General features: G+C 43.4%; 3 protein-coding genes and 1 pseudogene across 3 annotated transcripts; 3 read left to right on the forward strand and 1 right to left on the reverse strand.

Annotated features, from left to right (window-relative positions):
• Positions 1–11,579: 11,579 nt before the first annotated feature.
• Positions 11,580–47,286, reverse strand: LOC114641626 (zinc finger protein 184-like). Its single transcript, XM_028790662.2, has 5 exons — positions 47,182–47,286; positions 41,260–41,811; positions 33,614–34,838; positions 17,404–17,942; positions 11,580–15,002 (listed from the first exon to the last, which is right to left on the reverse strand). Exons 2-5 carry the CDS (start codon positions 41,675–41,677, stop codon positions 13,504–13,506), a joined length of 3,681 nt encoding a protein of 1,226 aa, XP_028646495.2. The 5' UTR covers positions 41,678–41,811; positions 47,182–47,286; the 3' UTR covers positions 11,580–13,503.
• Positions 47,287–48,970: 1,684 nt separating this feature from the next.
• LOC114641586 (zinc finger protein 263-like) lies at positions 48,971–66,327 on the forward strand. The gene is made up of 3 exons (XM_028790621.2): positions 48,971–49,085; positions 54,902–55,387; positions 56,630–66,327. Exons 2-3 carry the CDS (start codon positions 54,937–54,939, stop codon positions 57,214–57,216), a joined length of 1,038 nt encoding a protein of 345 aa, XP_028646454.2. The 5' UTR covers positions 48,971–49,085; positions 54,902–54,936; the 3' UTR covers positions 57,217–66,327.
• Positions 66,328–105,103: 38,776 nt separating this feature from the next.
• On the forward strand, positions 105,104–117,208 carry LOC114641583 (gastrula zinc finger protein XlCGF57.1-like; annotated as a pseudogene).
• An 18,214-nt stretch (positions 117,209–135,422) lies between these two features.
• Positions 135,423–141,523, forward strand: LOC127527738 (gastrula zinc finger protein XlCGF57.1-like). The gene is made up of 2 exons (XM_051927450.1): positions 135,423–135,871; positions 138,798–141,523. Exons 1-2 carry the CDS (start codon positions 135,475–135,477, stop codon positions 140,204–140,206), a joined length of 1,806 nt encoding a protein of 601 aa, XP_051783410.1. The 5' UTR covers positions 135,423–135,474; the 3' UTR covers positions 140,207–141,523.
• The last annotated feature ends 2,656 nt before the right edge of the window (positions 141,524–144,179 follow it).

A 144,179-nucleotide genomic window follows, 5' to 3' on the forward strand; every position in this document is an offset into this window, starting at 1 on the left:
GTCAAACTGTCCAGCTCCATGCCAACAATAGAGCCTGCCTTCCTCACCAGTTTGTCCAGACGTGAGGCGTCTTTCCTCTTAATGCTGCCTCCCAAGCACACCACTGCGTAGAAGAGGGTGCTCGCCACAACCGTCTGATAGAACATCTGCAGCATCTTATTGCAGATGTTGAAGGACGCCAGCCTTCTCAGGTAGTATAACCGGCTCTGTCCTTTCTTGTACAACGCATCAGTATTGGCAGTACAGTCTAATTTATCATCCAGCTGTACTCCCAGGTATTTATAGGTCTGCACCATCTGCACACAGTCACCTCTGATGATCACGGGGTCCTTGAGGGGTCTGGTCCTCCTAAAATCCACCACCAGCTCCTTGGTTTTGCTGGTGTTCAGGTGTAGGTGGTTTGAGTCACACCATTTAACAAAGTCATTGATTAGGTTCCTATACTCCTCCTCCAGCCCATTCCTGATACAGCCCACAATAGCAGTGTCGTCAGCGAACTTTTGCACGTGGCAGGACTCTGAGTTGTATTGGAAGTCCGATGTATATAGGCTTAACAGGACTGGAGAAAGTACAGTCCCCTGCGGCGCTCCTGTGTTGCTGACCACAATGTCAGACCTGCAGTTCCCAAGACGCACATACTGAGGTCTGTCTTTAAGATAGTCCACGATCCATGGCACCAGGTATGAATCTACTCCCATCTCTGTCAGCTTGTCCCTAAGGAGCAGAGGTTGGGTGGTGTTGAAGGCGCTAGAGAAGTCTAGAAACATAATTCTTACAGCACCACTGCCTCTGTCTGAGTAGGAGAGGGATCGGTGTAGCATGTAGATGATGGCATCCTCCGCTCCCACCTTCTCCTGATATGCAAACTGCAGAGTGTCGAGGGCGTGTTGGACCTGTGGCGTCAGGTGGTGAAGCAGCAGCCTCTCCATGGTCTTCATCACATGTGATGTCAGAGCAACAGGCCAAAAGTCATTCAGCTCACTAGGACGTGATACCTTTGGGACTGGGGTGATGCAAGATGTTTTCCAAAGCCTTGGGACTCTCCCCTGTTCCAGGCTCAGGTTGAAGATGTGCTGTAGAGGACCCCCCAGCTCCGATGCACAGACCTTCAGCAGTCGTGGCGATACTCCATCTGGACCCGCTGCTTTGCTGGCACGAAGTCTCCTCAGCTCTCTGCTCACTTGCGCTGTTGTAATTATGGGTGGGGATGTCTCTCCTATGCTGGTATCAGCAGAAGGATGTGTGGAGGGTGCAGTACTCCGAGGTGAGAGTGAGAGTGAGAGTGGGTTAGGGTGGTCAAACCTGTTAAAGAAGTTGTTCATTTGGTTTGCTCTCTCCACGTCTCTCTCGATGGTGGCACCCCGCTTCGAGCTGCAGCCAGTGATGATCTTCATCCCATCCCACACTTCCTTCATGCTGTTATTCTGTAACTTCTGCTCCATCTTTCTCCTGTACTGCTTCTTCGCCGCCCTGAGCTGGTTTTGGAGTTCCTTCTGCACGCGCTTGAGCTCATGCTGATCACCGTCTTTAAAAGCCCTTTTCTTCTGGTTCAAAAGGCCCTTGATGTCACTTGTAATCCATGGCTTGTTGTTAGCATAGCAGCGTACAGTTCTTACTGGAACTACAATGTCCATACAGAAGTTGATGTAGTCAGTAGTGCAGTCAACAAGCTCCTCAATGTTCTCACTATGTGATCCCTGCAGGATATCCCAGTCCGTAGTTCTAAAGAAGTCTCTCAGAGTATTCTCAGCCTCCGGGGTCCACTTCCTGAATGATCGTGTGGTTACAGGTAGGACTCTCACTTTTGGTTTATAGTGAGGCTGTTTATGCCATTGTCACTAAAGAAAGTCATGATTGCTATGACAAACCTTGAAGGAAAAAAGGTTCATGGCGACATGTGGAATGACATTGCTGAGGAATACCTGGATGCTTATATTGGTGTTCTTCTTCTTGCTGGTGTTTACAAATCCAGCAATGAGGCCACTGATCGTCTCTGGGATGCGTCAACAGGCAGAAATATTTTCTGGGCAACAATGTCACTTCAGTCATTTCGAATGATATCAGGAGTCCTTAGATTTGACAACAGAGAAACTAGAGAAAGATCTGACAAGCTTGCTCCCATCAGGGATGTCTGGGAAAGGTGGGTGCAGCTCCTTCCACTGATGTTCAACCCAGGGCCAGAGGTAACAGTAGATGAACGTTTTGTCCCTTTCCGTGGAAAATGCCCTTTCCTGCAGTACATGCCTAGTAAGCCAGGGAAATACGGCATAAAAATTTGGGCAGCCTGTGATGCAAAAACCAGCCATGCATGGAATCTGCAGATTTACACAGGCAAACATGCAAGTGGCATTCCTGAGAAAAATCAAGGAAAACGTGTAGTCCTCGATATGACTACTGGACTGCGGGGTCACAATATCACATGTGACAATTTCTTTACCAGCTATGACCTTGGACAAGAACTTCTCAGGTGGAAACTTACCATGGTGGGCACAGTAAAAAAAAATAAACCTGAGCTGCCTGCCGAAATTTTGCAGGTGAAGGACAGGGCTCCACTTTCTTCAAAATTTGCTTTTACAGACACCACCACGGTTGGTTCATATTGTCCAAAAAAACACCGAAGTGTGATACTTATGTCCACTTTTCACAAAGACGCAGCTGTGTCATCAGCAAGTGACAAAAAGCCCATAATTATCTTGGACTATAATAAAAACAAAGGTGGAGTAGACAACCTGGACAAGCTGACTGCCACCTACACTTGCCAGAGAATGACCAGGACATGGCCAATGGTTGTGTTTTATAACATTCTAGATGTGTCTGCATACAATGCATTTGTGTTGTGGACCCACATTCACCTAGGGTGGAACTCGACCAGAAAAAACAAGCAAGCGGAGAATGTTTCTTGAGGAGTTAGGAAGTTCCCTTGTCAAGGCACACATTGAGCGAAGGGAACGGGTGGAATGGGACCAGCCGCTACAGCCTTGGTCAGACAGCCGCAGAGCTCACGTAGCACTCCTTCCACACCATCAGCAACACAAAGAGCATCAGTGCCAGCATCCTCTTCGGCCAGCACTGCCTCAACATCAACCTACACAGCCACAGCCACAACCCCACTGAGGCCACCTGATTCGAAAAGAAAGAGGTGTCAGGTCTGCCCTAGCAATGAAGACAGAAAGACAAACGTACTCTGCTTCTACTGCAGAAAACAGATTTGCAAAGAACACACGAAAAGTGTGCACAGGCATGTTCTCGCACACAAAGACGTTTTTTGGAACTAGTGCCTCATTTCTATTGGTTTGATTTGCTTGATTGTTCGTTGTTTGTTTGACCAAATCCACATTTTGAGATTTACTTGTTTAGCTTTCCATTTATATTAAAGTTATTTTTGAAAATACTTTTTTGCCTTTTTCTTTGAAACAAATATATATGGGTCAAATTTGACCCGTAACACCATAGATGTTACTATAGTAATTAATATTATAATAAAAAATATATATAACAAATTTATTTAAGAGATGTGTTCTGATACCCCTCAGTAATAGTCAGGTAACATAACAACCTTTTATTTATTTAAATAATTCTCTTGAGGTTCATTTAATCATTTTTTAAAATTGAAAACGAGAGGTATATGCTGTTAAAGTAAAAGCTCATGAGGTCACAGCAAAAATATTAAAAACATTCTTTTAATGGACAAGGAAGCGTAACAAAGTAACCAAGAGGTAAGGAAAACAATTGGATGATAAATAATTGTTTTGAGGGTAATATGGCTGATTAAAGACACGGGTCAAAACCGACCCGTTAACATAAGAGATAGGAACAGAAAGCTAACATAAGAGGAAGGTTAATTACAAAGCCGTCCTTGCCAATAATTCCATTAGTGCTTTAACTCCGCCATGTCAGCTCATTCTCATATCCTCGAGTTTCTTCCCCTTTTTCTAAGGATCTCATCCAAATGATTTGAAGGCTGAAGTGGAGGAGAGATCCTCAGCCCTTCGCTTTTTTCTCTTCACTTTCCTTACAAGTAGTGCATGGTAAATACACACAGGTGTACAAAAGTAACAAGCTAAATGGAGAACTGCTGGTCTCTTTTGTCATTTGCGTCTTATTGCTAATAAGGAGCCATTAAAAACCAAGAATCCATCCATCCATCCATTCATTATCCAACCCGCTGAATCCGAACACAGGGTCACGGGGGTCTGCTGGAGCCGATCCCAGCCAACACAGGGCACAAGGCAGGAACCAATCCTGGGCAGGGTGCCAACCCACTGCAGGACACACACAAACACATCCACACACCAAGCACACACACTAGGGCCAATTTAGAGTCGCCAATCCACCTAATCTGCCTGTCTTTGGACTGTGGGAGGAAACCCACGCAGACACGGGGAGAACATGCAAACTCCACGTAGGGAGGACCCGGGAATCGAACCCAGGTCCCCAGATCTCCCAACTGCGAGGCAGCAGCACTACCCACTGCGCCACCGTGCTGCCCCCAAAACCAAGAATACAGCTGTTTAAGACTAAAATAAGCGATAAGGGATCAAAATCTTAAAGAACAAGACAACTAAAGTGAAGCGGAATTGTGACTTGAGCCATAAGTTTATTAAGGAATTAGGGCGGCACGGTGGCGCAGTGGGTAGCACTGCTGCCTCGCAGTAAGGGGTTCGCTTCCCGGGTCCTCCCTGCGAGGAGTTTGCATGTTCTCCCCGTGTGTTATAATATGTTTTGTTATTAAGTGTAACGTCACTGTTCTCTGTGCCCATTGTTATGGACTCATTCATACAGGCAGACCAAGTATGGTACACAGGGGCACAGCATCTTCATTTAGAATTGCCGAGCCAAGCACAGGACTAGAGAGCCAAAGACAACTGGAGAATTGACTAGTCAGACTAAAGACAGACCAGTATATTTCTGTCCTCTGTCAGCGCACCATCCTCTTTCCTTGTTGGGAGAATGAGAACTGCATGTAGGCGTTGTGCTATTCCTGTATTTTTGAAGGTGGGGTTTGAGTCCTGTCCTGTCCTGTCCTTGTTTGGATCCAGAGAAGGAGCCTGCACTTTGAGCAACCAGAATATAAGGATGGACCTACGGCCAACACTTTTAAGGTGACGGGCGGAAGATTGTCTTCCGTCCGGTGAAAATCCTATCAGCGTGGCGACGAAAGATGGCAGACTGCGTTGGTCAAGACCCCCACATTGCTTGATAGAGTCTGTCATAAGCTTCCCGTCTGTAATACCGCGTGAACCCATCAGTAAAGTTAGCTAGATTATCCTTTATACTTCTTGTGTAATCTTCTAACCGTCATATTGCATGCTGGGGGGGGCGGGGGGGGGGTAATACCTTTTTTATTTATAGTTATTTAAATTCAGGTTAATTAAAACGCCGCAATTGACAAGAACACATTTCCAGAGAGCTAATCCCTCTTAAGGAAACATCGTGTCTGCGTGGGTTTCCTCCCACAGTCCAAAGACATGCAGGTTAGGTGCATTGGCGATCCTAAATTGTCCCTAATGTGTGCTTGTTGGGTTTGTTCCCCTGCCTTGCACCCTGTGTTGGCTGGGATTGGCTCCAGCGGACCCCCCGTGGTCCCTGTGGTTAAGATATAGCAGGTTGGATAATGGACGGATGGATATTAAGGAATTTGGGTTGGAACAAAAACCTGCAGACAGTGCGGCTCTCCAGGACTGTGATCGAGGACCCCCCTGCTCTAGAGGGCCTGTTCTCCTGCACGATTTGAGTCCAACAGTAATCAGCTCCTAACAGGCTGAAGTTTTCGTGTCTGGTGTTTCTCCATCCGGCCTTTTCAGCTCACGACTGTCCTCAAGAAACTGTGACACACACCCACCCACTTATCATCAATGTTTTTCAGTATCAGGGTCCCTAAAACATCGAAATCCGTTGAAAACCGGAGATCAAAATTTTTGACAAATCCCAAGGTTTCGCTCGATAGGTTAATGGTGGGGGTGGGGGGGGGTGGGGGGGGGGGGGCAAAGCAAAAAAAACAATTGGGATGGGTGGGACGAGTGGCTTACTCTGGAGGGCATGTTAGAGTGCTTTATTTTTTCTCCTTACTGCAACGGGACTTCCAGTGTGAATTTATGCCAATCTTCAGGCCTGCTGCCCACTTCATTCAATTTGAATTGGACGAGTCTGCCGTTTCTGCCCGTCAATAAGCACTCAATAACCCATAATGACAAAGTGAAAAGATAAGTTGGCAAACCTTTTCCAAGACCATTAAAACTAAAATAAACCAAACAAAAAAAAAGAAATTGTGCTCAGGTGCCACACGTTTCTCATCGATTCTCCTTGAGAAGTTTCTAGAACGTGATTGGAGTCCACCTGGTGTAAAGTTGGACCGAGTGGACATCATTAAGAAAGACACATGTGCTTTCCCACCACTGCTGGATTTGTGCTCCAGGGACATTAAAGGAGCCTGTCACTGGGCCATGAAGTTAGAATAGCTGACAGCCGGGGTATCTGCTGCGGATTGGCAGTTCTTTATTAGCATGTGCCTACTGTACAAAACCACTACAAATGTCATGGATTACTTTAATTTTTTAGAGAATGCCACGACAATTCAGCGGCATACAAATGACAAGCTTGGGTAGAAATCCAAGTAATAAACACGGACCTCAGCGTAAAGCGTTTGCAGTGCACCCTCTGTTGGAATGTGTTTTGTGGTAAACAATTACATTGCATTTATCATTCCAACAGGTGGTGCATCGCAGAGGAAACGTCTCCGACAGCATCCCGTAAAAACGCCACCCACGCCATGTGGAGAGTGGACTGACCTTTTTCGTTGCTGGTCTGATTTTTTTGTCTGCGGCTAATTAAAATAAACTAACTTAGTTAGGGTCTGCTTTAATGTGGACAATCACAACTGGGACTGCAAGAATTCTATAACAACACTGGAGAAGACTGCAAAGGAACAGACACGCTGCTTGAATGGTGATTTCCAAATGTTACTTTCGGGGAGGCAATGCTGTTGCCAAAATATAAAACAAATAGAAGTAGGAATAGTTTGATACCAATAATAATTAAATTTGCATAAAGGTCATTTTTTTTTAGGCAAGTAGCTATGATATAATTCTGCTTGTATGTACAGTGGTGTGAAAAACTATTTGCCCCCTTCCTGATTTCTTATTCTTTTGCATGTTTGTCACACAAAATGTTTCTGATCATCAAACACATTTAACCATTAGTCAAATATAACACAAGTAAACACAAAATGCAGTTTTTAAATGATGGTTTTTATTATTTAGGGAGAAAAAATAACCTAACTGTGGTGTATCACACCTGAGTTCAATTTCCGTATCCACCCCCAGGCCTGATTACTGCCACACCTGTTTCAATCCAGAAATCACTTAAATAGGAGCTGCCTGACACAGAGAAGTAGACCAAAAGCACCTCAAAAGCTAGACATCATGCCAAGATCCAAAGAAATTCAGGAACAAATGAGAACAGAAGTATTTGAGATCTATCAGTCTGGTAAAGGTTATAAAGCCATTTCTAAAGCTTTGGGACTCCAGCGAACCACAGTGAGAGCCATTATCCACAAATGGCAAAAACATGGAACAGTGGTGAACCTTCCCAGGAGTGGCCGGCCGACCAAAACTACCCCAAGAGCGCAGAGACGACTCATCCGAGAGGTCACAAAAGACCCCAGGACAACGTCTAAAGAACTGCAGGCCTCACTTGCCTCAATTAAGGTCAGTGTTCACGACTCCACCATAAGAAAGAGACTGGGCAAAAACGGCCAGCATGGCAGATTTCCAAGACGCAAACCACTGTTAAGCAAAAAGAACATTAGGGCTCGTCTCAATTTTGCTAAGAAACATCTCAATGATTGCCAAGACTTTTGGGAAAATACCTTGTGGACTGATGAGTCAAAAGTTGAACTTTTTGGAAGGCAAATGTCCCGTTACATCTGGCGTAAAAGGAACACAGCATTTCAGAAAAAGAACATCATACCAACAGTAAAATATGGTGGTGGTAGTGTGATGGTCTGGGGTTGTTTTGCTGCTTCAGGACCTGAAAGGCTTGCTGTGATAGATGGAACCATGAATTCTACTGTCTACCAAAAAATCCTGAAGGAGAATGTCCGGCCATCTGTTTGTCAACTCAAGCTGAAGCGATCTTGGGTGCTGCAACAGGACAATGACCCAAAACACTCCAGCAAATCCACCTCTGAATGGCTGAAGAAAAACAAAATGAAGACTTTGGAGTGGCCTAGTCAAAGTCCTGACCTGAATCCAATTGAGATGCTATGGCATGACCTTAAAAAGGCGGTTCAGCTAGAAAACCCTCAAATAAAGCTGAATTACAACAATTTTCCAAAGATGAGTGGGCCAAAATTCCTCCAGAGCGCCTTAAAAGACTCATTGCAAGTTATCGCAAACGCTTGATTGCAGTTATTGCTGCTAAGGGTGGCCCAACCAGTTATTAGGTTCAGGGGGCAATTACTTTTTCACACAGGGCCATGTAGGTTTGGATTTTTTTTTCTCCCTATAAATACATTAATCTTTATGTAGTTTGGTCCCCAGGGGGCGCCGCAGCTGCCCAAACTCCCGACACAAAGGCTCGGACGCAAGTTCACTATGAAAACAAGAGTTTTTTTTTATTTATTGTGGGAAATTCTTACAGAGAAGAACTTCACACGGCACAGCCGCCACTCTAATTTTTCCTCTTTCCACAACTCTTCTGTCGTCTCTCCGACCCCACCCACCCCCCCCCCAAACTCGGACTCCCTCAGTCGAGGCAGGCAGCCCCCATTTTATGTAACACCCAGGAGGCACCTCCGGTGTTCCTAAAACTGTTGCTCTTCCAGATATGGAGTGGAGGGCTCGCTGGTCCCCCTCAACTCCCACCAGGATTGAGCCAATGAACTCCAATGTGCCCTGTGGGAATCTGTAGTGGTACCGTAACCCGGGTGGGTGTGCCACCTAGTGTTTTCAGAGGGGGGGGGGGAGACTTTGCTCTAACCAAATTCTGGTTCTGAGGCTAAGGATCTGCGCTGGTATCCAGAAGGTTGCCGGTTCGAATCCCCATCACTGCCAAAAGAGATCCTACTCTGCTGGGCCCTTGAGCAAGACCCTTAACCTGTAATTACCCCAGGTGCGCCGTACAATGGCTGACCCTACGCTCTGACCCCAAGGGGTATGTGAAAACGAACAAATTCCTAATACAAGAAATTGTATAAGGTGAAATAAAGAACAAAAAAAATTGTCTTTCCCCTGTCCTTCATTGCCACTGGCGTCCCTGAACTGCTCCGGCTGGGATGCCAGTACTTGTGTGGCATCCCTCAACCGTACAAATGTCATTCACCATAATGAACAGACACAGTCTCCTAAAACTAAAGATCCACAGATTTTCAGAGAGTTGTTGACAATATTGAATAAATCATTCAAACTGTGAAACTGAAAGTTGGAAACAGTAAGTGAACCCTAAGCTGATGACTTTTTAAAAAGCTCACTGCAGTCTGAATTTCGCACAGCTGGAGTCCATTTAATGAGATGAGTTCAGAGGTGTGGCCCCAGAATGACTTTGATTGATTATAAAGTTTGAGTTGGAGCTTTTGACAAGAAGCTTATCCAGATGGGAATCACACCTCTCACTAAAAAGCCATCTGAAGAGCTACGATGGAGAATTGTTCATCTACAGAAGGCTGGAAAGGGTTACAAAGTCCTCTCAAAGATTTGAGATCTTCATCAGTCTACTGTTAGGCAAGTGGTCTATAAATGGAGACACTTTGGTATTGTGGCTACTCTGCCTAGAAGTGGGCGCCCTGCCAAGATGACCCCAAGAGCACAAAGTCAGCAATGAGGTAAAGAAGAACCCTAGAGTGACAGCAAAGGACTTGAAGAAGTCATTAGACCTGGCTAACATCTCTGTTCATGAGTCAACTATACACAAAACATGGAACAAGAAAGGAGTCCATGGCAGGACACCAAGAAGGAAGCCACTGCTATCAAAAAAGAACATTGCTGAAAGAGCACTTGGACACTCCACAACGGTACTGGGAAAATGTTTTGTGGAGCGATGAAACCAAAATCGAACTATTTGGGAGGAACAAGCAGAACTTCATTTGGCGTAAAAAGGGCACTGCACATCAACATCAAAACATCATCCCTACAGTAAAGTATGGTGGAGGGAACATCAGGATTTGGGCCTGCTTTGCTGCATCAGGGCCTGGACAGCTTGCCATCATTGAGGGGAAAACGAATTCACAAGTTTATCAACAAATTCTCCAGGATGATGTGAGGGTGTCTGTCCGTCAACTTAAGCTCAGAAGAGGCTGGGAGATGCGACAGGACAACGACCCCAAACATCGCAGCAAATCCACAGCACAATGGCTTCAGATGAACAAACTCTGCCCAGTCAGAGCCCAGATCTCAATCCTATGACTTGAAGAGAGAGAGCCACACACAGAAGACAAGCAAAGGATATGGAAGAGTTCAGGCAGTTCTGTAGGGAAGAATGGGCTCCAATTCCCCCCTTTGCACAATGTGCAGGTCTGATCTGCAGTTACAGGGGGCGCCTGCCACAGGAGGGTCAAGTGGTTATTAAATCCCAAGGTTCACTTACTACTTCCACTACCACTGTGAACGTTGAATGCGTTTGTGAAATAAAGACACAAAAGAGTAGAATTGTTTGTGTGTCATTGTGTAGATCAGAACCTGTGACTTAGATGAAGATCAGATCACTTCTTATGACCAATTCATGCGGTAAACCTGACCATTTTACTTTGACTGTATCCACTTGTGGACAATAAAGGTAAACTAAATGAATTGATGCCTGATATCAGGACAAAAACCAAGCCATAGAGTCCAAGGAACTCTGTGTCGACCTCCACACTGATCAAATTGTGGTGAGGCAAGGATCAGGCGCCAGGGGATCAAATTATCTGAAGTGTGAACTTTGGCTTCAAACACTGCGATCAACAAGAAGTTTGGAGCCAGCAAGACACTCCCCAGAGCTGGCTGTCGGGCTTAAAACTGAGGAAACTGGCGAGAAGGGTCTCTGGTCAGGGAGGTGACCGGGAACCCAACGTTCACTCCCAGCAGAGTGCTCTGCTCAGATGGTAGAGCCTGTTGGAAGGATGTGGCAAAGTGAGACCAACAGCTGGTTGGCATATGTTAATTAAATAATTACCACACTGGCGTCTTTGTGTCGGCTGAGAGCGGTTCCCATGCACGATGTGGGAGCTGACGGCCCTGCACTTTGTGCACGGGTGCAGAATCATGTGACCCTAACTGGTGCCAGGAGCTGCTGATTGGGCCATGTCCCTGGTTTTATAAAGGAAGAACGAGTGGTAGACGGGGGAGAAAGAGAAAAAAAAAAAAAAGAAGGAAAAGGCCAATTGTAAACAGGAAAAAATAAAAACGAGAGAGAGAGCATTGGGGAGAGTGGCAGGACGGGCCAGCCAGCCAATAAGGGTGAGAGGCAGCACGGTCGTAGGCACGTCCCCACTGGGGTGTGATTGAGGTGGCATCCTCCTCAGGGATCTGAAGGCTGACGGGAGGACAACCAACCCCAAGTGGCCTGGCTGATGCCGCTCTTGGGGCAAGGGGTGGCAACCATGGCTGCTGGTGTACCCGCCCGCCCGCCGAACGAGCAATGGGTCAGCTGGGGATAAAAAAACCGAGAGGTGCCAGGCTCGTCGGGCAAGACTTAGGACCTGTTTGATCTGGGCTTTAAATCCGTGGACTGGCACTGCTCATACAGATTATTTATTTATTATGGAAGGGGCACTGCACTTTTAAAACACTCATTTCTCTGGACTGCTGTGAGCACTTTGTCACATTCCCCTTGCTTTTTGTGCATTTGTCCTCATCTTCCAACCTCATTTCAGTCATGACTATGTACGGTGTCGGGTTCAAGGGGCTCCCAAAGCAGAAGTGAGAGCAAGGAGCCGACCCGCCTCGCCACCCCACCTCGGCAGCACTCCATGAGTCAGACAGAGGCTGCCCTTGAATTAACGGCTTATGACAGCACACTTGGAGTTTGCCAGATGGCATCGGTAGGACGTGGAGAGCATCAGAAATAAAGAACACGTTAGGACCACTCCATCAGGCAGGGGTTTATGGTGGTGTGGCCAAACAGAAGACACTCTCGAGTAAAAGGCATTTCAAGGATACCGAGAGCAAGACGTCTGATGAGACACAAACCAAACTGTTTGGACAGACCTCCAAAAACTACAGCATGTCTGGTGAAGACCTGGCACTGCTCACTTAACTGCCTGAGACCACCTCTGGGGTGAAGCATAGAGGTGCTTGTCAGTAAACGGGACAGGGAGCTGGTCAGAATTGAGGGAAGGATGAATGGGCTCAATACGGGGAAGGTCCTTCAAGATAAACCTACTCCAGAGAGCAAACCAGCTCAGAATGGGGTTGACGTATACCACCAAGGCAACACTAGAGGGGCTTTGGGCCAGGCCTCCACGTGTCCTTGAGTGGCTTTGACTTAAACCCTATGGAACATGTATGGGGGAGACCTGAAGATGGCAGTTTTAACTGAGTTTGAGAGGATCGGCCAAGGGTAATGGAGATCAACTGCACAAATCCGAGTGGGACAAGCTTGTACAGATTAACCAAAAGGACTGACAGAGGGGACCTCTACAAAGGAATGAATTAAGGGTCTGAGTAATTCTATCAAGTAGAGGTTTCAGCTTTTGATTTTTAACCAATTTGGAAACCTTACTGAAAACATATGTTCCTTTTCTCTCTGTGGGTTATTGAGTGTATACTGATGGGCAGAAATTGCAAGTGTATCTGTTTAAAAAGAAATCTTCAGCACGATAAAGTGCGCAAGAGTCTCAATACTTTCTGAAGTGACTTTATGTTGGCCTCCTCGGCCTATGGTGTCTTTTTCCAGAAACTTCTGAACATCATCCAAACTTGGGGTGAGCGCCTACCCGTAAGTCTTTTAATAAGAATATATGGGGGTCTGGGGTGTCAGCTGGTTAAACTGAACTTATTACTATCAGAGAACAGCTGACCATTCATCTTGAGTGGAGATGGCTTATTTGTGAGAATCTCTTTGCCACATTCAGGGCAGCATTACAGCTTCCCTGCACTCTGATTTCTTCTATGTTGCTGCTAATGTCAGCAATTTATCTGGCACGTTTCGACCAGCAATAAGACTTCACTTGGGGGCTAATTTCTTCAAACTGTCTTGGTGTATTTACTATCAGATGGGGTGAACTTCACTCTTTAGTCATGACAGTTCTCTCTGGTATGACTTCACAACAGCAAGGTTTCTTTCAAGGGTTAATTTCTACAAACTGGTTTTGGGTGCTAGCTATCTCACTCATGACATGATGTTGCGCCTCCCCCATTGTTAACCCCATAAATTTGCACTGAGATCTCGTCATCGCACCTGCATTGTTCCCAATAATGCTTCCTTTAGTAAATCACATAAAGTCATGGTAATCAGGTGGACGTCCAGATGGGCCTTGGTGTTTGCCCTTGATGAGACCTGTTGATCCAAGCACCACTGACAAACATTTCAGATGTTTTGTTCCACAAATGGCTCCTCTCGGACTAATTTCTGTGCAGTGTGAATTTCCAAGTGTCTATGAAGGGTGTTTGTTTGTGAAAATCGCTTCCCACATTCGGAACAGCGGTACGGCTTCTCTCCAGTGTGAATCCGGGTGTGCTTCTGAAGAGCGCTACGGTCAGAGAATCGTCTACCACACTCAGAACAACCATATGGTTTCTCTCCAGTATGGATCCGGGAGTGGTTCTGAAGAGTGCTATGGTTTGAAAATCTTTTGCCACATTCAGAACAGCAATATGGCCTTTCTCCAGTATGGATTCTCATGTGTCTTCGCAGGCTGCAACTCTTAGAGAATCGCTTACCACATTCAGAACAGCAATAGGGTTTTTCACCAGTGTGGAATCTTGTGTGCTTCTGAAGGCTGCTACTATCAGAGAATCGTTTGCCACATTCTGAGCAGCAAAATGGCTTCTCTCCAGTATGAATACGAGAGTGCCTCTGAAGGGTGCTTATTTGTGAGAACTGTTTGCCACATTCAGAACAGCTATATGGTTTTTCCCCAGTGTGGATTCTTGTGTGGTTCTGAAGAGCACTTACTTTGGAGAATCGTTTGCCACATTCTGAACAGCAATGAGGTTTCTCTCCAGTGTGAATTCTGATGTGGCTCCGTAGGTTGCTCACTTGTAAGAATTGTTTGCCACACTCTGTACAGCAATAAGGTTTTTCTCCTCTATGGATGCTGATATGCCTTTGCAGATTGCATATTTGTAAGAACCTTTTCCCACATTCTGAGCAACAGTGAGGTTTCTCTCCAGTGTGAATTCGGATGTGTCTCTGAAGGTGGCCAACTTGCAAGAATCGTTTTCCACACTCACTACAACAATAAGGCTTCTCTCCGCTGTGAATTCTTAAGTGGTTATGAAGCCTGCTTAATACGGAGAATCCTTTTCCACAATTAGGGCAGCCATGAGGTTTGTCTCCAGTGTGAATTTTTGCATGATTCTGGAGACTGCTTTTAATGGAAAATCTTTTGTCGCATTCGGCACAGCTGTATGGCTTCTCTCCAGTATGAATGTGTGTGTGCCGCTGAAGGGCACTGCTACTGGAGAATCGCTTGCCACAGTCTGGACAGCAATGGGGCTTCTCTCCCGTGTGAGTTCTTTTATGTCTGTGAAGACTGTTTTTGTGCGAAAACAGTCTGCCACATTCAGAACAAGCATACGGCTTCTGTCTCATATGAATCGCCTTATGGTCGTCACAGTCAGATTTAGTTTGGAAAGTGTTTCCACACTCTTGGCAGGCATACAGAGCCTCTTGATCTTTGGTCTGCACTTCCTCAGTGTCGATGGTTCCTACCTGTGTGTGTCTGGCACCAGGAAAAGCGTGGCACTGGAAAGAGGCTGGGGTCGGATTTTCTGATCCTCTTGTTGATTTCTTCATCTTCTCATCATCCTGAAGAGAGGTCTGAGCCAATGAGGATGCCATGATGCTGCTATTCTCTTTTAAATCTGTTAATAACAAAAACAGGTAAATGTTTCTAAATTCATATAATAGGAACACACCAGTAGGTGGCACACTAGTTAGAGCTGCTGCCTCACACTTCAGTTCTAGCCCTGCTCTGGCCACTGTGTGTGAGGCCTTTCAGGTTCTCCTGGGGTCTGCTCAGTTTCTCCTCCTTCCCCTCATACCCCACTTTTGCATCTACTTTGTTAATCACTAGTCTGGCATGACTGAGTGGATTGGCGTGTGCCAGTGTGCCTGGCGGTGGACTGGAAACCATTCTCAGGTTAAATTCAAAGCTGCTTAAGAAAATGAAAGTGTGGGTCAGAATGGGTTGTGCCAAGTGAAGCTGATGAAGTGTGGCTTTCCTGAGGATTCAGCCAAACTCCACTTCAAGCTCCTCCATGTCCAGTTGTCACCGGTTGCCGCCCTGACTGCTCTTACTGATCCTCATTTCCTTTCCTTTTCCTCATATTTGTATTCTCCTAATCTTTTTCAGGACCCTACAGTGGATGTGTCATCTTCAGTGATGGACTCAGCCTCAGAGCTTTGCTCAACTTCACCAAAATTGACACAGTGTGCTGTAACTTGGAAAGGCTGAGAGGCCAGCTGACTAACAATATTGGGGAATCAGGGGGGCGTGAATTTGGTTAACGTCATATTTAATGAAACTTATATTGTTTAAAACTTACGTTATATTGCAAGAAATTAATACTGTGGTCCCCGGGGGGGCGCCATAGCTCCCCAAATTCCCAACACAAAAGGCTTGGACATAAGTTCACCAATGAATAGAGCTTTTATTTGTGTGAAACTCTTCCAAAGAAGCATTTCGCACACCACAACCACGCTCTACTTTTTTAACACACAGTAACTCTGTCGCGTCTCCTTCAGCAAGCTTTGGCTCCCTGAGTTGAGGCAGGCTGCTCCTTTTATGTGACACCCAGGAGTACATCCAGTTGCCTGAAACTGTGGCACAGGAGCACCTCTGGGTGAGGCTAGCCCCCCTCAGTGCCCCCTGGCGGCACCCGAGAACCTGACAAGGATGAGCCAATCCCGCACAGATGTGCAGGTGAGGTCATCTGGTGACCTTATACTGGCTCCGTGTGACAGTGGGTGCGAGTGAGTGAGCCCTAAAATGGACTGGCACCCAGTATAGAGATATGAAATGCCATCAGGCTAAGAAGCTCTCAGCAGATCAGCAATGAACACTTGCTTGATATGGAGACAGCATCCAGCTGACCAGGATAAAGGTAACAACATGGAAAGGGGGAAAGGATTCAAAATTCACACCTTTGTCACTTGAAATCATTACATACTGGCATGGGGGGGGGGGTGCAAATGGGTGCAGAGAATGTTTTATATGGGGGTCTAAGCAACGGTCTGTGAAGGCTGCAATCCAGGTCATTAAAAATTAGGAAGAAGACCCGAGTGCTTTGGAGCAGATTGTCAATGGAGATGAGACAAGGGTCCAATGTGAGACAAGGGTCACCATGGAAAAAATGGAAGTGTTAATCATTTATTGTCATCAATCAACAAAATGCAGTGAATGAACAAAAGAGAAATCTAAATCAAATCAATATTTGGTGTGACCACCCTTTGCCTTCAAAACAGCATCAATTCTTCTAGGTACACTTGCACACAGTTTTTGAGCCACAAAGAAAGAGGCGGAGCACGCAGTGAGGACGGCCATCTTCTCTAGTAAAGAAGAAATTCAAGCAACAGCCCTCCACCAAGAAAGCCATGATGACCTTCTCTAGGGACACAAAGGGAACATGGACAACCAGCGATACTTGGTGAGAAAATGAGACCTGCAATCCACAGTATGTTTATTTATATATCTACCTATTATATAGCGCCTTTCATATCTATCTATTATATAGTGCCTTTCATATCTATCTATCTATCTATCTATCTATCTATCTATCATTAATATAGTGCCTTTAACATCTATCTACCTATCTATCTACAGTATCTATTGATTATATAGTGCCTTTCATATCTATCTATCTATCGAGCATCATGTGACTATCACATTTTTGGTCCTCTTTAAAGAGGCTCTATGTGTTCCCAAGTTCAAGTCTGATGTTGAGCTTAAGGAAGCAGAACGAATGAAGGAATGAAGAAGTTAGTGGGAGATGATACAAGAAGTGCATCAACCTGCAGGGAGACCACATGACACCGCGTCACCTGGTAGGTTAACCACCCAAATATTAGACTGTTATCTCTATATATTCAGTTCTGTAATTTCTTCAGTCTATTGTTTGTTATACATCATGCATCTGAACTTTCACATTCAACATGACTGGTATCCCAATTTCATTTCCACATATTAAAAAGGCCAAGACAACCACAATTATAATCTGTAAATGTTATGTTTCACTTTCTATTATGTTTAATTGCATTACTTACTTATTTCTGTGCTCCCAGATGAAGTCTGTTCTTCTTCTCCTTCTCTCCTGTTTCCCTCAGCGATTCCCCCATCAAAATCAGACGTCTCAGATTTCACTTCCCCAGTCTTCGGCTGGGTGGGCAGTTGCCCCGGATTGATGAACCAGGGCTGTAAATGGGAATGAGATTCCTCACAAACACCCAGCTTGACAATATTCCGAGTTTCATGCTTATGCAGTGCAAGACTGACAGAGAAATCTTCAGAGTCCTCGACTTTAATCTCAACAATCTCCCCCGCACACTCCTCCTCTTTAACATCTGAAATTCTCCCCTCGCTGTCCTCCAGCTTCACACAGAAATCCCAGGGTGCACCCCACTCACAGTCCTCTTGTTTAAGGTGTGCAAGCCTTTCCTCCACGTTGTCCTCTTTGGCCGAGGCCATAGTCCATGTAAAACGCTTCTCTGCTCCCAAATGTCTGTTCTCTCCTAAGATTCCCTTCTCACATCCAGCAGACAGTTTCCTGGCCTGGGGTCCATTAGGCCCCCCCACTGCATAGCCGTGTCAACTGGCAAAGGAAGATCCTTTCTTCCTGTGAAAAGATAAAAGTTGCCAGAAATAATATGAACACATTTCAGGGTTAAATTCCTGTCTTCAGCAAACACAGAAAACTGGCAACAACTTTACACTGTGAGACTTCATGTGCTGTGAAGCGTCGATGATTTCCTACAAAGCTGATTTGGAGCAAAAACCTGCAGGACTTGAGACGGAGACAAAAGAGAGAACTGGGAAAGTGTTGTGGTTCACACAGGATTACTGCCATGACTTAAGTTGATTTTTTATTTTTTTTTTTGCTTTGTTTATCATCTTCTGTATTATGTTATTAATTCTGTTTTTAGTTTCACATTTGAAATTTTCTTTTTTTTTTTTTTTTTTTTTTTTTTTTTTAACTTCAGTGTTTTGCGAGAGACCCCACACGGACAGCGGCATCCCAGCCACAGCTGTACTGGGATCCTTACCAGTCTGGGACACCAGTGGCGTGAAGGTGTCAGGGGAAGACAGTTTGGTTGGGGTATTGTCACCCCCAAGATGCTAGGTGACAACCCCCCCAACACCCCGACCTAGGTTACAGTACCACTACAGATTTCCACAGGGCATGCTGGGAACTGTAGTTCATGGGCTCAATCCTGTTGGGTCCTGTGGGTACCACTGCTGCTTTGTTAGGCTTGAGACTCACCCGGATGTACTCCCACATTTGGGGGGCTCTGGAAATGCAGCTGGGTTTTACATAAAAGGGGCTGCCTGCCCCCACCCAGGGAGCAAAGATGAAGCTGGCTGGAGGGGGGCAGAGGAGGTGGCAGCAGTGTTGCGGAGGTTGTGAGAATACAGTTTATGGTGTGGGAAACGCTTCCCCGTAAAGGCAAGCATCCCAATACTTTTGGTGATATAGTTGTATTTATAAGTCATAGAATGTGTCATTCATGAATTATAAAATAAATCAACGTTCAGTCCAAATGGGTGGCCATATTGGCAGGCTCGGTTTGTACTGATCATTCTAGTGCTGGGCAGTATACCGGTTCATACTGAAAACCGTTTTTTATTCTTGTTATGATATGGATTTTTCTTATACCGCAACACCGGTTTAAATTGCCTACACAATGTTCGGAATGTGGTGCAGCGGGAAATTGTTTAAGGGGGACCTTTCTCACTGCTACATCGCTAAACACGTATGCAACGGAGTACATGCAACAGTGGAGGTATTGAGCAGTGAAAATGGACAGAGAACAATCCGAAAGTGAAGCTGTAGCAGAACATGATGACAAAGAAGAACTTTTGCTGGAAAAAGGAGTCACGTCTGTTGTCTGGAGATACTTTGGATTTAGAAGGTCGGATGTGGACCATTATGTTCAAATGTGTGAATGCTGTTTCTATACTACTGCATAATACTGCAAGCCAAGTTGTATTTTTTTTTCAGTACTGTGTAATGTACCTGGGTACTGTGTAATAGTGTGACGACATGTTGACTTTATTCTCGACATTTCCACTTTAATCTCAATGCTTATGACGAGAATAAAGTCGACATTTCGACTTTATGCTCGCCGTTTGTCAAAGATTAAAGTCGACATTTTGACTTGATTCTCGTAGAACGTCGTAAACTAAACTTCATCTTAAAATGAATATTTAATTTACTTGATTTTCTCAAACCCCATCATAAGTTATGTAGCACATTAAATGCTTTGTGTTAAGTGTTCTTCTGTTAATCGCTACGCTCTTCTTAAACTGACTCCCTGTTGCACTAAGAGGAGGTGCAGGCAGCACACAGAACACATTCACTTCATGATATTCCTGCTCCCTGAACATTTAGAATGCTAAGACAAATACCTGATATCATTTTCATGATGAAATGCATTAACACTTGTATTAAACATGCACGGTGGCGTGGAGGTTGCACTGCTACCTCGCAGTAAGGGGGTCCCAGGTGTTCCCTGCCTTGAGTTTGTATGTTTTTCTGGTGGGTTTACTCGGCGTGCTTCAGTTTTTTCTTTTCAGAGTCATGGAGGCTGTGCGGGTTTTGTTCTGCTCTATTGACCCTGCTAGTGTTTGTGTTGCTCGTATTCACTTTGCGATGAGCTGGTGCCCCGTTCAGGATTTCCTCCTGCCTCGCGCACGATGCTTACTTGGATGGGCGCAACCCTGAATGGATGGCATAAATAAACATGTATAACGAAGATTTTTAAAAAGTTCCGAACACTCTGTGACCCAAGTTTATAGCTAGTTTTAATTTCACAACGACATTTATCGTGTGGTTATGCGGAGAAAGTAAAAGGAAGGATAGGAACTGAGGGGTTTGTTACATCAGATAGAGGACAGCATGCCCGCAATAAAGAGAACCGCTCTGAAGAACATCCATTGAGTTCTGTGTTCGTGTCTCCGACCACCAGATCACAAACCCAACATTTACACGATATTTCAGTTAAACCTGTGCGACACCCAGTCATACATCCAGCTTTACGGAGCCTCGTCACACCTGCCATAAAGTTCTCTACACTGAATGTACACCTGGGGACCCCTTACTGCGAGGGAGCAGCACACACCAGCGTGTATGTTTGATACCTGCTTTAATGCATTTCGTCATGAAAATGATATCAGGTGTTTATATTAGCATTGTAAATGTTCAGGGAGTACGAATATCACGAAGTGAATGAATCTGTGTGGCGATCAGTGCAGGAGGACGTCAGTTTAAGAAGAGCGTAGCGATTAACATGTGGGCCGTGGGACACAACACAAAGCATTTCATGGGCTGCATAACTTATGACGGGGTTTGAGAAAATCTAGTGAATTAAACATTGATTTTAGGATGAAGTGTAGTTTACAACATTCTACTTTAATTATAAAATAAACTACGAGAATATAGTGGAAATGTCGACTTTAATTACGATATCAACAGCGAGAATAAAGTAGAAATGTCGACTTTAATCTCGATTTAAACAGCGAGAATTAAGTGGAAATGTCGACTTTAATCTCGATTTAAACAGCGAGAATTAAGTGGAAATGTCGACTTTAATCTCGATATTAAATGCGAGAATAAAGTAGAAATGTCAACTTTAATTACGATATCAACAGCGAGAATAAAGTAGAAATGTCAACTTTAATCTTGACTTAAACAGTGAGAATTAAGTGGAAATGTCGACTTTAATCTCGATATTAAATGCGAGAATTAAGTGGAAATGTCGACTTTAATCTCGATATTAAATGCGAGAATAAAGTAGAAATGTCGACTTTAATTACGATATCAACAGCAAGAATAAAGTAGAAATGTCGACTTTAATCTCGATATTAAATGCGAGAATAAAGTAGAAATGTCGACTTTAATTACGATATCAACAGCGAGAATAAAGTAGAAATGTCTAGAATATAGTGGAAATATCGACTTTAATCTCGATATTAAATGCAAGAATAAAGTAGAAATGTCGACTTTAATTACGATATCAACAGCGAGAATAAAGTAGAAATGTCGACTTTAATCTCGACTTAAACAGCGAGAATTAAGTGGAAATGTCGACTTTAATCTCGATATTAAATGCGAGAATAAAGTAGAAATGTCAACTTTAATTACGATATCAACAGCGAGAATAAAGTAGAAATGTCGACTTTAATCTTGACTTAAACAGCGAGAATTAAGTGGAAATGTCGAGTTTAATCTCAATATTAAATGAGAGAATAAAGTAGAAATGTTGACTTTAATCTCGATATCAACAGTGAGAATAAAGTGGAAATGTCGACTTTAATCTCGACATATAGTTTGTTTTTTTTTTTCTTCACTGTGGCCCTAATACAATTCCGTAGGGCTGTACCACGTTAAAAATGCAAGCTGTAGTTTTATTATTTACAGTGGTGTGAAAAACTATTTGCCCCCTTCCTGATTTCTTATTCTTTTGCATGTTTGTCACACAAAATGTTTCTGATCATCAAACACATTTAACCATTAGTCAAATATAACACAAGTAAACACAAAATGCAGTTTTTAAATGATGGTTTTTATTATTTAGGGAGAAAAAAAATCCAAACCTACATGGCCCTGTGTGAAAAAGTAATTGCCCCCTTGTTAAAAAATAACCTAACTGTGGTGTATCACACTCGAGTTCAATTTCCGTAGCCACCCCCAGGCCTGATTACTGCCACACCTGTTTCAATCAAGAAATCACTTAAATAGGAGCTGCCTGACACAGAGAAGTAGACCAAAAGCACCTCAAAAGCTAGACATCATGCCAAGATCCAAAGAAATTCAGGAACAAATGAGAACAGAAGTAATTGAGATCTATCAGTCTGGTAAAGGTTATAAAGCCATTTCTAAAGCTTTGGGACTCCAGCGAACCACAGTGAGAGCCATTATCCACAAATGGCAAAAACATGGAACAGTGGTGAACCTTCCCAGGAGTGGCCGGCCGACCAAAATTACCCCAAGAGCGCAGAGACGACTCATCCGAGAGGTCACAAAAGACCCCAGGACAACGTCTAAAGAACTGCAGGCCTCACTTGCCTCAATTAAGGTCAGTGTTCACGACTCCACCATAAGAAAGAGACTGGGCAAAAACGGCCTGCATGGCAGATTTCCAAGACGCAAACCACTGTTAAGCAAAAAGAACATTAGGGCTCGTCTCAATTTTGCTAAGAAACATCTCAATGATTGCCAAGACTTTTGGGAAAATACCTTGTGGACTGATGAGTCAAAAGTTGAACTTTTTGGAAGGCAAATGTCCCGTTACATCTGGCGTAAAAGGAACACAGCATTTCAGAAAAAGAACATCATACCAACAGTAAAATATGGTGGTGGTAGTGCGATGGTCTGGGGTTGTTTTGCTGCTTCAGGACCTGGAAGGCTTGCTGTGATAGATGGAACCATGAATTCTACTGTCTACCAAAAAATCCTGAAGGAGAATGTCCGGCCATCTGTTCGTCAACTCAAGCTGAAGCGATCTTGGGTGCTGCAACAGGACAATGACCCAAAACACACCAGCAAATCCACCTCTGAATGGCTGAAGAAAAACAAAATGAAGACTTTGGAGTGGCCTAGTCAAAGTCCTGACCTGAATCCAATTGAGATGCTATGGCATGACCTTAAAAAGGCGGTTCATGCTAGAAAACCCTCAAATAAAGCTGAATTACAACAATTTTGCAAAGATGAGTGGGCCAAAATTCCTCCAGAGCACTGTAAAAGACTCATTGCAAGTTATCGCAAACGCTTGATTGCAGTTATTGCTGCTAAGGGTGGCCCAACCAGTTATTAGGTTCAGGGGGCAATTACTTTTTCACACAGGGCCATGTAGGTTTGGATTTTTTCTTCTCCCTAAATAATAAAAACCACCATTTACAAACTGCATTTTGTGTTTACTTGTGTTATATTTGACTAATGGTTAAATGTGTTTGATGATCAGAAACATTTTGTGTGACAAACATGCAAAAGAATAAGAAATCAGGAAGGGGGCAAATAGTTTTTCACACCACTGTATGTATATACAGTAGCTTAGCTTGAAGCAGGCCCATTTGAATTCAGTTTGCCTTAATGATGGTTTAGTTGGTAAAGATGTCATCACCAAGTTGCACTTGTTTTATTTTATTTTATTTTAATTTGGTGAATACTGTGGTGGCTCTGCGGTTAGGGGTCTGCACTGCAATCAGAAGGTTGCTGGTTCGAATCCTTAAAATGCCAATGAGGACTCTGCTCTGTTGGGCCCTTAACCTGCAATTGCTGAGCGCTTTGAGTGGTGAGAAAAGAGCTCTATAAATGCAAAGAATTATTATTTATTATTAATGCACCTGGGCTTGAAGTCTTGAAGTGATAGTATTATTACTGGATATTGCACTATTATTTATTTTATTGTTATTATTTATTAGTTTAAATATTATGCAGTTTAATGATGGTGAAGTTGTTTAAAAAGTCACTTTAACGTGTCAGTGGACAGAGATTGTTAACATTAATAGAAAGTGTAGTTGGTTTACAAAACATATTTATTATTTATTCCTTTTCTAAGACATGTTCAGTGCAGTACAACTTTTGACAAACACCTCTGGATATTTTACTAAGTCTAAATGCCTCTTTGGATGGTTGAAATTATGTTGGCACAATTTTAGTTTAAGTTGTTTGCAAACTTTGTTTAATAAAAAGGTTCTATATTTTGACTGCAACTGTCATGCAGTGTGATTCCTTCTCTTTAGTGCCACCCCCTTGAAAACTATCACTTTATGGGGTCATACAAACCTGTGTTAATAGTTGTGTGCACATTAAAATGTCTTTTTGTACAAATTACAATGCTCACGACAGTGGAATCGGTTATTCTTAGCCAGTAATTGCAGTGGAAAATGTGGTGAACATCCACTCAGGCATGGCAAAAAAAATACCGTCCAATACCGTGAAACCGGGATAATTTAGAAGAATACCGTGATATAGAATTTTGGTCCTAACGCCCAGCACTAGCTCAGTCATTTTCTAACCCACTTACTCCTGTTTTGCTGGAGCCTAATCCCAATGAGCACAGGGCACAAGGCAGGAACAAACACCCTGGACAGGCTGCCGGCCCATCGTAGGGTGCACTAATCATTGCCCACTTTAATTAGTTCCACTTTTTTTTTTTTGTTCTTTATTTCGCCCTATACAATTTCTTGTATTAGGAATTTGGTAGTTTTCGCATACCCCATGGGGTCAGAGCGCAGGGTCAGCCATTGTACAGCGCCCCTGGAGCAATTGAAGGTTAAGGGCCTTGCTCAAGGGCCCAGCAGAGTAGGATCTCTTTTGGCAGTGACGGGAATTCGAACCGGCAACCTTCGGGATACCAGCGCAGATCCTTAGCTTCAGAGCCACCACTCTGCCCTGAAACTTTAAATGGGCAAATGAAGCCTGCAGTAGGCAACTTAACCTTTGATTAAAGAACAACAGCAACGACGAGGACGACGACCCAGTGATTCCACTCGGTGTTATCTGCCCTTCAGCTGCTCACGTTGTGCTGTTTCGGGTCAGACTTTCCCTCCATGGGCAGCCAAATCAAGTTTGACATCCTTGTATTCAGGGCTGACCCACCGACGGCCCTGTCTGCCATTCAAACCCGTACCTCGACAGCCCGTTACATTAGCGGGCATCCCAATGATGGCATTTACACTGTGTATGCTGTTCCACTATTGTGCATGGCGTGACTCATTATTTATTTATTTATTTTATAACCGTCAACAATGACGATGCTGACGCGGGGTTGTCAGACCTGCATATTTTCCTGCTACATTATTTGAAGCACTGTGCAATTAAAATAAATAAATAAATAAACAAGATTCGGCGGTTTGCATTTTTTAGGCATTTTGAAAGTGCATGGGGCAAACGATTCCATCACCTTGTAAAACTCCAAGCCAAAAGAGTTCGATTTTACCATATGCTGGGTAACGCAGTCTAAAGAGGGGTACTCAGCTCCGGTCCTGGGGGTCTGTATTTAGGTGTAGTTTTTGACTGAACCAAAGTTTTTTAATTCGACCCCATATATTTACTACTAAAGCACAAAGTTTCTTGAGATTCATTTTGGTTAATGCGCTTGTTAAAATTCACAACCCTCAATGGCCTGTTTGGAGCTTTCAGCCCTGCCATTTTGGTTTTACTCGCTGCCCGTTTTCCTAAATGACCATCAGTTAACAAAGAAGGGGCAAATGACAAAGAAGCCGCCAGCTCCCCCACTAACACCCTTTCATTTACACCTGTGCACCCTTCATCACGAAGTATCTGCATTAACGCGGTGTTAATGCAGGAAATAAATAAATACATACATACATACATAAACAGAGAAAAGAGAAACACTTTCGATTCTGGCCCACAAAACGTGGATAAAAATTCTCCAAAAATGAAAAATCTACAGTGTGATACAAGATTTCTCTAGGAAGAATGAAAGCACGAACAAGCCATAAAAATTAAGATTCTGTAGTGCATGTAGCAATAAAATGAATTAGTACAAAAAGTTGTGAGGAGCCATCTGTCAGAACGACAAATACAATGCATAGGGGTCTTTGCTATATGCCATTTGGAATAGGGAACTGTAAAAGCAGTGTTGCGGTTTCTGACGCACCATCTGTTGGAATGCCAAATGTAATGCGTATGTCTCTGCTATATGCCATTTGGTATAGGGAACTGTAAAAGCAGTGATGATGTTTCTGATGCACCATCTGTTGGAATGCCGAATGCAATGCGTATGTCTCTGCTATATGCCATTTGGTATAGGGAACTGTAAAAGCAGTGTTGCTGTTTCTGTTGCGCCATCTGTTGGAATGCCAAATGCAATGCGTATATATCTGCTATATGCTGTTTGGTATGGGATTCATAAAAGCTGTGTTAATGTTTGTTGTGCCATTTGTTGGAATGCCAAATGTAATGCATATGTCTCTCCTATATGCCATTTGGTATAGGGAACTGTAAAAGCAGTGATGATGTTTCTGATGCATCATCTGTTGGAATGCTGAATGCAATGCGTATGTCTCTGCTATATGCCATTTGGTATAGGGAACTGTAAAAACAGTGTGGATGTTTCTGATGCGCCATCTGTTGGAATGCCAAATACAATGCATATGTCTCTGATATATACCATTTGGTGTGGGATTCATAAGGGCGGTGTTTATGCGTCTAATGTGCCATCTGTTGGAATGCCAAATGTAATGCATATGTCTCTCCTATATGCCATTTGATATAGGGAACTGTAAAAGCAGTGTTGCTGTTTCTGATGCGCCATCTGTTGGAATGACAAATGCAATGCGTATGTATCTGCTATATGCTGTTTGGTGTGGGATTCATAAAAGCTGTGTTAATGTTTGTTGTGCCATTTGTTGGAATGCCAAATGTAATGCATATGTCTCTCCTATATTCCATTTGGTATAGGGAACTGTAAAAGCAGTGTTGATGTTTCTGATGCACCATCTATTGGAATGCCAAATACAATGCATATGTCTCTGCTATATGCCATTTGGTATGGGATTCATAAGGGCGGTGTTTATGCGTCTAATGTGCCATCTGTTGGAATGCCAAATGTAATGCATATGTCTCTGCTATATGCCATTTGGTATAGGGAACTGTAAAAGCAGTGTTGCTGTTTCTGATGCGCCATCTGTTGAAATGCCAAATGCAGTGCGTATGTATCTGCTATATGCCATTTGGTATAGGGAACTGTAAAAGCAGTGTTGCTGTTTCTGATGCGCCATCTGTTGGAATGCCAACTGCAATTTGTATGTATCTGCTATATGCTGTTTGGTGTGGGTTTCATAAAAGCTGTGTTAATGTTTGTTGTGCCATCTGTTGGAATGCCAAATGTAATGCATATGTCTCTCCTATATGCCATTTGGTATAGGGAACTGTAAAAGCAGTCTTGATGTTTCTGATGCACCATCTGTTGGAATGACAAATGCAATGCATATGTCTCTGCTATATGCCATTTGGTATGGGAACTGTAAAAGCAGTATTGGTGTTTCTGCTGTGCCATCTGTTGGAATGCCAAATGCAGTGCAGTTGGACGACAGGCTGGCCTGGTCAGAGAACACAAAGGCTCTTTTCAGGAAGGGGCAAAGTTGGCACTGTTTTCTGAGGATGTTGGGCTCAGCATATGTAAGAAACTCCTGCAGATGTTCTATCAGTCAGTGGTTGCCAGTACTCTCTACCATGGTTTGTTGTGCTGGCTTCTGTTTTGGCGGTGGGGTGTGTGTGTGTGTGTGTGTGTGTGTGTGGGGGGGGGGGGGGGTATTTGCTAGAGAGATGCTGAGTGTATTGACAAGCTGACCAAGGTAACAGGATCTGTGGTTGGCACAGAAATGTACTCTCTGGTGACAATGGCAGAGAGGTGGTCACTAGGCAAGCTGCAGTCTATTACTGACAATGAACATCATCCACAATACACCACCATAATTAAGCAAGGGGAGTTTACTTAGTGGTAGGCTGCTATCACAGAACTGCAATACAGACAAATACAAGAGATTGTTTGTCCCCAGAGCCATTAGACTCTTTAACTCTTCACAAATGGAGCGGCAAGTTGGTGGTTGAGATCTGGGCCTGATGCTCCTTCTCTGCTCATGAGATATATTAGTGACTCTCTGGTGACAATGGCAGAGAGGAGGACCATAGGCAAGCTGCACTACATCTGAAATCTCACTACCTGGTCATTACTGTAGAACCCTCTTTTCATGATGTGTCACTTTAAACATGTCTTCCAATCAGCATAAGCCTTCTCACTTTATTTTACTTTAAGAATAGGTCACTTAAGCATCTGTCACTTTCTTATTATGTGCCACTTGTCACTTTGGTGGTAGTTTTAGTTGCACAATTCCAATTGCACTGGCATTACTGTAGGTACCATCTATAATACCTGGATTGGACTGTAAGATTACAACCCTAGTGTGCCTTTCATAGCTATCCATCTAGTATATAGTGCCTTTCAGATCTATCTATCCATCTAGTATATAGTGCCTTTCAAATATTTCTATCTAGTATATAGTGCCTTTCATATCTATCTATCTATGTAATATATAGTGCCTTTCATATCTATCTATCTAGTATTTAGTGCCTTTCATATATTTCCATCTAGTATATAGTGCCTTTCATATCTATCTATCTATCTAGTATATAGTGGCTTTCAAATATTTCTATCTAGTATATAGTGCCTTTCATATCTATCTAGTATATAGTGCCTTTCATATCTATCTGTCTATCTACTATATAGTGCCTTTCATATATTTCCATCTAGTGTATAGTGCCTTTCATATCTATCTATCTAGTATATAGTGGCTTTCAAATATTTCTATCTAGTATATAGTGCCTTTCATATCTATCTAATATGTAGTGCCTTTCATATTTATCTATCTATCTATCTATCTAGTGCATAGTGCCTTTCATATCTATCTATCTATCTAGTATATAGTGCCTTTCATATCTATCTATCTATCTAGTATATAGTGCCTTTCATATTATATCTATCTACTTGTTAATGTCTGTGATGTGCCATCTGTGGGAATTATAAATGAAATGCAAATAATTGCTAAAAATGTGTGATGCATCATCTGTTTGGAATGACAGAGACCGAGCAACCGGACAGTCACTTAGACGTAGACTTTTTTTTTTTTTTTTAATATGGTGGCTACGGCACAGTCCCATATTATCATGGACGGAATGCAGCCCCCACTCCCCGAGCCTACATGGGATGTCCTCCAGGTACTCCATGCGATGTGTAAACTCTAATTGGTAAAACGTCCTTTTGAAATTTCAAAGCAGATGCCCCGCATTTTTGGCAATTTCGTCAAGTAGTAAACTCGGGCTGATTGACAATCACGGGTAACGAGCGGCTTAACACGGCAGCCTAAGGACTCGACGTGAACGCAAACGGGAGAGTGGAAGTGTGTAGCAGCCGGAGTGCCGCTCATCCCTAAAACTGGAGTTAGGAGTTCTGCAGACCGCCGCGACTTCTCACCATCTTCTTCCTCGTTCTGTCGCCGTCTCTCCGCCCCCACGTTGCTTTTCCGCCAGACCCCGTCCCGCTGCGCTTTTCACCCTCGTTCGATGCTCACCAGCACTTCTTCTTCTTCTTTTCCTCCTCCTCGCCGCTTTTTCTCTTTTCTCTTCTTCGGTTCGCTTTAGTATCTACCTTCACTCAGACGCGAGCCTCGTATGGCAGACGCAGGCGTCAAACCAGTGGAAGAAAACGCGGCATGAAAGAGCAATTCGCCTGAGAAAAATGAGAGAAGTCGCTCAGCACCGCCATCTGCTGCACGGAGGCCGGATTGCTTATTCTGGTTTCTCTATTCTGCGGTGTGTTCTGATGGCCCGCTCGCTTCTTTCGAGCACGAGTAACATTTTAAAACTCCGAGCGGTTTTATCTTAATTAGTCGGGAAATCCCAGTTGCTCTTTTTTGTGCTCAAAAAGTGGTATTTGCTATAGTGGATAATGGATGGATGGATGGATTATTGCGTTATTATGGAAGTAAGTTAGAAATAAAAATACATGATTTGTTGTGCTTTGATCCTTACTACAACAACAACAACAACATTTATTTATATAGCACATTTTCATACAAAAAGTAGCTCAAAGGTGCTTTACATAATGAAGAGAAGAAAAATAAAAGACAAAATAAGAAATTAAAATAAGACAACATTAGTTAACATAGAAAGGAGTAAGGTCCTTGACTGAAATGCACTATGTAATAGACAGATGGATATACACTATATAATACATAAGGCATTATATGATTGATAGATATGAAAGGCACAATAAAAATAGACAGGTATGAAAGGTGCCAATATATTTTTGTAATAAAATATACTCATAAAAATAGAAATAAGTGCAGAGTTGGAAATTTGTTAGGAAAGGCTAAATTGGCAATCTTGAAAACGAGAAGAAAAAAAAATCTCATGATGACCAGCGTGCTGCTTTTGTTCAAAGTACTTATTAAAAGTGGACTGAAACTTGAATTCACCTACCATAAGCTAAAGAATAACATGGAAGTGTTCAGCAAGACAAGTATTACTGAGGGGGGCAAACTGGAGCTGAACTGGTAATAAATGGATAGCACTGGTATGCAGCCCTCGGGGAACTGGCTAGAGCTGAGTGTTTTAAATACTTGTTTGGACTGACGTGTGGAAGAAGAGGAGGCCAATGTGGAGTGTAACAGGGAGTAGTGATGAGTGGTGATGGAGTGAGCTTCACGTTTAATAAGATATGTGGGGACCGAGGTGTGGATTATCAACTTCATTTGAAGGAAAAAAAAATTGTGTATAGAAACAAATCTATACTAATAAAAGGCAAAGCCCTCACTGACTCACTCACTCACTCACTCACTCACTCACTCACTCACTCACTCATCACTAATTCTCCAACTTCCCATGTAGGTGGAAGGCTGACATTTGGCAGGCTCATTCTTTACAGCTTACTTACAAAAGTTAGGCAGGTTTCATTTCAAAATTCAAAGCGTAACGGTCATAACTGGAACCTCTTTTTTGTCCATATACAGTAATGGACGGCAGCTCGCTGGCCGTGGGAGGTGGGGTTGCGTATCGCGTCATCACGCCTCACACGTAATCACGTGAACTGACTGTGAAGGAGAAAGGACGGACTTATATGGCGTTCGTTTATAAAACAGCGGAGAGGCTGTGTAAAGGCAGCTTCACAAAAAAACAGATCCTTAACAAATTGTTATTGGTATATTTTCCCTCAATTTAAAAAGGTTTTCTTTTCTTCTTAATTAAAATTTAAAAGCAATACACAAAAGTCGAGGTTGACATTTTATTGGACACTATAAGGATAAAATACCTAATACAAAGCCAGTTCTTGGAAATATAAACGTAGGTGGTAAAATAAATAAAAAAAAACACAAACACATTGCAGATCTTTGGCAGAGCACATTTATTAAAAAGTCTCTGGTTAACTTGGATTATCACCAGAGTTGTAGTTTGATTTATTTACACAATGTATTGCACCTTAATAAACTGCATTGAGTTGAAAACTAGGGCTCTCTTCGTTTTAATTTATAGTCTGTGCGTGCTAAGATAACAATAAAGTCTGTCGTGTGTTGTTTATTGTTAAAGACCAGCTGGTCCTTCTTTTTTGTGCGGCCTGGTGAATACTTGTGTGACCGTGAGAATCGATTCCCTCAATTCTCTGCCCCTCTGTAGGCTACTTCTTTATGAAATTTGCCACAGCTGTGTGGCTTTTCTCAAAAATTATTTTCTCCAAACCTTCTTGGGGTGCTCACGATCAAGACCAGAGTGAACCTCACTATTTAGTCATGATGTTTGTGTTGACCTGCTGTGAGTCTTTTCCATTACATTTGCAGCGAGGGCTCTGTGGAGCCACTGCATTCTTCCCAAAAACGCTTCCTTTTAGATAGATAGATACTTTATTAATCCCAAAGGGAAATTCACATACTCCAGCAGCAGCATACTGATAAAAAACTATATTAAATTAAAGAGTGATAATAATACAGGTAAAAAACAGACAATAACTTTGTATGATGTTAAATGTTAACGTTTACACCCCCCCCCCCCCCCCAAGGGTGGAATTGAAGAATCGCATAGTTTGAGGGAGGAATGATCTCCTCAGTCTGTCAGTGGAGCAGGACAGTGACAGCAGTCTGTTGCTGAAGCTGCTCCTCTGTCTGGAGATGACACTGTTTAGTGGATGCCGTGGATTCTCCATAATTGATAGGAGCCTGCTGAGCGCCCTTCGCTCTGCCACAGATGTCAAACTGTCCAGCTCCATGCCTACAATAGAGCCTGCCTTCCTCACCAGTTTGTCCAGGCGTGAGGCATCTTTCCTCTTAATGCTGCCTCTCCAGCACACCACTGCGTAGAAGAGGACGCTCGCCACAACCGTCTGATAGAACATCTGCAGCATCTTATTGCAGATGTTGAAGGACGCCAGCCTTCTAAGGAAGTATAACCATTTTGCGGTACTTCTGGAATTATGGTATTGAGTAAGATATCCCAATGGGTCTGAAGTTCCTTGTACTAGTGTAATGGATCCCAACACCACTCTCACTAATTCTGTGGCGATGTTCCACACCTCACTATATCTCAGATTGTTGCATTTATCCTGAGGGGGTTAAATGCTCCACATTTTCTTTGTGTGCTTACTATCAAGATAGGAGTCAACCTCACTCTTCGGCCTTGACAGTCCAGTTGTGGTGCTTTATTTCTCATTCCCTTAGAGTGAATGCTCGGCGGAGTACCTGCATTATTCCTAATAATGCTTCTTTTCGCAGTTGGTATGGAGTTATTCAATATTAACTGTGCTACCCACCTAAGATTTGTTGAACTTTAATAAGCTGATTTCTGTCTGTCTGGCAGTTACTCTCTTTTGGACGTAGTGAGTGTTAACATTTGCAGTGCACTTTCTATTAGAATGTATTTTGTAATGAATGTAAAAATAAAAGCGTGTTGCATTTTTCATTCCAACAGATTGTGCATCACAAACATTAGCACTGATTTTCGAAATCCCAAACCAAATGACATATAACAGACACAGCAAATGGACAGACACACACACCTGTCATTTTCTCAAGGTGGATGAATTTGCATGTGCTGCCAAAGCGTGCATCTGTGGAAAAATCCTTTAGGCATTCGGAGAAGCTGCAAAACAAGGTTTCTCACCAAAGTAGTTTCTTTGCTTATTTGTGAGAATCGTTTGCTGCATTCTGAGAAGCAATGGGGTTTTCTTTTAGGGGTTAATTTCTCCAAAGGGCTTATTTTGTACTTATAGTTTAGACAGGAGTCTCACTTGATAGTCATGATGGTTTGTGGTTTTGCTATTCTAAATTTGCTGCAAGGGCTTGATGTCATGCTTGCATTGGCCCCTGTAAAGCCTCCTTTTGTAACAGTAATTGGCAGGAAGTCTAGATGGGCCAGGAGTCCCTGCACCTCTCACACTACTTGCACTAGCACAGATTTCGTATCCACATTTTGCAAAACTCTGCTTCCATGCCCTGATATTTTATTATTTTTGCCTCTCCAGTGAGGAATTCTCATGTGGATATTAAGACAGCTGATCTGTGAAAATCGTTTGCCACATTCAGAAGTGGGGATTCTCAACAGTTACAGCTGCCAGGACCACAGTGGATCGAAAATCATTTAGCATTTTATTGACATCAATAAAGTATTGCTTCAGTTTGACTTCTAATGTAGCACTGAAGATTAAATTTTCTCTTTCATTTCAAGGAAAAAAAACAGGTTTCTACCTGGTGTGAATTTTTGCATGTTTCTGAAGACTTCCTTTGTGGGAAAACCTTTTACTGCATTCCGAACAGACATACAGCTTCACCTCAGAATGAATTTGTACATGCAGCCGTAGATTACTATTGAACGAGAATTGTTTGCCACAATCGGAACAGCAATATGGCTTTTCTCCGGTGTGGATTCTTCTGTGACTGTGAAGACCACTACAGTCAGAGAATCGTTTCCCACATTCAGCACAGCTATACGGCTTTTCTCCAGTATGAAGTCGCACGTGTCTTTGAAGGTTGGCGCGATGGGAAAATTGCTTGCCGCATTCTGAACAACCATATGGTTTTTCTCCAGTGTGGATTCTTGTGTGCTTCTTAAGACTGCTACTGTAAGAGAATTGCTTGCCACATTCTGAACAGCAATAAGGTTTCTCGCCAGTATGAATTCTTTCATGGCTGCGAAGGGTGCCACTGTCTGAAAATCGCTTACCACACTCAAGACAAGTATAACGTTTCTCCCCGGTGTGTGTTCTCATGTGGCACTTAAGATGGCTTGCCTGCAAGAATCTCTTCCCACACTCGGAACAGCAATAAGGTATCTCTCCAGTGTGAAGCCTGATATGGCTTTGAAGCTGGCTGATTTGTAAGAATCTTTTCCCACATTCTGCACAGCAATGAGGTCTTTCTCCAGTGTGAGTCTTTACATGTGTTTGAAGCGTAGACCTATGGGAGAAACGCCTGCCACACTCAGAACAGTGGTAAGGTTTTTCCCCAGTGTGGACTCTCACATGACTCTTGAGGTTGCTTACTTGTGAGAATCGTTTGCCACATTCTGGACAGCAATGGGGTTTTTCTCCAGAGTGAATTGTTTTGTGTGCCTGAAGATGGCTGCTGCACAAAAACACTCTGACGCATTCAGAACAGGCATAAGTCTTTTGCCTCATATGAATCAACTTATCTTTACACTCAGTTTTGCTTTTGAAAGCTTTTCTGCGGTCTTGGCTGGCACAGAGATCCTCCTGATCTGTACTGTCCACTTGATGTTGGCCAGCACTGACTGCTTCTGTCTGGATTGGCTTGACAGTACTAGGAGAATTGCGCTGGACAGTGGCAGATGACATATTCTCAGATCCACTTGTTGATTTCTTCATCTTCTCATTGTCCTGCTCGTGTTGAAGTCTGCACTGAAGAGAAGTCTGAGCAAATGAAGGCAGGAAGATGCTGCCATTCTCTTGGAAATCTGAAATAACAAAAACAGTCTAGTAAAAAGATTTTGAATAAATAAAACAAGACAGGTGGCACGCTTGTTGGGGTGACTGCCTCACCCCTTAGTTTCATTCCTAGTCTGCCACCATCTACGTTGACTTGCATGTTCTCCTACCGTCCGTCTGATTTCTGCATTTTCCCCTTATATCCCGCAGACGTGTCTGCTGTGATAATCGCTTTCTGGTGTGAGAGAGTGTGGATGCAAGTGCCAGTGTGCCCTGCAGGGGACTGGCATCCGTTCTGTTTGAGGTCTACCACACTTCTAAAGCGGACAGCGACCTCTCTCAGGTGAACAAACATGGATGAATGGGATCTGAGAAAATGGAGCTGCTCAAGTGTGACTTTCGTGGAGATTCAGCCCAAGTCAATTTCAAACCCATCCATGTCCAGTGGTCATGGTTGCCCCCTCACTTTTGGAAAATTTCATTGCTCTTACTAAGCTGTGGTTTTTTTAGTGCTCCTCTCATTTCTATCAAGCTAATCTTTAATGGGGCGCTGCAGTGGATGTGTTAAGGTTCAAGGTTTTATTTTTTAGTCAAGTTTACACAAGAAAAACTTGAACTTTGGTTTCTCAGATGCTTCCAATAATAGTTAGGAATACAAAAAAACAAACAAAGAGGTTACACTGACATTCTGAAACATTTACAAAACTCAAACACCACTTCTTTGCTAACAACTTCTAGTAGTTTGCTTGTACATTTTTACCCAAAATGGTTACATGATACATAAGGAAAAACTTCTGCACTCCTAAAATTACCTCCAGTAGTCCTTGTTCAAAAGACAGATGGCCCCGAGAAGAAAGAACTTTTTTGTGGAGCGGTTTCTTTGGGTCTTTGGAGTGCCCGTCCTCCCCAATTTACTGGGAGTCTATCAACAGCTGAGATCATTTCCAGTCTTTTTGTCAATCACCATTGTGAAAAACGCTTACCTAATGATCTGTGTCTGCCCCAGTAACTTTAGCCAGCTGACTGTGTGGAAATCTGCTGGAGCTTTTATTTTATTTTTCAAATTTACATTCCACTAAACCATGCAGCGAAGCTGAAAGTGAGGACACTGCGATAAAAGGGCAACATGAGGTCCATGTCCACTTTAAACAGTAAGAGTTTACAGAAATGAAACAAGTGTTGTTTGCATTTGGAATTTCCCCCACAGGAATAATACATTTTATCTAACCTAATCTAGAGTATGTTTTTTGTATTGATATTCCAATTAAGATTGTTTTCTTTAAATATTTCAATTCATTCGCTGTTTCTACCCCCAAAAATGTGAGTGGTAAACATGCAGCCTCTTTCTGGCATCAAGTCCTTATGGCACCAACCTGTTAACCAGTTCAATTGTTTGAACTCACGGCTTTCCTCCTCCCCAGATAGGCGTCCTGTCAGCATACTTGATGATGGAGCGGTGGTCGTTATTCTGTCTCAGGTGACTTGTGTACAGTGTAAGGAATGTCACGGAGGCAGAACACACCCTCGAAGAGCCCCCCCGGACTTTGACTATCTGTGAACGACTCAAAACAAAGTTCTGAATCCATAATGTAATAAAATTAGCGTTAACATTCATACTGTCAGTGACTGAAGGGGAACCAAATTACTGGCAATATATTAGCATCAAACTGAAGACCCCGGGCCGAGGGGCTGGGGTATTTGGCAGGTTGGATGGTGGACCACATTGAGCATCGCAAACGGATAACATTTGACCGAAGAGCAGGGGATGCAAGGCAAGTGGTCCTCTATGAGAATTCAGGGGCTGCGATGAATTATTGTTTGATCGAAGAAAGGTGGAGGGGATGGGCCTGGAGACTTGGAAACCCGTGTTAAAGTAACGTTCAAATAAAGAGGGGGAGGGTGTCCACCATTAAAATTCAGGTGCCATGATATAACAACATTTAGTCAGACAGTGCATCAGTCCACCTGAGAGGCTGTAAATCAATCACATTTCAGCCAAAAGCAGGAGGGTGCGTTGTGAGAATTCAACAGCCGTGATATGAAAACGCTTCATTGAAGAACAATAACATTTGATCAGAGAGCGGGAGGTGTCCACAGTTAAAATCTGAGCACCGGAACAAAATAACATTTAATTGAAAAGTGGATTAGTCCACCTTGAGTGCCACAAAATCAATAGCTCTTCACTGAAAAATAGGGGGTGCTTGGCGAGCGGTCCTTCATGAGAACTCATCAGCTGTGATATACCAATGTTGGATTGATGAAAGTTGGAGGAGGTGGGCGGTGAGACTTGGACGCCCCGTGGTAAAATAACATGCAGTCAAGGAACAGGAGTCGTCCGCCATGATCTAACGACATTCAATCAAAGAGCGGGTGAGGGTGGTGGGCCTGAGACCGCAAGTGCTGCAAATCAGTAAAATTAGATTTTAGCGACACATTAAGATGAGGTGCTGTTCTGAATGTGGGAAGAGATTCTCACAGAGTGGCCATCTTTAACATCCTTAGCATTTAACTCTTTCTCAAAAAAAAAAAAAAAAACAACACGTAAAAAGTGTTGCATTTGTTTCACTTGAGAAATTACATTTTAATTACAGTATATCTCATCGTTCTACTGTTAAACATACAAAACACTAAAAGTACAAAGTCAGAAGTGTAGAAAGTATAATAATAATACAAATAAAAATAATGAATAAATAAATAAATAATAATATGAACAGCACACTGCAGATTTGAACGCTGAGGGCATGTGTTCAAATCGCACAACTAACACCAGTGTGTGACTATGAGCAAGTCACACTGTGGAAAAAGAAAGGTCACCAGTCACATCTGAAATGTTGTAAGTCACCTTGGATAAAGCCAAAAGTGAAATAATAAGTAATGATAGATAGATAGATAGATAGATAGATAGATAGATAGATAGATAGATAGATAGATAGATAGATAGATAGATAGATAGATAGATAGATAGATAGATAGATAGATAGATAGATAGTTCAATTTTAGTATAGTTGGCAGGATTCACAGGCCACTCCTTTTGTTCCTATTGTGGTCTCCTTGTTTTTCCACTTGCCTCATTTTCCATGACGTTGTGTTTTTTGAGGGAACTGCGTAACCCGGTTTTTGTTTTGGGGACATGGCAGCTCTGCCAGGCCTTTTGACTCAACAAAGTCCAAACAGGTTTCTGCAAACCTTCAAGGCCATTAAACTTACAGAAAATGAAGCAAACTTGCATGCTAGCACATAAATATTTTAAACATAAGCGGTTTTCATTTGTGCCTAATTTTATATTTTAAGGCAGCGTTTTTACCAACCTTTAAGTATTTGCGACCCGAGTTTTCATAACAGTTTTAATCGCACCCCCCTAACGTTTTTTTTTGAAACCCTAATAAAATTTATTCCTATATTTTTTGCTGCTGATACACCGCTACAAGTTTAAAATTTTCCTACGAATAGCAAAATTACACCACATATGGCAACATTCGCACCCCCTTTTTTGTTACTTCGCGCCTCCCTAGGGGGTGAGAACGAATATTTAGAATTAAGGTGCGTCAGTCTTTCCAAATAATAAAAGTATGATGCTAATAGAACTATAAGAAGCGTGACACTTATGTATTAAATAAGAATGTGCTAAAAGCTAACTGAACAAATGTAATCTAATGCAGATACTAAAGCTATAAGAATATAATTTCTTCTAGCTAATGTAGTGTATTGAACAAATCTTAATGTAACCCTTAATACTTTATGAGCAATGTGTGTGCAAGAGTATAAGGAAGTGAGCATTGTCTAAAACCGCCGAGTTCCATACACCCTATAACCATTAAGGAAAACTTGCTATGACTGGTCTTATGTACGTGTAAGTTAGCAGAAGTGTATTTTTCTTAAAGTGTGAAAATAACTGACCACTTTTTATCTGTAAAAAGCACTGTGTGCTTCTGCATGTTGCAATCCAGGGTGTGACCGCAATTATAACGAACAACATATGACCGCAGAATGAACTGCCACATTTTTTCTTTTTCTTCTTAAATGGACCAGAGTATTTAAGGAAGTCTCTCTTTCCTGCCAACAGGCCGACGTTTTGTAGCTACTTAATGTGACAGGGTCTGCAGCCTGGTTTTTTCTGACCAGGAATAAAGAAATTACTTTTTTATTTTAAATTGGTGTTTTTTTGACTCCCGTTGTTTTTCCCGATTTCAGCGTCCACAGGGGGCACACGCCCCACAGTTTGAGAACCGCTATTTCAGGGCTTATGGATATTCTAGATCAGTGTTTCCCAAACGGGCAGCACGGTGGCGCAGTGGGTAGCGCTGCTGCCTCACAGTTGGGAGACCTGGGGACCTGGGTTCGCTTCCCTTGTCTTCCCTGCGTGGAGTTTGCATGTTCTCCCCGTGTCTGCGTGGGTTTCCTCCCAGAGTCCAAAGACATGCAGGTTAGGTGGATTGGTGATTCTAAATTGGCCCTAGTGTGTGCTTGGTGTGTTTGTGTGTGTCCTGCGGTGGGTTGGCACCCTGCCCGGGATTGGTTCCTGCCTTGTGCCTGGTGTTGGCTGGGATTGGCTCCAGCAGACCCCCCGTGACCCTGTGTTCGGATTCAGAGGGTTGGATAATAGATGGATGTTTCTCAAACTCGGTCCTGGTGGACCCCTGTGGCTGCAGGTTTTTTTGTTCCAACCAGCTTCTGTTTTCAATTGAACTTCTGGGCTAATTAAGTGAACTGTTATTTCCCAAGTTCTGTGTTTAGGGAACAATTTAGAAATTAGAAAACTATGTTTGCTAAAAAAATATAAAAAAATGTACCAATCAGTTATATAGGAATAATGTTTTTTTTTTTTCTTGTTAATATTTTCATCTTGATTTTCATTCTACTTTTCCCGGTGTTCTAATTGTTTAATTAATTAATCCATTACTTACTAAATCAGTGGGTCTGACTCTAAAGTAGTTGCAGCGTTTGATTCTTCAGTGTTAGTTGTTTGCCTGGGTGTCTGATCTGCTCATTTTAAATTGTCATTAATAAGATAGAACGGGGGGGGGGGGACTACACAGGGAAAGGGCAAAATATAATAATATAAATCAACAAAAGTGAGAGTTAAGCATTTAAATCTCTAGCAAAAGCAGAAATATTTCTAAATGTCTTATAAATGTAAAAATCACGCTGCTGTGCTTTTCTAAATGTCAAAGAAAAAAACAAAACAGCTAATTAAATGAGATCAGCGCTATCGGGTGTTGTCACTGATTAGGAATCCGGTTGGAACAAAAACCTGCAGCCACAGGGGTTCCCCAGGACCGAGTTTGGGAAACACTGTGCTAGATGACCAAGTTAAAGCAAGCTGCATTGTGAGCTGTACAGGAGTTTGAAGAGTTGACTATAAAATCAGCCGCCTGTTTCCAGCTCCAGCAGCTTAGCTCTTGTCAGTTGGGTGCTGCACTTGCCAGCACTGGTGCAACAAGCAATTATTAATTGAACCGTTCAGTTTCTCATATGTGGGCCACCCTGGTTCTAACTTAATTGGCAGCCTGTTAATTGATCAGACTTCATCATTATTTATTAGGTCAACATTAGGAATGTGAGGAATGTAAAGCATGATCAGATGATGGTCATCTCCGGGTCAGGCAGCGAGTACGACCTTTGAGTCCTAATGATTGTTATGAAAAGACTGATGATCATTAGGGGAAAGGAGTTTACAAGGCGAGGTAATTGTTAGGAAAACAGGTACAGCACAAGGTCACCATTGTGAAGATGGATGATGAGAAATATGTACGAAATGGGGATATTTTATGATTAGAACTGAAATAAACACGAGCCGCACCCAAACCATCGGGCTCACTTCATGAACTGAGACCGGCTTTGTGTGCTCTGCAATGGTTTCCTATGTTATGCAATAAAGTCCTAAATTCTGACTGCCTTTCTGAAGAATCTCTGCTCATTTGTTTCTGAAGATTTCTCCACCACTACACTGTTAGCCATCATTCACCCAAGCAGCTGCTATTTAATTTCAGTAAAACGCGGATCGCTGTCTTCTTTCTACATTGAGGGATTGAAAGGCAGAGGTCCACATGACCGTCATCATCTAATTCTTCCACGTGAAGCCTGATTGAGATCACTGATGATAGGTAGGATGTCCAGAGAGGGCTGGCCGGGTGGTTTTGTGGCCTTGGGACCCCTGCAGATTTTTTTTTTTTCCTCCAGCCCTCTGGAGTTTTTTTTGTTTGTTTTTTCTGCCATCCCTGGCAATCAGACTTGACTTTATTCTTTGATATTTAGTATTGCCTAATCTTATTTTATATTTTTCATATTTCTTTCTTCCTCTTGTAAAGCACTTTGAGCTGTGTCATTTGTATGAAACCGTGCTCTAGAAATGCACGTTGTTTTTGTTGTTGTTCTACTGACTACAAATGCACCATTACAACTTGTGAATGTTCCGTTTCACTTTCTTTTACATTTAATCCCATTACTTACTCATTCCCAAACTCCCACACGCCTCCTGCTCGTCTGCTTTCCTCCTGTTTCTTTCACCGATTTTCTCTTCAAACTCAGACAACTCAGATTTCAGTCTCATCAAAGTCTGCCGAGTAGCCAGTTGTCCAGTGCTGGTGAACCACGGCTGTACACCGGAGTGAGACTCTTCACAAACATCCTCCTTGAAAAGTTTCCCCGTTTCATGGTTTTTCAGTCCAAAGCTAACGGAGAAATCTTCTGATTCCTCAACTTTAACCTCAACAATCTCCTTCTTGGGCTCCTCCTCTTTGAAAACCGAAACGTCTCCCTCACGATACTCTGACTTCACCCACAAATCCCCTGGGGCACCCCCCTCACAGTCCTCTTGTTTAACGCGTTCCAGTCTTTCTTCCATCTCCTCCTGGTTGGCCGAGGCCATGTTCCGTGGAGAACTCTTACCTCGCCCACCGTGTCTGGCCCTCTCTTCTCCTCTACGATTCCTTTCTCACTTGGATAGTCCTGGCCTGGAGGTCATTAGAAACGTCACTGCATTGTGCCAAGGAAGGTGGCTCCCTGTGAAAACAAAAATGGTGACTTAATTCTAAAAACAAAATGGGCACATTTCAGAGTTGATTACCAGATTTTACCAAACAGAAAACTATCAAGTAACTTTTGCTGGAGAGATTTGAAATGCTGTGAAGATCTCCTAAAAAACCTACTTGAGATAAAGCCTAGGACAACGAAATGGCAAAAAAAGGTTCAAAGTCCAAGCTTTCTTCACTTTAACCCCTTTCACACGGACAGCGCAGGGTTAATCATGGCTGGCACAAAGGCACCAGCAAACTCTGGCTGTTGGTTTCTCCTTGACGTGTTATCTGCATTGTGAGGACAAGATAATGAGATGAAAACACACCTCACAATGGGAAACTCAAGAGGTACAAGTAGACGGACCCTAACAGCCCCCAAAACAACATCACTAAATTTCAGCGGAGAGGGTAGGCAAGACAGGCCAAGAATCTCACAGAATTAGAAGCCTTTTGGAAGGACAAGTGGGTGATAAGACCCCAAATAAGAACTGCAGGACTCTTAGCTGTTAGCTTACAACCTGTGATACTAGCCAAATCGGGGGGGTGGGGGGATATTTTGTACCTCTGAATAATGGCAATAAAGATGTAATCTTGAGGAACACATTAGAGGAATGGGTCTTCTGATTCGTGATGATCGGCTTGTCTTCTGATCACTGATCTATTAATCTGGAGCGGGGGTTGGGGGGGTGGGGGGAAGGGGGTTGTGACGACTCCCAAACTTTTGCATGCCACTGTAGGTTGAAGGTAAAAGAGCGAGCACATTGGAATTTCAAGTAAAAGGTGTGACGAAGGGTGGCACCAGGGGAGCGCAGTGGCAGGACAGTAAGAAGGCCGGGGTTCACATCCCCATCCCCCAATCCCCCAATCCCCCCCCCCCTCAATCTGCATCACGATTCCCATGACATGCATGACATGAGAAGTAAATTGGTGAAGCTAAACTGGCGCCCTGTCCAGGGGTCTGTTCCTGCCTTAGACCTTATGCTAGAGGGGATAGCCCCTCCAAAAAAAAAACTCTAATCTGGATTTGGCAGGTTGTAAAATGACACGTGTGTGTGTGTGTGTGTGTGTGTGTGTGTGTGTGTGATCCAGACATTGAAACGCTGGCTGAATTTGTCCACTTTACTGCCCTTGGGAGAGAACTTCCCTCACTCCCTAACTGAGAAACGTAACGGATTGCCTCCGTTACCAACACTGTAATGATGGCTCATTCTGACCATAGAAGGCCGATCACTTCATCCAGGGGAAACCTGCTAAGGAACAGACTTGAATCGGCAGGCGTTGTGTTCAGTTTGGGGACAAAACAAGCCGGACGTGTTCACTCTCTCTCTATCTCCAGATGTCATTGCCTTCAAATGGAAGCCTCTGGGCCGATCGGACTACTCCTTACTGCCCCCTACATGCCCATTAGTGCCAGGAGCCAATCCAAGTCAGGTGTTCTTGTGTTTAATAGTTTATTATGATACAGTGATCCCTCGCTATATCGCGCTTCGACTTTCGCGGCTTCACTCTAGCGCGGATTTTATATGTAAGCATATTTAAATATATGTCGCAGATTTTTCACTGGTTCATGGGTTTTAATTTCTGGTACAGACTTCCTCAGATGGTTTGCCCAGTTGATTTCATACAAGGGACGCTATTGGCAGATGGCTGAGAAGCTACCCAATCACAGGCCGTATTACTCGGATTTCGCTGCTCGCACAGTGTAGTGTCCCTCGTGCGGTTCCGGTTGATAAATGGGGCATTGGGGGATGCACCCCATTCATTCTCAGTGGGTGGCAAGCAGTGACCTGGGGTCCATAGTCACCGGGGACGCTGCTACCACTCATGTGCAGGACGGAAGGCTTGATGGGGCGGTTTCGCAGCCTGCCCACCATGCTATTGCTACGGACTGGATGGAGGCTGGATGGGGGGGGGGGGGCTTTCAGTGCCCGTCCACTACACAGCCTTGCAATGTCCCTCGAACGGCTGGTGATGCTGCAAGCAGTGACCCGGATGTGGCTGGACGGAGGCCATTGAGAGTGAATGGGGTGGCAGGGGGGCAGCATGGTAGTGTGCCTCGGGTGGCTGCCTGCTGAATGGGGGGCGGTGGTGGGCGATTCACTACCCGCCCTTGGCAGGCACCCTGTTTGTTCTCGGTGGGTGGATGCTGCAGGTGTAGCAAAGTGTAAAATGTTATTATTTTTAGTTATGAACTTCCCCAAAAAGAGTTAATCCCTGTAAATAGTTAATAGTATACCAGCAATATAATCTGTTGTAGTATGGGCGTTAATTAGATAGATAGATAGATAGATAGATAGATAGATAGATAGATAGATAGATAGATAGATAGATATGAAAGGCACTATATAATAGATAGATATGAAAGGCACTATATAATAGATAGATAGATATATAGACAGATATGAAAGGCACTATATAATAGATAGACAGACAGACAGATAGATATGAAAAGGCACTATATAACAGATAGATAGACAGACAGATAGATATGAAAGGCACTATATAATAGATAGATAGACAGACAGATAGATATGAAAGGCACTATATAATAGATAGATAGATAGATATGAAAGGCACTATATGATAGATAGATATATAGATAGATATGAAAGGCATTATATAATAGATCGATAGACAGACAGATAGATATGAAAGGCACTATATAATAGATAGATAGACAGACAGATAGATAGATATGAAAGGCACTATATGATAGATAGATAGATAGGAGATAAATTAGTGTCACACCTCACAACCTGCATGCACCACGTGGCTCTAACGCCAGAAGCACGGTGGACGCTGTGGGGGCAGAGGGGAGAAGACATCTATGTGACACCCTGCCTATTTTTTTCACCCCTCTTGTTTTGAAAAGATTTTCTTGAAGAGGAAAATAAAAGCTTGTGTTTAAACCCTACGTGACGATCATTAACACAATGCAGGACAAGGCGGAAGCCAGTGGGTTACACAGGCAGCATACTGTACACAAGTGGAGGTGACGGTTTGGTGGGCGGGTGGTGAAGCGCCCCTCGCTGCCCCCTTTCATTCTCAATATCAAGCCTGCTTGTACTGTTACGCACATAGCAGGACATTGTCTCTCATTCAGTACACCAGATGTGCCTTCCTGCTGTGACAGCGTGGACAGTGCCGTGCAGAAGAGCTCATCGTAACCTTTTGTCTTCACCCTTCAACAATGTCTCTGAACCCCAAATCTGATCTGATGCAAGTGCGGGTGAGACAGTAAAGAAGAGAAAATCCATCACCATGGAAAATAAAGTAGAAATAATAAAAAGGTCAGAGAGAGATGTGACACTCCGTCATTCATTGGCAGAGCACTTGGTTACAGTCGTTCAACAATTGCATTTATTAAAACAATGTACCTGTTCCGACTTACCATACCAATTCAACTTAAGAACAAACCTACAGTCCCTGTCTCGTACATAACCCGGGGACTGCCTGTGTGTGGCAAAGTGGATTTGATTTTCCAATCCTGAATTGCGCCTTGCCCTCTCTCTATATCTATCTATATATCTATCGCAGTGGAGGAACTGGGGACAAATACAAGTTCTGTCCTTCTAACTGTCAGTCCCCGGTGCAGTGACGAAATTGGGTCAGCAAACCGGACCCCTAAGTGACAAAAAAATGTGCGCAGTGCGACATCGGCTTTGGTCACTTGACTCTCAGTTCCAGTCCACGTTCATTTGTAATGCAATGGCAGAGCGCCGGGCGGGGCTTATCCAGACTACCCATAAGCCATCAATGAGCGAGTCGTATCGAGTCAGCCATGTTTTTTTCACATTGCCTTTACATTCTGACGTTCCCTCACAGGTACTCAGAGCCCCCTTTCCTGAAGACCCTGAAAGTCCCCCCAATACATGTGCCATACTTGTACCTTTCACCTCACAGTGGAGACTCTTGTGCTGCGGCCCCTTCATCTCTAAAGTTTGTCCGCGTCAGTCCCTCCCCTCTCACTCTCTCATTTTCTTATACACGTCTTATTAGAAGTTTGTGCCTCAGAAAAACGAAATCACTCTGTGAGGACTCCATGACGTCCTTTCACATACTGCCCCATAAAACAGTAGGCGGCCGGCATGTCATTCAACACAGAATTCACACTTGGATGACCTTGCCTAATTCATGACACTAACAATTTAACACCCCTCTCTTTGGGGGGTTGGGGGGCGAATGTCTGCGACAGCAGCCATAGTCTAAGAGACACTGGTAAAATGCTACCCTGAAATGTCCAGCTTGGCATGTGGGACGTTTGTGAGCCATGTCGCAAAGTCAACTCGGGCCGACTGTCACTCGCTGGACGCAACGGGATAAGCGCGAGACTCGCCGGGCAGTCCGGAGCCACGGCCAGTGTGAACAAGAATGCTCGGGGGTGCAGTTAGCACTGGTGGGCCTTGCAGGCTGCCACGTCTCCTCTTCCTCTACCTTTTTAATCTCCGACCACGCCACGCCTCGTCTGTCACCACGATATTCCTGCCCTCCTCCAGACCTTTAGAGGCCCTGAGCACTTGTGATTTTGGTGACCCCCCTTAGATCTCTAATTCAAATATCAGCAATAATGGACCACAGAATACAATTTTATTTATCGAAATGAAACCAAAACTTACAGTAAGATGGAAAATAATGCTTCTTTTTGGATAATCCCACCTTATTTATGTTTGATCAGAACCTCAAAACAAATCTTAACGCTGAATGTCAGCTTCTGTACTTAGTACTGTCGCACCTGCTGAGACTTTTAATAGACCTCAACGGAGAAAATGAACAGGCTCAGCTGAGCAGTTTGTGAGCATCCATCCATCCATCCATTATCCAACCCGCTCTATCCTAACTACTGGGTCACGGGGGTGTGCTGGAGCCAATCCCAGCCCACACAGGGCGCAAGGCAGGGCACAGGGCAGGGCGCCAGCCCAACACAGAGCGCGCGCACGCACGCACACACACACACACACACACACACTATGGACAATTTAGAACCACCAACGCACCTAACCTGCATGTCTTTAGACTGTAGGAGGAAACTGGATGTTAAAAATACACCAAAGCAAATCGTCTACATTTGGAAAGGCACACTCAATATTGCCTTCTACAATTATTTTAACAAGTTCTGCATTATTTGTATTATTATATGTGCAATTTTTTCATTTAATGTGGGAGCTCCCATTCTTGCAGAAACTGATTCAGCTGTACCATTTGCAGTTTTGCAGCATCTTGTCCATTGTAAATCTGGCAATAGAACATTTCTGTGGTGCCCCCCTCCCATTGATGCCCTAAGCAAGTGCTTATTTTGCTTAATGGTTATTCGAGCCCTGCTCCTTCCCCACCCGATAATGCTAACCCCACTGCTTACCGACACTCGTCTTCCTGTCATCGTCTCTTTCTGGTTTTATCTCCGAAAGCGCAAGCTCGTCCCTCATGAAATTGCCGAAGCCGTCCTGAACGAAATCAATCACCGCCAAGCACCAACTGTATACGTCATCAAAACGCGACTCGATGGGCGGGATCTGCAGGTCTTAACAGGCACTTTACAGCCCAATGACACTCAAAATCCCGCCGAATCCTATGAAATCTCTCCTCTTATTGGTTTGTCTTTTTCAAGACCGCCCCATAAATATTCTGCGCCACATGCCAGATTAAAAAATCCGTGAACATCGCTCCTCTGATTGGCGCGCTGGTATCTAGTTCCACCTTGCTAGCTACCTCGGTAGTTTGCATTTGTAATCTATTTAGATAGCCAAGGGGTGGGCAAATTCATTCCTGGAGGGCCGCAGTGGCTGCAGGTTTTTGTTCTAACCCAATTGCTTAATACGAAGCATTTATTGCTCTAGAAACACTTCTGCTTCATTTTAGTTATCTCCCTTGTTAAGATTATGAACCCTTATTGCTTATTTAAGTCTTAAACAGCTGCATTCTTGTTTTTTAATTGCTCCTTATTAGCAATAAGATACAAATGACAAAAGAAACCAGCAGTTATCCATTTTGCTTGTTACCCTTTACACCTGTGTGTTTATCGTGCACTATTTGGTTTAATTAAATACTTGGAAGGAAAGAGAAGAGAAAAAAGTGAAGGATTGAGAATTACTCATCCGTTTTACACTTCAAAGTATTTGGATGATATCCTTAGAATGGAAAAAAAAATCTAGGATATGAGAATGACTTGACATAGCAGAGTTAAAGCACCAACAAGCCATGAAATGTAATTATTGGCAAGGATTGTTTTCTAATTAAGCAACTGGGTTGGAACAAAAACCCGCAGCCACTGCGACCCTCCAGGAATGACTTTGCCCACCCCTGAGTTAGCCAATAAAAGGTGTCATTTCACCCTACTTTCTCCTGGTATCTAATTTCTAAGAGTAGGCTGGGCTACGCAGTTAAACTTCGTGAGTTAATTTTACAAATGGCTGCAGTCTGGCAGAGGGTACAACCTAAACAGCGAAGCCTTTAAATTGATTTCTTTAAATATATGAAAAAAAAGATACAAAATAAAAAAATATCGTCAAGTTCAAAACATATATATTAAAAAATCGTAATATTGACATTCCATTTAAAGATAGCGACATGTATTAAGGGTTTGAAAGTTTCCATTATGATAAAATAACATTTATTTTTAATGAATCTGCTTTTGATAATGGTCAGAAATATTTCTTTCAGAGAGCCAAATGGCCCAATAGGTTTTAAAAGAGGAGTTACGATTTCATTTGAATTTTTTAACCGATTTGGAAAATAGAAAAAAAAAAAATTTGTTCATTTGGTAACTCTAACTTTTAAATGGCAATATTTTATTAATCGTATATTTGGAAGTATTATGATTTACTTGTTCCTTGCACATATATTCTGCATTGATTTAATAATTTAATTGTGAATTTCTCCTTGGGATTAATAAAGTATCTATCTATCTAATAATACAACTTTAAAATTAAATGTTTTTTTGATATTCTTGATAAGTTTTCATGTTGTGCGTCTTTAAGTTCTGTTTTTAGCATTACCTGAATGAAAGACGTTCAATGGCAATGCCACCTGGGAAATGAAGTTCAATCTCCAGTGTTTGCATCTGCGCATGCGAAAGATTGCAGCTTGCTCGCCTATTGGTGAGATTTCATATAGCGGAAGGTTTCTTGCGCGCGCGCCACGATGACGTTTCATGTGAGTCGCCGAGCGGCTGTGTCCGGCGTGTTCGGAAGGCGCTTACTTATTTCGAACGACAGAAGTAGCGAGAAAAAAAAAGCAAAAGGACGACGGCGAGCAGGAATTACGGTGAGGTGTGGTATCCGGAGGGGAGGGGAGGACAGACGCAGCAAGGAGCCTCGCTAAGATCGCTCTGTGGTTCATTCGATCGGGTGGTAAATGACGCACCTCGTGATCGTTTCGGGTCGGCTAGTCCCACGGCTTCGTTTAGCGCTGATGCCTTAGGGTTCTGGACTTGAATCCTTCACTGAGTGTCTGCCCGTGTGGAGTTAGCACGTTTTCCCCGAGTGTGCGCGTTCCTGTTTTCCTGCTGTACTTGAAAGAAGCTTTACGCGTGTACGCGTTGATTTATTGAATTATTCCACCACAATAATAAGTTTGCGCTCGCGACAAAACAAAAAGTTAAGTTTTCAGGTCCATTAATTTTTTTTTGTATTCATTACTTATGTTTTTCCTTATTCTGCTTATTCTGTGTTTAAAAATGTAATACTATCAATGTTACTTTTGCATGTGCAAAACATTTAATACAACGTTTATTTTCGGGGGTCAAAAAAGAAAAAGTTAATTAGCAAACTCAAGATGGCCGTGCTCGGGGAGTCGCGCCTGATGCTACCGACGTGCTCACGCGTGTCGCATTTTTTTGTTCCCTGTCGGAAAACAACCGCGCAGCCAGGCTAGGCTACTCCAATAGGTAAAGAAGGAGGTCCTTTGTATCTTATAGGAAAATGCTCTCGCCGAGATCTGTATACTTATTTATTTACTTACGTGACTTATTTGGGCGAACTCTAAAACTTTCCGGGGCATCGCATGTTGATAAACGTGTTTCTATTATCTGGAAATGCTGTCAAGTAAATGAAAGCATAGAAGAAGAAACCAAAGTTATGGGTGTCCGTCAGTGGTGGACGCTGTGGTAACGCCCCACTCAATATCCATCCATCCATTTTCCAACCCGCTGAATCCGAACACAGGGTCACGGGGGTCTGCCGGAGCCAATCCCAGCCAACACAGGGCACAAGGCAGGGAACCAATCCTGGGCAGGGTGCCAACCCACCGCAGGACACACACAAACACACCCACACACCAAGCACACACTAGGGCCAATTTAGAATCGCCAATCCACCTAACCTGTATGTCTTTGGACTGTGGGGGGGAAACCGGAGCGCCCGGAGGAAACCCACGCAGACACGGGGAGAACATGCCAACTCCACGCAGGGAGGACCCGGGAATCGAACCCAGGCCCCCAGATCTCCCAACTGCGAGGCAGCAGCGCTACCCACTGCGCCACCGGGCCGCCCCCCACTCAATATTAAAAAAAAAAAAAAAAACCCTCAAACTGATTTGAAATAATCATGAAGTACATTTATTTGCAAAACACGCCTGAGGTCAGCGCATGTCAACGTTCATTAAAAATCGGTTCCGACTTGTATTTGTGACTTTCCTCGATTTCCGGAGTGAAGGACGTCGGCCAAATGATATCCATGCAAGTCCTTGGCTCCTTTTGGCAAGCAGGTGACCTGAGGCTGCCGTTTACTTAGTTTTCAGCACTCTGCAAGAAGAAAAATGTACTTTGTTGCTTTTTAGGGCATTTATAGCTAAAAAAAAATTACTTAAAGAAATATATTTATTTTTTAGTTTGAGTATTTTGCAAATGCTTTTACTTTAATCGATCTTCATGAGTGGGAAGCTTTAAAAGTATTACATAGTATATCTTCTTTGCAGAATTATTTGAAGACTAAAAAGAATATTTTGTTTTCTGTTCAGGCTCTGATGGGATTAGCGTTCAGTTGCTGCGTAAAAAAAAAAAATATATATGGTCACCAGAAGGGCAAGCTTTCGACAAAACTTCCAAACCGCGATCATCGCGACTACTACTCCGCAAGAATAAACAAACCCGTCAAGTCGGCATGAGTATTTACAGACTCCACTCTCTCTCCCTTGTATGCTCTGGTATCTTGCTCTATTCCCTCTCTGTCATTGTTGTGTGTGCGCTACGTGGAATCGCATCACCATTGATTACGACAACATTTGTTACGTAATTGCATCGGTTTTGACGAATTATTGTATTGTCATCGATAATGAACATTCTCAAAACTACTTTTTTTTAATACTGAAATGTTTTTTTTGTTTTGCATATTGTGAATTTTGTTTAATATGAATTCAATCAGTGTATCTTTTGTATAATAGTTCCTGTTTGCCTGTTGTAGCAGGGGGGGCTTTAATTAATGAAACACCCATAGGATGCACATGTAGCATAACGGCAGACTCCTGGCAAAAGCTGGATGACGCTGCTGCAGGTAAGACGCTTCTCAATACTCTCCGTCTCTCGTGTAAGTTTTGAAATAGTGTATTCTGTCTCAGACTGCATAGAAACATCACGTCATGTGGTTATTGATGTATCCTTGAGGTTCTGTCGTCACTTTTGGTCGGCAGCAATGGATTTTAAGTGTTTAATTTGACGGAGATCCAGCCTCATTAGCATATTGTTTGGCTTGCCGCAGGAGACAGAGAGTGCCTGTCGCTGCGTGAGTTGACTGTGCCCCTTACTGCTTATCTTATAAAATAAATTTGTGAATTTCCCCTTGAGATTAATAAAGTATCTATCTATCTATCTATCTATCTATCTATCTATCTATCTATCTATCTATCTCTCTCTCTCTCTCTCTCTCTCTCTCTCTCTCTCTCTCTCTCTCATATGGTGCCTTTATCTATCTATCTATCTAAACGGCAGAATCTGGATATTGGTGTCTGTCTTCTTTCAGATCATCAGCAATCATTATAAAGCCGCTACACACGCATGCAAAATCTGAAGAAATCCCCTTCTGCAAAAGTGGCATTAAAATCAGTTGCAAGATTTGACCCAAACATACAGACAGAGGAGTCGAGTGAAATGAAATCATTTAATATGTGCAACTTACATTTAGGGAGATCTAGCCAGTCAGTCATAATGTGCCCCCCCCCTTAACATTTGATCCAGGATGTGTGCAATTTCAGCCCCATGGGTGACTCACGTGACCCAATCAGCAGGCCAAGTTTGGTTAAACTCGGGTGACGAGGAGGTGCAGTAGTGGGCTGATCTGACCCGGAATTAGCCAAATCGAGCAGTTCAGTTGTCATTGAAGGGGATTTGCACAGTCCCCCCACACCCCCCCCCCCCCATTTCATGATGTTTGGGACACAGTAATGGCAGGTCCATGAAAGCCACTGTCATATTTATTTCTTTGACACATGTCTCTCTGCCGCTCACAGACGTCAGCAGGTGCTGAGGGTCTTCTGTGCTGATGCTCTGCCAAGCCTGTCATCTTCAGCTCCTTCTTGTTTCCCCTTTGTCCCCTTCAGTGTTCAGTTCGGCACGTGGAAGGCCTGCTCAGTTCAATTGAACTCCGGTGACTGGTTTGGCCATTCCAGAATTTTCTATTTTCCTGCTTTGCTAAACTGGTGTGTGGCCTCAGCAGTCTGTTTGGCTCATCATCTTGTGGTAGGGTGAAGCACCATCTGACGAGTTTGGAGGTACCTACTGGACCCTGAGCAGATAAGATGTTTCTACACACCACAGAACTGATTGTGCGGTCGGCAGTTCCATCATCGATGAAGTGAAGCGTGTCAGTCAGGACCTGGGGCAGCCATACATGCCCAAGCCGTAACACCCCCAGCATTATGTTTAACAGATGACGTGGTCTGCTTTGGATCTCGGGCAGTTCCTTCTCATCTCCACACTTTGCTCTCACTGTCCCACTGATGAGGTTCATCTTTGTCTCGTCTTTCCACAAGACTTTCATCCAGAATTCTGCAGGCTCTTTCATAAACTGCCTTCTGCCATCTTGTGTTAGTGGTCTCCATCTTGCAGTGTGGCCTCTGTGTTTCAGTCTTCTGCTGATAGTCCTTTCTGACACACACACATCGGTCCCCCAAAGACTGTTTCTGTTCGGTTGCACGGGCGTTTGGGGGGCTTTTTCTTGACCATAGTGAGGATTCTTCTGTTATCATCGGTGCAGATCTTCCTTGGCCTACCAGCCCCTTTGTGATTACTGTACCCAATAAGTGCGTTCTTTCTCCTTCATGATATTCCTGACAGTTGATTTTGGTCATCCTGAGGTTTTCCCCGATGTCTCCAATGGTTTGATTCTTGTTTATCAGCTTCATTATGGGGTCTGTGAAATGTCTGCAAATCCCCTTAAAGGAAAGTCTGCAGTGTACAGTTTAATTATGCCAGGGGGGGATACCGAGGACAAATGTTGCCTTTGTCCCATTCCTTATGAGAGGGGTTAGGAGCAGGCGCTGATACGGCGCATTGCCACACCCACCACATGACGAGACCACCTCAGGATCACAGATTAGGACCCGAGTGCAGCCAGGCAATAGCGGGAGGGTTTGTTTTGTTTTTTTTATGGTGGCTGGAGTGCCAATTCTGCCACCAACCCCTAGGTTTCCCTGCAGGTTGGAGGTCCCACATGCAGGGATGGATGAAGATTAACTCTCAAGTCGGCGTTTATGGGATTTGAACCAGCAGCCTTCCGATTGCCACTGCAGATCCCCTAGCCTGAGAGGCACCACTCCGCCCCAAGCACTATGGAGGACACCGTACCGCCCTCACCCCTTCAGCACCTGATAATGGGGGTGTGGTGAGCAAAGGGGGGCAAGATGGCTGGCATAGAATCATCCAGGAGGATGCTGCAGATTGGTGGTGCTTGAAGTGGCCCCCAAGCCCTCTGGGTATAGCTCTTATTCCTTTCTTTTACTTTCTCCTTCCTCCTTTTCTTTCTTCTGTTCTTTTTTTCTTTCTCTTGTTTCTTTTTCTTTCACCTTCCACCTTTTCTTTATTCTTTCTTTCTTCTGTTTCTTTCTCCTTTTCTTTATTCTGTTTTCTTTCTTTCTCTTCTGTTTATTTCTCCTTCCTCTTCTCTCCTTTCTTTCACCTTCCTCCTTTTTTCTCTTCTTTCTTCTGTTCTTTCTCCTTCCTCCTTTTCTTTCTCTCTTTACTTCTGTTCTTTCTTTTCTTTCTCCTTCCTCTTCTTTCTCTTTCCTTCTTTCTTCTTTCTTTTCTTTCTCCTTCCTCCTTTTCTTTCTCTTTCCTTCTTTCTTCTGTTCTTTCTTTCTCCTTCCTCCTTTTCTTTCTCTTCTGTTCTTTTTTCTTCTGTTTTTTCTTTCTCTTTCTCTTTCCTTCTGTTTCCTTCTTTCTTCTGTTTCCTTTTCATTCTCCTTTCTTGTTTTTTATTTCTCCTTCCTCCTTTTCTCTCCTGTTCTTTTTATTTGTCTTTTTTCTCTTTCCCTCTGTCCTTTCTTTTTCTTTCTCCTGTTTTTTCTTTCTCCTTCCTCCTTTTCTTCTGTTCTTTCTTCATCTTTTCCTTTTTCTGTTCTGAATTAAAAAAAATACAGATATTCTGAAAGTTTAAGTGCCCAGGTTGCCCAAGACGAGCCTCTTGTTCTTCATTTACTCAGAAATCCGTCACCATTTGTTGTTACACCGGACAGACGTCCTCCTCTGTGTCACCCGTGAAATTCAAGCCCTGCCTCTGATTGTCCATCACACCGGGGGTGGAGTTTTTACGAACGGCAGGTTCCTGTGCAGTCTGCTCGCTGTGCATCTCTCAAGATCTCATGGCTGGGTGTTGGTTTGGCCTTTGCCTTTTTGATTTGACGTTGCCTATCAGTTCTTGTTGTTGGAGACGAGTGGTCGTAACACTAATGATCCCCTAAACCTACCAGTTAGTTTGCCTCGTGGAGGGGGGGGGTTTTGGGGGGGGTTGGGGTTTCAGGGTATGGCAGACTGCTGTGTATAGCTTGTGTGGCTGTAGTTTTGGACTTATGTGATCTGGAAGGTCAAATTTCAAAGTGTTCGACGTTTCCATTAAAGAAATAAATTTTCATGTGTTTGTCTGTTTGCTTAGGAGAAGAGCCGCTGCCTTTCACGTTATGGTCCTTCATGAAGCTCTATAATGGTGTCAAGTCTGCTAGCAGGGACATTCTAAGAGAGTTGCAGGCACAAGGAGAGCAACCAAACATGATGTCGCCCAAAGATGACCCCAGGGATCAAAGACTCGTCCACCTCAAGCAGGAGTCCTGTGAATGTGGCTTAGCCCACCTCTCGGCAGCCAGTCCCTGTCTGAAGGAGGAGGACGATGAGGTGAGCATCTCCTTTTTCAAAGAGGAAGAGTTTAAAGGTGAGCCATTTGGCATTAAACAGGAGGATCGTGAGCACATCCCCATTAGCCTTCCACAGCCCACCCATCCCGCAGAATCCAGTTTACAAGCAGGAAGGCCTCCCCCTAGCTCGCCACGTCTCAAAGTTCCAAAGCTGGAAGACGTCCCCCAGGCGATGTGTGACGGGACAGAAGCAAAGGAGCAGCAGTCGTCAAGATGCCTGCCGGAAACACGTAAGACTCTTATTAAACCTTAATGATACTGGAAATGTGGGGGGGAGAAAAAAATAAAAGGTTCACACATAGAAATCAACAACAAATTATGTATATGTGTATACAGTATATACCCTGTATATATATGTGTATATATGTGTACATGTATCCGGAAAGTATTCACAGCGCATCACTTTTTCCACATTTTGTTATGTCACAGCCTTATTCCAAAATGGATTAAATTCATTTTTTTCCTCAGAATTCTACACACAACACCCCATAATGACAATGTGAAAAAAGTTTACTTGAGGTTTTTGCAAATTTATTAAAAATAAAAAAACTGAGAAATCCCATGTCCATAAGTATTCACAGCCTTTGCTCAATACTTTGTCGATGCACCTTTGGCAGCAATTCCAGCCCCAAGTCTTGTTGAATATGATGCCACAAGCTTGGCACACCTATCCTTGGCCAGTTTCGCCCATTCCTCTTTGCAGCACCTCTCAAGCTCCATCAGGTTGGATGGGAAGTGTCGGTGCACAGCCATTTTAAGATCTCTCCAGAGATGTTCAATCAAGTCTGGGCTCTGGCTGGGCCACTCAAGGACATTCACAGAGTTGTCCTGAAGCCACTCCTTTGATATCTTGGTTGTGTGCTTAGGGTCGTTGTCCTGCTGAAAGATGAACCGTCGCCCCAGTCTGAGGTCAAGAGCGCTCTGGAGCAGGTTTTCATCCAGGATGTCTCTGCACATTGCTGAGGGGTGGCCGGGTGAGCATCGTTCTGGCCTATCTTTACCTTAAGGTGGTTTGGCATTGACTTGGCGCCATTTCAGCCATACACCTTTTGACGTGCTTGTGCGCCGGGGAGAGCCCCCCAGGGTATTTGAGTTAAGGTCCTGATCACCAATGTGTATTGGCACCATCCATACATTCCATTATATCCCATTCTTTGCCAGTCGAGTCTCCCACTGCTGCGTTGGTACCATCATACCTCTGCTGTGGTTATATTATAACAAGTATGACTGCAGTTGTAAAGGGGCACATACCCTGGGAGCGTGCACCATTTGTTGGATATATAAGATGTTAGTTAACATCTTAGACTTGAACAACAGCCAACTATTCACTTTGGTGGCTGCAAAACGGGTCCTTCTGATGAAACATGAACCACAGCATGCTACTTGAGCACCACTTGTTAGATTTCAAGAACTGTTTGCCAGTTTACTTTAGGTAAAGTTCACTTAACAGTGTGCTTTCTCTCTTCCTGTAGCTTTACAAGAAAGGGGCATCTTCCTGACGTCTTCCTTTTCTCTGCCCCCCTTCCAGCAGAGCATGCATGATGACAAAATGAAGGGATTGACATCAAGGTCAGAGCGTTTGGTCCCGGTCTCTTTGCAATATAGTTTTCTGCCTGTTATGAAGTTAACGAGGATAGACGCCATCAGTGCTCCACAGGTGTATGGCGCAAGCCCGGTGCTTTTGTGCATCTCCCAGGAAGGGGGGAACGTTTCTAAACATAAAACTGATGATGAAAATAACCAATGGAACCAAGAGCGGCAGAAGCCATATTGCTGCGCGGAATGTGGCAAACGATTCTCCCATAAAGGCAACTTTCAGAACCACCAAAGAATTCACACTGGGGAGAGACCTCATCGTTGTATTCTATGTGGCAAACGTTTCTTGCAAATCAGCCATCTGCAGAAACACACAACAACCCATACGGGAGAGAGGCCTCACGCTTGTACGAGATGTGGTAAACGCTTCTCGCAGTTAGGCCATCTGCAGAGACACACGAAAATTCACATTGGGGAGAGCCCTTGTGCTGACTGGGGTGTTGTAAAGGATTTTAAGATGTAAGCAAAATTTACTGCCACTTAGGAGTAAGTGCTGGGGAGAAATCTTATTTCTGATCTGAATGTGGCAAACGCTTTTCACACAGTCTGGAGAGGGCTTTAAAGAATTCACACCAGAGGACAGTGATTCACAATTGAGGAGCTTGTCAAATGAATGTACCTTGTGCACAAAATTAACAGCACAAGATAACGAGTCCAGTTGCCAGTTGAAGATAACCAGGTGGTCACGTACTGCTGCATCCTAATCCAGGTTTTCATAATCTGCAAAGGCGTTAAGTAAGTAGATCCAGCTGCATTCTTTTAATTTAACAGTGAATTGAGCATATTGGTGGACATTTAAAAGGAAGAAATTCATCTAAAAGTGAAGCCGGGAAGAACTCCTTTACACCGAGAGTTGTGGGAAACTGAAACAAACTACTGAGACACCTTGACAGCCTTTAGGAAGGATCTGGACGAGACGCTGGGACAGCTTAGCACTTTGCCAAACATATGAGTGACCGATGGACTGAATGGGCTCCTCTCGGTTCTCGGATGGCTTGTGTTCTTGCTGCTGCTGCTGCTTTTTCCTACTGGGGGCTGAATTTCTAACTGAGGCACGTGCACAAAACTGCAGTCCAGAAAGCTCAAGTTCCCATTACAAGGAACGGTACGGGTACTACAAACGTGAGGGTGTAAGAGCAGCGCAACCAAACTGAAATGACTTGAAGAGAGCATTTCACTGCCGTCTTCATAGTAAGCACAGCGTGGGAGGGTGGGGTGGAATCTGAAGCAATGGACCCCGAAAAAGACAACTGTAAAACCCCGTTGGTTTTCTGGTCGCAATGGATGCCTTCAATTTAAGCCATAACAGGCTAGCCTGCTTAGGAAGCTGTTGGAACAGGTGGGCTTTGTGATGTAGGAGACTTTGACTGCGGTGGGCTTGATGTTGGCCAATAGGGGCGTAACACATCTCAAACTTCACAAGTTTAATTTGTGCCCCCCCACCACCACACACACCCCTTCTTAGTGTTTTAATATCTGCATTTGGTCTCCACTATAGTAAGGTACTTGCCTAGAACTGTCAAAATGTTGAGTTGTCATTTAAATGGGCGGGCTGTGGGCTCTAAGACACCCACCATAGCTTGAGTTGTATGCAAATGACTGACTGGCTGACATGGAGGGAGCAGGGGGACCTGAGACGATGTGGGTTCGCTCTACAGCTCCCATCGTCCTGATGGGGGTCCTGAACCCAACACCGTCGATTAATGTCACCGACAAATGAGGACAGTTCACAAATGAAGCCAGGGAGAGACTGATACAGTAATCCCTCCTCGATCGCAGGGGTTGCATTCCAGAACCCCCCGCGAAAGGTGAAAATCCGCGAAGTAGAAACCATATGTTTATTTTTATATATTTTAAGTCCTTATAAACTCTCATGGTCTCACATGGTTTATAAATATTTCCCGTACAGTAATACAGCATAAACCCTTTATATTCTTAGTTATTAGGTAAGATTCGTTGAAATTATGTATGTAAACACAGTTTATATACTACTCACAAACATACGTATTGTATATCATTGAGGAGTTTTATTTAATACGTAATAGTTTTAAACATATTGTAATTGAGTAGGTAATATAAAAATACGTGAAAAATCTGTAACATGTAAATGCTGTACATTAAACCAAAATGTTATTTTAAAGATACTGTAGAGCGTCTCCCATATCACATTTCGAAAGACAGGCCACCAGCAATTACTACCTATAATGCAAGAAAAATTGTATAAAATGTGTGCACAGTTACAATAAACGTACATACATGTGCTAAGTAGGTAGAAAAATAGTTTTGGGTACTCGCCAACTTGTCAGATAACGATGATATTTACTGCACTGTCACAGCTCTTCTAAAGGAGCCTCTTCAGGCGACTGTGTAGCACCGCCGTCATCGTCTTGTTCCACTGAAGGCGTACTAGGCAGTGTTTTGCGGGTAAGGAACATCGTGATGGGCAGTTGCTGGCGCTGCTTTTTCATTTGTGTAAAGAGGTTCTTATGCACTTCCGTGGCGCCGTCAAGAGCATTTTTAAATTACAAAGAACGAATCATTTGTGGGTCCCATTCTTCAACTGATGTCTGGAGATCTTTTTGCCAGTCGTAGAATGGTCGTGAGACGCTCGAGAGTTAGGCCGGCGTCGTCGTCGTCTTCCTCTGCTGGGTTGTCTTGTTCTTCCTCGCTCGCTGAATCTCGGCCAAATCTTCGTTCGCTCGGAGTGGGCATCGAGCAGCTCATTGATGTCATCACTGGTCATGTCGTTGAATCCCTCTCCTCCTAGCAGTTTTGCCAGCCTGACTGCCTTGTCGACCACCGAGTCATGAATTTCTTCTGCAGAAAAGCCCTTATGGTCATGCACAATTTCTTCCAGCAGGTATTAACCGTCTCTTTTTTCATATATTAAGGGCCTTCTGCACGTTCACCATACACGATGTGATCACGTACTTAGATAGATAGATAGATAGATAGATAGATAGATAGATAGATAGATAGATAGATAGATAGATAGATAGATACTTTACTAATCCCAATGGGAAATTCACATTCTCCAGCAGCAGCATACTGATACAATAAACAATATTAAAGAGTGATAACAATACAGGTATACAGACAGACAATAACTTTGTATAATGTTAACGTTTATCCCCCCCGGGTGGAATTGAAGAGTCACATAGTTTCGGGGAGGAACGATCTCCTCAGTCTGTCAGTGGAGCAGGACGGTGACAGCAGTCTGTCGCTGAAGCTGCTCCTCTGTCTGGAGATGATCCTGTTTAGTGGATGCAGTGGATTCTCCATAATTGATAGGAGTCTGCTCAGCGCCCATCGCTCTGCCACAGATGTCTAACTGTCCAGCTCCGTGCCAACAATAGAGCCTGCCTTCCTCACCAGTTTGTCCAGGCGTGAGGCGTCTTTCCTCTTAATGCTGCCTCCCCAGCACACCACCACATAGAAGAGGGCGCTCGCCACAACTGTCTGATAGAACATCTGCAGCATCTTATTGCAGATGTTGAAGGACGTACACCAGTACTCCTTCAGGGAAAAGTCATCGTCCGTGTCCATTGCCTTGACCATGTGTTGCAGGCTGTTCCTTGTGTACAATGTCTTGAAAGCCCGGATAACTCCACCGATTCAGCCAATGGATCAAAGATGTCGTATTTGGTGGCAGGAACTCTATTTTTACACCTTGGTAGGATAGATCCAAGGGATGGCCTCCAGCATTGTCCAGAAGTAAAAGGACTTTGAAATCCAGCCCTTTATCTGCCAGATAGATCTTTTCCATCCATCCATCCTTTATCCAACCCGCTGAATCCGAACACAGGGTCACGGGGGTCTGCTGGAGCCAATCCCAGCCAACACAGGGCACAAGGCAGAAACCAATCCTGGGCAGGGTGCCAACCCACCGCAGATAGATCTTTACCTCCGGGATGAAATATTGGTGAAACCAATCCGACGTTAGGCGTTTCGTAATCCAGGCCTTCGGGTTGTGCATCCAGTACACAGGCAGCAGGTTTTTATTCTTATTTTTCAGGGCCCGGGGTTTTTTTTTGGACTTATAAATGAGCCCAGGCTTTATCATAAAGCCCGCAGCATTGGCGCACATGACAAGCGTGATGCGATCTTCGTGAGCCTTAAACCCCGGGGCTTTTGCCTCTTCCTTCATGATTAAAAGTACGAGACGGCATCCGTTTCCAAAATAGGGGCCGTCTCATCCCGTATTAAACACGGTTTCAGGCCTGATATCCGCCTTCCTCAATGATCGCCTTGAATGTGTCGGCGACAAATTTCTCGGCTGCGGCTTTGTCTGCGGAGGCAGCCTCACCTTGCAGGTTAACACTGGCCAAGTTGAACCTTTTCTTGAATTTTTCAAACCAGCCCTTGCTGGCAGTAAATTCACGGTTCTCGCTGGGGGATTCAGCAGAAGTTCCAGGTTGAGGGACGTCGTCTAGGGCATCTCCGGCATCCGCAAACCTATCATAAAGTTGCTTGGCCTTTTCTCGGATGATATTGGTGTCTACGGGGATGTTCTTCTTCCGGCAGTCTTCGACGCAGATTCCATCCGGACTACTGCCTTATTACGTCCTCTTACGCTTCGTTTCACATCCTGGTTAAAGGACACTGCAGCCGTAGATCGTATATTGTTTTCCTCCTTCATAATATAACGAACCATGGACTCGTTGATGCCGTAGTGGCGTCCTACAGTGGCGTAGCTTTTCCCTTCCTTCAACATGTCCAACAATTTTACCTTTTCAGCAATTGTTAGCATCTTCCGTTGGCGCTTCAGCACGGCCCCAGAAGCGGTAGCAGGAGAAGATCGCTTTGTAGACATAATGAAGTGCTTGACTACAGTACACACAAAGAAACACGTTGATGCTGAATGAGTGAGACGAGATGCCGGCTTTAAGTGAAATCGAATTCTGCGCTCCCCATCGCTGAGCCAGTCAGCACCCAGGAGCTTAACCGCATGCTCTGATTGGGTAGCTTCTCAGCCATCTGCCAATAGTGTCCCTTGTTTGAATTCAAATGGGCAAATCAACTGAGGAAGCACACGTACCGTAGACCGCACACGTACCGTAGACCGCAGACATCCGCGAAGCAGAGACCAATCCATGATATCTATTCACATATGCTTACATATAAAATCCGCGAAAGTCGAAGTGCGATATAGCGAGGGATTACTGCATTTCCAAAAGTGCTTTTATTAAAGCAATCAAAACTCTTTACTCTCCGTACTTTCCAGCCCACCTCCATCTCTCTTTCTCCCCAGCTCACCCATTGCTGCATCAGCCGGTGGAGACCCACACACAGCCAACAAGCTCCTTCTGCCAACCTTCATCTTGGCCTCCGTACGGATGTCACTGCCATCTTTCGCGCTCCTCAGATCCCTCGGGAGGACACCTGCCCTGCTCACCCTTACTCCTCGAACATTCAGTGGGGCGAACTTGTCCCCCAGAGCACAACCGACTAACGCTCCTTTGCGGGGTCCCCAGCTCGTTTGCCTTCCTGTTTTCAGGTGGCCAGATCCTCCTGTTTAGACTGCCTTTCTCACGTCACTTTACCTCCTTTTCCTTCACCTCGATCAATCTCTACCGTTCTAGATTTCTCCATCCCCTATTCTCTGGTGTCGACCCATATATATATATGCCTCCGTGGGGCGCAGGGCCTTAATCATGCACCGCAGGAAGCAAATGAGGCAATTGAGACTCGCTCCCACTACCCCATTAAATCCCTGCGGTTGTGCAGTCGCACCCATGGAGAACGGCATGGCCATACGGATTTAAAACCCAACGTTTTTTTATTGGAAGCCGCGGACCTGCTCTACCGCAGAACCTACGACAAGAAATGCTACTCTTTGGTTGTGTTCAGTGATTTAAATGTCATTACACGCTTTACAAGCGACGACCACCTCCCCTTCATTAACAGAACTGCCATTCGGTACGTGTGGTGGGAAACGCTTCATTCTCAGTAATCCAAAGGAAATCGTTGTAAACCAGCATGTCCGGCACCATCAAACCATACGGTGTTAGGCCAGGGGTCTCCCAACTCCAGTCCCGGAGAGCTCCTGTGGCTGCAGGTTTTCATTCTAACCCTTTTCTTAATTAGTGACCAGTTTTTGCTGCTAATGAACTATTTCCATTTATTTGAATTGACTTTTCTTGACCGCTGAATTGATTTTTTTTTTTTTTTCCTTAAACATAAATTTGATGTGAAGCGAGTTGGGGCCTCGGACTCCAACCAACTTCACTTCATTCACTTTCTTCATTTGAAGCCCATTCTCGTTGCTTATTAACTCTTTAAGGGCTAATTATTATTATTTTTTTCTTTTCTCCCAGGGCAGAATATTTTTTTTCAAAAAAAAAAAAATATGCAGTTTTCTAAAACGCATACAAAGCAATGGTTTCACACACAGCGCAACATAAAATATTTTATTTACAACAAATTTCATTGTGTTTTTATGTTCCATGAGCCTGTCCTGTAAGTTAATTCACGTACTTGTTACAAACATATTGCATGGACCCGTTTGTCTTATCACTCATACGCTGATGGGCACTTTCTGGAAAAAAACAGCTACCCGTCTTGTTTTTTTTTCAATTTCCAGTTTGCTTGCATCAAAATTGGAGTTTGATAAGTCAGAGTCCGATTTTAGCACAATTAAGGCAAAAACAAATTGTGTTTTCCTTTGCACATTCACTTTGCTGTCTCGCCCAGCGTCTCTGCCATTCCAGATGTTGTTTACTCTGTGCCAGGGGTCCCCCAAATCTGAGGCCGCAGTGGCTGCACGTTTTCATTCTAACCATCTCCTTAGTTAGTGATCAGTTTTTGCTGCTAATTCACTTCTTTTGCCTTTGTTTAAATTCACTTGACTCAGGCCCCCTTAGTTGTTTCTTTTTCCGTAATTAGCAGCCAAACAACGAGACCCAAAACAAGCCGCCACATGACCTGCTCACCTGTGCCCATCACACAATATGTGAAAATAAAGAAAAGGTGACAGTCTCAGTAGAACAGAAAATCAACAGTTTTGGAAATGTCTGCTGTGGCAGAATGAGAGCAGCAACAGGCCATGGAATTAAATGATGGGTTCAATGAACAGCGAGAATCAGCATCTCATTAAAAAAGTGGTTGGAGTTTGAACCCCCAGTTTAATTGGTCATCTGTCAGCTCGTTTCACATCTCATTTCTGTTTGGCTGTCATTTAATGAAGAACAGAATCAATTCAGGGGACTCAATCCTTAAAAATAGGTATAAGAAAAGAAGTTACTTAGCAGTGAAAACGGGTCACTTATTACGAAAAGGGTGAGAATGAAAACCTGCAGCCACTGCGGCCCTCCAGGACCTCAGATTTGGGGAACCCCTGGACTTGACTAACACTTCCTATTGCACGCTAAGCCAGGAGGGAGTGGGCGGGGCCAGGTGCACGGACACCAGAAGTGATGTCAGAGGCGGTGAGGCTGTCAATCATCTGGTCTGTAGAGTTGTTGGTATAGAGCACCACCTGCTGGAGTGGTGAGGAATTACCTTTATGGTGTACACATGTGGGACAGTTCAGTTCCAGACCACCCATTGTGTAGTCAGATCTTTTTTTTAAAACTTCCTATGGAGTTTTCCTGCCTTGCACCTTTTGCTTGGTAGGGATTGGCTCCAGCTTCCCTCCAACCCAGCTCAGGATAAATCAGGTTTATAAACTGGGTGGATATGTTCCTGATTGGACATCTTATATGTATTTATCAGGTGACGATACGCTCACCTTGGGTTTTAATTGGAATTCTCTTTGGGCGTCTGGATGGTGGCATGCATCATGAGGGGCGAGTCAGGACAGAGCAGGGGCATTCTTGACTGTCCCAACAGCTAAACCAAAATGCAAACGTGACGCGACTCTTACCGGGTGACAGACAGTCGGGAGAAGTCCGTTACAAGGAAATGCTAATAAACTGTCGTCGGTGAGGACATCCATGAATGATCACACACGGTCGTTGTCTTCTCCAATGTCGGCCACTTTAGCTTGGGACTCCTTCAGTGTTCTTGGTGGCCTCACCTGCTCACCATCTTCAGTTTTTGTGGTCTGCCTGCCCAAGCGGACTTATTGACACATGCAAAAAAAAACAATAATAATAAGGCTTCAGCCCCCTACTCACATTTTCTTGTTATTCAATACTGGATCACACAGAAAATTAAATGTGAAAATATAAAAAAACAATTTGGATTGCATAAGTAATAATTATAATCATCTTCTTCTTCATTCGGCTGCTCCCATTAAGAGTTGCCACAGCGGATCATCTTGTTCCTTATCTTCCTGTCCAGAAGTAATAATTCATAAGTAATGTAATTGAATGAGAGACAGGAGCAGCCTATTGGATTTAGAAGTTCTGCCTTTAGTTCAGTGGAGACCACCTGTCTGGGGTGTTATTTAATTGGCAGTCATTGGTAAACTCATGTGGAGGGTCCAGCTTGTGGTGACTCGGCACAGGGTCTAACTTAAATTCTTTTAGAAAGCGCCAAATCTCATATAAGTCTTCAATGTGACACATCACTGGTCAGACGAAAGGTTATAAGTCCCAAATTGAGCTCAGTGAAGGTCACCTGTCTGGGGTTTTGATTGATTGTATCAGGGGGTCCGGCTTGGGGCAAGTCAACACGGTGGTCTACATTAAAATAAATTATAAAACCCCAAATCATTGATCTTGTAAGTCTTGTGTGTGTTCACCTCCTTCATATCACCAGTCAGCCAGTTGGTTATAGAAGCCCCCATCATGAGCTCAGTGGATGTCTCCTGTCTTGGGTTTCAGTTTGTTGAATCTAAATGTCCAGCTTGTGGGCAAGCATTACGGTGGTCTAAAATAAATACAATTATACAACACCAAATAATCAATCATGTTAAGTTTCCACCTCAGTTAATGTGGCACATCGGCCCAGTTTTAGAAGTCCCATCATGAGCTCCATGGAGGTCACCTGTCTGGGGTTTTGATTGATTCTATCAGAAGGTCCACCTTGTGCTGAGTCAATATGGGGGTCTCATTTAAATTTAATTAGAAAACTCCAAATAACTGATCTCATAAGTATGTACCCCCTTGACTCTGACACATCACTGGTCCAACAATTGGTTTTTGAAGTCCCATCATGAGCTCAGTGGAGGTCACCTGTCTGGGGTTTTGATTGAATGTATCAGGGGGTCCGGCTTGGGGCAAGTCAACACGGTGGTCTACATTAAAATAAATTAAAAGATCAATGATTTGGGGTTTTATAAGTTTTGTGTGTGTTCACCTCCTTCATATCACCAGTCAGCCAGTTGGTTTTAGAAGTCCCATCATGAGCTCCATGGAGGTCTCCTGTCTGGGGTTTTGATTGATTGTATCAGGGGGTCCGGCTTGGGGTGAGTCAACACGGTGGTCTAGATTAAAATAAATTACAAGATCAATGATTTGGGGTTTTATAAGTCTTGTGTGTGTTCACCTCCTTCATATCACCAGTCAGCCAGTTGGTTTTAGAAGTCCCATCATGAGCTCCATGGAGGTCTCCTGTCTTGGGTTTCAGTTTGTTGAATCTAAATGTCCAGCTTGTGGGCAAGCATTACAGTCGTCTAAAATAAATACAACTACGCAACACCAAATAATCAATCATGTTAAGTATCCGCCTCAGTTAATGTGACACATCGGCCCAGTTTTAGAAGTCCCATCATGAGCTCAGTGGAGGTCGCCTGTCTGGGGTTTTGATTGATTGTATCAGGGGGTCCGGCTTGGGGTGAGTCAACACGGTGGTCTACATTAAAATAAATTGTAAGACCCCAAATCATTGATCTTGTAAGTGTTCACAGACTTCAAATCACCAGTCAACCAGTTAGTTTTAAAAGTTCCATCATGAACTCCATGGAGGTCCCCTGTCTGGGGTTTTGATTGATTCTATCAGAGGGTCCACCTTCTGCTGAGTCAATCTGAGGGTCTCATTTAAATTTAATTAGAAACTCCAAATAACTGATCTCATAATTGTGTACCCCCTTGACTCTGACACATCACTGGTCCACCAATTGGTTTTAGAAATCCCACCATGAGGTCAGTGGAGGTCCCCTGTCTGGGGTTTTGATTGATTCTATCAGATGGTCCACCTTCTGCTGAGTCAATCTGAGGGTCTCATTTAAATTTAATTAGAAACTCCAAATAACTGATCTCATAATTATGTACCCCCTTGACTCTGACACATCACTGGTCCACCAATTGGTTTTAGAAGTCCCATCATGAGCTCAGTGGAGGTCACCTGTCTGGGGTTTTGATTGGTTGTATCAGAGGGTCTGGCTTGTGGTGAGTCAACATGGGGGTCTCATGTACAGTATATATATACATAACATGTATACACACACACACACACACACACACACAGCGGGGGGTTCAAAAAGAAAGAAATGATGTGACTCACCAGAGGGGGCTGGGTTCCAAGTGGAAGACCCTGTTTAATGTTGGATAAAGGGTTAAAGAAAAAGGCACACGACGGTGAAAAATAACAAAAGACTAAGAGCCTTCAGGTTGTCAACATCTCTCTGGTGTCCTTCAGGGCAGGTTCAGAAGCGTACTACGCCATTTGGTGGAGCTGCTGCTGATATGTCGATGGCATGGAAAGGGCAGATCTACTGGGTGGGATGAACGCAGAACTGGGTCACCGGTCCTCTCAGGAACAATCCTTGGAACTATGGGTAGAAAGGAACGTCAGTAAATGACAGCGCCCCCTCTCTGTTTGGGGTGGAGTTGTTGAAACGTGCAGAGCCCTGAGGAACTCCTGTGCACATGTGTGCCACACTGTATACTGTGGTGAGCAGCTGTGGGCGGTACCCAGTCGGGATGCCAGGAAGGACCGGAGGAGGGTAGTGCCAGCAGTAGGTCACTGGGAAGCACCTGGAGCACGTCCGGGTGGGTGTAAAAGGGGCCACCTCCCTCCAGTCGATGGCTGGAGTCGGGTGGAGGAAGAGGATGGAGCTCGGAGGAGAGGAGTGGAGGCGGACCTGAAGAGAGGCCTAGACTTTGAGGGCGTATTGGGTTGTGTGCTGTGCTTCACTTTATGTAAACATGAAGAAACGTGCGTTGGGTTTTGTACCTACGGTGTCCGCCTGTCTGTGTCCAGGTCATCTTCCACAATGGCATCCCAGATGGGACTCTCCTCTTTGGACCCGTCATCAAAAATAATTTGTGGACGGCCCGGCACAGCAGGTGAGCCCACACATGCACCGTGGGAGTGGTGGGCACACAAGTCCGCGGGAGCGACTCACCCCACGGACCACCACCATTCCACAGAAGGGCCATTTCCCCCTGGTGCGGAGTGACAGCAACGGATGTAGCCAGAGTGCAGCGGGCTCCTACGAGGACACCTGGGACGGCATCACGTCTACGAAGGCCATGTCGAGGCAGGCGCCTCGGACAGACGGGGCCCGGGAGGTAAGTGCCCTGCACAACGGTAGTCGGCCCTGGGGGGCTGCACGTGCATTTTCTGTTGCAGGCTGGGACTGCCCGGATCCGAGTGCCAATCCACGGGGTTTCGTCAGCGTGGCAGCAGCAGGAAGAGCTGCGGAGGAGGAGTCACTGCGGCAGCTGCCAGATTGCCAAGAGGCTCACCGACGCACCAGAAGAAGAGGAAATAAGGGGTCCGTAGACCGGAAGTCCCTCCCCGAGACAGGCAAGGGATTGGACGGTGTGAGTTGCATGCCTGCCAATGATTCGTTGAAAGCGGGACCAATTAATGTCCATCTTGAGCCGGGGAAGGACCCGATTGGGCCGAAGGAGAGGCCCCACAGGACGGTGTGGCTGAGCAAAAGGTAAGTCCACCGCCGGCTGACGGACTGTGCTTGCTGGTGGCTCTGCGTGAGCTGGAGGAGCGCCTTCCGCCCGCAGAGTCACTTTTGCCAGTAATACGCATCCTCCGTAGAGGATTGAAGGAGCTGGAGGTGAAGGCGGCCACGTCCGTGACGACGCTGTGACAGTGGGTGGATCGGCGCGGCACCGTAAAGGATAAGGGAGACCCCAGCGAAAAGAACCGTGACACACGTGACTGGACTCAAGTAGCGGGGGCTCCGATTGTGAGAGAGCGAGAGGGCAGGCACAGCACTGGCTGATGTGTGCTGGGTGTCCCAAGGCCCCATGCCCCGAGCCAGCCTCGGTCTCATGCCGCTCTAAAGGAACGCGGACGGGACAGGGTCTAAACCTCTCCCATAGGGAGACACAAACCATCATGGCGTCCCAGAGAAAGAGCAGGAACCAAAGGAAGAGAGCTGGTTCATCCGATAAAGGAGGACGTGAGGCAGGCTGCTCATGTCCAGAGAAGGGCCACCCTCTGAAGAGGCAGAGGGAAACCCCAAAGTCGGCTGAGGTGACGGGGGTGCGAGCAATCCCATGTGATTTCCCAAGTAGGGGGGCACGGAATCCTCTGAGGGGGGTGCCGGTCGGAGGGCACAGAAGGGTGCCAGGTGGTGGTGTCCAGGCAGCGTCTCCGCCTCTGTGTCTGCCTTTTCTGTGTTGCAGGACCGGGCCCGCATTGTGGAAGATTTGCCCTCGCGGGACGGGCTGCTGGCCCATAGGGGGTCTCAGCTGGTGATGGGGCACTGTGGAGAGTGGGGGGCGGCACCCAGTCGGGATGCCCGGAAGGACCGGAGGAGGGATTACACTTCCTCCAGACCACGAGGGGGCGACCACCCTGGTGACAATGGGGACCATGGGAAAGGAGCTTGGAATCTCAACCCTATAGGGGCCCGTGATCGACACCAGGGGGTGCCCAAATGCCTGAGGAGCCCTGGCCCTCAGCGCTTCCACCACACCTGGAAATGCTGGGGGGAAGAAGACCAGGGACACCCGGAGTGCTTCAGGGTGCACAGCCGGCACTTCCACCACATCGGAGAGTGTCAGCAGGCGCTCATTGGGAGGCACCTGGAGCACATCCGGGTGGGGATAAAAGGGGCCGCCTCCCCCCATTCGATGGCTGGAGTCGGGAGGAAGAGAGACAGAGCTCGGAGGAGAGGAGAGGAGGTGGACCAGAAGAGAGAAGCACTGGAAAGGCCTGGACTTGTGGGTGATTGCTGCTGCAGCACTGGGTTGTGTGCTGATCATTTGTGTAAATATGAATAAATGTGTGTGTGTGAGTTTTGGAACCATCAATGTCCGTCTGTCTGTGTCAGGGCCGTATCCCACAATATATATTGTGAGACCCGGGTCCGAACACCACCAGACTAACACCAGCACTTTATCCAACACACGTTTATTCATTAAACACAGTCCCACACAGCACACGGTGCCCTCAGCACCAATCACCCTCCACAGGCCTTTCTCTTAATGTCTGTAGGCCACCGTCCCTATCCTCACGGGAACATCGTCCTGCTCCCGCTCCCTGATTGGAGTGAGGCGGCCTCTTTTATTCCCACCCGGATGTGCTCCAGGTTTGGCGTTTCTAAATTGGCCCTAGTGTGTGCTTGGTGTGTGGGTGTGTTTGTGTGTGTCCTGCCCAGGATTGGTTCTCTGCCTTGTGCCCTGTGTTGGCTGGGATTGGCTCCAGCAGACCCCCGTGACCCTGTGTTCGGATTCAGCGGGTTGGAAAATGGAGGGATGGATGGATGGATACATACATACATACATACATACATACATATATATATATAAATATATATACATACACAGTTAGGTCCATAAATATTTGGACAGACACCACTTTTTTCTCATTTTGGTTCTGTACATTACCACAATGAATTGTAAATGAAACAACTCCGATGCAGTTGAAGTGCAGACTTTCAGCTTTAATTCAGTGGGGTGAACAAAACGATTGCATAAAAATGTGAGGCAACTAAAGCATTTTTTGAACACAATCCCTTCATTTCAGGGGCTCAAAAGTAATTGGACAATTGACTCTTTGGCTATTTCATGGGCAGGTGTGGTCAAGTCCGTCGTTATGTCCTTATCAATGAAGCAGATAAAAGGCCTGGAGTTGATTTGAGGTGTGGTGCTTGCATGTGGAAGATTTTGCTGTGAACAGACAACATGCGGTCAAAGGAGCTCTCCATGCAGGTGACAGAAGCCATCCTTAAGCTGCGAAAACAGAAAAAACCCATCTGAGAAATTGTTCCAATATTACGACTGGCAAAATCTACAGTTTGGTACATCCTGAGAAAGAAAGCAAGCACTGGTGAAGTCAGCAACACAAAAAGACCTGGACGTCCATGGAAGACAACAGTGGTGGATGATCACAGAATCATTTCAGTGGTGAAGAGAAACCCCTTCACAACAGCCAACAGAGTGAACAACACTCTCCAGGGGGTCGGCGTATCGATATCCAAGTCTACCATAAAGAGAAGACTGCATGAAAGTAAATCCAGAGGGTGCACTGCAAGGTGCAAGCCACTCATAAGCCTCAAGAATAGAAAGGCGAGATTGGACTTTGATAAAGAACATCTAAAAAAGCCAGCACAGTTCTGGAAAAACATTCTTTGGACAAATGAAACCAAGATCAACCTCTACCAGAATGATGGCAAGAAAAAAGTATGGAGAAGGCGTGGAACAGCTCATTATCCAAAGCATAGCACATCATCTGTAAAACATGGTGTTGGGAGGCAGTGTGATGGCAGCCAGTGGCACTGGGACACTAGTGTTTATTGATGATGTGACACAGGACAGAAGCAGCAGAATGAATTCTGAGGTGTGCAGAGACATACTGTCTGCTCAAATCCAGCTAAATACAGCAGTCAAACTGATTCATGATACAGATGGACAATGAGCCAAAACATACAGCCAAAGCAACCCAGGAGTTTATTAAAGCAAAGAAGTGGAAAATTCTGGAATGGCCAAGTCAGTCGCCTGATCTTAACCCAATTGAGCAGACATTTCACTTGTTGAAGACTAAACTTCAGACAGAAAGGCCCACAAACAAACAGCAACTGAAAGGCCTGGCAGAGCATTAAAAAGGAGGAAACCCAACATCTGGTGATGTCCAGGAGTTCAAGACTTCAGGCTGTCATTGCCAGCAAACGGTTTTCAACCAAGTATTAGAAATGAACATTTGATTTCCAGTTATTTCATTTGTCCAATTACTTTTGAGCCCCTGAAATTCTCTCTCCTGCATGGAGAGCTCCTTTGACCGCATGTTGTCTGTTCACAGCAAAATCTTCCACATGCAAGCACCACACCTCAAATCAACTCCAGGCCTTTAATCTGCTTCATTGATAAGGACATAACGACGGAGTTGACCACACCTGCCCATTAAATAGCCTTTGAGTCAATTGTCCAATTACTTTTGAGCCCCTGAAATAAAGGGATTGTGTTATAAAATGCTTTAGTTGCCTCACATTTTTATGCAATCGTTTTGTTCACCCCACTGAATTAAAGCTGAAAGTCTGCACTTCAACTGCATCCGAGTTGTTTCATTTAAAATTCGTTGTGGTAATGTACAGAACCAAAATTAGAAAAAAGTGGTCTCTGTCCAAATATTTATGGACCTAACTATCTATCTATCTATATATGTGTGTGAGTGTGTATATATTATATACACACATACACACAGTGCCCTGTGTATGTACAGAGCCATTTTTTCCTCGATGTCCCCCTCTGCACCACACTTTGAAATAACAAATCAAACACTTCAGACCCAGAGATTTAACTGCACACTGCAGACTTTCATTTAAGGAGACTTGCAGACATTTTGAGCACACAGCACTTTCTTTATGCAGTCCTCCCAATTTTAGGGCACCATAATGTTTGGTGTCCCAGGTGTTTGTGATCCCTCAGGTGGGTTTCATGGCTTCATCAAAAACCTCAGCAGCCTTCTCCCCTTTGGGGGTCTGTAGCTGCCTTTGTTCAATCTGAAGACAAGAGCTCTAACAGTGAAAGACAAAGAAGCCATCAATCATGAGGCTGAAAGACAAGAATCAAACCATTGGAGACAATCGGGAAGATCTTCGGTTGAGCAAAATCAACTGTCAGGAATATCATGAAAAAGAAAAACATACTGGTGAGCTCACGAATCACAAAGGGGCTGGTGGGTCAAGGAAGACCTCCACTGCTGAGGAGAGTAGAATCCACACTATGGTTAAGAAAAAGACCCCCACGCCAATCGGAGAGATCAGAAAAAGTTTTTGTGTGTGTGTGTGTGAGTCAGAGACGACGATCAGCAGAAGAGGGCACACTGCCAGACGCAAACCACAAAAACAAAATGGCAGATGGCAGTTTGTGAAAAAGGACTTCAAAGAGCCAGCAGAATTCTGGGTGAAGATTTTGTGGACAGAAGAAAGGAAGATGAACCTCAGAGTGATGGGGAGAGCCAAACGTGGAGACGACAACAACATTTATTTCTATAGCACATTTTCATACAAACAATGGCGCTCAAAGTGCTTTACATGATGAAGCCCCGAAGTGACAATCGGGAAAGCTACAGCCTTTCTTTATACTTGATATGCTTGCGTGACATTTCCATTGATTGGTGAGAGGAAAGGCGTACACGGAGCACGAGTCGGAACACAGCGGCGGTCAGGAGGTAAGCTTGTACGTACTCCGCACCGATTGGTTAAACTCTTATCATGACTCCACCCAAGCAGTTTCTACTCCGTCAGGTCCTAACTGCGTCAGCCCCCTACCACTGCCTTTTCTCTCACAATCCACTTCACGTGTGTTAGCCCAGCACACTAGCCTTTGCATTAGCCGTTTCCGTTTTCATTGCCATAGCAGACGTCCCCTCGTTTCCCACCCTCTCACCTCACACTCCCCCCCCGTAATCCAGGCTCACACAATCGACAGAGGGAAGACCTTGAACTCATCCTCGGTCTCCTGTGACCCCACTTCCTGATCCTCTTGCACTCCTTGTGCTGGCCACCCATACATTGCGCCCCGATACACCCGCGCCTGCCCAGTTGGCAGTCTTGTCGCGATTGCCTTAAACACGAAAAAACAACAGCACCCTATAAGGGATAACACCAGACACCCCATCACAATCCCAAATCCAACCTGAACATAATAGGCTCCCTGCTGCCCGAACTAACTCTCCAGCCACCCATGAAAATCCCACTGCCCATGACCGGCATTCTGGCTTAACTCCTTCGCCAATGCGTTTAACCCTTCCATCGCACGTGTGACTGAACCAGTGGGGGCCGTGTTGTTCGGAAAACCTGTAAATAGCGCCAGGGACAGAAAAACAAATCCCACTACAAGGGTCAGCCCTTGCAAATAATTTCTCCGCCGATGGGAGCAACTCGACATGGTGAGCGGCCAGCAACGAGATTGGGGGTAGGGGGGATCCAGGAATCGATGCCTTCAAGTTTCACAGCAAGCAGGACTCGATAAGGCCCCCTCCGCCGTGGCACGATGCCAGTGCTTCCTTTCTGCAATTCTCCTCGTCCTACTCCAGGGGTCTTTCACCTGTTGGTGGGCAGAGCCCAGAGCTCTCTTGACACCTGCAAAATGAACCAGCACATCACCATCAATCATTTCCAGTTCTGCGCTTCCTGTCAGGATTTCAAATGGAAATATGCCCGCCACACCCCCCCATAGCCGACAATACCAATGGCAGGGCATCCACCCAACACAAACTCCTTTCTATGCATACCTTGACGAAACTTCACCTCTTTCCATTATTCCTCCATTCCGTGGGATGATAGGAACAATAGGGGTCTCAACATTTATTTGTAAACACTCGGCTAAGTGCTGAATTATCGCATTAACACAATGGGATTTATTATCTGATGCCAGTCTACAGGGTACTCGATATTTCCCCAAGTTCTGTGATTAGGGAACAATATAGAAATTAGTGTTTCCTTAGGAGGCACCAGCTCTTCGGAAATATGTTCTTTTGAAATTGTGGCATTTTAAGTAACCAGAAACTATATAGATATAATGTAAAAGGGGATCTCTCTCCCATAGTAATACGGAGGTAAAAATCACATAAGAGAAAAATATAACTTAGCTTTCTTTAATGACGATTTACGTGGCATAACAGACAAAAGGAAGCCAGGACAACATTTTGTGTATAGTTTGTCATTTTCGTTCAAAGGATTTTCTGGACAGATAATCTTCTGTCCATCGGCTTCAAAGTGTATTGGCAGCAGTTCAAGCCTTATATACTGGTTGCTCCACGTGCAGGCTCTCGCTCTCTCTGGTCTCCAAACAAGGACAGCAAAGGACTCGACCCCACCTCCAAAAATACAGGAATAGCTCAATGCCTGCTTGCAGTTGTCTCATTCTCCAAACAAGAAAAGAAGATTTTGTGCTGATAGAGGACAGACGTTTACTATTCTGTCTTTAGGCAGACTATACATTCCTCCAGCTGTCTTTGGCTATCTAGTCCTACGCTTGGCTCGGCAATTCTAATTGCTGAGCCCCTTTGTACTAAATCTGGCTCAGCTATGCATGTACAAAGAAAAGCAAAACAGAGTTTAAAATGTCTGCACAGAGACAGTGACATTAAACTTATTATAACAAACTTATTCTAACAATTAGAAAAATAAGTTTGCTAAAAAAATATATATACATTAAAATGTACCAAGCAGTTATACAGAAATAATCTTTTTAACAGTATTTTCATCTTGATTTTCATTCTACTTTTCTAGGTCTTCTGTTTAATTAATCCATTATTTACTGATTAGTCAGACTGACTCTAAAGTAGTTGCAGCCTTTGATTATTCAGTTGTTTGCCTTTGTGTGTTTGCTGTGCTCATTTTTAATTGCCATTATTAAGATACAATGAAGAGGGGAAAACTGCAGAGAGAAAGGGCAAAGCATAATGAAATCAACAAACGAGAGTTAAGCATTTAAATCTATAGCAAAAACAAAAATATTTCTAAATGTCTTATAAATGTAAAAATCGTGCTGCTGTGCTTTTCTGGATGTTGAATAAAAGAAAAAAAAGCCAGCTAATTAAATGAGATCAGCGCTATCCGGTGTTGTCACCGATTAGGAATCCGGTTGAAACAAAAACCTGCAGCCACAGGGGTTCCCCAGGACCGAGTTTGGGAAACACTGGGCAAGAAGAACGAAATTCCGCCCTGGCCACGCCGCCTTCGCGCACAAATAATGTTGGCCCTGCAAGAACTCTGCCGAAAATCATGTTACGGCAAAACACTTGCCAAGTGCATCGCTCACGCTCAAAATGTAACTCGCGGTTACAAAATGCGTGCCCCTCGGACACGGACTTTTGACAGTAATCTGACACCGGAAAGTCGGAATGGGGACTTCACGGGTCACGACTGCGCGTAACAAGTGAGTAAGCCGCGGCGCGTGCACGTGGCCGACGCCGTTCAGCGCGGGAGAAGGAGAAGAGGTGCGCGTGCACGACCCACAAAGAGGTCGTTAACAATCATGAGCTAATGCCAGCGCTCGATCAACGGGAACCCCTGAATCTAACAAAACACCCCAACTCGAAATGAGCGTCGACGGTTAATTCTCAATGCATTCACGAAAGGGCGAGGGAGTGATTATCCCTTTGTCTCCATCAAATCGCCAATACAGGCGCGCTTACTGGCTGCAGGCACCTGGTAAAGTTTGAAACGTCTCAGCGCGTCGCCTTGTCCCCTCTCCACCGGGGATTCCCACCCTTACTCGACTGCAGCGTAACCAACCTTATCTCACCTTAGGCAAGTCTACTTCTTCTTTGTCCCAGAAAAAAAGTCTTAACACGTGTGTGTGTGTGTGTGTGTGTGTGTGTGTGTGTGCGCGCGCGACTGGAATCCACCTTTCCCTGCGTTGTGTAAATGAATGTCGCGTAGGCACGTTAGGCTATAACACAAGCTTTTATTTTACTCTTCCAGAAAATCTTTTCAAAACAAAAGGAAAGAAATAGACAGAGCGTCCCATAAACGTCTTCTCGCGTTTATTCATAAAAAACATATTACATATAAAACTATTTACAAAAAAAATGAATCCAACTTTCCTAAGAGAACTATTTACAATACACAAAGCTTTATACAAAAAAATCCTAATTTTATAATTATATATTCTTAACAAATGAAAAGAAAAAAAATATATATAGCATACCTTTTCAAAACAAAAGGAAAGAAATAGACAGAGCATCACATAAACGTCTTCTCCCCTCTGCCTATTAAATAATAAATTAAATCGATTATAAATTATTAACACAAAAGTAAATGAAATAAAGAAATAAAAAAAATCAGGAAAGAAACTAAAACCACAACCTACCCCTACAGCGTCCACCGTAGTGATGGGCCGCTCGATACTCAGGTTTCGACACTGTGTCGAGCTTTCGAAGCACTGGAGATCGAAGCGCCGCTTCGAGGCTTGCTTCAAATGCGCCCGTCACGTGATTTTGAGTCACGCTTGCGTAATGACGTCAATGATATCTGCGCAGTCAGCAGTCGATTTGGTCATTCACTAGTCTGTTAAAGCGCTTTGGCTCAAAGCGTATAAAAGCAGTTGTTCTTGCTACAACGATAAGGTTCGCTAACCCGAGATCAAATCCTAATTTAGGCTCGCATATGTTGAAATAAGGATTTTGTATAAAACAGTTAAGTAGTACTTGTCTGAAAGTTAACAAATATATTTTGGAGACATTATGAACGATTTACATGGGGCACCTTTTTCCTTGGTGTGGAATCGTGTCCACCTAGAATCTGTAACAAATTAATGAGCATATTTTGCGTAAGGTAGCACGTATTATAACAATCCAGAATCTACTCTACGCCATGTCGATCATATCAGAGAGGCTAAGAAACGCTTCACTAAAGCCGACGTGGTCATTACACCAGTATATGCGCAAGACACTATCATTAAACGTTTTTACTATTCAGTGATTCCCAGATCTGTAGCTGATTTGTATTACTGATTTCCAAAAAGCAATGTGTGTAAAAGCGTGTGCTGCATAACTAATCACAACTGTCTTCTGCAATTTTAGGAAAGTTTCGGGAGTTCTGCGTTAATGAGACAAAAACGTTGTAAAGAAACTTTGCGAATTCATCCAGAGGTGAACATAAAGATCACTCAAGTACTGACAAGAAGGAGCAGCTGGATAAGCACATCTGGAGCCAAACTTTCAAAAAAGCACCTGACTTTGTCAGCAACATCCTTTCCTTCTGAATGCATCTTATCAAAGGCTGCGCCGGGGGTAAATAAGTAATCTTCCAAACTGCAGCACAACGGAGTAAGTCATTGATGTAAATAAAAATATTGAAAGACTAAGCTTTTGTCGTTTCTGTATTCTTAAACCATCTTCCAGTCCCACAATCCCCCGCAGTCACTGTCACATTTAACGTTCCCTGCTCCTCACCTGTCGTGTCACCCAAAGCATCAACACTCAGTTTCATTCAAGGCTTTACCGTCCTTCCTTTCATAGACATAAAATAAGACACACATTCCCTCTACATACGTGTCCAATAATAATAGTAAACTGGCAGGAACGAGAAAAAGCACAAGATGGGAATATTCATGACAAGAGCCTCGGCATCAGGGTGAGGATGTGCCTTGTCACCCATTACGTAAGCTCGTCTGCCACCCTTCAGTTGCACTGGCACACCTTACACTCTGGGGCAATTGCAATGGAGAATACCGACAATGTACACCTTCAGAAGTGGAATAAATCGACTGTATAAGTAGAACATTTCAGATAAACTATGAATTTTCTTAATCATAAACAATGCAACATAACTATTATATGTGTTGTTACTTTTTATTTATTCTCACCAAACGTTACATATCTACATGGGAAATGAACGTGGGTAATATGTTTATAATCATTCTCACTAAAATACACTGTCAAAATATATTAATGAGCAAACTGAGACACATTGGCCTTTAGGAAATATAAAAAAGCGTGTGCGCTGCCATTTAGGACAGAATGCATTGTTAATTTGACGCACTCTCTACTGATGCGATATCACAAAAAAAAAGAAACAGCACAGTCCGTGCAAACTCATCGCCTCCTTGGTTTTTGACCTTATGATTGTCAACATCAAATCAATAAAGTCATTTTAAGAAGATGACAAGTCTGCTATAGTCAGTTCAATTAACGCTCCTTTTAAAAAAATTGCTTATACCGAATATAAATCAGAATCTCAATGATGCGGTACTCGCGAGTAGTAACGAATAATATATGACACTGAGAAATTGTAATCCCTAATAACGGGAACAAGTAAAAACTACGACTTCCTAAAATGGACACTGTAAATGTAGGCATTTCAATAAATAATTTAGGAGACTTGTGTGTGCATTTCAATATCAATTTAAGAACTACGTAGGCTACCTGTTGTACTATAAACGCTACCTCAAGCAGCACTTAACAGTAAATAGTCTAACAGGACAATGACTGACTGTACGAAGATGCTGCGCCACTACAATAAAGGGTCACACTGTCATTCTGCATGTTTAGAAGGCGCTGATTGGCTGAAACTGTTTATAGTGAATTGTCCCAAATTGGTAGTGCCGTATAGCGATCAGAAACGAAAAGACACATTTAGGCATGCTGCACAGTAGTTTGTTTTTCTACAATACAAATTCAGTACGACACCAGGGTCTCCAAACACACAAATATGAAGCTTATTACGTTTTACAGTGAAACTCTTTACATACACAATATAATTAGGGACGTGTGCCCCCTGCCCGTCTATGGCGGCCCAATCTTCCCTTGACAGCTCGATTCGCTCGCTATCCGTCCAAGCTGAAAATATTGTTAAATGGAGGAATTGAAAAAAACCTTTATCAAGTGGAGGATTGACGACGCGAACCGCTGGTGTTTTTACCGAGAGACAGTTGCGATACCATTGAGCCACCTAATCAGGATAATCAACGAGCTTCACACAACTGAACTACTACTACTGTTCTTACTGCGGCGGATGTGGAAATATGTTGCTTGACATATGCACGTTAAATTGGTTTAATTGACACGAGAGTATCATTGTTGTATTCTCCTAATGAAGACAAAAAAATTATATTTATAGATGTATACTATATGACGTACGGTTTTGAACAAAATTAAGTGTTCCATAAAAAGGTTGCACGATTTACCTAATCTTTTTATATATATAAAGTTGATATATGACAATATATCTTTGACACTATGTATCAGACAAAGGAAATCACAGCAATCCACAAGAACAATAATTACTTCTCAGCAACTACCTGAATTGTAGTTTAACTATATTAAGTGAAGTGTGTAATGTCAATACGAATTACAAAATATAACTAGAGAGTTAAGTGTCAGATAGACTCTCAGAATATAGAGGTCAATGCCTTTGAGTGTGCTGAGGCTTCACAAAGATTCAGTAACCAGTGACCATGTCTGCTCGAGACTTCGAAGCCCTATCATGATCCAATCTCAGTACTACGCATGTCTGAGGCTTCAGAGCTCCGTCATGAGCTCAGTACTACGCATGTCTGAGGCTTCAAATCCCCGTTTGAAGCCCGTCATGACGCAATCTCAGTAGTACTACGCATGTCTGAGGCTTCAAATCTGCTCGACGCTTCGAAGCCTCAGTTACCCCAGTGCGCATGTCTGAGGCTTCAAATCTGCTCGACGCTTCGAAGCCTCAGTTACCCCAGTGCGCATGTCTGAGGCTTCAAATCTGCTCGACGCTTCGAAGCCTCAGTTACCCCAGTGCGCATGTCTGAGGCTTCAAATCTGCTCGACGCTTCGAAGCCTCAGTTACCCCAGTGCGCATGTCTGAGGCTTCAAATCTGCTCGACGCTTCGAAGCCTCAGTTACCCTAGTGCGCATGGCAGAGGCTTCGGAGTCGCGTCACGATCTCAGTACTCAGCATGTCTGAGGCTTCAGCACCCCATCAGGATGCAATCTCAGTACTACGCATGTCTGCTCAGTGTATCGAACCGCAATGCATGGGGGCGGGACATTTCCACTCCTCATGTCAGCTTACTGCTTCGACCCGAGAGTTAGGAAGTTATATTAATTACATTACACTGCATATTCCACCACCAGGTTACAAAATTTCAACAGAGTTGTGATTGGTGAAACAAATCTTTCTGGATCATCAACACAACTGAAATTATTGTGCAGTAGATTACTTAGTGTCAAAATATAAAATGACAAATTTTGCATATTAAAATGCTGACTATTAGAATGCATAAGAACAGCTGTACTAATATGGTTCAAAACACTTCCTTCACCATAATACTCTGGCTGTTCTCATAAATATTCCAGTCTCTGTGTTGCACTGCCTCACTTCTATAGTGAACAGTGTTATGCGTGTATTCACCTCCCCCCCCCCCCCCCCCCCCCCCCCCCCCCCCACCCCACACACACTCCTCCTCCTTCCGAACGCGCAGAGCGACAAGCAGGCATTTTGGCAGAAGCAGCACAAAGTCCATTTCTGCTCAGCGTGAGTTCAGCTGCCCCCCTTCACAAGCGAGTGCAGACACATTGACGTCTGATCGCTGCGTGCAGTGTGCAGTGTTGGTCTGAGGTGTTTAAGAATGTAGAAAATGTTTAAGAGCATAGGAAGTGTTTATAAGAGTGTGGGAAAGGTTAACAAGAGAGTGAGAAGGGTTTATAAGAGTGTGGGAAGGGTTTATAAAGCCTTAAAATATGTATAAATAATAAAATAAATATAGGTCGCTACTTCACGGATTTTCACCTATCGCGGGGGGCTCTGGAACGTAACCCCCGCAATAGGTGAGGGATTACTGTATATTTGCAGCTGGAGATCCACAAAGGGAGAAAAAATGTATCATGTATCATAAAGTAGTTTTTATTCCTGAGCTTTCAACCCCTGCCAGGGGTCTTCATCAGAGGATAATGCTTAGACTTGCAAGAATCAAACGCAATATATATCAAAACATTATGTGGATGGGGGGTGGCTAAATCAGTGTGATTGGGGGGGGGGTATTGGGTATACAGTTTATTTATTATGAACATGTTCTCCTTAAGTTTACATATGCTGGATTTACGTCCAAGTGTCTGTTGATGGCGTTCTCATTTGATAGCCAAGATTCGGCCAGCTCTCTGCCACTTTTAGTACTAGCCTTAAATTTGACTTGTCCCAGTTAAATGAATGTCCTGTTGATTTAGTATGCGTGTAGATCAATGAAAGTGAGTCCTTTCTTCTGACGGCATTGCGATGTTCCTCTATACGTGCGATTCTTTTTGAAGTTTTTCCTATGTATACTGCTGAGCAAGAACTGCGTGGAATACTATAAACTGCGTTTCGTGTTTCTGCTATCGATTTCTTGTTTTTAACATTAAAGAGGACCATGCGCAGATTGTTCGTGGGTTTGTGTGCTATTCTGACGCCTGACTTGGCCAGGATGCCCGCTGTACCTTCTGGCACATTGTGGTGATAAGGGAGTGAGTGCCAGGTGAGGTGGGGGGTTCTGATTCAGTTCAATTGTTTGCTGAGTTTTTTGGCGTCTTCTGTGTAAGCTCCGATTAATGAATGTTTTTGAGTATCCGTTTGAAGTGAAAAGATGGAAGAGATAGCGTCTCTCATTCATTTTTGTTTCCTTCGTATTACAGTGGGTGTGGACTCTTCTGAATAGAGTTTTAACACAGCTCCGTTTATGAGATACCGGGTGATTGCTGGTGAAGTGTAATATCTTGTTTGATATTCTATATGTTCTATTTACTGTGTTATATGTTGTTTTTATACTGTTTGCTACGATATCACTGTTTCTGTCCCTTCTCATAAATATTCCTTTTCTTCCTCAGGTTCATTATTACTGCTATAATTACTGCATTAATGTTCAATATGTCTGTCAGTCAGTCAGTCATTGTCCAACCTGCTATATCTAAACACAGGGTCACGGGGGTCTGCTGGAGCCAATCCCAGCCAGCACAGAGCGCAAGGCAGGAACAAATCCCCGGCAGCATGCCAGCCCACCGCAGGACACACACATACACCAAGCACACACTAGGGACATGTTAGGATCTCCAATGCACCTAACCTGCATGTCTTTGGACTGTGGGAAGAAACCGGAGCACCCGAAGGAAACCCATGCAAACACGAGGAAAACATGCAAACACCACGCAGGGAGGAGCCGGGAAATTAACCCGGGTCTCCTTACTGTGAAGCAGCAGTGTGATAAAGATGTATCTAATGAAAATATGTGTCTTGTTTCATGTGTATGATGAAATGGTAGATCTAGCTAACGTAGTTTCATTAGTTGTATTAGCTATATTATGTTACAATATGTAAACTGCAGGTCTTGTACTTTGAACGTTAGGTGATATACGTGTATCAAGTCTTATTTGCGCATGCTTCGAGATAAATGATTAGTATGGGCTGCTCTTACGGTAAACAAGAATAAATGTTTCTGGCAAAGACAGATTTTTTTTTAAATTACTATAAATATGGATAGCTGCCTGCTCTTTGTTTCCAGTGCATTAGTAGATCTTCATGTCGGCGTCTGTATCAATCGATGAAGAGTCTACAGCGTCGTCATTAACAAGGCTAACATGTGGTGAAGTAATTGACAGTGCTGATAAAAGTAAACACACGACATATCTCAGTGACATTTGGCTTTACCTCCCCTTCATCATCTCACGTGCACTTTTAAACAAGCTTCAAGGTGTCGTTTTGAAACATTTGTGCGTCAAAAGCTCAGCGTCTCATTTCCAATGCACGTGATGATGTGGATGTGTAGCGCCAGTTCGTATCAGTATAGTTATTGCAAAATTTAGTGACAGTTAGTGATGGACCAATCTCATTTCCACGAGGTGTAGTCTAGTTTGGTTGAAGAGTTTAATTCAAATACTGATATATGCTGGTTTTACATTGGAATTAGAATATGAATGTACATTATGCAGATTAAATTCCCGATTAGAAGTCTAACACCAACCAGGTTTTCAAGGAGCATTGCCGCATAATCGGAACTATCAATCAAACGCATCAGGCAACGGAAATCTGCAATCCCCAGACAGATGCTGACCAGGTTTGTTATTGAACACGAGACCTGGCGCTGTCCGACTGGCGTAATTGTTCAAGCCACCGTTACGCATACATTTACTTCTAAACAACGGTAATCCGTGCTGGCGCCTAACGTAACTAGTCAACGTTGATCCGATTACTGCAGAATAATTACTTGCTAAGCGTATGTCGATTTACAATGCTTGACATTATTGCCAATTATAATTTTTTACTTCAAAGGTGTATATCACAACTTCATAGAGATTCGGTATTCGTCCACAATGCTCTAAGAGTTTACTGTTAAAATGTGCTGTTAATACAAATGGCCAGGAGGTGTCCCTAGAGAGGTGAGTGTCAAATGCTTCGAAGCTTCGATACGATTTCCGACACAATTGCTTCAAACGTGTTGATGCTTCATGAGGCTTCACTCCGCCCATCACTAGTCCACCGCGCTTCTGGCGTTAGAGTAAAAACGTGGTGTATGCAAGTTGTGAGGTGTGACGCTAATTAACGCCCGTACTACAACAGAATGATTATATTGTTGTTATACTATTAACTATTTACAGGGATCAACTCTTTTGGGGAAGTTCATAACAAAAAAAAAGTAAAAAAAAAATTATAAATAACATTTTACACTTTGCTACATGTGCAAATAGTGAGCGAGAAACATGCGTTTGGAGAAAAGCAAGAAGGCGTGGAAACAAAAAACGCGTCATCAGTAGGCGACTAAGGAAATGTGACCCCGCCCACTCAGCGCTGGCGCGGCACCGCAGTAGGAGAGCGAAAGGAGGATAAATCAGATAGTGATGGGAAGATGAAGTTTCGTGAAGCTTTGAGGCTTTTCTATTTGTGCCGAAAAAGATTCGAAGCCTCAGCCCCAGTATGAATAGCGACATCTGGTGTTTAACTGAGATCAAGACAAGAAATCAAGAGCCTAAGTGAAGCGGCACTCGCTGTTTAAGCCTCACGTCACCAGGAAAAGATCAGAAAAGTCTGCTCATTTTATTCCGCTAAGGTCATTGTCCATTTATACTACTTAATTTTTGAACACCGTTTTACTCTGTTAGTCGCCATCTCTCACAACCCAACATTGTTGAATGGGAATGATGCATTTTTTATAAATATGCTACCCGTCCGTTTATTGGCAAAGCTGTCAAACCAATAAAGCGCGCTGTGATGCACTGATGGGCGGCACGGTGGCGCAGTGGGTAGTGCTGCTGCCTCGCAGTTGGGAGACCTGGGGACCTGGGTTCACTTCCCGGGTCCTCCCTGCATGGAGTTTGCATGTTCTCCCCGTGTCTGCGGGCGCTCCGGTTTCCTCCCACAGTCCAAAGACATGCAGGTTAGGTGGATTGGTGATTCTAAATTGGCCCTAGTGTGTGCTTGGTGTGTGGGTGTGTTTGTGTGTGTCCTGCGGTGGGTTGGCACCCTGCCCAGGATTGGTTCCTGCCTTGTGCCCTGTGTTGGCTGGGATTGGCTCCAGCAGACCCCCGTGACCCCGTGTGTTCGGATTCAGCGGGTTGGAAAATGGATGGATGGCTGAAGCACTGATGACGCTCGAAGCTTCAAACGGCTCGAGTCACGTGACAGCGGTGTGATTCGACTCACTTTTGAGTCATATTCCCATCTCAAAAATCAAAGCCCTGTAAGCAATATTGATGTTACGATATTACAAAAAACGAGGCGGATGATAAACGAGAACATCGATAGATAAAACCAAATGAGGTGATATCTTCCAAAAGGATTGATAAACATCTCAGCTTAACAATGGAGACGGACACTCGGTAGGCGTTCCGTGACCGCGCATGCTCTTAAAGTGGCTTAAAATAAAAAGTTGCATCACGCGCATTCCAAATTCCTTTTTCGATACCCAGCCCCCCCACCCCCCCCCTTTATTTCAGTGAAGACAGGTGTTAATTCAAGCCCTTGAATGGGGAACTGGCAGGTTTAAATTTGGATGCGAAATTCATTCCTAAAACTATCAAAATGTTTGCCCGAAGAAATTTCATTTTCAAAAACTGAAGATTTTTTGTACACTTTTGTAGGTCAAATGCTTCGTTTCTCATCACGACAGCATCTACACGTTGGAAACTGAAGTGTTAAGGTCCTCCTACCCAGCGTGACCTGACAGCAGAGGGCGCCAAGTGTGCCAGTCCTCCACACAGAGGTCAGTCTGGAATGGCCAGTTAACTAAAACCTGCCCGAGTCAAAGCAAAGGGGGGGTGTTTAAAAAGCAGTTTGTACCACTCCTTAAGACCCCCTGCCTGCTCAGAGCCGACACGATTATACAAGGGATGATCAAAAAGTAAAAAGGCATTTCTCCCTTTAATACCGGTAAGCGTGAGCAGATGAATGTCGCAGTCTTCTCACTTCTCCACGGGGTCTCACTTTAGGTCGATGCACTTCTTCTGTCGTGCCACTTCCTTCTGGTGGGAGCTTTCCAGGCTGTCCCCTAATCCAGGACTGGCCCCACTTCCTTTATCTCATCACCAGAGGTGAATCTGTGACTGCGTAGGGCCTCCTTAAGTGCACCAAAGATATGAAGGTGGCATGGTGCTCGATCAGGGGCATGTGGAAGAGGTTAAACCCACAGCCATGGTGTTGCCTCCACTGTTGCGGCTGCTGCATGGGCGACAAAGGTTGTCTGATGGATAACAGGCACGGACTGGCATCCCTGCCAGAATGGGGTCCCTTACCATGCCTGGCCGGGAGGACCGAGTGGTAAATAGACATGAAAAAGAGTCAGGATGATCCCTGCCGACACAAGGGCCTGGGCAGGAGTACACTGGCATCTCGGTAGGTATAGATGGAGGAATGTTACCCAGCCAGGAGGCCAGGATGAAGGATGGACATGCGGATTACTGAAGCTACATGCTCTCTCAGACTGCAAGGTGGCAGCAACCCGGGAGTTAGATACACCAATGGACACCCACAGAGCATGCTGGGAGTTGTAGTTCCATAAAACAGCTCTGTTGGGTTCTACCAGGAAGTTGCTAGATGGTTTCTGGGACTGACTGGCCTGGAATTAATTCCATCAAGCTATGCCCTGGCAACGGAAGTAATCCCGGGTCCAAGATTAAAGGAACTGCCCTGCCACATCTAGGCAGAAAGAAGACAATGTTCATCGAGAGGTGTGGAGGAGAGGAAGGAAAGAAATTAAAGAGGTATTATGTGTATCAGAGACCATTGTGAAGGTATTGTGGATAATAAATCATTTATTTGAACCCGGGACTCGTGTCTTGTGTAGTGGTGTCCGAGTTTTTGGGCTGCTGCACCACCCCCTATTGGTCACAGTTGTCATGGCACAGGAAGACTGCTTCTTGCCCACATTCCTCTTCTTTTCCTGCGAATTGCAGGTTTCAGTTTCTGTCTAAGCATCACCGATCACCGATTCCTGCAAAATGGGACCCTTCATATCCCAAAAGTTGGTCTTTCTTGGAGGAGGGCTGGCATGTGAATTTCTTCTTTGCCAGATAAGACGGGTGTTTGCACTCCGCACTTTGTCTCGGCTCGCAGTGATGGACCTGTGTCTCGTCTCCGGTGATGATTTGCCTTCCAAAACGTTTGGATCTTCCTTATAACTTTCTAGAAATAGGACACAACCTCCGGGTGCTGTTGCTTGGGCGGATCAGCAGGCTGTTTGGGTCGCCATCTTGGAGAGATGTGACGCAACCCCAAGTCACCATGCACTACGGCTTGTGCAGATCCACTGCTGACATCCAAATGTGCGACAGCAGCAGCAGCAGCTCTTCTCTGATGAAGGCACTGGCCGTGTCGATGTGGCCCTGGTGTGTGTGTGACACCGAGGGTCTACCAGATTGAGCTTCGTCAGTTACACTTGTAAACCTTTCTACCCCATTTAGAAACTGTTCCTCAAGTCCTGTTGTTTTCACTTCCGTACTGAGCCCGCATCATTTCAGTGCAGGCCACTCGAGTCCCTCTTAGTCTTTATGGAGCGCAGGTCAGGCAGGAACACAAACTGAAGGTCATAATCATCTCACATGTCTTTGCTTGCCTCGCAAGTTGCCCCTCCAACCTGCAGGGAGAGACTTGGGGGTGGGTGGCAGAATTGGCACCATGGCCACCATAAATAAAAAAAAAAAAAAAAAAAAAACCTCCCACCATTCCATTCAAACTAGTGCTGAGGTGTCACCCGTCACATGGCCACACTCGGGTCTGTCACAAGCCATCTACTAAAGCAGCGCTTCTCATCCTTTAAGTATTTGCAACCCGAGTTTTCATAATAGTTTTAATCGCGCCCCCCCTAATGTTTTTTTGAAAGGAGCCCACTAATACCAATTTGTTCTTTTTTAATTAATGATATATCATAGATGCATATTTTATTACACCTTCTTAACTTTTATCGACATTTATCTAACTATTTATTTTTCTAGTATCAGAATGTAGTTTAAGTTAAATACATCTACTGAAACCAAAACGAATTTTCATATTTTCGATTTGTTTTCTTTTTTTTTCCCACATCTTCACGCCCCCCCCCTAGGGGGGATTGCCCCACAGTTTGAGAACCACTGTACTAAATCATATGGCCTGCTAGTAGTTTGGGACTGACTAGGACAGAGGGGGTAATAAGTGAGGCACAAGAGAGACAGATGTTCAAAAAAAAAAAAGGTAATTTTATTATTCCATGATAGAAAAAAAAAAAACAAAAAAGCCAGTTGCTGATGTGAAAGGTTGCACAAAAAATAATGTATAAATAATTCTGTGACAAAACAAATCTAATTATTAAAGACTAGACAAAGAGCCCGTTTCGAAAACGTAAGATGAAACGGGCATGAGGTCAGCAGTGTATGAAGAATAAATGAAAAGTAACGAAGAAGTTGTTTTGTAATGATTGTAGTCCGCTTTTCTCATTACTGTACAGGCTTGTACTGTTAGTTGATGAATTTTCCAGGCCTATAGTATAATATTGAATGATGAATCTTCCAGTACAATATTGAATAGTAATAAGTATAAGCACCACAAACCTGATATAGGGGTATTGAATGAATGCGTAATTGAATCAGAATGCATAATTAGGCCTCGATCTGTAGTCGAAATCGCCTTTCAGGCCTGTAGAGATTTAATTGAAGTCGCCTTTCTCTTTGAATTTTTTCAGACCGTTGGATGTCAGTCTCGTAAGGTTTTTCGGGCAGCTGCGCAGAAGGCGACTGCGCATTCAGCTTTGGATGGATGTGAGTGAGTGAGGAGGCAGGCGAATTATGTATTAAGATGGGAAGATGAAAAATAGAAATTGTGAAACACAAAGGCTCTTACCCTAATACATATACGTGTATAAAAAATATATTTCCCCATGGGATTAATAAAGTATCTATCCATATACACAGTGAATTCCAGTCCATGTAAGGGCACCAGCAGCCTTAAAACAAAACAAAACTGGACTCTGTTTCAGATCATGTCATAAATACAACTCTTCAAACAAAATCTCAGTAGCCTAACCCACTCCTTAACATCAACCAACTGCTCATCCACCAGGCACCTCTTAGAGCAGGTCCTCAGAAATTAAGAGAAGCATCCACTTGCAGAGCCACAGCACCATACGTCACCGCAGTTTCAGACCCGCAGTTGTAGACCCGCAGTTTTAGACCCGGAAGTGACGTTACCATTTCTAGGCAAGCCGAAAACAACACCTCCATTTATCGAACACAAGTCTTGGTTTTTAGCACGAGCGCAGCATTTTCGAGCACAAACAAAATATGACAGAAAACAGCACGGTATTATTATTATTATTATTATTATTATTATTATGCCTGTTATTCTTAACTATAATTATAAAACTGTACATTTTGCAAAACGTTTTTCAAAACAGTTTAAAAAGTTAACGTTACGTTTACATGTATGTAATCTTTGGCAGGTGAGTTAATTGTTAATGACTGCAACACTGGTTACGGTGGTTTGCCTCATAAAAACTGGGGAAATCGACACTTAATGTTGCATTGTCAGCAAAATACGATAAAAATGCATTTTGCCCAAAGTTCAGTATATGTTCTTGATGAACGGAAAATTCCCAGTATTTTAAGACGATATTTAACTTAAATTAAGATCTTTTAAGTTCCGTTTTATTGTGTGTTATATATTTTATAAATTGTATTCATCCAGCCATCCATCCATCCATCCATCCCCTAACGAATGTTAACGTAGTGTTTATTTAACTTTTAATTCTTTTCTTTTTTGGGGGGTGGGCGCGACTTTTTTAAATGAAAATGAAACAATAAACATATTCCTGTTCGGTTAAGAAGTGAACATTAAGTTTTTAAATGAGAAAGTAATCTAGGGATAAGCTTCAAAACTCTACACCACTTTAGAATAAATTATGTTTTCTTATTTAGCCAGTGAAGTAGTGTCAAATGATGTTGTTTTTAAGAAAGCTGTGAAATTAAAACCCTTTGCCCAAATTGAATGTTCAGAATTTGGTCCGTTAGTTAACAAGTCTAAATCTTCCTTCATTTTTTTACTACATTTGTGAAAGATCTTTTACTTTCTCTCTGGTAAGCCACATTTAAGTATTATAAATTAGTTTTTAAATCTTGGATATGTATCTACATTATTTATACTGGCTAATAACCTCTTCTTAAGGTAAAAAAAATCTTTTTAACTGTGATCTATCAAATTCTAGACCAATTTTGTAATCTTTCTTGTATTTCTAAAATAAGGTGTAGGTAAGCAGTTCTCTATATTTTTGCAAATAAAAGTAATCTCTTGTAACATTTTTACCCAGGTACTGCATTAGTCAAAGTATTCAATGATTTGCAATCCACTGACCATGGTTGCATTTTTAGGCCTATAGTATAGCATCTACAGTAAGTGCCACATTTGATACTATAGACCATGATATTCATCTGATCAACTACATGAACCATCTCAGTGTTCTAAAATACAGGTTTACCTAGTAGAAAGTAGATTCCTTGAAATTTTCATTTGTTGAAATCTAACAAAACAGAAGTGCTAGTCATTGGTTCGAAAGCTGCCTCTATCACTCAAGATACACTAATTCTAAACTTGGGTATATCTACAGTGAAAATTATGATCTTTCATTTGATACACATACTAAATATGTATCTAGAGTAGCCTTCATTTTACTTAAGAAATATTGCAAAACTTAGATTATGTTAGCATTCCATGATGCTAAATAACTTATCTGTGCTTTTATTACTTCTACATGGATCACCGTAAGGCTTTGTGGCTGATAACAGACTTAATTTAATTCAAAACACAGTGGCTGAAGAGCTTACAAGAGCCAGGAAATATGCACAGTATATATCACCCCTGTTTTACTTTCTTTTTATTTTCTTTCTGCAAATTTTGTATTTCGTATTGAATTATTAGGTACTGGTGATCACCTGTATCATTTTGTATAGTTAAGATTAACAATATTTGAAAAAAATAAGTGTTCATAAATGTTCTCTAATTTTTATCACCAATTTATGTGTACATGTAATATTTAAAACAATGAGGTTGATATTAATTACGTTTTAAGTTTCTAAGCATTGCAAATTTTTTTAAATTAATTCAAGTGTGTATTGTAAATATTTAAGTTATTCACATGCAAAATGCAGTCACACTAATACTGATAAACAACACATGCCTACTTTAAGAAGTTGTGCTTGTATTCTGCTTACATCAAGATTTTCTTACTCTACCTAATTATCAGCACATATTGGATATTTACATTTGTATGTGAAAGACTTATTTGTTTTTGTTACAGTAACAAGATAAAACGAATATCTTCAGGCACATAGATACTAATTAAAAACAAGGTTAGTTTATAGGGATGTCATTGAGAGGACTACAAGTAATGGTCATTGTTTTGTAACTTGCAGTAGGTGGTATGAATCCATTTCAATTTCGGAATCTTCCACAGCAGTTGGTTGGGTGAGTGGATTGTGGAGTATTCATGTTGATGGTGAGAAAATCAAAGAAACTTATTTTTTAGGTTGGGAATACTTTAGAACCACTATAAATAAATTGCAGTAAGTAGAGTGTGCACTGTACTGTATGCAAATAGATTAAATATTAATTTGAAATAATTCTTCTGTGTGCTCCACAATATGCTCTGCACCTTGTCTTGAATGCGCCATTTGACTTCACAGCTGTAATCTTTCACTTATGTCTCTGATTATTTGTTAATATCTGTTACTGGTTTTAATATTCTTTGTTTTTTTCCCTCTGCATGGCAGTGTGATTTACCCTTGATCAGGAGGTGCTGGTGCTTTATTCTATTGGAGAACTTTGCTGTTGGAAGTTATCTCTTTCTCTGTGGCTAACGTGTGAATATTTCGTACAGGACAAAGGCGTTCACTAAAGGTGAGGAGGTATACAGTTAATATCTAATATTATTTAAATGGGCATGTAGAAATACATGTTTTGTTTAATTCTCTTTGTGGTCTTTTATCTAAAGGAACCACTAATAAAAAAGGACCTCCACACTGCAGTAAAATGGTTGCGCCAACATAGACGGTTGTTCAGAGGTGCCGTGTCTGAGCCCCATTTTCTGGAGATGGAGGAGGAGGACCAAAGCCGAGCTCTCCAGGACATCATCGATGCAGTCGAAACTGAAGATTTAATTTTGGCAAAAGAACCCTTTGTATTTATTTTTCAGTTTAGGGATGATATGGAACTTTTCACTCAGGAATGTCGGGATAAAATGAAACTTAAAGTAAACTGCATATTTAATGAATCAGTATAATTATTGTCTGTTGCTACATTGATTGTTACTTGTATTTTATTGTGCATTAATACTCTATTGATTTCAGTTTATAATACTTTGATTTTTCTGTTTTCCTTTGATGGTGGATAGTTTTTGAAAATAAACAATTTAACTGCAAGTCTTTTTTTGGGTCTGCTGCTCATTTTGAAATATTGATATTAGTTCTTCTTACTTATGTTAGTATTTTTAAAGCCCACTTAGTGCTATCTAAAGGTTCTTTTAAAATAATTTAAAAAAATATTTCATCACAGAACAAACACGAAAATTAGTAAAAATGTCTCCTTTTGGAAATAATAATGTAGTGTTTTTTTTTTTGAGGGTTTCCTTGGAGGACAGAACATAATTTTGTACAGCAGTGAAAGATTTGAGGTCTTGGACATTATGAAGATGCTGCTGTGCAATAATGTAATATTGTGGTTTTAAAAGTCACTATACACATTACTGAAGTACTGTACTCTCAATGATAGTTTTACATAGCCTCACACTTCAGTCCTTCACAAATACAGTAGTTTACAAACATTGTATTTTAATTTCTCTTTGAGAAGCATGAAAGATAATTGTGTTGAATCTCAATTTATGATTACATTTTTTCTACGTATGTACTATTGAGGGACTTTTTTTTTTAAATCAGATGGTCACTTTATTTTAACAATCAATGTAAATAACTTGTTTACTCTTTACTCTCAGATCACATTCTGTGTGTTTATCAAGCAGAACTTAATATTTTCATTTTCTACACAATACTGTAATAACTGTACAGTTCACTCAGTGAGACACACAAACACACTCACTATGCATACACACTACAGGTGCCGTCATTGGTTCCTCTGTGGATTGGACTGTTGAATTAACACAATGGCTGTACATGCTGGGGTCTTTGGCACATGTCGTCCCAGTAGCATGTGAGGTGTCACCAATGGTTTACCCTGCTCCTCCAAGATGGCTCTGTCTCCTTCTCCCTGTTCCAGTCTCGGTTCAAGGTTGTCCAGATGACAAAAGTATTTTTTAGGAGATGTTCAACATGTTGAAAAAATTGCCTGTGGCCAGCATCCAGCGTAATGTTTTGTCTAAATTCTCCACTCCTCTTTTTGTAGCATTACAGTCCATTATCATTTCTGGCCATGGCATCTCCTATCCCTGTGCAGGTCACATTGTGCACCAAGGATGTGTCATTTGTTTAGACAAACGTGAAGGTCTTCACTGGCCTATTCTGTGTGGCCAGCAGTTGAGATGGGAGCTCTGGCTTATTTTTCCTTATTGTGCTAAGCATTGTTACCTTCATCTTGAGGAGCTCCTGTCCCAGTTTGTGTAAAAGTTATTGCATATGGCGTTGTGGCCATGCAGCTTATGTCTAGGCCAGGGTAACTCTCACGCCTTAATTTCTCACAGCAGTTCCTCCATCTGACTTCCCTTTGTTAATGAAATGACATCTTCTGCTCTTCTGTATCTCTGTGCTTCACCTTGAGCAAGTTATTCGTAGCTTTGGACTGGGTTATCATTTTAATGCAGATGATGCTTAGATCTATATCCGTGTTAAAAGTGACACTTCATCACAGCTTTCTCAGCTCACAACTTGCCTTAGTGAAATTAAAGTAAAATTAAAACCTGAACAGAGCAAAACTCTTTAAAATGAAATTACAACAAAACTGAACTCCTGCAAAGTGGCACTAAAGTGCAACTTAAGAAAACAAGCTCCTCTTCAGCCATTCTGGGTGATGATCTCATCAGACGTTCTTTTACTGCAAAGAATCTCGGTGTCACTTTGATTCCTCCTTTTCTTATTTCACCCATGTAAGCCATATTAAACTTCCACCTGTGTCACCTTTCTTATGTTTGCTCATTCCTGTCCTTTTCTAATGGTGAGAATCTTGTCCCTGCTGTTATCACATCCAGCATTGATTATTGTGAGTAACTGCTGGCAGGTGCCACTTCTAATCGTATATCACAGCTCCAGCTGATTCAAAACTCAACTGCAAGAGTCCTGACACGGACCACCGACAGGGAGCACATCCCAGCCATACTGGGAAAAGCGCTATATAAATGTAATGAATTATTATTATTATCCTGCTGCACCTTCACTGCTCCCTATGTCTTACAGGATTGAATATCAAATTCTGTTACTGACCTGCCCACTAAGGTCCTCCGATTCTGTGCCCCCCACTAACCTGCACTCTGTGGGTGACAGCAGGGTCTTCACCTGTATATAGCGCCCTGACTGTGGAATGACCTCCCAAAATTAATGATATCAGCTGACTCCATTCATTTGTTTTTAACTCATTTGATTAAGAAGACATTAAACAGACCTGACATTCTGCCCCTTCTTTCAGTTTACCCCCTCTATCTGTCCAGGGACTCGGGGTTTGCATTATCACAAATTATGTTATTTGTTCAAAAATTTGTTGTAGTATTATATGTTGTATTTTAGTCTGAGTTATTGTCTTTAATTCTATTTGAATGTTTTGTATATCCTGTATTTATCTTTATTTAGTGGAAATATTTGTAGCCAATGTTATATAGGTCTTGATGTTCTTTCTGAATTTTTGGCATAGGAAGGGTGCTATATAAATAAATTAGGGTTATTAATAGTATTTTTTTGGTGGCTTATAATAATAAGTGACAAAAACTAGAGCAGTTCTATGTAAGGCAATTAATATATAGCATATTTCAGTGTACTGTATAACATGTATTGCCGTTTTCTTCACATACATGTTTAAAAATATTAGATTGGCTAAAATGTTTATTCTAAATTGGTTTAGAACAATATTACACGCATGCATAGTACATATTAAAAAATGTAATCACTTTTATTATTAATGTTTTACTAAAATCTAACGTGGTGCAAACATTGTAATTATATTGTATATTTCGTTTCATGAATGTAAACGAAAAACTATTTTCAAGTAACACAAATCTTAACTATTTTAATTTTGTCGACATGTTAAATGGTTCCTACACACCCGAACACAACGTAAATGTTAATAGTGTATTTCACAGAAACGATCCGTATTGTTTAGTTTGATGTATGACACGAAATGATGGCAGAAACCCTCCGAACTTCACAAGGATGTGTATTATTTAGTTTGTTGTACTGTTTTTCCTTCTCAGTTTTATCTTTTAATTTCTGAATGGGTCCTTGACCCGACATTACTTTCCGGGCTTTGCCGAAACATGCCGAAACCTTCCAAAAGTTATCTTCCGATTCTCCGTCCTCAAACTGCGGTGACGTCAGTTCTGACTTGGAGAAGACTTACTTGCCGAGACCGGCCGAAACCTTCCGAAAGTAATGTTACGAAGTCAGTTCTGAAACGTCACTTCCGGGTCTACAACTGCGGGTCTGAAACTGCGGTGACGTATGGTGCTGTGGCTCTGCAAGTGGATAGTATTGGAAATTAACGAGACGCGTGCGCGAGTTGCAGTACCAGCAAAAAGTCGGGTGGGGGCGCAGTGTGCTAAAAGTTGGAATGTGACGTCAGAGTCTCTGTTTACTATCTACATGTGACAGAAAGCCGCTTTGCGGATCCTACGAGATCGGTGTGCGCGCTTTGATATTTGATAAATGGTTCTATTTGGTGAAGCAAAATGCCGACATACAGATGTATTCGTGGTGGTTTTATATTCAAGCGTCGCATATTCCCGATCGTAATGACACGATACGTTTAAAATTCTCACATACCGTCTTCTGTGCTATCTTTTTTAGGGCTTCCTCTGCTCCTGACAGCAGCGAATCGCCAGCAATAGATCACCACACTGAGCATATTAAATGTATGATATTCCAACTCTCTGCACATTTAGAATCTTTAGATTTATACTTGATATCACTTTCATAATGAAAAGCATTAAAGTATGTATATTACATTTTACAGATAAATCGGTCATTTCGTTTAAATAAAGAATACTGTTAATAATTACACACATGGGCTGTCACAGTGGCGGAGCGTTAGCACTGCTGTCTTGCAGGGAGTCACGTCGCTGATATTCCCTGCCTGCAGTTTACATGTTTTTCTGCTGGGTTTCCTCAGTGTGCTCCTGCTTCCTTCCAAAGATATGCAGATTTGGGGATTTGGTGCCGCTAAAATGACGATAGTGTATGTGTGTGCTTGTATTCACCTTGCGATGAGCCGAGGCATCATCCAGGGATTGTTTCTCACTCGTGCCCAATGCTTGCTGGAGTGGACACATCTCTGGATTTAATCAATAAACATCCTTTTCAGAGATATTGCGGTAAGGTGTCATCGGATTTTAATGGGTGTTCTAGGCAATTCACAACACAGAGAAGCCGAACATGTTCTCACCGTGATAATATCTCGCACTGCCACCTGGCGGATTCCTCCAGATTTACGAAAAGTAAAGTATAAACACTACAACGCTTGCGTAGCAGGAGCGTCCTCTGCAGCAGACGTCATGTGAAGTATAACTACGGCCTTAGTCTGGCGTGTCTCGCACTACCTAACCCTACTTCTCAAATCTCTCCAAACGATCGCCCCCCTCTTGCGGCCACAACTGTACTTATAAAGCAGGGGTGTCGAACTCCGAACTTCAGTCCTGGAGGGCCGCAGTGGCTGCAGGTTTTCATTCTAACCACCTTCTTAATTAGTGACCTGTTTTTGCTGCTAATTAACTTCTTTTGCCTTAGTTTTAATTAACTCGACTCAGACCCCTTAGTTCTTCTATTTCCTTAATTAGCAGCCAAACAATAATGAGACACAAAACGAGCAAACAGGTGACCAGCTAACCACATTATTTGAACATAAAGAAAGATGAGGGTCTCGGTAAGGTTGATCTCTCAGGTCAAATAATCAGAAACAGAAAATCAACAGTTTGGGAAATGTCTGCTGTAGCAAAATGAGAGCAGCAGGAAGCCGTGGAATTAAGTAACGGGTTTAATTAACAGCAAGAACTGGCTTCTCATTAAGAAACTGGTTGGAGTGAAATTGGTTGGAGTTTGAAACCCCAGTTTAGCTGGTCATCCGTTGGCTCGTTTCACATCTCATTTCTGTTTGGCTGCCATTTAATGAAGAAAATAATAAATTGAGGGGATTGAATCTTTAAAAACAGGGCTATTAAAATGAAAGGTAAAGGAGTTAATTAGCTGTGAAAACTGGTCACTGATTAAGAAAAGGGTGAGAATGAAAACCTGCAGCCACTGCGGCCGTCCAGGCCTGGAGTTCGACACCTGTGTTATAAAGGCTTTTAAAATAGTAATAATAAAATTTATATTGCACTTTATATTTTAGCAATCTCAAAGTGCTACAAAGTAAACATAAAGTAATAAAATAAGAAAATCTATAAATACTTTAACAAAATGTCTTTCAAAAAAATGAGTTTTTAGATTCTCAATCCCCAGGGTCTTCTCACCTCAACAGAGGGAGATATCAATGCGGGCCTGCCGGGGAAATCCTACACTTTAAGTAAAAATCAAAATATCTGACAACAAAATACACATAAACACTAAACAACATTTAACCCTAACCTAGAGGTTACTAAAATACAAACGGAAATTTTACAGTGCACCTACACTACTAATCCAACTTGGACTCCTGCTATAGCGGTCTTTGGACCTTCCCAGATACCCGTGATGGTGTTTAGCTTCGGCGCCACCTTTAAAACACCGGTCAGTAAAAGTTCAATGTTACAAAACGAAATGAAACAAACGACCCGAGTCCAAAAACCTTGTTAAAGTCATTTATTTCTTCCCCCGTTGTAAACTTGCTGGCATATTGCTCATTGCGGTTCATACCTAAAGCTTATTGAGAATCTTGCTCCAGTATCTGTCTGTACTCTACTGTATTAGCGTCACAGGGTCCTAATCTGGGATCCCGAGTTGGTTTGTCAGATAGATAGATAGATAGATAGATAGATAGATAGATAGATAGATAGATAGATAGATAGATAGATAGATAGATAGATAGATAGATAGATAGATAGATAGATAGATAGATAGATAGATAGATAGATAGATAGATAGATAGATACTTTATTAATCTCAAGGGGAAATTCACAAATTTGTCATGTGGTGGGTGCAGCAACGTGCCATATCAGCGCCCACTCCTAACCTCGCTCTCTCTCTTTGCTTGTAACATTAACAGGACCCTTCACATTGGGGGTTCGACCCAAACCCTACCGGTATCCCTCATCCATCAAACTTTACAGTCTGGAAGGATCACATTTGTGAAGATGCAACTCCCATCACCATACCGTAGGTGTAGATTATCCCTTATTAGCTTCGTGCAGGACAGTTTTATAGTTCCTCCCAAAGGTGTCCTACTGAGTATAATTAACCGTGCCCTGTCCATCCACGGTATTATAAATAAAACTTTGAGAAATGGCACGTACCTGCATCCTTTCTGGTGCTCATGAAGGAGGGTAAGGATAATGTCAGCGGTCAACAGGGTGATGCATTTTGGATGGTGTTGTTGGAGTCTCTCCTCGATGAGCTCTTGGGGAGTTGAATCGGCAACCGCTCATCTGTTTCTCCTCCGCAGGCACATGCCAAGGGCTTCGATTTTCAATAAATCCTTAAAGACTGAATTTGTTTTTAAGTTTTATTTTTAGCTGCTTCTGTTGTCCGCTGAGGAGGCACAGTTGAGTTTGCCCTTTGCAAGTGTCGGGAAGCGTACGTGAGCAAGAACGAGTGCCATCTGGCGAACAGGTAAGCATACGTGCGCGCGCTGATAACTCCCTGGTTTAAAGGGGCACGAGACGCGTGACAGGCGGATGGGTGTCCAGGACCCTTATCAGCTGATTGTTAAGTGAACTTATAAAAGTCTTATCAGGAATTTGGAATGGGCAAAAAAAAAAACAAACAAAACAATAGGATAACCTGGTTGAGTGGTAGGACGTCCGAGGTTGCTTTAATCTTTATCTATAACTAGCTGTGAAAGCCCGTGCTGTAAAAAGCACGGGGTCCTATAAGCTATTGAAATCGTCAGAAAAAAATTGAAATGTCAGGTAATTGAAAGTTTCTTCGGAGGTTTCGCTTGGCCGACGAGCTGGCCTCGCTTGCTTATCCTACCCCGACTCCACCTCTCACTTCCGGGCCGGACAGATAGACACACGCACGTCCACATGTAGACCTTTAATATATAAGATACGCTACTGTGGCTGTCCGTTTGTCTGTCCAGGATTATAAATCACCTGTTGCTCACAAACCATTTGAACTATCAATCCATTCATTATCCATCCCGCTATATCCTAACTACAGGGTCACGGGGGTCTGCTGGTGCCAATCCCAGCCAACACAGGGCGCAAGGCAGGAAACACTGACCTGACATTTAGTACACATATACTACGTGACATCTGCTATCCGCTTTCAGGGTGATGATTGACCTCCAAGGTTATTCCTCTTTATTTTTATTTTATTGAATTGTAGAATCAACTCGCAACCGTGCGGCGCATGCGTATGGACGCCGTTCTCATTACCACCCACCTTCGCCACCACTTCTTCTACTTCTTCATATCTTAAATCATTCTTGAGGCAGCTAAAGTGAATTATTGAAGAAAACGTGCTAAGTAATTGTAACACAAACACTGACTTAATCAGTTTTAACGTGAAAAGATGCCGACGGAAGAAGAGAAGAATCGGACCGCTAGGGTGGAGAAAAGTAGAGCCGCTCAAGAGGTAGCAAGCGCATCAACCTCTGAGCAAACGAATGGTAAACGTACAGAGAAAGAGGAGGAAAACTAGAAATACTCAAGTCAAGTGGATTTGTGTAGTGCACAGTTACTGGTTACAATACTAACAGCACTCTGTCGTTGAGTGAAGGATTAGGTTAGGTTAGGTTAGGTTAGGTTAGGTTAGGTTAGGTTTCTTCATTTAGTCATGTTTACACAGGAAAACATGAAATTTGCCTTCTCAGTTGCATCTAATAACAAGTAACAGACAGAATGAAATAAAACATACAAATAGAAATAAGAAAGGTTAAGGTAAGGCAGTTAGATAAAACATATCTATACCAAAAAAAAAAAAAAAAAAGGACCCTGATGGACCAACAATTGGATGAGTGCAATTTTCACAGCAATTTTTTTTTTTGGTATTTCAGTTTGTTTTTTTTTTGGGGGGGGGGCACATAAAGCTTTATATTTTTCCTTTCCCTTTTTGCAATGCAAAACTTTAGGGACTGTTTTACATAGATAGATAGATAAATAGATACTTTATTAACCCCAAGGGAAAATTCCCATATTCTAGCAGCAGCATACTGATAAAGATAATATTAAATTAAAGAGTGATAACAATGCAGGTATACAGACAGACAATAACTTTGTATAATGTTAAATGTTAACGTTTACTCCCCTGGTGGAACTGAAGAGTCGCATAGTGTGGGGGAGGAACGATCTCCTCAGTCTGTCAGTGGAGCAGGATGGTGACAGCAGTCTGTCTCTGAAGCTGCTCCTCTGTCTGGAGATGATCCTGTTCAGTGGATTCTCCATGATTGACAGGAGTCTGCTCAGCGCCCGTCGCTCTGCCATGGATGTCAAACTGGCCAACTCTGTGCCTACAATAGAGCCTGCCTTCCTCACCAGTTTGTCCAGGTGTGAGGTGTCCCTCTTCTTAATGCTGCCTCCCCAGCACACCACTGCATAGAAGAGGGCGCTCGCCACAACTGTCTGATAGAACATCTGCAGCAACTTATTCCAGGTGTTGAAGGACGCCAGCCTTCTAAGGAAGTATAGTCGGCTCTGTCCTTTCTTGCACAGAGCATCAGTATTGGCAGTACAGTCTAATTTATCATCCAGCTGCACTCCCAGGTATTTATAGGTCTGCACCCTCTGCACACAGTCACCTCTGATGATCACGGGGTCCATGAGGGGTCTGGGCCTCCCAAAATCCACCACCAGCTCCTTGGTTTTGCTGGTGTTCAGGTGTAGGTGGTTTGAGTCGCACCATTTAACAAAGTCATTGATTAGGTCCCTATACTCCTCCAGCCCACTCCTGATGCAGCCCATGATAGCAGTGTCATCAGCGAACTTTTGCACATGGCAGGACTCCGAGTTGTATTGGAAGTCCGATGTATTTAGTCTGAACAGGACCAGAGAAAGTACAGTCCCCTGTGGCGCTCCTGTGCTGGTGACCACAATGTCAGACGTGCAGTTCCTGAGACGCACATACTGAGGTCTGTCTTTAAGATAGTCCACAATCCATGCCACCAGGTATGAATCTACTCCCATCTCTGTCAGCTTGTCCCTAAGGAGCACAGGTTGGATTGTGTTGAAGGCGCTAGAGAAGTCTAGAAACATAATTCTTACAGTGCCACTGCCTCTGTCTGAGTAGGAGAGGGATCGGTGTAGCATATAGATGATGGCATCTTCTGCTCCCACCTTCTCCTGGTATGTGAACTGAAGAGGGTCAAGGGCGTGTTGGACCTGTGGCCTCAGGTGGTGAAGCAGCAGCCTCTCCATGGTCTTTATCACATTTGATGTAAGAGCGACAGGCCGGAAGTCACTCAGCTCACTAGGACGTGATACCTTTGGGACTGAGGTGATACAAGATGTTTTCCAAAGCCCCTGGACTCTCCCCTGTTCCAGGCTCAGGTTGAAGATGCACTGTAGAGGACCCCCCAGCTCCGATGCACAGACCTTCATCAGTCGTGGCGATACTCCATCTGGACCCGCTGCTTTGCTGGCACGAAGTCTCCTCAGCTCTCTGCTCACTTGCGCTGTTGTAATTATGGGTGGGGATGTCTCTCCTATGCTGGTATCAGCAGAAGGATGTGTGGAGGGTGCAATACTCCGAGGTGAGAGTGAGAGTGGGTTAGGGTGGTCAAACCTGTTAAAAAAGTTGTTCATTTGGTTTGCTCTCTTCACGTCTCTCTCAATGGTGGTACCCCGCTTCGAGCTGCAGCCAGTGATGATCTTCATCCCATCCCACACTTCCTTCATGCTGTTATTCTTCAACTTCTGCTCCAGCTTTCTCCTGTACTGCTCCTTCGCCACCCTGAGCTGGACTCGGAGTTCCTTCTGCACGCGCTTGAGCTCATGCTGATCACCGTCTTTAAAAGCCCTTTTCTTCTGGTGTCACTTGTAATCCATGGCTTGTTGTTAGCATAGCAGCGTACTGTTCTTACTGGAACTACAATGTCCATACAGAAGTTGATGTAGTCAGTAGTGCAGTCAACAACTTCCTCAATGTTCTCACTATGTGATCCCTGCAGGATATCCCAGTCTGTAGTTCCAGTCTCTCAGAGTATTCTCAGCCTCCGGGGTCCACTTCCGGAGTGAGTGTGTGGTTGTAGGTAGGACTCTCACTCTTGGTGTGTCATGAGGCTGAAGCAGAACCAGGTTATGATCTGCTTTCCCAAGCGCAGGCAGCGGGGTGGCACTGTATGCGTCTTTAACGTTTGCATAAAGTAAATCAATAGTCTTATTTCCCCGGGTGTTACAGTCCACATACTGGGAGAATGCAGGTAATGTTTTGTCCAGCGTCACATGGTTAAAGTCTCCAGCGATTAGCACAAGCGCCTCTGTGTGCTGAGTTTGTAACTTAGCAACAGCGGAATGGATGATGTCACTCGCTGTCTCCACGTCCACCCGAGGAGGGATATACACGATGACAACAATGACGTGTCCAAACTCTCTGGGCAAGTAATAGGGACGTAAACTTACGGTCAACAGTTTGATATCCCTGCAGCAAGTGGAGATTTTGACTTTAACATGTCCAGAGTGACACCACCGTGTATTAACATAGAGAGCGAGTCCTCCTCCTTTGTGCTTCCCACAGGTACTTGCATCTCTGTCCGCTCTAACTGTGCTAAACCCGGGTAGCTCCACATTAACATCTGGGATGGTGTTAGTTAGCCACATTTCGCAGAAACACAACAAACTGCATTCTCTGTAGGTTCTGACATTTTTCACCAGCGCAGCCAGTTCATCGATCTTATTTGAGATTGAGTTCACATTCCCCAGAATCACAGAAGGCACTGAAGGCTTAAAACGCCACTTTCTTGCAAGCCGCTTCTTTTTTAGCTTATCATTCCCCAGAATCACAGAAGGCACCGAAGGCTTAAAACGCCACTTTCTCGCAAGTGGCTTCATTTTTAGCTTAGTGCCGGCTCTGCTGCCACGATACCGCCTTCTTACCTCGTCGGGTAAATAGGGAACCACACCGGCACTGGCATTTGTTCTCAGCGCTCGAAGTTGAGTACTTGAATAGGCGAGTCTCGGCGTGTAAAAATCCATGTCCACGTTGTAAAAGTAAGTGTGTCCAGGGAACGAATCCACATAAAATAAAGTAATAGGAGTGATCAATAAAAAAGAGAAAAAATAAAAGTAGAAAAATAAAGTTGTACACGGAGCTGCTGAAAAAGCTGCCACTCTCGGTGGCATCTGAGTCTCTAAAGCACTTTGAGTTTCATCATTTGTATGAAAACGTGCTCTAGAAATAAATATTTAGACTGAGCTTAGCTTGGAGGCCCATTTCGTGAAAAGCTCCAACTCCTGTCCTGATGCTGAAGCTGTTAGGTGCTCTGTTGTGGGAGATGCCATTTGAAAGCATGGACCACTTTAATGTTCTTCAGTGTCTGATGGCCCCCCTACTATGTGAGTTTGAATGGTTGAGCCCATAATGGCTGAGCTGTTGTGTCTCCTCAGTGCTTCTACTACCCAATAACAGTAACTTTCAGTGGACCGGGGCAGATCTAGCAAAGCAAGAAATTCACGGAGTGACTGGGGGAATCTTCTGATAGTGCCACGTTTGAAGAAGATGACTACATCAACCTGACGTGACCGCTCCACTGCAAAGTGCAAAGGCTCCACATCACCTCTTGTAAGTTTTTCTTTGATCTTCTCATTGACACCTTTGTACACCTGCTTATTTTGATTCGCTGCCACAGACATTTAAAGGGGCAACCCGCTTGGCACCCCGACGCTTCATTTCTAGACCAGTGTGTTGCCTTGAGGTTTACTTTTTTGGAATGTTTCCCTGAAAATCTTGGAAGCAGCAAGTGAAGAGCAGGATGAAGGATTCCATCAGCATATTAAGGACCATGGAGAGAAGGTACCGGTAGGTGTGTGAGGGTAGGTGGTCTACCACTGGATGATTCCTAGACACGGACGCAAACGACTAAGGTGTGACAAAAAGTAGAGAAGGTCTGGGGAAGCCAATGAATATGAATTGTTGTTTTCTTCACATATATGTTTTCAAAAATGTTAAATTGACTTTATATGTTCAAGTTAGGGCAGCACGGTGGCGCAGTGGGTAGCGCTGCTGCCTCGCAGTTGGGAGACCTGGGGACCTGGGTTCGCTTCCCGGGTCCTCCCTGCGTGGAGTTTGCATGTTCTCCCCGTGTCTGCGTGGGTTTCCTCCGGGCTCTCCGGTTTCCTCCCGCAGTCCAAAGACATGCAGGTTAGGTGGATTGGTGATTCTACATTGGCCCTAGTGTGTGTTTGGTGTGTGGGTGTGTTTGTGTGTGTCCTGCGGTGGGTTGGCACCCTGCCCAGGATTGATTCCTGCCTTGTGCCCTGTGTTGGCTGGGATTGGCACCAGCAGACCCCCGTGACCCTGTATTCGGATTCAGCGGGTTGGAAAATGGATGGATGGATGTTCAAGTTAAATCATACAAAATAGACATTTAAAAAAATGTAATTTGTCAAATTTTAATAACATTTCGTTTCAAATTTTTACTTAAACATGACGTGATAGAAGCCTTCTAATTATATTTTTTGGTTGTGTTTAGTAATGCAAATGAAAAATACAAAGAAAACACTGCAATTGTACAACCTGTGTAAGCCCTCCTCCGTCCAGCAGATGGCGATGTCCGCACGATTGGCGTCACTTTTCTGAACTGATTGATCTCTGCGCGCGCTCGTTTGTTTTCTCTTTGTTTGTTTCCGCCCTCTGACGGCGCCGACTGTCCTGCGAGACTCGTGTGTCTGCGCTTTCTTCAGGGATTAAAGCAAGCGGAAGGAGAACATTTTGAAGAAAAGAGAAACCACAGGATAAAGCAAGAGAAGGAGTGTCGGTGAGCAATAGCGGGGGAGTCACGAATGGGAGAAACGGAGCCGAAAGGCTGCGATGTGTCGGGGAGTCCGAAAGGCAAGGGCGGCGTGTAACGGGGAGTCCCGCGAGAGGGAAAATGGGAACGAGGGGAGTCGCTGCAGCCTGACGAGATCCTTCAGTTCTGGTGGACCTGCGTTCTTTTTGTGATTCAACTTGTGAGACATTACAACAACTTGTTCTTTTCATGTCCTGTTTCGCCTGTTTTTTGGTTAGAAATACACTCAAGGTTAAGGATATCCCACAATTTGACTTATCTCATATTATGTGCTACATGGATAACTTGTATCCATCTGTCTCTGATATGATTGACTTTGTCATTCTCTTAGGTAAATACCATATACAGTGCATCCGGAAAGTATTCCCAGCACATCACTTTTTCCACATTTTGTGATGTTACAGCCTTATTCCAAAATGGATTAAATTCATTTTTTTCCTCAGAATTCCACACACAACACCCCATAATGACAACGTGAAAAAAGTTTATTTGAGGTTTTTGCAAATTTATTAAAAATAAACAAACTGAGAAATCCCATGTCCATAAGTATTCACAGCCTTTGCTCAATACTTTGTCGATGCCCCTTTGGCAGCAATTCCAGCCTCAAGTCTTGTTGAATATGATGCCACAAGCTTGGCACACCTATCCTTGGCCAGTTTCGCCCATTCCTCTTTGCAGCACCTCTCAAGCTCCATCAGGTTGGATGGGAAGCATCGGTGCACAGCCATTTTAAGATCTCTCCAGAGATGTTCAATCAGATTCAAGTCTGGGCTCTGGCTGGGCCACTCAAGGACATTCACAGAGTTGTCCTGAAGCCACTCCTTTGATATCTTGGCTGTGTGCTTAGGGTCGTTGTCCTGCTGAAAGATGAACCGTCGCCCCAGTCTGAGGTCAAGAGCGCTCTGGAGCAGGTTTTCATCCAGGATGTCTCTGTACATTGCTGCAGTCATCTTTCCCTTTATCCTGACTAGTCTCACAGCATGATGCTGCCACCACCATGCTTCACTGTAGGGATGGTATTGGGCTGGTGATGAGCGGTGCCTGGTTTCCTCCAAACATGACGCCTGGCATTCACACCAAAGAGTTCAATCTTTGTCTCATCAGACCAGAGAATTTTCTTTCTCATGGTCTGAGAGTCCTTCAGGTGCCTTTTGGCAAACTCCAGGTGGGCTGCCATGTGCCTTTTACTAAGGAGTGGCTTCTGTCTGGCCACTCTACCATACAGGCCTGATTGGTGGATTTCTGCAAAGATGGTTGTCCTTCTGGAAGGTTCTCCTCTCTCCACAGAGGACATCTGGAGCTCTGACAGAGTGACCATCGGGTTCTTGATCACCTCCCTGACTAATGCCCTTCTCCCCCGATCGCTCAGTTTAGGTGGCCGGCCAGCTCTAGGAAGAGTCCTGGTGGTTTCGAACTTCTTCCACTTATGAATGATGGAGGCCACTGTGCTCATTGGGACCTTCAAAGCAGCAGAAATGTTTCTGTAACCTTCCCCAGATTTGTGCCTCAAGACAATCCTGTCTCAGAGGTCTACAGACAATTCCTTTGACTTCATGCTTGGTTTGTGCTCTGACATGAACTGTCAGCTGTGGGACCTTCTATAGACAGGTGTGTGCCTTTCCAAGTCCTGTCCAGTCAACTGAATTTACCACAAGTGGACTCCAATGAAGCTGCAGAAACATCTCAAGGATGAGCAGGGGAAACAGGATGGACCTGAACTCAATTTGGAGCTTCATGGCAAAGGCTGTGAATACTTATGTATATGTGCTTTCTCAATGTTTTTATTTTTAATAAATTTATAAAAACTTTTTTCACGTTGTCATTATGGGGTGTTGTGTGTAGAATTCTGAGGAAAAAAATGAATTGAATCAATTTTGGAATAAGGCTGTAACATAAGAAAATGTGGAAAAAGTGATGTGCTGGGAATACTTTCCGGATGCACTGTAGGTAGGTAGATAGGTAAAGGCGCTATATATCAGAAGGATAGACACTAAATAACAGATTTATATATAAATGCACTATAAAACAGATCGGTAAATACACTATATAACTGATAGGTAAAGGCAAAATAACAAAGATAGATAAAGGCACTATGTAACAAAGATAGGTAAAGGCATTATATAACGGATAGATTCATAAAGGCACTATATAACAGATAGATACACTATATAACATGTAGGTAGGTAGGTAGGTAAGTAGGTAAAGGCACTATATAACAGTTAGGTAAAGACACTATATAACAAACATAAAAACACTATATAACAGATTCATAAAGGCAATATATAACAGATAGATAATGACACTATATAACAGTTAGGTAAATGCACTATATAACATAGATAGGTAAAGGCACTATATAACAAAGATAGATAAAGGCACTATATAACAGAAAGATAAAGGCACTTTGAAACAAAGATAAAGGCACTATGTAACATAGATAGGTAAAGGCATTATATAACGGATAGATTCATAAAGGCACTATATAACAGATAGGTAGGTAGGTAGGTAGGTAAAGGCACTATATAACAGTTAGGTAAAGGCACTATATAACAAAGATAAAAACACTATATAACAGATTCATAAAGGCAATATATAACAAATAGATAGATAAAGACACTATATAACTGATAGGTAAATGCACTATATAACAGATAGATAAAGGCACTATATAACTGATAGGTAAAGGCACTATATAACATAGATAGATAAAGGCACTATATAACAGAAAGATAAAGGCACTATGTAACAAAGATAGGTAAAGGCATTATATAACGGATAGATTCATAAAGGCACTTTATAACAGATAGATACACTATATAACAGGTAGGTAGGTAGGTAGGTAGGTAAAGGCACTATATAACAGTTAGGTAAAGGCACTATATAACAGATAGATACACTATATAACAGGTAGGTAGGTAGGTAGGTAAAGGCACTATATAACAGTTAGGTAAAGGCACTATATAACAGATAGATACACTATATAACAGGTAGGTAGGTAGGTAGGTAGGTAAAGGCACTATATAACAGTTAGGTAAAGGCACTATATAACAAAGATAAAAACACTATATAACAGATTCATAAAGGCAATATATAACAAATAGATAGATAAAGACACTATATAACAGTTAGGTAAATGCACTATATAACAGATAGATAAAGGCACTATATAACTGATAGGTAAAGGCACTATATAACATAGATAGATAAAGGCACTATATAACAGAAAGATAAAGGCACTATGTAACAAAGATAGGTAAAGGCATTATATAACAGATAGATTCATAAAGGCACTTTATAACAGATAGATACACTATATAACAGGTAGGTAGGTAGGTAAAGGCACTATATAACAGTTAGGTAAAGGCACTATATAACAAAGATAAAAACACTATATAACAGATTCATAAAGGCAATATATAACAAATAGATAGATAAATACACTATATAACAGTTAGGTAAATGCACTATATAACAGATAGATAAAGGCACTATATAACTGATAGGTAAAGGCACTATATAACATAGATAGATAAAGGCACTATATAACAGAAAGATAAAGGCACTATGTAACAAAGATAGGTAAAGGCATTATATAACGGATAGATTCATAAAGGCACTTTATAACAGATAGATACACTATATAACAGGTAGGTAGGTAGGTAAAGGCACTATATAACAAAGATAAAAACACTATATAACAGATTCATAAAGGCAATATATAACAAACAGATAGATAAAGATACCATGTAACAGTTAGGTAAAGGCACTATATAACAGATAAGGTAAAGGTAGTATATGATAGCTAGCTAGAAAGATATGAAAGGTGCTATTTAATAGCTGGATAAGTAGATAAGGCACTATATAACTATATAACAGTGCCTTTCATATCTGCCTGCCTGTCGGAGAGCACTGTGCTCTGCCCTCCCTTCTGCAGTTCCTCTGTGTGTTACAAGACCAGTCCAACCTGTCACCGATGTCATTGTAAATCAGAATTCACTTTTTTGGCCAGGTCTCTTGATATTATTAGTATAAAAATGTTTTAGAACTTTTCATGGTGACAACAAATTTAACACAAAAAGTCATACAGAGGTCTGAGGTACGCCACTCGAAAGCAGCAAATCTTCACTGTCCGCCTCACTCCGTTTGTCGATCCCACATTTGCTGACGGCTGGAGTGGATGTTGTATCGTGAAGTCCCGGCTGAGCCGTTCCTCCTCCTGTCTCTCGAAGCTCGGTTTATGGTGAACCCCCTAATCTTGATACCGACTTCAAGTTTGATGGCTTTTTAGTTGCCGTTTCCTTCTTCCTTTTTAAGGTCTTGAAGATCTTTCTCTCACCTTGTGTTCTTCCTTATGTTTTCATTGTAGTTGTAAGCGATTCCTCTTGGGGTAACAAAAATGGCTTTTCTCGAATAAATTAACAACAAAAGATGAAGTAAACACCACAGTTAGCTGAGCACCTGTCCTAGACGTCCTACTCCAGCAAAACCCAAGCCACCCACTCCTCACAGACGGGCATCGTTGGCACTTCAGGTAGGCTCACTGTGGCAGTCGGTGGCTCTGCTCCGAGTTGTAACGTGGCTCAGTACGTCTTCAAGTTTCGTTTCTGTTGGTTACACGATAAGTAAGGTGTGACGTCACAGGCCAGGTTCTCTTTGAAATGGTGGCCTTAGTTCAGGTCAGATCCGGCCTTTAGATCTTTCACTGTTGCATTTCGCCCAGCATGCATTGGACCTTTGCTGTCAATATGAATGGTTAAAAAATGAAAAAAATTGTTAAATGTTTTCCTTTCACTGTTCTTGGTTTTGTCTTAGCAGACTTGGTGTGAAAACTTACTTGATAAGGAGACAAAGTCCAGTTGACTGAGTTCACAGCATTGCAAATCTCTCAAAAAGAAGCGCCGTGCTGGCAGTTACCCCAGGTTGTTTTTGACGCCTTAATGTGGTAATTCTATTACTTTTTTCATTTTCACAGATAAAGAGGAGCCGCGGTCCCAGCTCACGTGGTAAATTCATTGAGGCATCTGATGGCCGCCAGGCCAGGGCTTGGAATCTGAGAAGAGCAGACACTGGGTAGGCAGAGAAGAGTTTGGCACAGATCATGGCTTCAACCCAAGAGGAGGAGGACCCAGAGCGAAGAGCGGCGTGGCACATTAAACAAGAGGACTGTGAGTGGGGCGCACCAGTAGATGGGCGCGTTAAAGTGGAGGAGGAGTACGAGGGCAGAATCTCCGTTTTTAAAGTGGAGGAGGCTAACTGGGAGGCTGTCGAGATTAAGGCGGAGCATCCGGAAGATTCCATGGAGAGTCGGCGACTGCGCCACCAGGAGAGCAAGGACAGTTTAAAGCAGGAGGTGTCTGAAGACTCTCATTCCAGTTTGCAGCCCTGGTTCACTAATATGGCTGCCCAGGAACTGAAAATGGAGATACACGAGTTTGAAGAGGGAACCGCCGAAGGAAATGAGAGAAAATCAGAGGAGCAACAGTGGCCAGGGAGTGCTGGAATAAGTAAGTAATGGGATTAAATGTAAAAGACAGTGACACCGAGAAAACCAGCGGTGGCTCTCGTGATGTTTGTAAGAACAGGATACACATTGAATTCAATCTTCATAGGGGACAGTTACTGGCGTCCAGCACCAGAGATTTTTGTACATAAAGATGTGGCTTCAGCAGTGAAGTCCTGTCAAGAGACGTTGTGTAATATGCTGTTTTGTCAAAAGAGAAGAAAGGCCTAAATTATACCCAAAAAAATCAACACACAATCCTACCCTCTCGGTATTAAAGTCAATAGGTGTGATTTTATTCACAATCCGTAGACTCCACTCATTTTCCAATTCAAACAGATGTTCCAACTTTTACTCACATTGAGTGATTTGTTTTTATCACTTTCAATTTAGCTGACATCCATCCATCCATCCATTATCCAACCCACTATATCCTAACTACAGGGTCACAGGTGTCTGCTGGAGCCAATCCCAGCCAACACAGGGCGCAAGGCAGGAAACAAACCCCGGGCAGGGTGCCAGCCCACCACAGAATTTAGCTGACATCTTTATCCAAAGTGACTTACAGCTTTTCAGACAAAATGACTTCCGTTTTTGTAACGCAGTGAGGTCTTGTGACTTCCACACGGTCACCCATTGGTGTCCGGAGTGAGATCTGAGCCCACGACCTTGGGCGTGTTACGTTTACCATTGCGATCCTCACGTCTGCACCCCGACACACTGATGGACGTTACAGTGAAGTGGTTAACGGATATGAAAGTTGTGTTGAAAACTCGAAAGTCAACGGGGCCTGCGGCTGCTCTAGTTTAATCTCAGAAGTGACCAGAAATGGGGTGAGGGTCTGATGGACCCCACCCCGTATCCCAGCCTCCTGCCTGGAGGAGATTCACAAAAAGGGCAGCATGGCTTCTGCTCAAGTGGGCTGACTTTGGGTTAGGCCGGACCAAAATGCACTTCACTCTGAACTCTTGCTCAAAACAAATCAAAGAGAGAGGATAACAGTCAACCCCTGGCTTGGATAAAACAAAAAATCTTTATACTGTAAAGGGGGATTTAGTGATAGAAATCAAAAGAACCAAAACTTACCTTAAAGGTAAACCTAAACCGGAATCGAAATCCACCTCAGGCCGAGTGCATTCAAATTGACTTGCGCCCGACTTAATTTCCCAGCCTGCCCTTATAGGACTTGGGTGGGGGTGGGGGTGGTATTGGCCCTTAACTGTGATGGACGGGTCATCCTGCTTTATGGGGATCCACCCACAAAATACAAGAACACGTGAGAAATTTGAAAGACGCACACAAATAAGTAACACCGAGAAGACATCCCCACCCATAATTACAACAGCGCAAGTGAGCAGAGAGCTGAGGAGACTTTGTGCCAGCAAAGCAGCGGGTCCAAATGGAGTATCGCCACGACTGCTGAAGGTCTGTGCATCAGAGCTGGGGGGTCCTCTACAGCGCATCTTCAACCTGAGCCTGGAACAGGGGAGAGTCCCGAGGCTTTGGAAAACATCTTGCATCACCCCAGTCCCAAAGGTATCACGTCCTAGTGAGCTGAATGACTTCCGGCCTGTCGCTCCAACGTCACATGTGATGAAGACCATGGAGAGGCTGCTGCTTCACCACCTTAGGCCACAGGTTCAACATGCCCTTGACCCTCTGCAGTTTACATATCAGGAGAAAGTGGGAGCAGAGGATGCCATCATCTATATGCTACACTGATCCCTCTCCCACTTGGACAGAGGCAGTGGTAGTGTAAAAATTATGTTTCTGGACTTCTCTAGCACCTTCAACACAATCCAACCTCTGCTCCTTAGGGACAAGCTGACAGAGATGGGAGTAGATTCATACCTGGTGGCATGGATCGTGGACTATCTTAAAGACAGACCTCAGTATGTGCGTCTTGGGAACTGCAGGTCTGACATTGTGGTCACCAGCACAGGAGCGCCGCAGGGGACTGTACTTTCTCCGGTCCTGTTCAGCCTATATACATCAGACTTCCAATACAACTCGGAGTCCTGCCACGTGCAAAAGTTCGCTGATGACACTGCTATCGTGGGCTGCATCAGGTATGGGCTGGAGGAGGAGTATAGGGACCTAATCAATGACTTTGTTAAATGGTGCAACTCAAACCACTTACACTTGAACACCAGCAAAACCAAGGAGCTGGTGGTGGATTTTAGGAGGCCCAGACTCCTCATGGACCTCGTGATCATCAGAGGTGACTGTGTGCAGAGAGTGCAGACCTATAAATATCTGGGAGTTTAGCTGGATGATAAATTAGACTGGACTGCCAATACTGATGATCTGTGTAAGAAAGGACAGAGCCGACTATACTACCTTAGAAGGCTGGCGTCCTTCAACATCTGCAATAAGATGCTGCAGATGTTCTATCAGACAGTTGTGGCGAGCGCCCTCTTCTACGCAGTGGTGTGCTAGGGAGGCAGCATTAAGAAGAAGGACGCCTCACACCTGGACAAACTGGTGAGGAAGGCAGGCTCTATTGTTGGCATGGAGCTGGACAGTTTGACATCTGTGGCAGAGCGAAGGGCGCTGAGCAGACTCCTGTCAATCATGGAGAATCCACTATATCTACTAAATAATGTCATCTCCAGACAGAAGAGCAGCTTCAGCGACAGACTGCTGTCACTGTCCTGCTCCACTGACAGACTGAGGAGATCGTTCCTCCCCCACACTATGCGACTCTTTAATTCCACCCGGGGGGGGTAAACGTTAATATTAACATTATACATAGTTATTGTCTGTTTTTCACCTGCATTATTATCATTCTTTAATTTAATATTATTTATTGTATCAGTATGCTGCTGCTGAAGAATGTGAATTTCCCATTGGGATTAATAAAGTATCTATCTATCTATCTAATACTAAATAACAGGTCAGGTCAGGTTGGAGAGCAGCGTGTTGCTGCACCCACCACATGATGATGATAATAATAATAATAATAATAATAATAATAGTAATTCATTACATTTATATAGCGCTTTTCTCAGTACTCAAAGTACTATCCACACATGGAGGAACCGGGAAGCGAACTCACAATCTTCCACAGTCTCCTTACTGCAAAACAGCAGCACTACCACTGCGCCACCTGTGAGGACTTGAAACAGCTTGGGATCCTAGTTGGCAGCCAAGTGTTATGTGGGCATCCCCTTGGCCTTGTCCAACAATGCGGGTCCTCAGCAATGAGCTGGATCACCCTCGGGTAATCGTGCCACATGGCCATATTGCCGTAACTGACGCTCCCTCACATTGCGGGTAATGCGCCTCATTCGGGACTCCATGAGCAACACAAAGTCAAACCAGCGGGACCAGGAGTCCAGTCTTCATCTCAGGTCACTGGATAGCGTCCATATCTCACAAACAGGGAGCACCAGGACTTTTGCAGATATCAGGAGCGCCAGACACCCCTTTCTAATGACCTCATGACCCCCTCATGCTCTCCCAATCCGTCTACTGACTTCATGGGAAGAGTCACCTGAATGGAAAGTTAAGCCTCTCAATGATGAGGTCCACACTCTCTCCACAGACAGACGCACTGCTGATGGCCTTGCCCAGGATGTCTGGTTTTTATCAGGACCCTCACAAGCCCAGACACTTGGACTCCTCAGATAATACCAAACACATTACATTTTAAAGAGGATACATAATTAAACAAAATACTATAAAACATATTTTTCACAAACCAGAAGTTAACGAATCAAAAATGAAAAAAAAAAAAAAGACATTAAACTTTGGCCTAGGACTTAAACGTGACAACTGCAGCAGCTTTGGACATTGGGACGATACCAGCCTTGGGTGGGCTGCCAGTCCATTTTGGCGCTCATTGCTACCCACTCGCTTTCAGCAAGGATCATGGCTGAATGTGAAGGATTTGAAGCCCAGAGTCCCAGGAGGCAGTTGCACCCACCACTGTGCCAATGTCATGCAGGCACTAACACGTATATTTTTCAAAAACTTCAAAGTGTCATCCAGTAAGTCACAGCCTGGAAGAGGAAACTCAGACGTGCGCCCCCTGATTGCCATTGCTGTAGGTCATCCTGCCCACCCTGCCCCTCGAATGTTACTCTGCAAAGCTTTGGGCTGCAGCCACGAGGAGCTGTGCCACCACACGACTTACTAATGGAAAAGAATATCTAAATAGAATTGTAGACACTGCAGGGCACATCCACACTCGGTACCAGCTGACAGTGATCGACACAGCGGGCACATCTGTGGGGTATGATATGAAGAGGGGGAAACTGGACAGGCGGAGAACATGAAAAGTCCACTCACACAGAGCAGTGAGGCAGCAATACCAAGCAATGTGCCACCTGTCTCTTTTTATAACATATCGATTCAAAACGTTTTAACTAAATTGTGTGTTTCATTGCAGATTTACAGGAGAATGGCAGCTTCTCCCCGTCTTCATTTGCTCAGACCTCAATTCAGTCCAGGCTGCAACAAGAACACAGCAATGAGAAGGTAAAGAAATCAACTAGTGGGAATTTGACAGCAGGCCCTTTCCAGTGCAGCTCTTCGACAGAAATCGGTCGCGATCGAGTACACAGCACAGATCAAGAGGACTCGCCTGCCAGCCAAGAGTGTGAAAAAACTTCAAAACGTAAATCTGTACGTGAAGATAAGTGGATTCACACAAGGCAGAAACAATATGACTGTTCTGAATGTGGCAAACTATTTCCATGCATTAGGAACCTTAACCGACACAAAAGAATCCACACGGGTGAGAAGCCCTATTGCTGTCCAGAATGTGACAAAAGATTTGTGCTCACCGGCTACCTTAAGAGCCATATGAGAGTCCACACCGGAGAAAAGCCATACTGCTGTTCAGAATGTGGCAAACGATTCTCCCACAACTCCAGTCTTCAGACCCATATAAAAATCCACACTGGAGAAAAACCTTACTGCTGTTCTGAGTGTGGGAAAAGATTTACACAAATAAGTGACTTTCAGAGCCACAGCAGAATTCATACTGGAGAGAAACCATTTTGCTGTGATGAATGTGGGAAAAGGTTCTCACAAATAAGCCATCTAAAGTGCCACATGAGGATTCATACTGGAGAGAAACTTTATGGTTGTCTGGTATGTGGTAAGCGGTTTATTGAGAGTGGCACGCTTCGCAAGCACGAGAGAGTTCATACTGGCGAGAAACCTTACATCTGTTCTGAATGTGGCAAGCGATTCTCAAACAATTGCAGCCTTCTGAACCACACTCGGATTCACACTGGAGAAAAGCCATATACTTGTTCTGAATGTGGCAAGCAGTTCTCGGACGGGCGTAGCTTTCGCAGCCACAAAAAAATTCACACTCAAGGAAAACCTTATTGCTGCTCAGAGTGTGGCAAACGGTTCTCTTACAATAGTTGTCTCCAGAACCACACCCGTCTTCACACTGGGGAAAAACCGTTTCGCTGTTCTGAATGTGGCAAACAGTTCCCGACTGGTAGTGGCCTTTACAGCCACAGAAGAATTCACACTGGAGAAAAGCCCTATGCATGCGGAGAGTGTGGCAAACGATTCTCTGGGGGTAGTGCTCTTCGTAACCACAGAAGAATTCACTCTGGTGGAAAAGCCATATAGCTGTTCTGAATGTGACAAACGATTCCCTAACTGTAGTGCTCTTCACAGCCATAAAAGAAGTCACACTTGAGAGAAAAAAAAACAATGCTCTCATTGTGGCAAATTGTTCACGCCTTCGTACAGTGACTCCATACCAAGGAGAAGCTATATTGCTGTTCTGAATGTGACAAAACGATTCTTACAAAGAAGTGCTATTCAAAGCTCCACCAGAATTTATTCTGGAAAGAAACCTTATTGCTGTTGTGAGTTTGGGAAAGGATTTGCACAAACAAGCCGTCTTAATGGCCACATATAAGTTCATGTTGGACAGAAACTTTATAGTTGTCCTCAATGTGGTTGAGCGGTTTTTATAAAGAGAGAGAGAGAGACCCTTCATAAGAAACCTCACTGCTGTTGTGAATGGGCCCACAGCTGCTCTCATTAGAGTGGTTTATAGTTTTCGGTCTCCTCTGAAAGTATTGTAACGACTAGGCTAATTCATTTTTTTGCTGTACACTGAAGACATTTGGGTATTAAATCAAAAGATGAGAGTTTATAATTCCGTCTTTAATTCCCTGTATTGACGTTACAATGTGTTTAACAATATAGAAGATGGCACCTTTTGTAGCAGACCACACAATGTTTTAGACAGATACTGAGAGCCTTCAAGTGAATGACCCCCAATATTTGATTGCTTAAACATTGCTTGCAGCAACTGCCTCAAGCTTGTGACTCCTGGACATCCCCAAATGCTGATTCTGCAGCCTCTTTCAGTTGTTGCTTGTTCTCCTTCACTCTCCTTGTGACTGTGCGGGTTGGCTCCAGCTGCCACATTGACCCTTGAACCCTGACCTGACTGGGGTGAGCCGTGCAAACGAGGACACGAACAAGCATAGGATGGTGCAGCGTGCACGTCGTGCTTTGATTTCACGAAAAATTAAGTGCTCAAAGCAAAGTGCAGTGCAGGTCTCCTTCCATCATCTCTCTCTCTATAAAATCCAACATCCGTCTGACAGTCTGTCCACTTCTCACAAGAGAACTACTTCACGGATTTAGATTGGGTGTTTTTCTAGAATTTGCTTGAACATTCCAGTTGATTTTGCGAGTTCTTTCATTGCGCTGAGTATCATAGTTCATTTGCAGCACCGATTTATTTGCACAAATCCGAGAGAGACAGTGGGGCTGAGGGGTATGGGGCGATACCCTCCTCACTCACATGCCAGCCTAGTTCACTTAGCTAGCGAATGAGAGAACCGTGATTTCGTGTTGCATTTTTTTTAAATGACTTGGTTTTTTTTTAAGGATTATTATTTATAGATTACAGATTTGGACTTCTTTCCTTTTAGGCAACTCCTTTGTGCTTCCTTCTGGGTTTTTGTTTGTATTTATACCGTTTAATAAATCATTTACCCATAAAGACTCTTCATTTGCCCTTTTTAACACACGCCGGGGGTTTACGGTCATCCGTCGTCCTATGGGGTTTTTGTGACATTTCCGGTGATATTTGAAGTTGATCGGCCAGTTCTCTGTTTTGGGGGAGTGTTGAAGGAGGCCTCCATTTCATGACCATGTGCTGCTTTTCATCAAAGTAATTTGCTACTCTATATCTTATTATCGTTTTATATGCAAATTATAAAGATAAGAGTTATTGCTGTTGTTTATCTATTCATAGGTATATATGTGTACTAGCAAAATACCCGCGCTTCGCAGTGGAGAAGTAGTGTGTTAAAGAGGTTATGTAAACATATATATATATATATATATATATATATATATATATATATATATATATATATAGTTGAAATAGTTTACTGTCAAATAAATATACATAAACATATATACATATATATACATATCTACATATACACATATACATATATATATATATATATACATATAGACATCCACATATATATACATATATATACACACATACATACATACACACATTTATCTATATATATATAAAGGAGAGTTGGGATCCGAGAGACTGTGTTTGTGGAGGGATGGAGAGTTAAGGCGGGTGTTGGAGTCACGTGATCATCTCCCCTACCATTCACCTCATTTCATTCACTTCATTTCGCTCTGAGCTGAACTCCGCAACTGGCGCGGTCTTGCTGTTCTTGATTTGCTCTTCACATGGCCAACTATACATTGCATGCTCAAGAGTAAGCTCAGCGCACAACTTGGTCATATTACAACCGGAGGGGTGAACCGACAACATGGTATACAAAGAGATCCTTAACAAATAATTATTGGTATAATTTCCCTCAGTTTATTATTTAAAATTTTAAAGCAGTACTTCACCGCTGCGAAGCGCGGGTACTTTGCTAGTCTACATATATATATACATATCTACATACTGTATATATACACATATATATATATACATATCTACATATATATATATATATTGACATACATCTATCTATCTATCTATCTATCTATCTATCTATCTATCTATCTATCTATCTATCTATCTATCTATCTATCTATCTATCTATATCTAAATCCCCATGAAGTACTGCTTTTAAATTTTTATTAAGAAGAAAACCGTTTTAAATTGATGGAAAATATCCCAATAACAATTTGTTAAGGATCTGTTTTTTTGTGAAGCTGACTTCACACAGCTTTTCCGCTGTTTTATAAATGAACGCCATATAAGGTCTTCCTTTTTCCTTGCTTCGCCAAGGAAAGAGCCTTTTTATTAAATCCAAGGGTTCTTCGCTTTTTTTTTTTTGTTTGTTTATTACGATTGTTATAGTTCTGTTTGTATACCACATTGTCAGTTCAGCACTCCGGTTGTAATATGACCAAGCTGTGCAAGCTTACTGTTAAGAATGCAATGTATAGTTGTACAGGAGAAAAGCAATCTTGCCTCAAATCAATGGCAACCTTTTGTAGGTCTATGAACTTTAGGTTTACACGGTGCTTTCTTTCCTAAGTACCTGCACTCATGAATATGTCTGTATGCGTCTGTCGCTCAAATCCCCGCACTTCGCACCGGCGAAGTACTGCTTTTAAATTTTTATTAAGAAGAAAAGAAAACCTTTTTAAATTGAGGGAAAATATACCAATAACAATTTGTTAGGGATCTGTTTTTTTGTGAAGCTGACTTCACACAGCCTGTCCGCTGTTTTATAAACGAACACCATTTAAGGCCGTCCTTTCTCCTTCACAGTCAGTTCACGTGATTACGTGGGAGGCGTGATGACTCGATGCACAACCCCCGCAACCCCGCCTCCCAAGGCTAGCGAGCTGCAGTCCATTACTGTATATGGATAAAAAAGAGGTTCCAGTTATGACCGTTACGTGTAGAATTTCGAAATGAAACCTGTCTAACTTTTGTAAGTAAGCTGTAAGGAATGAACCTGCCAAATTTCAGCCTTCCACCTACACGGGAAGTTGGACAATTAGTGATGAGTCAGTCAGTCAGTCAGTCAGTGAGGGCTTTGCCTTTTATTAGTATAGATTTTATAGGTTTTGTTCAGTTTGAGTTCTTATATCCCATTTCTTTGGATTTCCTATATTCCTTGTGTAATTGTGTGCTGTCCTTTCCAATGCGCTTACATCCTGGGTTTCTTGTGAGTGGAGCCCCCCAGGAGGCGGGGCCACCCTGATGTCATCACACCCAACTCCTCCCTCTGGCTAAATAAGTAAGCTGAGAAGGCTCAGGTGCTGTGAATCATTCATTTGTTGGAGTTTCGTTTATATTGCTGGCTTTTGTTCTTTTGTGATCCCTTTGCTTATTTTAGACTACAGATTTGAAAATTGTTTCCTTTTTGGGCAACTCCGTAGCACTTCCTTCTGCTCTTTTGGGTCCTTCTTTGTAATTTTTGGTTAAGAAATCATTGATTTATAAAGATTCTTCATGTGCCATTTTTAACACACGCCTTGGGTTTACGGTCATCCATCCTCCTATAAGGCTTTTGTGACATTCCTGGTGATATTTGGAGTTGAACGGCCAGCTCTCCGTTTTTGGGGAGTGTTGAAGGAGGCCTTCCCACCATTTTGCCTCCATTTCATGACCGTTTGCTGCCATTCATCAAGGTAATTTGCTACTTTTTAAAAATTTTATTATAGTTTATATGAAATTTATTGGTGGTGTTTGTCTATTGGCAATTGTAAATTGGCCCTAGTGTGTGCTTGGTGTGTGGGTGTCCTGCGGTGGGTTGGCACCCTGCCCGGGATTGTTTCCTGCCTTGTGCCCTGTGTTGGCTGGGATTGGCTGCAGCAGACCCCCGTAACCCTGTGTTCAGATTCAGCGGGTTGGAAAATGGATGGATGGATGTTTGGTCTATTCATAGGTATGTGTATTTTTATAGGTTTTGTTCAGCTTTGAGTTCTATATCTCACATCTTTATTTTCTTTTGATTTCTATTTTCCTTGTGTAATTGTGTGCTGTCCTTTCCAATGCACTTACATCCTGGGTTTCTTGTGAGTGGAGCCCCCCAGGAGGCGGGGCCACCCTAATGTCATCACACCCGACTCCTCCCTCTGGCTAAATCAGTACGCTGAGAAGGCTCAGGTGCGGTGAATCATTCATTTGTTGGCGTTTCATTTATATTACTTTTTTTTTGTGATCCTTTTGGACTACAGATTTGAAAAGGCAACTCAGTAGTACTTCTGTCTGCTCTCTTGGGCCTTGCCTTGTAATTTTTGGGTAAGAAATCATTCTTCAATTGCCCTTTTAGCACACGCCAGGGGTTTACGGTCATCCCTCCTCCTATGGGCTTTTGTGACGTTCCCGGTGATGTGTTTGAAGTTGAGCTGCCAGCTGTCTGTTTTGGGGTGTGTTGAAGGAGGCCTCACCACCATTTCATTATGGTGGAACCTCCATTTTTTTGTGACCGAATGCTGGTTTCCATCCTGGTTCTTTGCCAGTTTATTTCTTATTATGGTTTTGCGTAATTTTGCATGTTATAGGACTTAAGATGTATTGGTCTTCCATTGCCAGGATCCTGTCCATCTCCTCTTCTCGATGGCACATTTGCAGTTTTTTTCCAGTTGTCCGGCACTTCTCTGTTCTGAAAGGACTGCTCAGATGTGCTTAAAGGTTTAGAGATGGCGGCTTTTACCTCCATCAGTAAATCCCATTAGCTCTGGGGGGATGTACATCGTATGGAGGGCACATCCCACTCTTCTGTACTCTGCATTTGTTTGTACTTCAATAGATAGATAGATAGATAGATAGATAGATAGATAGATAGATAGATAGATAGATAGATAGATAGATAGATAGATAGATAGATAGATAGATACTTTATTAATCCCAAGGGGAAATTCCCATACTCCAGCAGCAGCATACTGATAAATAACATTATTAAATTAAAGAGTGATAACAATGCAGGTATACAGACTGACAATATCTTTGTATAATGTAAATGTTTACCACCCTGGTTGGAATTGAAGAGTCACATAGTGTGTGGAGGAACGATCTCCTCAGTCTGTCAGTGGAGCAGGACGGTGACAGCAGTCTGTCGCTGAAGCTGCTCCTCTGTCTGTAGATGATACTATTTAGTGGATGCAGTGGATTCTCCATGATTGAAAGGAGTCTGCTCAGCGCCCTTCGCTCTGCCACAGATGTCAAACTGTCCAGCTCCATGCCTACAATAGAGCCTGCCTTCCTCACCAGTTTGTCCAGGCGTGAGGCGTCCCTCTTCCTTATGCTGCCTCCCCAGCACACCACCGTGTAGAAGAGGGCACTCGCCACAACCGTCTGATAGAACATCTGCAGCATCTTATTGTAGATGTTGAAGGACGCCAGCCTTCTAAGGAGGTATAGTCGGCTCTGTCCTTTCTTACACAGGGCATCAGTATTGGCAGTCCAGTCCAGTATAGAATGCCTTGGCAATATGTGGAATGCCTGCCGTTTTTTGGCAAAGTATGAAATATCCGAATTATTTTAATGTTATATATACTTTCCTTAGGCATTGTATGCAATACCTAGGTGTTATATAGAATGGCAAATGCTATTTAGGCAAAGTATTTAAAAAGTTTTATTGAAAAGATGTATATGAAAAAGGAAGAAATACAAAATAAACCATTTCATACTTTTCCAGGCATTCTATACAGTGCCTGCTTTTCATACATTGCTGATAACACACACATGCACACTGTCACAAAAACGAGACATAGTCTCATAAAGGTTTGGGGCAGCCACCCATATAATTTTGTATCCTGGCTGCAAAGTTGCTTTTTTCTCAAAATATACAGCACTGATGTGCAGACAACGGAGTCCAAAACAACACTGAGGGAATAGGGAAATGGGGCAGGTTTTTAAAGGGGAAGACAGGAAGTGATGTCATAAGGATCGGGCCCATGTTCTTCAGCCATTGGTTCGAGCCCGGACGTGACATCACAGGGGCCGGAGCCGGCAAGGTCTTCTTCCATTGGCTTGGTGCCAGAAGTGACGTCAAGAGGGCCAGATGGAATCTCCCATGGATGGTCTACAGGGAAGGGAGAGAAAGAGTCAGTGCACTCTGCCACATCCCAGAATGTCCCGAAACTGCCGTCACTCAAGCCCTTTAGCTGCCTGCCATGCGCACGTGTGTGACAACACATACATAAAGGTGCTGGTCATAAAACTAGAATATCATGACAAAGTTGATTTATTTCAGTAATTCCATTCAAAAAGTGAAACTTGTATATTAGATTCATTCATTACACACAGACTGATGTATTTCAAATGTTTATTTCTTTTAATGTTGATGATTAGAACTGACAACTAATGAAAGTCCCAAATTCAGTATCTCTGAAAATTAGAACATCAATTAAGACCAATGCAAAAAAAGGATTTTTAGAAATGTTGGCCAACTGAAAGGTAAGAACATGAAAAGTATGAGCATGTACAGCACTCAGTATTTATTTGTGGCTCCTTTGGCCTGGATTACTACAGCAATGAGGCGTGGCATGGAGTCGATCAGTCTGTGGCACTGCTCAGGTGTTAGGAGAGCCCATGTTGCTCTGATAGTGGCCTTCAGCTCTTCTGAATTGTTGGGTCTGGCGTATTGCATCTTCCTCTTCACAATACCCCATAGATTTTCTATGGGGTTAAGGTCAGGCGAGTTTGCTGGCCAATCAAGAACAGGGATACCATGGTCCTTTTAACCAGGTACTGGTAGCTTTGGCACTGTGTGCAGGTGCCAGGTCCTGTTGGAAAATTAAATCTGCATCTCCATAAAGTTCGTCAGCAGCAGGAAGCATGAAGTGCTCTAAAACTTCCTGGTAGACAGCTGCGTTGACCTTGGACCTCAGAAAACACAATGGACCAACACCAGCAGATGACATGGCACCCCAAACCATCACTGACTGTGGAAACTTTACACTGGACCTCACGCAATGTGGATTCTGTGCCTCTCCTCTCTTCCTCCAGACTCTTGGACCTTGATTTCCAAAGGAAATGCAAAATTTACTTTCATAAGAGAACATAACTTTGGACCACTCAGCAGCAGTCCAAAGGTGAGACGCTTCTGACGCTGTCTCTTGTTGAAGAGTGGCTTGACACAAGGAATGTGACAGCTGAAACCCATGTCTTGCATACGTCAGTGCCTGGTGGTTCTTGAAGCACTGACTCCAGCTGCAGCCCACTCTTTGTGAATCTCCCCCACATTGTTGAATGGGTTTTGTTTCACAATCCTCTCCAGGGTGCGGTTATCCCTATTGCTTGTCCACTTTTTTCTACCACATCTTGTCCTTCCCTTCGCCTCTCTATTAATGTGCTTGGACACAGAGCTCTGTGAACAGCCAGCCTCTTTAGCAATGACCTTTTGTGTCTTGCCCTCCTTGTGCAAGGTGTCAATGGTCGTCTTTTGGACAACTGTCAAGTCAGCAGTCTTCCCCATGATTGTGTAGCCTACAGAACTCGACTGAGAGACCATTTAAAGGCTTTGGAGTTAATTAGCTGATTAGAGTGTGGCACCAGGGGTCTTCAGTATTGAACCTCTTCACAATATTCTAATTAACTGAGATACTGAATTTGGGACTTTCATCAGTTGTCAGTTATAATCATCAACATTAAAAGAAATAAACATTTGAAATACATCAGTCTGTGTGTAATGAATTAATCTAATATACAAGTTTCACTTTTTGAATGGAATTACTGAAATAAATCAACTTTGTCATGATATTCTAATTTTACGACCAGCACCTGTATGTACAGTGCATCCAGAAAGTATTCCCAGCACATCACTTTTTCCACATTTTGTTATGTTACAGCCTTATTCCAAAATGGATCAAATTCATTTTTTTCCCTCAGAATTCTGCACACAACACCCCATAATGACAATGTGAAAAAGGTTTACTTGAGGTTTTTACAAATTTATTAAAAATAAACAAACTGAGAAATCCCATGTCCATAAGTATTCACAGCCTTTGCTCAATACTTTGTCGATGTCCCTTTGGCAGCAATTCCAGCCTCAAGTCTTGTTGAATATGATGCCACAAGCTTGGCACACCTATCCTTGGCCAGTTTGGCCCATTCCTCTTTGCAGCACCTCTCAAGCTCCATCAGGTTGGATGGGAAGCGTCGGTGCACAGCCATTTTAAGATCTCTCCAGAGATGTTCAATCAGATTCAAGTCTGGGCCACTCAAGGACATTCACAGAGTTGTCCTGAAGCCACTCCTTTGATATCTTGGCTGTGTGCTTAGGGTCGTTGTCCTGCTGAAAGATGAACTGTTGCCCCAGTCTGAGGTCAAGAGTGCTCTGGAGCAGGTTTTCATCCAGGATGTCTCTGTACATTGCTGCAGTCATCTTTCTCTTTATCCTGACTAGTCTCACAGCATGATGCTGCCACCACCATGCTTCACTGTAGGGATGGTATTGGCCTGGTGATGAGCGGTGCCTGGTTTCCTCCAAACGTGACGCCTGGCATTCACACCAAAGAGTTCAATCTTTGTCTCATCAGACCAGAGAATTTTATTTCTCATGGTCTGAGAGTCCTTCAGGTGCCTTTTGGCAAACTCCAGGTGGGCTGCCATGTGCCTTTTACTAAGGAGTGGCTTCTGTCTGGCCACTCTACTATACAGGCCTGATTGGTGGATTGCTGCAGAGATGGTTGTCCTTCTGGAAGTTTTTCTCTCTCCACAGAGGACCTCTGGAGCTCTGACAGAGTGACCATCAGGTTCTTGTTCACCTCCCTGACTAAGGCCCTTCTCCGCCGATTGCTCAGTTTAGATGGCCGGCCAGCTCTAAGAAGAGTCCTGGTGGTTTCGAACTTCTTCCACTTACGGATGATGGAGGCCACTGTGCTCACTGGGACCTTAAAAGCAGCAGAACTTTTTCTGTAACCTTCCCCAGATTTGTGCCTCGAGACAATCCTGTCTCAGAGGTCTACAGACAATTCCTTTGACTTCATGCTTGGTTTGTGCTCTGACATGAACCATCAACTGTGGGACCTTCTATAGACAGGTGTGTGCCTTTCCAAATCATGTCCAGTCAACTGAATTTACCACAGGTGGACTCCAATGAAGCTGCAGAAACATCTCAAGGATGATCAGGGGAAACAGGATGCACCTGAGCTCAATTTGGAGCTTCATGGCAAAGGCTGTGAATGCTTATGGACATGTGCTTTCTCAATGTTTTTATTTTTAATAAATTTGCAAAAATCTCAAGTAAACTTTTTTCACGTTGTCATTATGGGGTGTTGTGTGTAGAATTCTGAGGAAAAAAATGAATTTAATCCATTTTGGAATAAGGCTGTAACATAACAAAATGTGGAAAAAGTGATGCGCTGGGAATACTTTCCAGATGCACTGTATCTATGTAGATATTTGCTTACATTAGAATTTGTTGTGTCACTCTTTAGCACTCCTGCCTGCCGAGGACAAATCCAGCACCCAGTTGCCGTCCATGTGCTCTTTCCAATATCTCTCCATGTCGACATCAGTTTTCTTTAGGAGACGCTGGCTCTTCTTCCAAATCCCCAAGAATCGGGTGAGTAATGAATTCACCAGAGATGAACCCCGGTGCCCGATTTGTGTGAGAAACACAAGAAGGGCTCAGGGCTTAGGAGGCACGCTGAGAGTTATCTTTAAAGGTGGTGTCACAGAAAACACTCTCATCACCCTGGCTCAATGGCGAAAACTCAGCCAAACGAAATGGATTGAGAGAGAAATGGACTGGAGACCTTCAGATGTGAAACAGGCTTGTAAAAATGTGATTGAAACTTTAGAGCATTTGAGAATTGCATTCATGGAATGAACGTGAGATTGAGCAGTGGCACCGTTCTGGAAACTTTCTATTTGGAAATGTCAGGTTTTGAGCTTTGGGGGTTTATGAAATTGAAGCTGATCTGAGAAATCTTTAATCTTTACTGATGACCAGTCCTATCCTCTGTGGATAGGAGAAAAACTGAGCTGTTAGATGTGAAAGGCACTATATGATAGAGATAAGAAAGCCACTATAAGATAGATAGATAGATAGATAGATAGATAGATAGATAGATAGATAGATAGATAGATAGATAGATAGATAGATAGATAGATCAGAATGACACTATATGATAGATAGATAGATAGATAGATAGATAGATAGATAGATAGATAGATAGATAGATAGATAGATAGATAGATAGATAGATAGATAGGCCACTATATGATAGATAGATAGATAGATAGATAGATAGATAGATAGATAGATAGATAGATCAGAAAGCCACTATATGATAGATAGATAGATAGATAGATAGATAGATAGATAGATAGATAGATAGATAGATAGATAGATAGATAGATAAGAAAGCCACTATAAGATAGATAGATACATATGAAAGGCTTTATATATTACATAGTTTGACCCAATGGATATTCAAAACAGGAGTCCCTGACAATATGTCACTACTTTATTTAGGTATTGTCACCTGTTAAACTTTTTTGTTTTCAGGCAATGTTTTTCAGTGTATTATTTGTTAGGCCAGCTCTGGTTAGGTGCCCAGGTGGTCTCTATTCCAGTTTACTTAAATGCTACTCCCACTGTTCTTAGTATTCTTACTATTACTGCCGTCATTGCCATATTTCCCCCAGGACACACGTTCTCTCTCTCTCTCTCTCTCTTTTTTTCCATCATATGGTGCCTATAACTTTCTGTCGCTCTAGTAAGCTACATAGCTGTGCTACTAAAACACAGCCATCATTAGGATTTGTAACTGTTTCGCTTTGTTTAATGTTTAATCACGTCACTTACCTATTCCCACCTATTCTTTCTTTGTTAAAGTTTTAAAATCAAACTCTGACAGGCAGCACATCAGAGCTAGCATTTAGAGGATAAATCCAAACCCTCCGTTATCTCTAGCTGTGTAAAACTGGCATTCTATTTGACCCTGGCAAACGCTTACGTGAATTTAACCCTTAAACCGCCGGAGCCGGCTATAGTCGCTTCCTGGTGTAATTTGCCAGCAGGCAGGAGCTGATCAGTCCGTGCTGTCCATTCGTTGAGCAGCCAACTCGTGACCACTGGCGCCCACTAGCGAATCAGCCGCTCCATTAGATGAGCCTGCAAACATCAGGCAGTTCAAGCGCATTTGATTCACTGAATTTCATCAATGGCATCAGTTGCACTTTGTACATATAATAAGAGATTGTTGCAGTAGTTTTTAAAATAGTTTTTATAGTTCATTGGCAATGTGTTAAATGATCAGTGTTGCAGTAATTATGATGCTCAATGTGTTCCATTGACATTTCACTTTTTCTTGGTGAATTGTGACGTTTACTTCAAAAGTGCAGCAGAAAAGTAGTTTGGCGTCCGCGGATGCCTTAACCGCCAAGCATGTGGCAGTTTAAGGTGTTTAAACTTTATGATTCGCGTTCACAATTGTAAATTGAATTCATTTAAATTAGTTGAGCCAGGCTCTTAACCTGCTATTGCTCCGTGTTGGGTATGACGTTCATATAAGAAGACCCTTCAACTTGGTGGCAGGATTGGCACGCCAGCCAGTAAAACTACCCCTTACTGTCCCATTCCATTCGAACTAGTGGAGTGCTGAGGTGTCGCCCGTTGCCCGTTTGCCCTCAGGTCCCAAATTGGTATCGTGAGGTGGTTCATCGTGTGGCGGGTGCGGCAATGCGCTGTGTCGCTCTTTCTGTCTCTCTCTCACAAAGGTGTTATGACATTTCAGGGGGCTGAACTGCTCGAACTTTGTTTTTTATTTGAAAATATTACCTTCCAGCTGGAGTTGATTTATGAGTCGGCAGCTCCTGTTAAAGTGAAATCTCGTCTCTTCTATTGTTGGGCGAATAGATTGCGAAGACTTCATCACACTTGTAATTCAAATTCCGCAGTAGGCTTTTTTGATCAAAATGTGATCTGATAATAAGTTTATTGTCCATTCCGAAAGAAAAAAAATAGCCCCGCTATAACAAACTGTTTGCAGACACCGAGGACAATCCACTTGGCTGTCTCTGCTTTAAACTGAACTTCAGTTCTCTCCTTGGAAGACGAGCTCGCGTACTGACCAGAGCGCCTGCGCTGGTAAATAGGCGGGGTTACGCTCCCTGGTGTCGCAGAGTGATGACGTAGGCGTGTCTCGCTCTCTTCCTTTATCTCCCCGCGCTCGCGGCTCCCGCTCCTCAGTCTTCTCATACCAAGAAAAGAAAGTAAAGTCCGTCAGGTGAGAGCAAATCGTGTACGGGTGGGAATGGTCGGCGACGTAACGGGTATAGTGGGGTGCGAGAGCCGCTCAAGTTTGCAATGTTTTGTCTGTGTTTAGACTGAGCGCGCCGAATGGCTGACTCGTCCATCGATAAGTTTGTTGTCTATTACGGGGATTGATTTGTTGAGGGGGGGTTTTCCGACTTGGGCTTGGTGTGTTATTACATTATTCATATTTTGTAAAGCAGGGGCTCTTAAACTCTTTTAATTCGGTACTGGACTGGGCTCGAGGAAAGCGATTAATATCCTATTATTACAGCGGAGTGATAGAAACAAGTAAAAGTGTCCATATAGTTAAGAATATGTGAATATTGTTACCTTCCAAGCGTATTCCTCACATGACTGTTACTAAAAGAAGCGTGGGAAACACACCCCTTGTTAATAATAAAAAAACAAAAATAAACACTTCATCTGTTCTATTTCCAAGCTCGCTTATACAAAACACGCGTTGCGGGAGCCTGTCGCAACAAGGCATGAAGAACCCTAGGAAAGGGCGCCATTTCACACAAACACACACAATGAACAGCAGGAGCGATGGAGCAAAGTCCGTGCACCAAAACTGCAGCAAGCATCCCACAACGACATAGAGAGAAGATCCAAACTCCACACTGGGAGTATCTGGGGCTTGAACCTCAAACAACGGTTCTCATTCAAAACCGGGAATCGATGCCTGAGGTTTAAACGCTTAGTGCAAGAGTTAGTTAAACTGGGGGAGAGAGAGAGAAAATCTTGGGGCGAGGCACGAGGATAATTTAAAATGGTCACTGAACGTCGTCACTTGACTCATGGGGGTCACTTGAGGAGAGAAGTAGTTTAAAAGTTAGTCAATGCAGCTTATTCACCTGCTTTTTTTTTGCATTTACGAAGTTGACTGACTTCTTCACCCAAGGCCGCTTACTACATTTGAGATACAATTGGTTTCAGTTTTGTTTTTTTCCAATTAGTGCAGAAACTTGAAGGGGCTGGTTCAGGGTTACACAAAGTCAAAGTTTTTCAAATGTGCTCCATGTTCATGATACATTTTTTTTCTAAATGTAAATTAATTTATTTAAAGTAATTAAATTATTTAAAAATAACATTTACCAGTTTCCATTTAACAACTTGAATAACCCCAAAAAACTTATAAAAATACAGATAGTGGATACATTTTTAATGTGTTGTTAAGGAATTTAACAAAGACAGAAAAAGACGGGGGGTTGCAGCTGCCGCCGCCGCCGCCGCCTGAATACTTGAAATAGGCTGCCAAGGATGAAAGTCTGGTTCAAATGAAAACGGGTCTCAACAATGGAACAAACGCACAGGCAAACATGGCGGTGGTAGGGAAAGTCGGTCTTTAAGTCCAGGCGAGACTTCCTGGGGTTGGTCTGCCGGTAAAAAAAAGAGGCAGGATCAGTGCACAGTGCCACCTACTGGTCTGGCATGGAATTCTCCCCTTTTTGAGCCCTTCAGTTGCCTCTCCCTGTGCACGGGTGTGACAAAGTGAACGGATAAATCTTAATGAATGAATCGACCAACAGTCCAGTTTGAAATGTTTAATTCAACCAACGGAGATCATGCTGAATCTCGTACTGTTTCCTGGTCTTTTTAAAAATATTTTTTTTGGTGTTCTTACCATTCTCTGGGGTTTAACAAACGTGTCCTTCATACGACCAGTACTACCTCTTGAAATAGTGCTGGGAGTTAATGCTAAGTTTTCATTTGCACTTATAGATATACATTTGCTGATCCAATCGGATTTCGGTAAATGAGGTAAGGCACAAAAAATCCATTCGGTTACTGAGACGCGGAGACCTGCTTCCCCAAAGAGGTAGGATTAGTGTGTGTTGTTGTGCGAGTGTTCACTCTGAGGATGTCAGCTTGGTCCGGTAAAGTGTCGGTCATTGAAGGGGTTTTCCTAAATATTCAAATTTTCATGATATTACCATAAGATGACTTTTAAAAGTAGATTTATTTTCACACACATAAAATCCGTTGCTGGGGAGATGCCACACATACAATAATCAGCTGCACGCCAGCACAGATTAAAATACTTGCTGGGGATCTGCACAGTACTTGCTGGAGAGACGCCATGGTCACGATTATCAGCTGCATGCCACACATTACATCAGTTGCTTGGGATACTCTGTATATATAATATAATAAAAACACACACATGTGCACACACATAAATATATATGTAATGTGTATATAAAGTGGGTATAGAAAAGAATCCCCCCCTTTGAAATATTCCCATTTTTTTGCTTTACAGCCTTAAATGTGAACACACACACTAATATTTCTTCCCAGCTTTACTTACTCAATGCCACCTCTAACATTCAAGTGACAGATATCACAGCTACAGTTCAGAAGAATTCTAACAAATCAAAAACAAGACCTAATGAGATGAATAAAGGACCACCCCCCAAAGTCAATGTCATTTTGTTGCCCCCCCTTTAGCTTTAATGCCAGCCCTGAGTCTCTTGTGATTTTTCTCTATCAGCTTTGCCCACCTAGATTGAGCCCACTCAATATTTGCCCCCCACTCTTCTTTACAGTTGAACTGTTCAAGTTCGCTCACATTGGATGGTGATGTTGGTGGTCTGCTATCTTCAGATCTCTCCACAGATTTTCAGTGTGATTGAGGTCTGGGCTCTGATTGGCCACACCAGGACATTCACTTTTCTCTACTTCAGCCAGTGGGTGGTCCACTTTGCTGTGTGCTTTGGGTCGTTTGTCGTGTTGAAAGGTGAACATTCTGCCCATCTTCTTCAACTTTCTGACAGAGGGTAGCAGGTTTTCCTCAAGTATTTGATGGCATTTTGCCCCATCCATTTTTCCTTGAACCCTAATGAGAGCCCCAGGCCCCCTCCATGCTTTACTGTCGGTATGGTGGGTTGTGGATGGTGAGCTGCATTGGTGGGCTGTTTGACATGGAGTCCAAATAGTTTGATTTTGGTCTCCTCTGACCAGAACACCTTTTTTCACTTGGCATCCGAATCTTCAAGGTGCATTCTGGGAAAGCTCAAACGAGCCTTCATGTGGCCTTTCTTGAGATGTGTGACCCTCCCGAACAAGTCACAATGGTGGAGCGCTTGTGAAATTGTTGGCACCTGCACACCATTAATGACCACTCTGTGCCATCAAATCCTGTAACTCCTTCACAGTGGCCATTGATCTCTCAGGTAGCCTCTCTTACCAGTGTCCTCCTTGCTCTTCCATCCAGTTTGGAAGGTCCTAGTAGTACCAAACACTTGTGTATGATGGACTTTACTGAGCTCCTTGGGATTGATAAAGCCTTTGAAATGTTTTGGTCTCCGTCTCCTGCCTTATGTCTGTCCACAGCTCTATCCCGGAGATCTTTTGAAAGTGGCTGGACACCCATAGTCAGGTGTTTGCTGTCAGTTGCTTTACCAAGGAAGGGAATGAATGGACCAGGAACAGCTTCACTAATCACACTCATTACAATTGAGCACAGCCAGTGACTGCAATGGGAATGGGGGGGCACCGACACCTGATTGAGTTTAGGATGGGGGGGGGGGGTCCTTTATTAATCTCAGCAGATCATGTGTTTGATTTGTTATAATTCTTCTGAACTGTAGCAGTGATATCTTTCACTTGGATGTTAGAGACTGCACTGAGTAAGTAAAGCTGGGAAAAAATATTGGTTTTCATTTAAGGCTGTAAAGTAAAAAAAAATGGGAATATTTCAAAGTGTGGGGGAGGTTCTTTTCTATACCCACTCTGTGTGTGTATATAATATAAATATAGTGACACTAGAGGGCGCTGTCACTCCTCAAAACCACACCGACAAACGTCCAGACACGGTGTAAAAGCACTAGAAATATTTTTCATTTCTTTGTTTCTTTGAAATTGTGCCACAGTCCACCACAATCACCCCAATGAACAATAAATCAACAATAACAATATTCCTCCTCTCCCCCAGCAGCTCCGTCACACTTTCTCCCAACTACGGCTCTGCTTGCTGGGTCTCCCATAGTCCTTTAAGTAATCTTTGACCCGGAAGTGCTCCTGTCCTTCTGTCCATGTGATTCAGTAGCACTTCCAGGCTGAAGAAAAATAAAAATCTTCATCTGACCCGGAAGTACTTCAGTTCTTCCATCCCCGTGACTTGGGAGGACTTCCGGGCTATAGGGAAAATAAAACCCCTGCAGCATCACACGGTGGCACCCACAGTACCCAGCAGGGCTGTGAATCCAAACTCCATCTCCCATGATGCCCTGTGGGAATCCGGGGTACCTCTATGCTGCAGGGAGGATTCCATCTAGCAGCCGAGGTGAGCTGCCGGCCGTCCATCACAATATGAATGTGTATGTATGTGTATGTGTGTATATATATATATATATATATATAATATGTGTGTGTGTATATGTAGTACTAGGGTGTTGTACCATGTTAGCCATTATGAATGTAGAGAAAAGCCAAGCAAAATGGCATCTTACCTGAAGAAGGGGCCCGAGTTGCCTCGAAAGCTTGCATATTGTAATCTTTTTAGTTAGCCAATAAAAGGTGTCATTTTGCTTGGCTTTTCTGTGTATATGTATACTGCACACGACATCCTCAGCTGTTAAGCATTCATTCAGGTGTCCTACTGGAAGTGTTAAATTTGTATTTTTAGTAGTGGTGCTTGTATTTTTAATATATTTTTTCTATTTCTTTAGAAATTCTGTGAGCAAAACCATTTTCATCATTAGGGCAATGTCGCTGGTGGTGTGACGTAGTGGTTAAGGCTTTGGGCTTCAGACCCTGAGGTTGTGGGTTTAAATCCCACTTCTGACACCACATATGTGTCCCTGTGCAAAGTCACTTGACCTGCCAGGGCTCCAATTATGGGGTTTGGAAACAAAAGGAACGTAACCCTCTTTTATCCGAGGCAAAGTGTCAGTCTGATATTAAGCAATAATAAGATAGATAGGAAAGGCACTATATAATATCTTGCTAGCTGTGTAGGCAGTGCAGTGGAGTGTGGTTAAAGCTCAAACTCTGAGGTTGTGCGTTCAAATCCCACTACTGACACCATCGTGTGACTGTCAGCAAGTCAGTGCACTGTAGTGGTAAAGACTTTGGGCTTCAGATTCTGAGTTGGGGGGGTCTCAGATCCCACTTCTGACACCACTGTGTGACCCATAAGCCAATCACTTCATCTGCCTGGGCTGAAATGGGGGGGGGGGGGGGGGGGGGGGTGGGTTGACAAAAGCTTTTATGTAAGGTAAATTACAAAGCGTCAGTCTAACATAAAGCAATAATAAGATGGATAGGAAAGGCGCTATATAATATCCAGATAGATTTGTAGACAGTGTGGTGTGGTGGTTAAGGCTTTGGACTTCAAACTCTGAGCTGGTGGGCTCAAATCCACCAAATCCTGTTCTGTGATATCATCTTCTGTTGAGCTCTGCTCTATTTTCCTATTCTGTTGTATTGAGGATGACTTGTGTTCTGTTCTGTGTTTTGTGTTGTATTGCCCCCCCCCACCCCCTCCCCTTTTCTTTTTGACACCCACTGCACCTGGAAAGGGGTCTCTCTTTGAACTGCCTTTCCCAACGTTTCTTCCAAGGGTTTTTTTTGGGAGTTTTTTTTCTTGTCGTCTTAGAGAGTTGAGGCTGGGGGTTGTCAAGAGGCAGGGCCTGTTAAAGCCCCTTGTGGCACACCTTGTGTGATTTTTGGGGTACACAAAAATAAAGTGTATTGTATAAATCCCACTGCTGACACCACTGTGTGACCCTCAGCAAGTCACTTCAACTGCCTGTTCTCAAATTGGGGGAATAACAAAACAAAAGGGAAGGTGATCAGTCATATCTCAGATGCTGTAAGTCACCTTGCATAAAGGCGTCAGACAAATCGGTGAGTGTCCAAATGTGAGGTGTGGTGTATCATTACGTTGTGTGGGGTCCCCCCGGTGGAGTTTTTGGGAGCTGCGACTGCATTACCAAAGTGTGAAGGGCGTGAGTGGCAGGGCGACATGGTGGCAGCAGCTGCACGGCAGCTGAGAAGTCCTGTGTGGCACAGATTGTACCCATCGTGCACTTTAGAGGGAGCGCTGAACTTCTGGACCACCACAGGATGAGCCTTTTTGAAATCGTGGCCTCAATTCTGGTCAAATTTAACTTCTGCGATTGGGCCTTTCGCTTGCAGTATGCATTGATTGGTTCAAATGGATTTAAAAATAATAGTCCTGGATTTTTCAAACGTGTCCCCCTTTCTGGGCACTTGGCTTTGTACCCCTCTGAAGGACTTGGTCTCCATGTCAAGAACATTTTCAGTCCAAAGGTGCTGAGAAGTTCTTTGGTTAACATGAAAGGCTCACAGACTTTCAAATCTCTCCTTAAAACTTTGTTGGTTGTTTCCTGTGTTTATTTAGCAGGTTTTTAAGATAACCCTGAAATGTGCTCTGCCACCATTTTTTATGAAGTAATTGTAACATTTTGTTTAAATTTTATTTTAACAGATAATAAGGTCCAGGGCTGTCACCAGGAGAAGAGCAGAGTAAGAGTTTGACACAAAAGCATGGCCTTCGCCACACAGAACGACTTGCATTCTAGACTGGCAGCCATTAAACAGGAGGACTGGGAGTGGGTCCCACCCGAGGATCTGCACGTGAAGCGGGAGGGCTGTGAAGGATGGGTTTCAGATTTTAAAAAGGAGGAGCCCACGGGAGAGGCTGCCGAGGTGAAAGCTGAGCATTTGGAATCCTTGGCAGATAATCTCGACCCGCAAAGACACAAACCTGTCAATGTCTTCAAACAGGAGCCTTGCGAAAAGTCTCACTGGAGTTCGCTGGCCCGGGCCGCCAATACGGGACAACCGGCGATCCACAGACTTCTGCTGCAAGTGAAATCCGAGATGTTTGGGGAGAAAATCGCTGGAGGAGAAGAGCAGAAGTCGTCGAGGAGCTTTGGAATAAGTAAGTGACGCCGTTATGTGGAAAAGACGTGAAGGGGAGAACGGGTACAAATTCTGGTAGGGGGGGATTTGGAAATGAGAGCTGATCATACGGCGGATTGAATGAACATAAAGTGAGGGCCTGATTCCTAACAATGCCTGACCTGATAAGCAATAGATGTTAAAAAGTTTGGGCGAACGGAAGAAAACAAAAATCCAAAGTGTCCAGCACATGAGCTTCCTCACATAAAGCTGCGGTTTTTAACAGTGGCCAATATTTGGCTCGGTTTAGTGAAGTAAAAGATTTCAGTCTTGTAAGTTGGAGTGCAGTGAAAGTAATCACATTGATAACAATGAACAACTGTTACTTCTGCGGAGTTCCAGCTACTCGGGCGATTCTTTTCAATGTCATGCGACTTCCTGTGCCAAGATGGGTTCGGAGTGAACGGTTGGACTTCTTAGTCGCATCTTCGCACCCGGCCCGCCGAGAAGCAGGGAAGTTGTGTTCAACGAAATGTGAAAAGTCGGTCAGAAACTGAAATTTGACAGTTTGATGAAGCTGCAGTGCGTTCTGGGACCAAGCTTTATGTTCTCATTGCTGCGTGGCAAAGTCTACTGCAGCAACTTTACTCAGTCAGCAGCCTTCTAGAATGTTCTCTTGTTAAGTTTCGGGTTCCGTTTAAGTGATTTCTGTTTATTTCGAGCACGTTTTTTCCATATCGACAGTCTTCTAGAATTTTCTAATGGTGAGAGATGTTCTAAGCGTCCTTCGGATTCGATGATTCAGTTTTAGGTGTCTGTGTCTGCTGAGTCATACGGTCAGGTTCAGAGTGGTCGTGTTCACCGAGTTTGCTGCTTCAGTGTTTTTAGATCTTTGTTGTCAGATAGTAGAATGACGAGCAGTTCAGAATTTCAAAGGCTTTTATTGGCAATTCCAGGAAGTCCATATTTGCAGGGTTGGCCCTTCTTTCTTTTTAAAACCCCCCTCTCTGCAGTTCGCCCTGGCAGGCTGTCCGTCAATCAACTTCTGGGCTCAATCCTGATGGATGGGCCCCCCCGCCCATTCTTGCAGAATCAGAATTGGTGGGTTGTTGTTTGCCCGACTTGAGGATTGGTTCCTGGCCATGGACACCAAATTTTGTTCCCCCGAGCCACATAGTTGTCACTTTTGTCTTATGGCCTGTTGCTCCATCATGTTCATTGTATGAAAAATTTAAAAAGTCAAGTATTCATGTAGTGGACCAGCTCTGCACCCTTAGCAGGGTCCTGGAGGGTGCATGGGAGTTTGCCCAACCAGTCTACATGTGTTTTGTGGACTTGGAAAAGGCATTTGACCGTGTCCCTCGGGGAATCCTGTGGGGGGTGCTCCGGGAGTATGGGGTACCGGCCCCCCTGATAAGGGCTGTTCGGTCCCTGTATGATCGGTGCCAGAGCTTGGTCCGCATTGCTGGCAGTAAATCGAACCCGTTTCCAGTGAGAGTTGGACTCTGCCAGGGCTGCCCTTTGTCGCCGATTCTGTTCATAACTTTTATGGACAGAATTTCTAGGCACAGCCAGGGTGTTGAGGGGGTCTGGCTTGGTGGGCTCAGGATTGGGTCACTGCTTTTTGCAGATGATGTTGTCCTGTTTGCTTCATCAGGCCGTGATCTTCAGCTCTCTCTGGATCGGTTCGCAGCTGGGATGGGAATCGGCACCTCCAAATCCGAGACCATGGTCCTCAGCTGGAAAATGGGTGGAGTGCCCTCTCAGGGTTGGGAGCGAGATCCTGCCTCAAGTGGAGGAGTTCAAGTATCTCGGGGTCTTGGTCACGATTGAGGGAAGCATGGGTCCGTGGCCAGGCCATTGAGAACTGGCAAACAAAAACCCACCAATTATGATTCTGCGAAAATGGGGGGGCCATTAGTCAGCATTGGGTCCAGAAATTGATTGCCATCCTGCCAAGGTGAATTGCAGAGGTCTTGGGGGGGGGGGGGGGGGGGGGAAGAAGGGCCAACACTGCAAGTGTGGACTCTGCGCGTAAACTTCACATCGTTGTCAATAAAAGCCTTTGAAACTTCTGAACTGCTTGTCATTCTACTTCAGTAAACCAGAGAAACATCTGACACAAAGATCTAAAAACACTGAAGCAGCAAACGTGGTGAACACCAACACTGGGATCATTCTCAGAACTTTAAGGCTATGACAGGATGGTATCCTCACGCTTTTCTGGTGTAACCTACACCTGTGGGCTCAATGATCCTAAGTCTCCACTTAGGACTATACTAAACATGTGACATACCCAAATATTCTCAAACGCGCTTGGTCCAATTCAGGGTCACACACAGAAGGTCAGAGTGTATCCTAACAGCATTGTGTTCAGCCCTGGCTGAGGTTTAGCTCCATCCTAGAGCCAATTTACAGTCCCCATTTTCACCTAATTGCACATTTTTGGAGATGAGGGAGAAGAACGGGTCTTGGTAAAGATTTGGGGGCATCACTTCAATAAAATGGTAAGACAGGGCAGGACTTGATAAGAGCCAGTAACCATAAGAAATAGTTTGAGAGAGTATCAGCTGGACATGGATGGGCTTGAGCTTGAATTTGTCTGAATCCACCGGACCGACACACTTCACCTACACCGCTTGTCAGATCACATTCATCCATTTTCTTATTTGGCAGAGTTGGGAGTCAACCTGAGAAGTGATTCCAGTCCACTGCCAGGTACGATGGCACAAACCTCCACAAGCCGTCACACCAGACAGTGTTTAGCACAGCAGGCTCATGCGTAGGAAAGGAGCGGAAAAGGAGAAATTGAACAGACAGCAGGAAAACCTGCAGAGTCCATTTACACACTGGATAGACCTGAAATGGAACTGAGGTGTAAGGCGGTAACCAGGGTACCATCTGTCACATTTTCATCATTATTATTATTTATGTAAAAATAATAACTGTACTCTTTGTTATTTCAGATTTACAGGATAATGGCAGCTCCTCCCCATCTTCATTTGCTCATCCCTCTCAGTGCAAACAGGACAACGAAAAGATGAGGAAGTCAACAAGAGGATCGCAGAACTTGGCAGCAGCCTCTTTGCAATACAGCTCTCATCCAGCTGGCAAACAAGCTCATATGGAAGCAGTCAACAATGACCAACAGCCAACGTGTAATACAGATGAAGAGGTTTTGTGTAATGGCAAACAGTGCATAAAAACCTTCCAAAACAAATCTGACAGTGAAGATCTTAAGTCGATTCGTATGAAAGAGAAGCGGTATTCCTGCTCTGAATGTGACAAAGTGTTTTCAAGAAGATACAGTCTCCAAAATCACGAAAGAATTCACACTGGGGAGAAACCCCATGGCTGTCAAGCATGTGGCAAACGATTTGCGCGAATAGACTGTCTCCAGAGCCATAGAAGAATCCACACTGGAGAAAAACCTTACCCCTGTTCTAAGTGTGGCAAACGATTCTCACAAATGAGCCACCTCCATATCCACACAAGAATCCACTCTGGAGAAAAGCCTTATTGCTGTTTGGAATGTGGAAAGCGATTCTCACAGAAGGGTACACTTGACAAACATGTAAGAGCTCATAATGGAGAGAAGCCACATTGCTGTACTGAATGTGGGAAGAGATTCTCAGCAATAGGCACTCTTCAGTGCCACATTAGAATTCATACTGGAGAGAAGCCCTATGTTTGTCCGGAATGTGGCAAGCAGTTTTCCCGTCACAGTACTCTTCAGCAGCACAAACAAACTCATACTAGAGAGAAGCCATATTGCTGTTCCGAGTGTGGGAAGAGATTTTTAAAAAGAAGCAACTTGAAATCCCACTTGAAAATTCACACTGGAGATCAGCCTCATTGCTGTTCTGAATGTGACAAATGTTTTTTCTATAATAGTCATCTTCAGGAACATCTGAAAATTCACAACAGAGAAAAACCTCATTGCTGTTCTGATTGTGGGAAAGGATTCTCAAGATTAAGCCGTCTTAAGCTCCACTTGTGCATTCCCAGTAGAGAAAAACCTTACAGTTGTACCGAATGCAGTAGGTGGTTCTTAAAAGCAAGTCAACTTCAGAAACACATTCAAAGTCACACTGTCGAGAAGCCTCACTGTTGTTTGGAATGTGGCAAACGATTTTCACAGAAGAGTAATCTTCGCAGACATTTCAGGGTTCACACTGGAGAGAAGCCTCATTGCTGTTTGGAATGTGGCAAACGATTTTCACAGAAGAGTACTTTTCACAGACATTTCAGAGTTCACACTGGAGAGAAGCCTCATTGCTGTTCTGAATGTGGGAAGAGATTCTCAGAAAAGTACCACCTTCGACGCCACCTCAAAATCCACACTCATGAGAAACCAATTTTCAAATGGCCGTAGCCTTCAGTCATAAAAGAATTCATGCCAGTAAGAATCCTCATAGCTGTTCTGAATGTGGCAAAAGATTCTCCTGTAACCGCCTTCTTCAGAAACACATTAGAATCCACACTGCAGAAAATTCAGGAAATGCTATCCAAAACCTGCCACATGTGAAATAAGAGTTGAAAAACTGTGTGAGTGTGTAGTCCTAAGTTTAATATCCATCCATCATCCAACCCGCTACATAATAACTACAGGTCACAGGTGTCGGCTGGAGCCAATCCCAGCCAGCACAGGGCACAAGGCAGGAAACAAACCCCAGGCAGGGTGCCAGCCCACCGCAGGGCACACACACCCACATTAGGGACAATTTAGGATGGCCAATGCACCTCACCTGCATGTCTTTGGACTGTGGGAAGAAACCCACGCAGACACGGGGAGAACATGCAAACACCACGCAGGGAGGACCCAGGAAGTGAACCCAGGTCTCCTTACTGCGAGGCAGCAGCACTACCCAATGCGCCACTGTGCCACCCCTAAGTTTAATATGTCACTGTGATTTGTGCAAATTTCTATTTTATGGAATCTGATCTCTTCCCCCCCATACAACACATGCAGTACAGCATTAAACACACAATCAGACACAGAGAACTACCATGCAAGCATAAATACAAAAGGATGATGTGCCCATGTGCTACTTTGCATACTCCACCTAACATTACAGGGGGAGGGATTTTGCCATTTAATTTATAGTTCTATTGATTTAGGTTAATATTACGCTGCAATCATTACAGAACCCATTCCCAGGGAGCGTGCGCTCTCTGCTTGATATACTGAAGAGTGTTATTGAAGACCCAAAGGGACCATCACAGGAACATTCCATACCGGTCCCAGTGCGATATCAATGAACTTACTCTCTGCCCAATATTTGGAGCAACCCAGGCACTATGCTAGCCTCTCAACCCAAATTTAAAGAGATAATTGATAGTGTAGCACATTAGGTCTGACGAATGAGGTTCACAGTATTTTTGGATAGTGGTTCCTTGCTGGAGAAATGAACTTCCAAAACTTTTATTTTGAAGATAAGCGTTTCTCACAAATAATCTTTACACTACATATTCAAAATTTCATATTGTGAAGGATGTCAAGCGAGGACGGGCAACCCAGCCGGCGCCGTTACTGAGATCCTTATCTGGTGGGGACACCCATGGCATGGAAGGACAGGGGCAGACAGTTTATACGGGGCATTATCGCTCCTGAAACACTTGGTGCCACCCCAGAGAACATTGGGAACTGTAGTTCACTACCTTAGCACTGTTGGGTTCCATGCGTGCTGCCAGGCGGGTGCAGAAGGGACTAGCAAGCCCTACTTCATCATTTTTATACTGGCTAACATTGCACGATTTTTATATATATATATATATATATATATATATATATATATATAAAATATAATTTATACACACATATATATACAGGGTGGCACAGGGAAATGGGAAATTTTCATTTGACGTTCAATTGCACGACTAGACACATTACAAATTGCGTTTAATGATGAAATGTGTCGTACAGGATATGCGGTTAGTGATGGTAATCAATTTTCCTTTTTTGGTTTTTAAGCAAATTTCATGAAGGCGTTGTCCATTTCTCTGTACACATTCTGACCGCCTGCTTGACGTCACACATCAAGAGGAATGCCAGTGGTTTCCCATTCAATCCTCCATTTTAGTTCAGCAATGGCTGCAGGACGTGTACCTTACTCTTGGCTTTTTCTGGGGACCTTGGGGGGGGGGGGGTCATGGAATGTCACCGTTGCGTGAAATGACGCGCCTTCCAAACAGTCGTCGAATAGCTGCCATCGATTGTCGGGCAGTACGTGAAGTGGCTCCACCCGGGGACTTCTTTTCTTTAAAGGCTGAACCCGTTTCTTCCAAATTCCGCACTCGTGTTTTAAACCGCATGGGCAGACGGGACACGATCGTGACGTCCTAACTGGTAATGACGCCGCAGCAGTCACACTGTCGCCATTCTTATAAAAGGTTTTGACCGCGAACATTCGCTCGTTACGCACCACTCCACTGCTCCATGATAACTAATGGTCCCAAACAACTGCCAGGGTCGCCAACACCTAGTTGCAAAACTTCCCCTTTTCCCTGCTACTCACACACACACACACACACTTAGCTGTGTGCATCTAAGATGGGTTGACATCTAAATAATTAACATAGACCACTGCATTCATGTTTGCGGTGTACCATGTATTGTAATTTCTTTTGTCCTGTAAATAGCAATAAAATGTGTTGCCCGTGTCATTCCAACAGATGGTGCATCACTTACATTTGTAGTAATAAAACGCACTGTTACAAATATTTGTGAAGCGCCATCTGTTGAAGTTAAAAAATGACATGCGTTTTATTCTTATACATGTTTAATGATGTGCCATCTGTTGGAATGACCGATACATAGCAACTGGATGGATACACAGACACCTATCCTTTTATTTTGGTGGACTTGCTGAGTTTCCCATTTTGTTAGACAACGGATGTCAGTTATAGTGCCATCTGTTAATCGGGTGTATTGGAAGCACTCGGTAACAATTAGGTGTGTCGCCTGTTTAAGCAGGGATGACATGTGACCTCAGCATATTCGGCATTAATGTTTGCAGTTCACCTTGTGTTTTGTAAGGTGTGTAGTAATAAAATACATTGCCTTTGTCATTCCAACAGATGGTGCCTCACTTACATTTGTAGTAATAAAACGCACTGCTACACGTTTGTGAAGCGCCATCTGTTGAAGTTAAAAAATGCCATGCATTTTATTCTTACAGATGCTTTATGATGTGCCATCTGTTGGAATGAGAAATGCAATGCATTTGATTCCACCAGATGTTTGTGATGCGCCATTTGTTGAAATGATACTAACTCAGCACCCAGAGAGACACGTAGTCACTTTTCTTTCGATTAAGTTGTATTATTAGTTGTACTTTCATGTTTGGGTTTGTAACAATAAAAAAAAAAAAAAGCAAAGACGCTTTGTGTTTTGTTAGCGTAAATAATCTAAAGTCACGTGAGCTTCTTGTTCTTGTGAATTAAGACTTTGTAAATCTTTATTATTAGACATAACTGACTTAAAAAAAACAGCTTAATAGTAAAAAGTCAAATCTCAAGGACAGGTCCAGCAGGAGAGCAGTGGTAGCACTCACAACAAGGAGACGTCTAAGGGTGCTTCCATCATGGAGCTCGGCGTGCATGTTCTCCCCTTGTCCATGTGAGTGTTTCTTTCCAGTTTCCTTCCACAGTCTAAAGCCATGAAGGTAGGTTAGCTGAAGTGTCCATGCTAAATTGGCCCTAGTATGGGTGTGTGTGTGGGTGGGTTTGTGCGTCTGCCCACTCCAGGGGTCCTTCCTGCCTGCCCCCATTTCTGGCTGACATAGGCCCCAGCTTCCCACCTCCCTGCTCAGGATATGGCCGGTAATAATGAATGAATGAATGAATGGATGGATGGACCAGTAAGGTATAGACAATCTTTTCTGGTTCTTTGAACTCCCTGTCTGGTCCTGGTGTTTTGGGGTCAAATTCACACCAACATACAAAGCCCAAATGGCTGTCCACATAGGGCCTACACTGGCCCCGTGTTGGATTGTTTGATGGGACCATTGAGTTGAAGCAGTTCTGGGAGGATGAGTCGGGTAGAATCCCTTCACTGTGTGGTGTGAAACTGAGTGGCAGGGACATGAAACACCGAGGTGTGGAAGGAATTGGGAGAGCTGGGGGTGCAGACATCATGTCCAGTTGGGTAGTTACTGGTTTGTATGGGGTACTGCATTGGTTTCTTTAATAAATGAAGGCAATAAGCAATGCGAACTTGAGCTGACGTCATGTCCCTTTTATTTAGTAGTGGCTGTGCTACCTGTCTAAGATGGGTTAAGATTTAAATAATCAATGCAGCCCTCAGCATTAACATTTGTGGTGCACCACCTGTTGGAATGCATGTT

Source organism: Erpetoichthys calabaricus, chromosome 5 (assembly GCF_900747795.2).
Source record: "Erpetoichthys calabaricus chromosome 5, fErpCal1.3, whole genome shotgun sequence".
In the NCBI taxonomy this organism is placed as follows: domain Eukaryota; kingdom Metazoa; phylum Chordata; class Cladistia; order Polypteriformes; family Polypteridae; genus Erpetoichthys; species Erpetoichthys calabaricus.

Coding starts and splice junctions, on each gene's coding strand:
- LOC114641586 (XM_028790621.2), top strand. CDS start 54,937: ATGAAGCTCTATAATGGTGTCAAGTCTGCTAGCAGGGACATTCTAAGA. Junction 55,388..56,629: donor AAGATGCCTGCCGGAAACAC/GTAAGACTCTTA, acceptor CTCTTCCTGTAG/CTTTACAAGAAAGGGGCATC.
- LOC127527738 (XM_051927450.1), top strand. CDS start 135,475: ATGGCCTTCGCCACACAGAACGACTTGCATTCTAGACTGGCAGCCATT. Junction 135,872..138,797: donor GTCGAGGAGCTTTGGAATAA/GTAAGTGACGCC, acceptor TTGTTATTTCAG/ATTTACAGGATAATGGCAGC.
- LOC114641626 (XM_028790662.2), bottom strand. CDS start 41,677: ATGGCCTCGGCCAACCAGGAGGAGATGGAAGAAAGACTGGAACGCGTT. Junction 34,839..41,259: donor GTGTGGGAGTTTGGGAATGA/GTAAGTAATGGG, acceptor TTGTTATTTCAG/ATTTCCAAGAGAATGGCAGC. Junction 15,003..17,403: donor ATCTGGGAGCACAGAAATAA/GTAAGTAATGCA, acceptor TGTTATTAACAG/ATTTAAAAGAGAATAGCAGC.